The 126,923-nt window shown below is 43.1% G+C and overlaps 3 protein-coding genes across 4 annotated transcripts; all 3 read right to left on the reverse strand.

The window, feature by feature from the left end:
* Positions 1-771: 771 nt before the first annotated feature.
* On the reverse strand, positions 772-76,516 carry PTPN9 (protein tyrosine phosphatase non-receptor type 9). Its single transcript, XM_045532484.1, has 13 exons — positions 75,783-76,516; positions 42,835-42,978; positions 38,334-38,423; positions 37,466-37,590; positions 31,665-31,770; positions 27,303-27,413; positions 24,840-25,168; positions 16,399-16,492; positions 9,512-9,578; positions 5,801-5,879; positions 4,093-4,243; positions 3,454-3,661; positions 772-2,643 (listed from the first exon to the last, which is right to left on the reverse strand). The coding sequence occupies exons 1-13, from the start codon at positions 75,843-75,845 to the stop codon at positions 2,429-2,431; spliced, it is 1,782 nt and encodes a 593-aa protein (XP_045388440.1). The 5' UTR covers positions 75,846-76,516; the 3' UTR covers positions 772-2,428.
* An 11,104-nt stretch (positions 76,517-87,620) lies between these two features.
* Positions 87,621-107,099, reverse strand: SNUPN (snurportin 1). Of its 2 annotated transcripts, none has more exons than XM_045532601.1 (9): positions 106,981-107,099; positions 103,420-103,582; positions 100,090-100,234; positions 96,345-96,449; positions 96,016-96,112; positions 94,643-94,740; positions 91,535-91,612; positions 89,382-89,462; positions 87,621-88,205 (listed from the first exon to the last, which is right to left on the reverse strand). In XM_045532601.1, exons 2-9 carry the CDS (start codon positions 103,575-103,577, stop codon positions 87,882-87,884), a joined length of 1,086 nt encoding a protein of 361 aa, XP_045388557.1. In that variant the 5' UTR covers positions 103,578-103,582; positions 106,981-107,099; the 3' UTR covers positions 87,621-87,881. The 2 variants fall into 2 exon arrangements, with proteins under 2 accessions (XP_045388557.1, XP_045388563.1); XM_045532607.1 differs by lacking the exon at positions 106,981-107,099 and adding an exon at positions 105,451-105,484.
* Positions 107,100-118,893: 11,794 nt separating this feature from the next.
* IMP3 (IMP U3 small nucleolar ribonucleoprotein 3) lies at positions 118,894-120,806 on the reverse strand. Its single transcript, XM_045532620.1, has one exon. The coding sequence runs from the start codon at positions 120,111-120,113 to the stop codon at positions 119,415-119,417; it is 699 nt and encodes a 232-aa protein (XP_045388576.1). The 5' UTR covers positions 120,114-120,806; the 3' UTR covers positions 118,894-119,414.
* Between the last annotated feature and the right edge of the window lie 6,117 nt (positions 120,807-126,923).

Here is a 126,923-nt window from a genome sequence, read left to right on the forward strand (position 1 = left end):
GCCAACAGGGATGGTATGGGGAGTGGTCCTACAGGGACAAAGCTTCTGGTTCCATTTTTTTATAAGAGAGAAATGCAAATGACTCAAGATCTTCCCACAAAGACCAGTATGCCCATACGTACAGTTTCCCCCTGGGAGAATGACCCCTTTGGTACTCTGCAGACCTGAGGACCCTACTACATCAGGAGGTCCCGACTGGGATAATCAGTCACCAACCTTGTCACCCTTCAGGTCCACCACAGGATGCATGGGTTCAAGACCAACCACCTGGAAATTAAGAATTGCTTATATTCTGAAAGGAGAGTTTGAAAAACCTCTAGTCTCCAAAGACAAAGCACTATCTCCATCTTTGACACAATGAAGAGATAAAAGGCTTTGTAAGCAGACCAACTTGAGCTCCAGTTTTACAGCAAATCACCGTAACCCTCTGGACCTCACCTTACTCATCTATACAGAAATGGGAAAAGGGTAGACAAGGGAAAGGAGGGAGAGGATAATATCTCACTGGACTGTTATGCGGTTTAAATGAGGTAATCGGGGGCAAGCACCTGTCACAGAGCTTGGCACACAGCAAGAGCTCAACTGTGTTGGTTCCCTTTGTCCAGAGCTAAGGCCACGGCCTACAGAAAAGGTAGGTAGCTCTCAGAAGTGACAGTCTCAGATACTGGAGCCTTGAGTCCCTCCCTGCCTCCCCATCCCTCCCAGACCAGCTCCTAGACCCCCTCCTCACCTTCCCAGCCCCAGACTGCTAAATTGATGAAGCTAAAAGGGTTTTGATCATGTCGGTATATTTATATGTAAATACAAAACTGTATCACTATAAGATATTGATTATGAACATTACAACTATTTTCTGAATCTGACTCAGTCCATTAATGTTAAATACAAAATGAAATGATTGTAAAAAATAAGAATATACATATTCAAAGAGCTTATTACAGTATAAAATTATTGAGGTCTGATTAGCCACCAACCTCTTCTATGATGAGGGAAAGTTTAAGGGTTCCTGGAATTTTCATAGGAATGTGGAGTGCTAGGGACTCTTGATTCCATCCCTGGCACATCAGGATGGGTGAACTGGGAGCAGGCAGGGACAGGTTGCAGTGAGTAGGGGACCACCTCCCCCAGCCAGGGGGTTAAGCTTTTTATTGGCACAGAACCTTGAGCTTGAGCTTGAGCTTGAGCTCGAGCTCCAGGGTCTGGCAGGCTAGCAGGCAGGAAGAGATGGGCATCTTGGTAGACAGGGCCAAGCTGCATAAGGAAAGGAACCATCCAGCAAAAGAAAAGGGGGCCACAGCTTGTCCTCCCAGGAGGGATTCTCATAGTAGTTTCCTTTCACACCTGGGCTCCCCTTCTTTCCTTCTAAGACTTTGTACCAGTCGCTTTTGGCTCTGGCTGCTCAGTGAGTTCATCTCTACCCCTGGGGTCTCCCATCCCCGGGGTAGTGAGAGGAAAGAGAGAACATGGAATCACAGTGGAGGTCTGTTCCCAAAAATGGCCAAGTAAACAGAAAAAACTCATCAGATAAGGGCAACCCATGCTGAATTAACCCAGTGTCACCACAAACCAATATCCTTGGCTCCAACAGGCAGCATCCGGAGGTAAGTCATTACTTAAGGATGAGGGCCCGTGGCAGGAGCATGTAGGAGATGTGTGTGTGTGTGTCCTCTTTCACCACTCTGCAGTGTGACAACAGGAGACAGGATCCCCAACCCCAGCTACTCCAGGGTAAACAGTAGGATCCAAGAACCAAGGAGCCCTGAACTGCAACATGGAGCCCCAGGAACTTCTACAAAGGAGTATCTGTGTGTATATGTATTTATAGAATACAATCATATTATCACATACAATATATATTATATACACACGTACATATGGACCCATACACGTAAGTGCACATACACACACGCACACACACAGAATGACAGAAAAGACTGGAATACACGCCCTGTGTATAAACGTGCTTGGCACTCAGGACGATCTATAGAATATGTAACTTGGTCAATCAAGCTCTTGGGGAGGAAGGTGAATGCTCACCAAATCTTCCCATAATATCCTAGCAAAGGGAAGGAGTGGGAAAGAGGAGACCTCCAGAAGGAGAATGGCATTGGGAAACAGGAGGGAGGTTCCTTCCCCACTTACCTCGGGGCCCCTGGCAAAAATCAATAGCCACAATTTGGTTTTAATAAGGCACAGTTTGATAGCAGGTGCTAGGAATTCAGAACACATTGCTGCTGGCCCTTTCTAGAGGCAATTTCACCACATTTATCTAGCCAAAGGGAAGGCTGCCTTGCGTGTACACGTGTGCCAGGAGATAAGAGAAAGGTTGATCCATGGCTTCAGCATAACTGTTGGCAACCTATAGGCCCAGCGGTGTCCAGGATAGTTTAAGGAAGGCTGGCCAGCAGGTAGGAGGCTCGTGGGAGAGTTACTGACCCTCCATGGCCAGCAGGTTGCGGCCAGAGGACACCATGCCCTCCTTCTCTGCGAACTCCAGGATGGCCTTGTAGCAAAAATAGTACTGCTCAGGGGTCTGGATGCTGAAGGCCCTCTGGGTTCTCATTCGTGACACCGTCTGGAACACATTAAGGGTGCCAAGCTCCTCCAGCTGTGCCAGGCAGATGTCCAGTGAGCAGAAGGTACCTGAAGAAGGAAGGAAGGGATCACATGTAGTTTACCTCTCCTCTCTTCCTCCCTCTACCAAATAACCCAGGCAGAATTGGATGAATGTATTCAAAGGCAAGGTGCCTCAGGGCAGGAGGCCACATGGCCTTAGGCCTAAAAGAACTCAAAGAAGAGATCACAGGGAGTGCTGAAGGCCAGAGAAATAAGGCCTCTTGTGTCTCTCCGGACATACATGGGGGTAACAGGAAGAGTGGGAAGTGACACAGGAATTTCCTGCTTCAATCTCAGACAGACAGACTGACAGCACTCCCACATTTAATGTCCAGAGACTCTGCGACTTTTCCACAGAGGCCTAACACAAACCTATCCTTTCCAACTTTCTCCCAAAGGGACGGCTAAACTAGAAAGGCCAATGATTTCTACAATGTACATCCCCTTAAAGCAAAAGGTACTAACTGGCTCCACGTGGAGAACACAGCACAGGGTGAGGAGTCCCCTCAGGAAGGTGGGGATGGGACAGAAGCAGCAGACCAGCTGAGTTCTCTGGGACACCCACAGTGACAGTGATGACAAGGTGGCAGGGTCAGAAGATAACCATGCTGATGAGGTATATAAAGCCCTAGAAGGCATGGCCTGTGAAGTATATATTCTGGCCAGCACCTAGCACTAGGGATACCAAAAGGACATTAAAGAGGAAGTTTTCACAGCAATTTACCAGCAAGGGATCAAATGAGTTCTTTCTCCAATCACAAAGATGGCTAAGAGCTTTGTTACTCCTTCCCCACCTACTGCCTCTGGAGGCACCAAGGGCTCTGTCAGATATATTACCTGTCCTGCCAATGCCTGCGCTGCAGTGGACCACGATGGGTGGCTCAGGGTACTGCCCTTTGGAACGTCCTCCCATGCTGCTTACAGCCAGACTCTGCTGGCTTCTGACCACTCTCAAAAAGTCAATGAGGGAAGCTGCTGAGGAAGGGACACCATAATCTGGCCAGCTCAGGAACTGGAAGTGGGTCACCTGGCGTTTCTGCCGCTCCTTAGATGAGAAAAGCAGCAAAAGTTAATGAGGTCATTTCTGCCTGCCCCGACTACCTCTGGCTTTTCCAGATTCCCAATACCCTAGTGTCCCTACCACCAAGGCTCCTGCCTACCACTGTCACCTTTCCCAATTGCTTCTCCCAACAATTGCTTCTCTACTATAAGCCCAAAGGAAGGGTCAAATGTTTGAAAAAGGCAGAAGTCCTATATTGTAGGATATAGAATTATTTAGTTACAAGCTTTATTCCTACGTAATGGCACCATTAAGTTGAGATAATATGGCTGTATTAGCTCCAAATTGAATTATCCAGAAAAAAGAAGCAACTTATAACTTCCCTGGAATCCTGTCTATTCCCTCTGGAGATATTCTTTATGGTAGTGGTTCTTCCCCAAGTTTCAAAAGGTGAGAAAATGGAAACCTGGATTTACCTCTGTGTTGAGAATTTCTAGCGTTGTTTTCTTATAATGGTTCATGTTCTCCACACCTAGATTGGTCACTGTGAGGAAGCCAAATCGGACCCGAGAGTCTTTTTCTAAAGGCCAGTACTGGCCACACTTCCTCCTGCCGCCTTCCTCAAAGCTGAAAAGAAACAGAGCAAGCTAAGCCTTCATTTTCACTCACCACAGCACAGCCCCACTCCCCCAAAGACTTGCTGTACCCTAGGCAGCACTGTCTTCTCTTGCATTGCTTCTAACTTATACCATTGATTCTCAGCAGAAAAAAGAAGGAAGCCTCTTCATTCTAAACAGATTTAACAACAGGAAAGTTGCTGCATGGACTCCTTTAGCCAACATTTATTGAACACTTACTACATCATTTGGTCTCTTTTCCTGATATCTCATGGTACTTCTCACAGAACTGGGATAAACACTGAGAGTGGACAAAGAAAAACAGTAGAGAAAATACGATGGGTCAGAGAGAATGCTCCGGCCTGTACCTCGGCCACTGCTCACACTCTTCCCGGGTAAGGGCTGCTGGCTGATAAAGGACTGGGAAAGACACAGTTCCTGGGATGCTAGCGGGAGGTTTATGTAAAGGGCTAAAGTCCACCCCACGCCACCACTCTTCAGTGGCCCCAGAGTACTCCAAGGTGGTACTTCTCCCACTACCTCCTCTCCAAATCAAGGTGGTTATAGCAGTGCCCTGAGGAAGGGAACTGAGCAAACATTCTCATTTCATTTTCTTTTCATCATCTGAAATAACTTATAATGATAATGATAATAATGGTATTAATAAAATAAGTAATTCTTTAAATTTGGAAGATTTGTAGACCAAAATTTCAAAAATATTCCTTTCATTAAGAGCTTCCTGCCTGACCCACTATGTTTCACCTGTTTGTTTTTTTGGGTTTTTTTTTTGTTTGTTTTTGTTTTTTAATTCTCCTACAGGTAGAAATGTCTACAACCAGAAAAAATGGTTTAAAGTAGCAAATAGGGAGCAAGGAGGAACTGGTACTTCAGGAACCAGGAAGACAGCTTCTCTCTGGAAATAGAGGCCAGACTGAAGGTGAATTGCCCCATGTTTCCCAGCACTTCCTTCAGTGAATAAGGCCAGGACCTCAGAATAGGCTATAACTGGCACAGGGTGACCAGAGCCATGAATTAAAGCTTTGACAAATTAGATCTATCAATATCTATCACACCCTGCCTGTGTTAACTCTGGATTAGCTGAGATAGCTCAAAATCTTTGCCATGGCTTTCCTAATCCTCATTGTATATATTTTTTTTTAAATTGGAGAGAGACAGGGTCCTGCTCTGTTGTCCAGGCTGGAGTGCAATGGAGTGCACATAGTTCACTGCAGCCTCCAACTCCTGGGCTCAAATGATCCTCCCACCTCTGCCTACAGAGTAGCTGGGACTACAGGCACACCCTACCACATGTGGCTAATATTTTTATTTTTATTTATTTATTTTTATGTAGAGATGGGATCTCACTATGTTATACAAGCTAGTCTCAAATTCCTAGCCTCAAATAATCTTCTGGTTTCGGCCTCCCAAAGCACTTGGATTAGAGGTGTGACCCACCGCCCCTAGCCTAATCCTCATTGTTTCTAAGAGCTAAACTCCCTCTTGAATTACCCAAGTTTACACACGAGTGAGGATGGGGATCAGTGGGGGGAAAAAGGGATTAACTCACCGGGTGGTCATGACAATCACCAAGACTTTTTGCTCCCATACCATGAGCCAGAAATCACGATAGGTATTCTCCAAAGGGCCTGAAGTGAAAGGAGAAGACAAGGAACATGACTCTGGAAAACACTTTGTTCTTTCTTGGGCTTTTCTGTTTTTCTCCCCAATACTAACTCCAAACCACAGATGTTAGCTCCCTGCTCATCTCTCCACGTCCCAGCTTTTCAGTGTGGTCCTTGGACCGACAGCACCAGCATCACGAGCATGGAATGGAAGAGTGTTGGAAATGCAGAATCTGCATGTTAGCAAGATCCCCAGGACAGCTGCAGGGAGGTTACAGTGTGGGAAGCACCGTTACATATGCCCTTAGCACTAATCATCAGAGATTCAGCCACCACTTCCAGGCTGGCAGTGTCAACTGTGTACATGTCTCTAGCTGTTTTCACCTCACCTTAAGCTTCAGCCTTATAATCACAGGCCACCCACTAAACCATTCTCCTTCTGTGTCCCATCATCTCAGAACCACCATGACTGCAACTCAGTCTCCTCCTTCAGAATTAACTTTATCTTTCAATTTTATCATCTCTGTTAGTAATATTGGCATTCTTAAGTCATTCAGTCTTAAAAAGTTGAGGTACATTCTGACTTATCTATTTCTTTCATTTCCCAGAAGCAATCAGTCACCAAATTATACAGATTTTTTTCCCTTTGAAATGTCTTTGGTTTTTATCCTTTTGCCCCTACCCTCTTCCCATCCTATTCTTCCTGCCACAAGGACCACGCCATCTTTTGTCTGAGTTACTGTAACACCATCTTAATTTACTTTTCTGAGTAGGTCTCTTTACCTTCCAGTCTATTCTGGATACCCCGACCAGTTTAATCTTTCTAAAAAAAATTGCTCTGTCACAATGTAGACACACCATGCTCACTTCTCCCTCTATTCTTCCGCTCAAGCTGTCTCTGCACCTCCAATGCCATTCACTGTCTACCCATTTTCAAGTGCTGCCTCTTCCTGGAAGCTTTCTTTGACCACCCCATTCCTTGTGGGGCTTCTCTTCTGAGCTCTTGATGGCACAGTGGGATCTAAATGGCTTAACCATTTAATTTATATTTACATCAGTCATTTTACTTTGCAGGAATTAATGATGTCTCAGTAAACATAGTCCTGAAGACAAGGGCCATGTTGTCAAGTTCTGCTTTTACAGTTAGAACCTGCACAGGACTGAGCACTCAGCAACAACTTTGAAAATATTTGTGGACCACCAACTCCCTTTCAATCAAGAAAGTAACAACTGAGGATAATTCATTGTACTTTCCCAGTGCTTTTTCCCTCTCTCCTTTCAGGGAAGCAGGGCAGTACTAAGGGTGATTTTGGCCTAGAAGTCTGCTGGTTTGCCACCATTTTTGCTAAGTCTTTTAGCAAGCACTGAAATCTTATGATACTGGAATTCCCTCTTTGCTGAAGTAGACGCTGCCAAAACCATGTGAGGTCTTGGAAATAAGCTAAATGTCCAACGAGAGAAGATTAAATTATGGCATACCCATAATTTATGTAGTCCATAAACCCAGTGTTGTAAGATCAGTTATTTTCTGCCATTGAAAGGTTGTCACAAGATACCATTAAATGAAAAAGGAGACAATGTATAGAAAGAGTCCATTTTGTTAGATAACTTATATGTCTGTATCTGTATATATGCATAGGAAAAGATCTAGGAGGACATGCAAAATGTTAACATTATCTCTGGATCTTAGGGTTAGAGTGAATCCAAAGCCCCTTTTCCCTTTTTTCTCCCCCAACTTTCATTTTGAACAATTTCAAACCTAACGACAAGCTGGGCCGGGCGCGGTGGCTCATGCCTGTAATCCTAGCACTCTGGGAGGCCGAGGCAGGGGGATTGCTTGAGCTCAGGAGTTTGAGACCAGTCTGAGCAAGAGCGAGACCACGTCTCTACTAAAAATAGAAAGAAATTAGCCAAACAACTAAAAATAGAAAAAATTAGCCAGGCATGGTGGCATGTTCCTGTAGTCCCAGCTGCCCGGGAGGCTGAGGCAGGAGGATTGCTTGAGCCCCGGAGTTTGAGGTTGCTGTGAGCTAGGCTGACACCACAGCACTCTAGCCCAGGCAAGAGAGTGAGACTTTGTCTCAAAAAAAAAAAAAAGACAGACAAGCTGAAAGAGTAATACAATGCACCCATACATTCTTTAGCTAAAAGCTATCATTTTGCAACATTTACTTCTCTCTATACACACATACATATTTGTCCATTTTATAGAACTATGTAAAAAGTAAGCTGTAGACTAAACTTAATGATAATGTATTGTGCACTTAAAAATTTAAGAGGGTAGATCTCAAGTGTTCTTACAATTAAAAAAGAATTAAAAAGTTGCAGACATCATGGTATTTCACTGCTAAATACTTGAGCATGTATTAGGAAAACAAGGATATCCTCCTATAGAATACTATTATCACACTGATACAATTTAACATTGATATAATGATAGCTGACATAAAGTCTCCATTTTTTTAATTTTAATTTAATAAAAACCGTGTGCCCATATTGCTCAGGCTGGTCTTGGATTCCTGGCCTCAAGCAATCCTCCCACTTTATAATCCCAAAGTGCTGGGATTACAGGCGTGAGCCACTGTGCCCAGCCCCTCCAACTGTCCTAATAGTTTATCTTTAATAGGTTTTTTCCTAACAACTAAGGATCCAATTACAGATCACATATTGACTTGGTTATCTCTCAGTCTCCTTTAATCTAGAACAGTTCACTGCTTTTTTTGTTTTTCATGACATTAACTGAAGAGTCTGAGCCAGTTTTCTTGTAGTATGTCCCACAATCTGGATTTGTCTGGTTTGTTTCTCATGATTAGATTTGTATTTTAAAATTAGCGACATACAACACAGCTGATGTGCATTTCTCACTGCTTCACATCAGGAGGCATATATAATGTGCCTTTTTCCATTATTGGTGATACTAAGTTTGATTACTTCATTGGGTTGAGGAGGTATCCACCAAATCTCTTGCTGGCCATGCTCTGCAATGGTCAAAGTCCCTAAACCCACATGGTGGTCTATTTTGTCTTCCTGTGTTGTGATTTCCTCCCACCCTCTCAGAAGGTGACATGATATTCTTGAGAGGTACAGAAGCCAGGTCAGGAGGAGTACTGGGCCCACAGGAGCATTTATAGACACTCCATCTGAAATCCTCCTAAGGTCTAGTACTTCACTGTCAGACTTAGCACAGAATATTTATGTCAGAACATTTGTGCGAGTGCTCTGTATAGGGACCAACAAAGACCTGATAGGTCAGCAACACTCATTCCTACATTGGACTCAGTCTCTGGGAAACCCCATTGCCATTCACAGCCTCTTACGGGACATGAAGAGCATATCACTGGATGGTGAGTCCTGATGCCCGACCCCTTGGATTGGCAATATTAAGATATAGCCCCAAAACTTGCAGGCAGTCGTGTTATGTGTTTAAATATCCAGTTTATCTCTATGCAGTGCGTTTCCAGCCACACCTGGTATAGAAACCCTACAGCTCTCATCTGTCTTTTTCAACCACTACCAATATTTATGTAAGGTCAGGATTTAATGGGCACAAAACAATTCAAGTTAGCAGTTCCTTTGAAAATTATGCCATCATCTGGCACAAGGAATCACACAGGTACATGGCACAAAACCAACATGTGAGGGCTGGACCAGCTTACCTTGTGTACCAATGTAAGCATTCTTCTGCTTATAGCCATCCATGAAACTGGCATTGATGTAATCTGTCTGAGGATAAAAAGGAGACATCATTTCAACTGCATGGAATATACCATTTGGGTCATAAAATGATGTACTGGGTAAGTACAACTGAAGGTGTGAATATTGCCTTGTCAAACAGAAAGTGAGGAGTGAAACGGTCAATTCAAAACCTCACTCGGCCGGGCGCGGTGGCTAACACCTGTAATCCTAGCACTCTGGGAGGCCTAGGCGGGAGGATCGCTCAAGGTCAGGAGTTCGAGACCAGCCTGAGCAAGAGCGAGACCCCATCTCTACTAAAAACAGAAATGATTTGGATAGCTAAAAATCTATATAGAAAAAAGTAGCCAGGCATGCTGGTGCATGCCTGTAGTCCCAGCTACTCAGGAGGCTGAGGCAGGAGGATCACTTGAGCCCAGGAGTTTGAGGTTGCTGTGAGCTAGGCTGACGCCACGGCACTCTAGCCCAGGCAACAGAGCGAGACTCTGTCTCAAAAAAAAAAAGAAAGAAAGAAAGAAAAAAAAAAACCTCGCTCAACAAATGGCACATGGACAACTGGATATCTAAATGTGGAAAGATCAAGCTAATCCCTTCTTTACACCATAAACAAAAATGAACTCAAAATGGATCACAGACCTAATGTAAAAGATTAAAACTATAAAACTCTTAAAAGAATCCTTTTTGTTAAGACAACAGGCCTATTCGTCATCTGTGGCAAATGTATCTTGTTCTTGCTCTGTAAACCTATCTTGGCCTTCCTCAATAAACTTTATTTCACGCTTAAAAAAAAACCTCTTAAAAGAAAGTAAAGGAGTAAATCTTCATGACCTTGGGTTAGGTAAAGCTTCTTGGATATGACATCAAAGGCACAAGTGACAAAAGAAAAGAAAACAATTGGGCTACATTAAAATTAAAAAGTTTTGTGCTTCAAAGGACACATAATGAAAGTTAAAAGAGGCCAGGTGCGGTGGCTCACGCCTGTAATCCTAGCACTACGGAAGGCAGAGGCGGGCAAATCATCTGAGCTCAGGAGTTTGAGACCAGCCTGAGCAAGAGTGAGACCCTTTCTCTACTAAAAAACAAATAGAACGAAATTAGCTGGACAACTAAAAATATACAGAAAAAAAATTAGCTGGGCATGGTGGCGCATGCCTGTAGTCCCAGGTACTTGGGAGGCTGAAGCAGGAGGATCGCTTGAGCCCAGGAGTTTGAGGTTGCTGTGAGCTAGGCTGACACCACGGCACTCTAGCCTGGGCAACAGAGTGAGACTCTGTCTCAAAAAAAAAAAAAAAGAAAAAGAAAGAAAGTTAAAAGAATAACCCATAGAATACACATATTTAGTAAGGAACTTGTATCTAGGATACATAAAGAACTCTTACAACTCAATAATAAAAAGATAAATAAGCCAATTTAAAAATGGGTAAAAGGAGGTGGGTCATGGTGGCTCACACCTATAATCCCAGCACTTTGGGAGGCTGAGGCAGGAGGATTGCTTGAGCCCAGGAGTTTGAGGTTACAGTGAGCTAGGATTGTGCCACTGCACTCTAGCCTGGGTGACAGAGCAAGATCCTGTCTGGAAGTTGGGGGGTTGAGTTGATTATGGTGATGGTTGCACAACTCTGTAAATATATTAAAAACCATTGACATGTATACTTTAAATGGGTGAATTCTATGGTATATGAATTAAATCTTAATAAAATTGTTATTTACAAAAAAGGGTCCATTAGGACTTGGAGTACCCATAGCATAGGACCAAATAAGAGGCAAGCCAAGCAACCTGAGTAGGAATATCCATTCCGTCCAGCCTGCCACACACAAAAGGCACAGTGTGAATGGAGATGGAAGAAAGCTGTATCTCATATCTAGGACCAACAACGGGGCCAAACATCTAGACTCCACTGCTACCTGAATTAATACAAAGCAACTTCCAGACAAATTCAAAGGAGTCTCAATTAACAGTTCCTGACTCCCTCTCTTCCAGGTACTTCTCCCATCTCCCAATGTCCTCAGTCTTATGTACTTCAACATCATTTTTTTATTATACCTACTCACAAGATCTCTGCCAATATCCTTTAATCCAGGTTGATAAAAGAGAAACACTGAAACCAGGTGAGGTTGGCTCACGCCTATAATCCTAACACTCTGGGAGGCCAAGACAGAAAAACGCTTGAGCTGAGGAGTTCAAGACCAGCCTGAGCAACAGTAAGACTTTGACTCTACTAAAAACAGAAGAAATCAGGCTGGGCGCAGTGGCTCACGCCTGTAATCCTAGCACTCTGGGAGGCCAAGGCAGGTGGATCGTTTGAGCTCAGGAGTCGAGACCAGCCTGAACAAGAGGGAGACCCCGTCTCTACTAAAAATAGAAATAAATTATATGGACAACTAAAAATATATATAGAAAAAAAATAGCCAGGCATGGTGGCGCATGCCTGTAGTTCCAGCTACTCGGGAGGCTGAGGCAGGAGGATCACTTGAGCCCAGGAGTTTGAGGTTGCTGTGAGCTAGGCTGATGCCACGGCACTCTAGCCTGGGGAACAGAGTGAGACTGTCTCAAAAGCAAAAGAAGAAATCAGCTGGGCGTGGTGGCTCGCACCTATATAGTCCCAGCTACTCAGGAAGCCGAAGCAGAAAGATCACTTGAGCCCAGAAGTTGGAGGCTGCAGTGAGCTATGACAATGCCACTACACTCTAGCCTGGGCAGCAGAGTGAGACTGTCTCAAAAATGAGAAAGAAAAAAATAAACACTGATGCAGCTACAGTTTTAAGTCATAATACAACTATTAATAGTTGGGAATTGAATGGATAGAGGCAGCAGAATGGATAGAGGAGGAAATGGAAGGTTATAGAAAGACAAAAGAAAAAAAGATTCAGTAGCAAACTAGGGAAAACTCATACTCTACTACTCCACTATAGAGAGATCAGACTGACTCCTTCCTCAACCCTGGTACCCTTTCTCCAGTGGGTCCTATCACTTAAAGGGCAGTTTGAACTGTCGATACCCCACAGCCACTCTCCTGCTTGGAAACTTTTATTTTTGACAAAATAAATAGTGGAGTAATTAGTTGAGTTTTCTCCTCCCACTGCAGATGCTAGTATTGACCTCATACTACTATGTTCTACCCTGATTCAAACAATTTCACTGAACTAATAGACCGCATGCAGGAGACCCAGCATGCTAAAAGCCTCGCTCACTTCCAACCAAGTTTCCAAAGCCAGGGCCCACCACAGTCAGCCAAAGCCCATCCTCTATTTAGCCTGGCACATACAAGTGATATATCCTCTAAGACCCAAGGGAGAAGGGATAGAAAAGTATAAAAGATTTACCTGGTATAGGCCAATCAACACTATTATAAAAGTACTATATAAGCTGTTACCCCAGGAGTTATCTTTATGCTTTGAAAAGAAATGTCACCTCTTTAAAGATGACTTATTATTTCATTATATTAGTAACTGAGGATATACCAGCTTTCAGCATCCTTGTCTGAAATGAGCAATTTCAGAAGAATCATGGGAAATTAAAATGAAAAATGACCTCAGAGACAAAGCATAGACTTGTGGACTTTGGGGAACTGAAATAGTAGAAAGAACCAAACCAAGGGCACTATGTTATGGGCCATCACCATAGACTGAATGTTTGTGTCCTGCCCCTCATTCATATGTAGAAATCCCATCTCCCAATGTGATGGTATTAGGAGCTGGAGCCTTTGATAGGTGATTAGGTCATGAAGACCAGGAAGACAGAGCTCTCACAAATGGATTAGTACCCTTTTAAAAAAGAAGAGTTCCAAAGAGCTCTCTTGCCCCTTCCTCCAAGTGAGGATGCAATGAATAGATGGAGGTCTATGAACCAGGAAAATGACCCTCATCAAACACAGAATCTGCCAGCACCTTGATCTTGGACTTCTCAACCTCTAAAACAGTAAGAAATAAACTATTGTTTATAAGCTACCCAGTCTATGATATTTTTGTTATACCAGCCCCAACAGACTAAGACAGCCATGTTCAATAGAAACTACAACTAACAGCTTTAAAATTGCAGGAGCAAATCAAGTAACCAATTCACTAATAAACCTGAATCTTCCAAATAACGATGTATTATATATTTGAAAATTGCAAAGAGAATAGATTTTAAGTGTTTTACCACACACAAAAAAAAGGTTTGTGAGGTAATACATACAACTAGCTTGATTTAGCCATTCCATAATGTATACATATTTCAAAGTATTATGCTGTACATCATAAATACATAAAATTTTGTCAATTAAAATAAATAAATGTCAAGAAACAAAATAAGAAAGAATAGCCCCAAAGGTAGAAATACCACAAAAGTATCATGTCCCTGAAGTTAAATAAATAATTTAATGTTGGACCTGGCACGGTGGCTCACGCCTGTAATCCCAACACTTTGGGGAGGCCAACGCAGGAGGATCGCTTCAAGCCAGGAGTTCAAGACTAGCCTGGGCAACATAGTGAGACCCTGTCTCCACAAAAAAATCCTTACAAATTAGCCAGGTATGCTAGTGCATACCTTTAGTCCTAGCTACTTGAAAGGCTGAGGCATGAGGATTGATCTTGAGCCCAGGAGTTGGAGGCTGCAGTGAGCTATGATGGCACCAGTCCACTCCAAACTAGGTGACAGACTGAGACCCTGTCTCAAAAAAAATAGTAACTTAGTATCAAAAAAACTAAAACCAAACCAAAACAAAAAGCCTCTGACAATGTCTATAGTAATAAAAGAGACTACAAATCAGGCAGTGATCTTCAGATTAACCAAAGAATGACTAGAATGTTCTCCTGGTACACTGAGATTCACTCATTCACAAATATTTCCTGAATGTCTAACATGTGCCAGGCACCACTCTAGGTACTAGAGATAGAGAAGGCAACAAAACAGATAAATACAGCTATCTCTGACTCCAGAGCCCCAGCTCAAACATTGTACTCCCCCTCCTTTATAACGTATACTATGACAATCTCAGCACTACCGTGAATTTATCCTCAAGTGAGCCAGACTTTTAGCTAATGATCCTGTAGGAAAACTCGATGCAAGAGTTCTGGAAAGGGCTGTGAATTCAGTTTATGTGCTTAAAACAGTAGGGTCAAGAGAGAGTAAAACGTGATTATCAGGTCCTGATCCACATAGCATGTATGCCCAAATACAAGGCAATGATTTTCCCAAAAATTATCCCCCAGAAAAAGAAGGGGGTGATATAAGTTGTCCTTATAATTAATGTCTATCATGTTAAAGAGGCACTATTTAAATTCCTTTACTTTGACCAGCAACCTCAAGCAATGCCCTTTTTTTGGATGCTTACAGAGATCACCAGACAAAATTGGTGTATCAGAAGGAAAACAAAAGAAATATAATACCTATTCAGTCATTCATTTCAAAATTCTAGGGTTGGATGTTGCTGTAAACACATTATATTAAAGAAGAATAAGTAAATGATCATGTTATAGAGGATGCATGAGATGCAGGGTGAATGAAAAGAAAAACCTGTCCTAACGTTATCCTAATAGATTTTTCTGGTTTAAGATAAACTTTCCAGGGAAAATACCACACACTTAAGAGGAAATAAAGATGCTGTGCTCTGGAAAACCATGTTAGATTGACTCAAAAAGGGCTCAAATGATGACAAAGACTCCCGTGTTAAATGTGCATGTGAAGGCCAGGCAAGGTGGCTCACACCTGTAATCCTAGCACTCTGGGAGGACGAGGCAGGAGGATAGCTTGAGGTCAGGAGTTCGAGAACAGCCTGAGCAAGAGCGAGACCCCATCTCTACTAAAAATAGAAAGAAATGATCGGGACAGCTAAAAAAATGTATATAAAAAAAAATTAGCTGGGCATGGTGGCACATGCCTGTAGTCCCAGCTACTTGGGAGGCTGAAGCAGGAAGATTGCTTAAGCCCAGGAGTTTGAGGTTGCTGTGAGCTTCACGCCACAGCACTCTAGCCCGGGCAACAGAGCAAGACTCTGTCTCAAAAAAAAAAAAAAAATGGTGCATGTGAAGAGTTTGAATAAATTTTTTTTTTTTTTTAAAAACAGGGTCTTGCTCTATCACCCAGGCTGGAGTACAATGGCATGATCACAGGTCACTGCAGCCTCAAACTCCTGGGCCCAAGCAATCGTCCTGGGTCAGCCTCCCAACTAGCTGGGACTACGGGAATACACCATCACGCCCAGCTAATTTTTCTTATTTTTTGTAGAGATAAGGTCTCACTATGTTACCCAGGCTGGTCTTGAACTCCTGGCCTCAAGTGATCCTCCCGCCTTGGCCTCCCAAAGTGCTGGGATTAAAGGCGTGAGCCACCTCGCCCAGCCTGTGATTAGTAATATGTATAGATATCAAATTAATGCATTAAATAATATATTGAGATGACCATTTCATCTCAATCCCTAGACATTTTTTACATTATATAAAAACTGGTTGTCTACAATTTTTTTCAGATCTAGATGGAAAAATCAGAGGTCACTTATGATCAAAGTTGCCTTGCATCAATACAAAATATACAATAAACTCACCAACTGAATTGGACTATATGACCAGGACTTTACAACTATGGAGTAAAAGGAAAAATAATTAAACATTTCTCAAGCACCTATAATATATAAGAGCTTGTACTATCAGCATTCACATAAAGAATTTCACTTAATTTCCACTCAGTACTGTGCGATGGGCACTTAGGGACTTGCCAATGATTACAGACTAGTATGTAGCAAATATGAATTTGACTCTTATCTCTCTGGCTTCAGAGTCCATTTTCACTCTACTATAGTATTAAAGCTCTACTTTGGAAGAAGCTCAATTTCCCTCAGTGCTCCTAAAAAGATAGCATTTATCTGTCTACCTGAGTATGGCCACTTCGCTTTGTCAGCTTCACCCTAGTTTGGTCCAGGCAGGGTACATCCCCGTAACGGTTCTTCTCTAGGTTTCCTGGAGACCTGAAGGAAATGAAACAAACAAGCTAGAATAAAGAAGAACTGGAGGCAATGTGTATGTTCAAAGTCTGACAATGTAAAGGTGGGTGTCAAATTACTATTAGGGATGGTGACAGGGGAGCCTTTTACTCTCTAGTCTACAGTTTCATATCATTTAATGTTTTTTATGATAATATATATTACTTGAAATAAATATACTTCCACTCAAAAGAGAGAGGGAGTCTGCAATGGACTAAGACAGAAATTGTCACTGAGAAGTGAGGTGCTGCTATAACAGATACCTAAAAATGTGGAAGCAACTTTGGAAATGGGTCATGGCGAAGAGGCTGAAAGAATTTGGAGATGCACATGAGAAAAAAGCCTACATTGCCATGAACAGAGAATAAAGGGCAATTCTGGTAAGAGCTCAGAAAAGAAGAGCTATAGAGAAAGGCTTAATTTTATTAGGGATTACCTAAGTGATTGCGATCAGAACGTTGGTAGAAATATGGATGGTAAAGGCCATTCTGATCTCAGACAGAAGTAAGGAGCATGTTTGAAAAAAAGAGAAAGAGAGGGGGGGAAGAAAAATAGGGTATATCCCCAAAATATCTAGCTGCAGATAAAAATTTCTACTACTGATTTATCAAAAGATGTTCAAACCAAACCTCTTAAATTCCAGTTTAACATGGTAGGTTGACAACACATGTCAACGCCACTCCATCTACCAAATAGCCTAACTAAAATAACAATAAAGGAACTATTTGGTACAAACCCAAAAAATGGCAATGGAGACATCTGCAGACAAAGAGATTTCAACCCAATTTGGCAGACAAAAAGCAGATAGGAGGATTTTGGCTGATTTGGCCAAATGCAGGAAGCTAGGACCTCGGAAGGTCCTACAAAGAGACAAAATGACTTACCCTCAGAATTCCTACACCTTGGATGGAAGGCAAGATGAGGCACACAGCTAAAAACAAGGGAACACATGAAAACCCAAAAGATACACACTGAGAATCCCTCCCCCATCCTCCCTATCGTTTCCTATACTCCTCTTCAAGCTTGGATCCCACCAGGCAATAGATAGAACTCTTCTCTAGAGAGAGTGAACAGCACCAGGTAAAAGAATTCTGTCATTTGGCATACATCAACAATAAGCTAGCTGTCTGATCATTTTAATTTGAAGCTCACTCATGTAGCAAGAGCTTCTAAGCAGCTTTTAAGGACTCAACTCCTAAGTGTGAACTAACAGCCAAGGACCTCCACATAATTAAGGAAAACTCCTAACACAAGGACTTAACACAAAATTCAAATAAACATGATTCAAATACATACGGAAAAATGCATAAAAGACAGTTAATAAGTGAAAAATAACTTATAGAAGGCTATAATTAATATCCTCAAGAGAAAAGAGGCTAAACACTATTATACATGAAACAAGAATAGGATGCTATGGAAAAGGAACAATCAGAGAAGGCTCTTGTAAATTAAAAGTGATGTACAAAATAGGAACTTCAATAGAAGAGATGAAAGACAATGTTGAGAAAATGTCCCAGAATACAACATAAAAAAAAAAAGTAAGGAAAAATGAGAAAATTTAAAGAAATAAGAGAATCATTCTAGCACAGAAGTCAGTAAACTATTCCTGGTCACCTGTTTCTGTAAATAAAACTTTACTGGAATACAGCCAAGTGCATTTGTTTATTTATTTATTTATTTAATTTTTTTATTTTTATTTTTTTTTGAGACAGAGTCTCACTTTGTTGCCCTGGCTAGAGTGAGTGCCGTGGCGTCAGCCTAGCTCACAGCAACCTCAAACTCCTGGGCTTAAGCGATCCTACTGCCTCAGCCTCCCGAGTAGCTGGGACTACAGGCATGCACCACCATGCCCGGCTAATTTTTTCTATATATATTTTTAGTTGTCCAGATAATTTATTTCTATTTTTAGTAGAGACAGGGTCTCGCTCAGGCTGGTCTCGAACTCCTGACCTCAAGCGATCCACCCGCCTCGGCCTCCCAGAGGGCTAGGATTACAGGCATGAGCCACTGCGCCCGGCCTATTTTTTTATTTATTTATTTTGATTAGCCTGAGCTAGGACTTTATTTTTATTTCTTTATTTATTTATTTATTTATTATTTCAGGATATTATGGGGGTACAAATATTTAGATTACATATATTGCCTTTGCCCCTCCCAAGTCAGAGCTTCAAGCATGTCCATCCCCCAGACAATGTACACCGCACCCATAAGGTGTGTATATTCCCACCCCCTCCTCCCCACTCCCATCTGCCCCACATCCGATGAATGTTACTACTAAGCCCATTTGTTTATATACACATTAAGTACATATAGACAGTGTTGAGTACGTGCAAAAGACTGTTAAGACCCACAATTCTAAATGTTTACTATTTTGCCCTTTAAGAAAAGGTTTGTCAATCCCTACTCTAGGAGATCCAACCAGACTGACAAGAATATGAGAAAGAGAGAGAAAGAGGATGGGGGGGAAGGAGAATACTAACATAATGCAAGGAAAGAAATCATGAAAAACATAATATAAAAAAAAAAAGTCTTATTTGCAACCAGCCTGGGCCTGACAGTGAGACCCCATCTATTATTTTAACACATTAACTACCATGTGAGTTGTATTTAAGTCACGCTAGTTTTGAGCCCGGGACCTCCAGAAGCATATGTAACTCACACATCTCTTCACCTTAGGAGAGACCAGAACTATTTTTCAAGTTGCATATAACTCATGCAAAGAAAACAATAAAAAAATAACAAATTTTTCATTAAATTAGAAAGGATCATTTTGTTTTTGAAGTTTTATTCTATTTTTGTAATAAAACACTGTGGTAAAATTTTTAAACACCAAGGAAAAATTTTTTTCCTGGTGTGGTACTCAATGTGTTAATAATGTAAATAGTGACTAATGATTCAATAAAAAATTGTGACATACAATTACTGTATATTAGAAAAATATACAAATATTAAAAAATATACTTCATATTTTCATACTTCATAATGTCCAATACATCAAAAAATATATACTTAAAAAGGGAAGTGCAGACATGATGTAAGAGCTAAATGCTCACCTACAATAAAAATCAGTAAAAAGTATTACATGCATTTCAGTTTAGAATTATGGAAGCAGCACCAGGAGAGAGAGCCATAAATGTTGATAACAGATGAATATAGGCAGTAGAACAGAGGTAAGGCAGGAGATTGCTCTTTATTTTGTCATTGCTTTTTTTCTTTGGTATTTTTGCTTTTGAAATAAGTATTCAGGCCAGGCATGGTGGCTCACACCTGTAATCCTAGCTCTCTGGGAGGCTGAGGTGGGAGGATTGTTTCAGCTCAGGAGTTCGAGACCAGCCTGAGCAAGAGCAAGACCCTGTCTCTACTAAAAAATAGAAAGAAATTAGCTGGACAACTAAAAATATATATATATAAAAATTAGCCAGGCATGGTTTTTTTGGTTTTTTTTTTTTTGTTTTTTGAGACAGAGTCTCACTCTGTTGCCCAGACTAGAGTGCCATGGCGTCAGCCTAGCTCACAGCAACCTCAAACTCTCGGGCTCCAGCAATCCTTCTGCCTCAGCCTCCCAAGTAGCTGGGACTACAGGCATGCACCACCATGCCTGGCTAACTTTTTCTGTATATATTTTTAGTTGTCCATATAATTTCTTTCTATTTTTAGTAGAGACGGGGTCTCGCTCTTGCTCAGGCTGGTCTCGAACTCCTGAACTCAAATGATCCACCCGCCTTGGCCTCCCAGAGCGCTAGGATTACAGGCATGAGCCTCCATGCCTGGCCTAGGCATGGTTTTTATAGTCCCAGCTATTTGAGAGGCTGAGGCAGTACGATCGCTTGAGCCCAGGAGTTTGAGGTTGCTGTGAGCTAGGCTGACACCACGGCACTCTAGCCCAGGCAATAGAGCGCCCGAGACCCTGTCTCAAAAAAAAAAAAAAAAAACAAAACTATTTGCATATATTATTGATTGAAAGCAAAAATAAATTATAGACCCTGCATATAAAATAATACTCTACATTGTTCATGAGCACATCTGTATATGTTAACAGTATAAACAAAATGAACTAGAAAGAAACATACCATATTTACACTAGTAGCTGCTTATGGTGATGGGGAGAACTGAGGATGAGGATTAGAAGGGATTTCAACTTTATAGTGGATTCTTTCTTTTATATAATAAAAAAAGATGAAGCAAATATGACAAAATATTAATAAATATCAGTATCGAGTCTGGTGATAGGAACATAGTTGTTTGTTGTGTCATATACTCTGTACTTTTCTGTATCTTAAAAAATTTCCCCCTTCCCATACAAATATGCCCAGCTGATTTTTTTACAAAGTTGCAAAGACAGTTCAATGGTAAAGGTACTCTTTTTAACAAATTACGCTACAGCAACTAGGCATCCATAGGCAAATAAATGAACATCAACCTAAACCTTATAAAAGTTAATTCAAAACGGATTATAGGCTGGGCCTGTGGTAGTCTGAGCTACTTGGGAAGCTGAGGTTGCAGGATAGCTTGGGCCCAAGAGTTGTGGGCTGTAGGGTGCTATGCCAATTAGGGGTCTGCAATTAAGTTTGGGATCAGTATGGTGACATCCTGGGAGTGGGGGACCACCAGGTTGCCTAAGTAGGGGTGAACTGGTCCAGGTCAGAAAAGGAGCAGGTCAAAGTCCCTTGCTGATTAGTAGTAGGATCGCTCCTGTGAATAGCCACTGCATTCCAGCTGAGGCAACATTAGCAAGACCTTGTCTCTTAAAAAGAAATGGATCATAGACGTATATGCAAAACATAAAACTATAAAACTTTTAGAAAAAGAAACAGGAAAAAATCTTCAGAAGCTAGGGCTAGGCAAACAGTTCTAAGTTTAACACCAAGAGAATGATCTGTAAAGGGAAATATTGGTAAATAGGACTTCATCAATATTAAACAAATTTACTTCAAAGAAACCTTGTTAAGAAGATAAAAAGACCAAGCTACAGACTGAAAGAAAATATTTGCAAACCACAAATCCAACAAAGAACCAATATCTAGAATATATAAAGAACCCTCAAATGTGAATGGTTTTAAAAACAGGGCAAAAGACATGAAAAGGCATTTTACGAAGAGGATATATAGATGGCAAATAAGCACATGAAATGCAAATTAAAATCACCAAGAGATCTCATTATATACCTATCAGAATAGCCAAAGTGAAAAATAGTGACATGACCAAATGCTGGTGAGGATGCAAAGAAACTGGATTGCTCACACATTGCTGGTAGGAATGTAGAATGGTACAGCCACTCTGGAAAGCAGTTAGGCAGTTGCTTACAAAAACTAAATGCACAATTACCATATGACCTAGCAATTGCACTCCTAAGTACTTATCCCAGAGAAAGGGAAATTTATGTTCACACAAATCTACACACAAACGTTCATATCAGTTTTACTTGTAATTGCCAGGAACTGGAAACACAGATGTCCCTCAACAGCGGAATGATTAAACAAACTACTACATCCAAACCATGGAATACTACTGAGCAATGAAAAGGAACCAACTACTGATACATGCAACTTAGACGAAGCTCCAGAGAATGATGCCTAGTGAAAAAAAGAAATCCCTAAAGTTTATATACAGTATGATTTCATCTCTGTAACAAAATTCTGGAAAGGAGAATATTATAGTAAAGGAGAACAGATCAGTGGTTGCAGGGGTTAGGGATTGGAAGGTATATGTTTATTTATTAAAGGACAACAAAAGGAAGCTCTGTGGTAATGGAACTCTTTGTATTTTGACTATGGCAACAGATACACAAACCTAAATGTGTGACATAAGAACTAAATAAACAAATACAAAATAAAACTAGGGAAATCTGAATAAGATTGGTAAAGTGTATCAATGTCAACATCCTAGTTGTGATATTATATTACAGTTCTGGAAGATGTTACCATGGGGGAAACTGAAAAGGGTACATGAATGTGATCTGTCTGTATTATTTCTTACAATTACATGTGAATCTACAATTAGCTCGTAATGAAAAGTTAGAAGAGAGGCCGGGCGCGGTAGCTCATGCTGTAATCCTAGCACTTTGGGAGGCTGAGACAGGACAAACACTTGAGGTCAGGAGTTCAAGAACAGCCTGAGCAACATAGCAAAACCCCATCTCTACAAAAAATAAAGATTAGCCGGGTAGGGTGGTGTTCAGCTGTATTCCCAGCTACTCGGGAGGCTGAGGCAGGAGGATCACTTGAGCCCAGAAGACTGAGGTTGCAGTGAGCTATGATCATGCCACTGCCCTCATGTCCGAGTAACAAAGCAAGACTCTGTCTCCAAAAAAAAAAAAAAAGAGTAAGAAGAAAAAAGGAAAAAGTCTCTCTCTTTCACTGGTTATAGCAAGAAAATCTCTTGGTCCACGGGAATCCTGGGGAATAGTGAATACTCTAATATCTACTTTATAATCCAGAATTCCAAAGGAGACAGTTTACTTCGTGTAAATAGTTCTACTGAGTCGAGTCATACATTTATGAAGCAAAGAAGGAAAATAAAAGATAAAAATTAAAAATGTAGAAAGATAATAACTGGGATTGGTCACACCTGTAATCCTAGCACTTTGGCAGACCAAGGCAGGAGGATCACTTGAGGCCAGGAGTTCGGATCAGCCTGAGCAAGGGTGAGACCCTGTCTCTACAAAAAATAAAAAAAAAATAGCCTGGCGTGGTGGCACAGGCCTTTAGTTCCAGCTACTCGGGAGGGTGAGGCAGGAGGATCACCTGAACCCAGGAGTTTGAGGCTACAGTGAGTTGTGAGGATGACACTGCACTCTAGCCTGGGTGACAAAGCGAGACCCTGTCTCAAAAAAGAAAAAAAGAAAAAAATTAAAGAAGGCAGTTCTACTGGGACTTTGTATAAAGTAGAGGCCTGGAGCTGATGGGATTCTGGGTTCTGGATCATGAAGTAGGGCTCAATCATTCAATAAAAAGGCAAGACTGGGAAGTCCTGTCATTGGACTGTGATATGTTCTCTGACTGTTACATGACAGTTAGTTTGGATAATGCCAAGAGGACAATCTAAAGCTACTTTTTTAATGGGTGGGGCGTGGGGGCCCACAGAGGAAATGGCATCTCAAGGACCTCACAGCAGAGGATAAATGCAGAAGCACCAAGAGCAAGGTGAGGAATCCCCAGGATAAGTGTACACCTTCTTGGATCAGACCAGCACTCCTCCCCGCTCCAAGGTACTTCTTTGATTCACGCCTGCTGGCGGGCAAACTGCTCTGGTTGGGAAAGAGAATGGGATGTAAACAGGGTCTGGAGCTGGTAGGTAAGAAACAGAGCTGTGTGGGAGAAAAGAATACTCCCTCTTCTTGATATATGGTCTTCTTTCCTTTTTTCTCCACTTTCTTTCCTTTGCATTCTTGCTCTGCTTATTGGCTTCTTTCCAATTGCCTCTTTCCTCGTACTTTCCTTAGCTCAGTTTAGTCTTTTCACGCTTTCCTTAAAGATTCTCTCCCTGCATCATCTTCTGAATACACTGACAAAGCTGGACAGGAATGATGAGAGAGAAGAGGTACTCACACAGCATCACGGATTCCTAAAACATTTAAGCTACTAAGGCAGGTGGACATCACAGTCCAATAGTCACATATTACACACAGGAAAACTGAAGTGCCAATAAGGGAAATAACTTGTGTCACTCAGAAAGCAGATTTTGGGCTAAGTTGGAACTTGCGCCTGGGACTCACTGGGACAGCTTCCTCAACGTTCAACAAACAGAGGCCACTAGTTCGAGAAAAAGAGATTTCTGCTGTAGCCAATTAAAACATAAGAGAAATGATCTATGCTCTACTGCCAACAATAGTTACCAAGTAGTTATGAATCAGAGTTATAAACTAGCCAGATGGCCAGATGGTTTTGGGGTAGGATTCAGAAGAGTTTAAATTCCTAAGAGGCAACTTCTTCTCTCTTACTATGTATTATTTTAATTGCACCAGGCACCCCTCAGGATGTAATATTATAGTGTAAATGCTTTAGGGAGAAACTGTCCAAAAGAACAGATTAGAGCTCACACTAAAGACAGGAATAGTGAGCAGTCCATTTTGAGCCTAGCTTTTTTTTTTAACTTGCATTTCAGGAAAATATCCCCAAATACATCTAACAGGGTTTCCCTGTTGGTACCAAAGACCTTCATAAATTTCAGAGCTTCTCTCTCTGGAAGAGAGAAACCATCATTTAAGTGAGAATGAGGCTCCTTAACACAAGGAAGAGCCTCTGTTAAAGAAGTGAGGTATGGAAAGAGCTGTTGCCAGTGCCTGCCAGAAGCACCTTGGTAACCAACTGTTGGCCCAAACCTTCCTACTTACATGGAACAATGGAAAGTGCCAACGGGGTTCTCACGACGGATGTCTTCATACTCCTCATATATTCCCTGCTTTTGCCTGGTGTTAACATAGTCCACCAACTCTTGGATGGTCATAGCATGGGGACCTGGAACATGTACCGAGTCCCCGTCTAAGGCAGGAGGGAGGGAGAACTGGATGATCTCATCGAAGGGATCTGGGTGGCCGTTCACCTGGGGTAGGAACTGGAAATTCCAAGTGGCGAGGTCAATTTTCACATATCCACCCAGGTTTTCTGGAAGGCACTCCCTGGGCAGGTGCTGGGTGACCTCAGATGTCTTTAATATCTGAATCTGAAAGGCCAGAAAGAACCGTGTGAGTATGTGATGGAAGAAAGGCTTACAGAGAGGAAACGTAAAGAGTAAGTGTGCATACGTTAGATTTGGGAATCGAGATTTGCTTGAAATACTAGATATACCTGTAAAAGAAGCAGATTACATTTCATTTGCCTGGGACTAAAGTCCTATGAATTTACCAGATAAAAGTTTGAATTCCCAGGATGTGTTTCAAATCACTCTTGGCATTAGGAGCCTTGTTATATACCTTCCAAAAGGACAGTATAGTGAACAAAGGCTTTATGCTATTAACAAAGCTTCCCAGTACCATCTTATGCTGCTACTCTTTTTTTTTTTTTTTTGACCACTAAGAATGTCTAGGTAGTGGTTATTTTTTTCAACCTCATACAAGGCAGCCAATTCCAGGCCTGTTAGCTTGTGTTTTACTAACAACTTGGTATGGGTGTTCACAAAGATACGTTCCTATGAAAGCAAGCCACCCAGAGGCAGGGTAGCCCAGGAAAAATGTTAGGTAAGTAATCTTAACACTTAATTCTTCTTTCTGCTTAGATATAGCCATACTGGACCATATTAGCCTAGTTGGTTCTCCTGAGGCTCTCCATGGAATGGGAATGTTGTTCTTCCTAAAAGCTGTCTCTCTTGCTATCGCCTCTTCTTGGAATGCCCTCTTTTCTTCCTCGGCCTCCTCAAGGACCAGCACATGCTGACCTCTTCTGTGAGGCCCTTTCTGCCTGCCTGCGGCAATACAGTCCTTCCTGTGTGCTCCTGCAGAGCCAAAGTCCTCTAACATGTTTATGTGTTCTCTACCAGGACCATGAACTCCTCGAGAGTAAGGACTGTCTCACTTCAGTTTTAATTCTCAGGACCCAGTGCTGGGATTGTAAAAGAAGCTTAATATAGTTTCAGTTTATATATGCATGTATAATTCCTACAATTCAAGTACAAGAACTAGCCTAAGGAGTCTCTCAAAGAGTTATCTTAGGAAGGATGACCTGAGTCATAAAGTCTTTGAGTAGCTTCCACAGAACCAAATGCTTTCACTTCCCCTCTCCAACCCAATTCACCTCAGCTATAAAGACCTGCATTAATATTCATTTAATTTCATAATTATTTACCACGGAAACCTCTAATAATATTTCAAAAGAAATCTTTATTATCTAACCCTATTATGCCAATGTTTTATATGCCCTGTCTTTCAAGGGCTGCCATCAGTGACTGAGACCATTACATTATCTTTCAGTCCTGGAACACTCAAAAGATTATAATAGAATTAAGGTAATTTTGGACAACAGTTCAAAAATTGGGAAGCAACAAACTGTTTTAAGAAAAAATGCCAAGAACAGGCTGGGCATGGTGTGCACACCTATAATCCTAAAACTCTGGGAGGCTGAGGCAGAAGGATCACTTGAGGTCAGGAGTTTGAGACCAGCCTGAGGCAACAGTGAGACCCCGTCTTTACTAAAAATAGAAAAAATTAACCAGGCATGGTGGCATGTACCTGTAGTCCCAGGTACTTAGGAAGCTGAGGCAGGAGGATTGCCTGAGCCCAGGAGTTTGAGGTTGCAGTGAGCTACAATGGCACCACTAGACTCTAGCTAGGGGCACAGTGAGACTCTGTCTAAAAAAAAAAAAACGCCAAGACTATATATAGAAAGAGATATAGTGAGAGACTCTCCTCCACCGTCTTGGTGGTCAAAGGGACTGAATGGTTGTTTCCAATTGGACAAATTCAAACACCAGTTCAAATAATGCAATTATATTAAAAGCTGTTAAACAGTAAGGCCTGCGCAGCACTAGGCTAATTCTGGAAGTAGTAGCCATGGCTAAACTACTTCCAGGACACATTCCTTCAGTACTATCTTATGCAAGGTGCTATGGAAAGGGAGAGCCAGATAAACCATGTCCAGTTCCTGACTTCAAGGAGATTGTAGGACAGTGAGAGAGGAAGTCTGTACCAAGCTGACTAATGAATAGAGAATGTGGGTGAAAACACTAACAGAAGCAGAAAGTGCTCTAGGAGACAAGCTAGGAGGATATTTTTGAAGGTAGAAAATTAATCGGCAGGATTTCACCAGTAGAGATGGGAATGTATCTATTCACCTCCAAGTAAGAAAAGGCTGCCTTGCCTTACCCTCTCCCGGACTTTGTCCTTCAGGAGGAGGCTGATGATGGAATAGGGCACTCTGAACCATATGGGTGCTCCCACAATCAGCACCTTCTTCAAACGAGCTGGAAATGCTCCCTGTGGAGAAAATGTACAAGGATTTAGGACCTAATGGGAATTGTGACTGTTTAAGCCCAAAGTTTAGGTTTTCTGCTCTTCTTCACATTCTTACCCAGCAGGAGGTCTACAGCCTGCTTCAGGTTTACTCTCTAGTAGCTAGAGGAAAAATAGCTAAAAGAAAGAAAGAAATTAGAAGGTGATTTACCTTTTAAAAATAACTATGTTAAATTCATGTCAACCATAAGCTTTATGGATCAAAAACTATTCTGACTTTTCTTATCAGCAGTTATCCCACACATATCACACATCACCACACATATATGCATCCTAGAAAGTTCTGCTTATTAAAACTTGAAGGAAAAATTAGACCATGAATAAATTGAACATTAAAGAAACATTTCTCTTTCATAACCTTTCATTTAGTCTAATAATCTGTGTATGTATAATCATTTCTTTTTTGTCTATAAGTTCATCTATGTATTCAATTATTCAATCAATCACTATGATCTAGGGTACAACAAAAAAAAAAAAAGGAGATACCCTGATCTGCACAAAGTGTAAGAATGAAAACTCATTCATTCCTAATGTACAGTACTTGGTTTCATTTAATTTTTCAATATTTCATCCCTTCTCATGGGCAAGATTACCATGTAACATTGGCATTCTAATTGGAAAGAAATCATTCCTAAGAAATAAAAAAAAAGAAGAATAGTAGCTAAGTATGTTCTACTCTATTCTTTTTACCCCTATTCTTTTTGCCACTTTGTCAAAAGACTGATTCTCAATTTGATAAGTCATTTTCTCTGTTCTTTTCGGTCATTCCTCAGTTCTGATTTAGGGGATCCCCATACACCCCTTTGTAGAGAACAGAGAGCATCCAGAACAAAATTTTCCAAGGCCCTTGCTAAAGTCTGAGAAACTACCTTTCAGCTCTTCCTCCAAAGATGCAACAAACCCCTTTCAGAGTCTAATACCCAAGGCCCCTTTAACTGTCAGATGAAAAATCGGTTTAGAGAAATATCTATATTTCCACAAAATGATAAATAGAAAGTAGAAGCCATCACGCTTTCTTCCTCAGAGCAAAGAGCTACAGACCCAGGCCTAATCCATTTAAGTGACTGTACAGGACCCTCATAGATTGTCAGTAAACTGGTAACACCTTTGGAAAGGCATCTCGCTTTACAGATTCTTAAAAAATGTGCATTTGTTGATGAATTCCATTTCTGAGACTCAGTCCTAAAGAAATAATCAGGAACACAAAGATGTATGGAAAGAATATTTACTGTAAATGTATTTTTGATAGTTAAAAATACTTCAAAACTAAAAAGAATATGAGTCCAAAAATGGGAAGTAGTTAACAAAATATTATATCTTACAATATATTGTTATATAATCTTTACCATGAAGATTTCAAAGAATTTTTACAACTTTGGAAAATGCTCACAATATAATCTTAGAATCAAAACTATAATCCTAATTTTGTTTAAAAAATACATACACACACATATACTTTCACACACACAAAAAGACTAAATAATTATAAGAAAAGTTCGACTGAGTTTATCTCTGATAAGTGAAATTGGGAGTCATTTTAACTTTCTTTTTTTTTAAATTTTTTCTTTTTTCTTTTTTACTTCTTAGCCCTAACTTTCTTCTTTGTATTTTATTCTCTACAATACTTTATATGGCTTTTACTTGTTATAGTCTTACGCCTATAATCCTAGCGCTCTGGGAGGCAGAGGCGGGAGGATCACTTGAGCTTAGGAGTTTGATATCAGCCTGAGCAAGAGCAAGACCCCATCTCTACTAAAAATAGAAAAATTAGCCAGGTGTCGTGGCATGCACCTGTAGTCCCAGCTACTCGGGAGGCTGAGGCAGGAGGATTGCTTGAGCCCAGGAGCTTGAGGTTGCTGTGAGCTAGGCTGACACCACAGCACTCTACTCAGGACAAAAGAGTAACACTGTGTCTCCAAAAAAAAAGAGGAACTATTAATATCAGGGGAAAAAATGTTAAAATGTTCATAACACAGGTTGAGTATCCTTTATTACAGTGGTCCCCAACCTTTTTGGCACCAGGGACTGGTTTTACGAAGACAATTTTTACACAGACCAGTGTGTGGGTGGGGGGTGGATGATTTTAGGATGATTCAAACACATTACATTTATTGTGCAGTCAAACCTCTCTGCTAATGATAATCTGTATTTGCAGCCCCTCCCCAGCACTACTATCACCGCCTCAGCTCCATCTCAGATCATCAGGCATTAGGTTCTCATAAGGAGCACACAACCTAGATCCCTCACATGCACAGTTTACAGAAGGGCCCGTGGTCCTATGAGAATCTAATGCCGCAGCAGGAGACAGAGCTTATGCAGTGATAGGAGCGATGGGGAGCGGCTATAAACACAGATGAAGCTTCCCTTGCATGCATGCTGGTGGCTCACGTCATGCTGTGCAGCCCGGTTCCTAACAGGCCACAGACGGGTATTGGTCAGCGGCCCAAGGGATTAGGGACCGCAGCTTTATAAGAAATACTTTGAACCAGAAGTATTTCAAATTTTGGACTTTTTCAGATTTGAAATACTTGTATATACCTAGTGAGATATCCTGGGAATGGGACCCAAATCTAAACATGAATTCATTTGTTTCATATATTCCTTATACACATAGCCTAAAGGTAATTTTATAAAACATTTTTAATAATTTTGTGCATGAAACAAAGTTCTGACTACATTTTGGTTGTTACTTGTCACATGAAGTCATTTTCCAACTATAGAGTCATGTTAGTACTCAAAAAGTTTTGGATTTTGGAGCATTTCAGGTTTCAGATTAGGGATGCTCAACCTGTACCAAAAATCAGGAAACAACCCAAGGAGCCATCAACAGAAGAACAGATGTGAATAAACTAGTATATTCCTCAATGGATGAAGAATGAAAAGAAATGCATCCTTCAATCCATCAGTGAAAAAAGAATGAATCACAGCTACATGCTACAATTGTGAATTCTAATAATAAAGTATAATGTTGAGTGAAAAAAGTGAGTCTAAGAAAACAACATACAGTATAAAACCCTTTTTATACAATGTCTGTTGTAGAGCTGTAAGGTAAATAAACACTTCTAAAACTCTAGTTCAGGCAGGAGGGTCTGGGATAAAACTTACCTGTTGGGTACAACGTACACTATTCTGGTGATGGGCACACTAAAAGCCCTGACTTCAGCATTGTACAATTCATCCATGTAACAAGAACACTTGTACCCCCTAATATTTTGAAATTAAAAAAATTTAAATAAATAAAAATAAAAGTCTCGTTCAACAGTACTCTGAAATGAGGTCCTAGAATAAAGACTACATAGACTCCTAGACCAATGGTTTTCAAAGAACAGGGTATGACTCAGTAAGTCCTGAAATCAGGTTAGGTGGTCATGACTGACATTCTAAAAATAGGAAGTAGAATAGCATAATCCAAGTGAGTGCACATAAGGGTAAATCTTCTTTTGTGAAACTTTTTTGTTTTGTTTTATAAATATGTACAGAAAAAAACACATACCCTCATTGTCAATTCTGAAATCTAAACAGCTCTGAAAACGTCAAGTTTCTTTTGTAAGTTTGGACCAATAATTCACTGGGAAGCAAAATCTGACCTGAAAAGACATAGGCTTTACCCTTCCCCAGTAATTATGAATAATAATACATTTTATTGCAGACATACTAATGTGCTTGATTATATAATAGCATATATGCATTATCTTTTAAAGTTCAAAAACTTAAAAACATCTCTGAATCTAAGAGTTTGGGATACAAGATTTTGAACCTATATATATAATTTGACATGTACATATATAACTCTACATGTATTAATAAATACATATAGTTAGTACACATACATTTTTGTGTATTACGTCAAAATATAAAACATATTTCTGACTAGATTGAGACCAAAATATCTGAAAAGTCACTGGCTAAGTGACATTTTTCACAGATGCCATACCTAGGCCTTCATTAGTTCTTCATCTACATAGCTCCAAGAAAGGGACATCCCACTTTTATGACTCAGAATATTCCTATGCATTTTTTATTTGAATTCCTCCCACTTCACTTTTAAGATCATTTCTCATTCTAAGGAAGCAGATTATTACTCATTATTCACAGGTGACCTTTAAATTGAACATTATGTCTGAAGTTTACATCATTCCTAAATCTTTTCCCAAAGAATACTAAAAAAATCCTAATCATTGAAGGAGAGTTGAGAGGGCCCTCCCATAGCCTTACCTTCAGCAGGTTTAGAACTTTCTTGCCAAGATCCAGCTCAAAGTTGGCATAATTAGAACCGCACATGTCATAGATAAACACCAGTCCATTCCTCTGAGTTTCAAAGCTGTAAGTCAACCATTGAACAAAATCATTTATAAGTAATGAGATGGGTAACACACACACACACAAAAAGACAGAGAATATGGGACACAGCTGGGACCAAAATAACTGTCTGGCTGAATACTGGTCTTACTAAAAGATAATTTATCTTTGGTATCTGCTATGTTTATTAATTATCCTTGTTTATAAATTAGCCTCATTTGCAGATTTATCCAGGTTTACCAAATGCCAAATTCCTAGGATGACAACGCTCCAGAGCAACGAGGCTATCCAAACCTGAACTGGTTTTGCCCAGCCCTCTGAATCTGCCTAACCAAATCCAGTAACAGATTTCACACTCAACCCAAAAATTTCCTCCCCCTTGAAGATCTCGCTGATAACTGTAATCAAATGTGCTACCATCCTTCACTCCCTTGAAGTCCTATAAATCTTCCCATGGATTTTTCTTGCGCCCCTAACATACTTTGACTTTGTATAGCATGTGATTCTCTCCTAGAGGCCAAGAACCCTTTGTTCAACTCATTACCCTAAAAAGTCCCTGGCACAGCCCCTGTAAATAAATGGTCACTGCACTGTAATTCAGCAGGCTGGAATCCCATGTCTTAAGAAAATATTTTAGACTTGTGGAACACTGTGTAGAACAAGACTTCCTCTAAGCTCACTGATGGTGAATTTGTCTCTTATAACTCCATGGAGGAAAAGAACAAATCCACAAATGGTCTTTGGAAAGCATTTTATTTTATTTTATTTTGAGACAGAGTCTCACTCTGTCACCTGGGCCAGAGTACCATGGCATCAGCCTAGCTCACAGCAATCTCCAACTCCTGGGCTCAAGTGGTCCTCCTGCCTCAGCCTCCCAGAGTGCTAGGATTACAGGGGCAAACCACCACATCCAGCCTTAGAAAGTATTTTAAAAATAGATTAGGCCAGATGTGGTGGCTCATGCCTATAATCCCAGCACTTTGGGATGTCAAGGTGGGAGGATCGCTTGAGCCCAGGAATTCGAGATTGCAGTGAGCTATTACGATGCTGCTGCACTCTAACTTGGGTAAGACAGAGCAAGACCCTGTCTCAAAAAGAAAAAAAAAAAAAACCAAACCCACAGGTAGTATCATACTGAGTGGGGAAAAACTGAAAGCCTTTCCTCTAAGATCTATAAAGACAAGGATCCCCACTTTCACTGTTATTCAACATAGTACTGGAAGTTCTAGCTACATCAGTCAGACAAGAGAAAGAAAGGGCACCCAGAGTGACAGAGAGAAGACCACGTAAAGAAGACACAGAGAGAAAATGGCCATCTGCAAGCCAACGACAGAGGCTTCAAAAGACACCAACCCTGCCAACATCTTGATTTCAGATTTCTAGCCTCCAAGACTGTGAGAAAATAAATTTGTTTAAGGAGGGAGGGAGGGAGGAAGGAAAAGAAAGGGCATCCAAATTGGAAAGGAAGAAGTCAAATTATCCTTGTTTGCAGACAATATGATCTTGTATCTCGAGAAACCTAAAGACTATACCCAAAAACTACTAGAACTGATAAACAAATAAAGTTGCAGGTACAAAATCAACATACAGAAATCAGTAGCATTTCTATATGCCAATAGTAAACAATCTGAAAAAGAAACCACCAAGAAAGTAATCTCATTTGCAATAGCTACAAATAAAATACCTAGGAATAGGCTGGGCATGGTGGCTCATGCCTATAATCCTAGCACTTTGGGAGGCTGAGGCAGGAGGATTGCTTGAGCTCCGGAGTTTGAGACCAGCCTAAGCAAGGGTGAGACCCCTGTCTCTATGAAAAATAGAAAACTTAGCTGTGCGGTGGTATACACCTGTAGTCTTAGCTACCTGGGATGCTGAGGCAGGAGGATTTACTTGAGCCCGGGAGTTTGAGGTTACAGTGAGCTATGATGACGCTACTGCACTCTAGCCAGTGTGACAGAGCGAGACTATCTCAAAAAAAAAACAACAAAAAAACAAAACCTAGGAATAAACTTAACCAAAGAGTGAAAGATCTCTATAATGAAAACTATAAAATATTGATGAAAGAAGTTGAAGATGACATTTAAAAAATGGAAAGATACTCCATGCTTATGGATTGGAAGAATCAATATTGTTAAAATATCCATACTACCTAAAGCAATCTACAGATTCAATGCAATCCCCATCAAAATACCAATGACATTCTTCATAGAAATAGAAAAAATAATCCTAAAATGTATATGGAACCACAAAACACCCAGAATCCTAAGCAAAAAGAACAAAACTGGAGGAATCACATTACCTGTCTTCAAATTATACTACAGAGCTGTAATAACCAAAACAGCATGGTAGTGGCATAAAAACAGACACACAGACCAACACACGAACAAAACAGAGAACCCAGAATGAAATTCACACATCTATAGTGAACTTATCTTTGACAAAGGTGCCAAGAACATACAGTGGGAAAAGGATAGTCTCTTCATTAAATGGTGCAGGGAAAATGGGAGTGGGGGGGTGCGGGGATGTAGATTAAAGAGATACTGAGCCTATTCTGAGACTGAGTTGAGGAACATGTGAAGATAGAAAAAGCATTCCTTAGTTCAATATCCTTGAATCTTAAAGACTTCTCAAAGTTGTACTCTTCCACCAAGCCAGATCCTTACCTGCTTCTGATTTATACACCTAAATGGTCAATAGGAAGAAATTATTTGATTGGACTACTCACAGATGATAGCAATAGTTTTCACATCTATTTAGAACTGAAAAAACTGTTAGGCACAAAACACATTCCTGAAATCAGGAGTCTCAATGTAATTTTATATCCTAATTTTTTGCATCAGCTCCTGGGAGCCTCCATACCTTCATCCCTTTAACAAAATCCAAGGCAGAGGCACCCATTCATTAGATAAAATTTCAAAAATCTCTAATTCTGAGGTACATAAAAGTTTCTGCAGCAGACTTAGTTTCAACTGTCCCTAATGTCTTACATTAGTGCTAAATCTTGACTCCTTTTTCACAACCCCTGAGAGACTTTGATTCACTAAGATTTAAGATGCTACTAAAATGTGTAGCACAATTATTGAGTAGACTTTTCATTTCTCTATGAGCTCATCAAGGGCCAAATTCAACAAATTATGGGTTTTTCCCTCCTGGCTCCAGCTTGTGGCAGGGGACTAAAAGAAAAACAAGTCAGTGACAGGGCAAAGAGAATTTAATAAAAACAAGGTATGATACATAATGATCTGGGTTCTATAGTCCAGGATCAAACTGCTCATTCTATGAAGGCACATGAAATAAATACAAATGCAGTAAGGTTTTCACTTTTTGAGGTATAGAATGTAAGATTTACAATGATAGCTGATTGCTTCCCTACTGAGTTTGACTCCTGAACTACATGCTACAGAAACACCAAGAAGTTTAAAACAGTCTCTGACATTTGTTTCAAAAGAATCAAGGGTAGGAGGTACATAAGGGGCTACCAATGAAACAAGACTGCTACAGATCTCTCTGAAGAAGACTGATGATGGGTATATGGACGTTCATGATACTATTCTCTCTCCACTTACGGAGATTTGGAAATTTTCCATTATATAATTTTTTTTTTTAAGGCTGGTCAAGTGAAGCAGTGGGAGTGGAGTCCATTATATAATGTTAAAAAGAAGGTTCCCAACCCTCAAGGAGCTCATGTTCTAGTGGCAGATGAAAAAAATCTAATAACAGTATAAGATAAATGACATCATAAGGCAGTGTATAATTAAGTACATAATGACTGGTATTGGTGATGACTGCTATTAATGTCAGAGTGAAAAACAATTTTACTTATGACAGGTTGGAGTGGTGAGGGAGCCAGTCATGGAAGCTGGTCCTTGAAAAGGCAGGATTTAGTACAGAGGAAGAGCTGGTCTGATGGTAGTGGGTTATCACAACTTATTAACATTAGTGTCACTAAAGTTGGTATTCAACCCCCCACTGCTAAATTTGACTGGCTAAAAAAAATAATAATAGTACAGAGGAAGAAGAGAGAGAAGACCATTCTGGTTCAAGGTAACATGGGAAAACAAGACTTTCCTACTCCCTAGAGAGAATATTTTGCTTAGAGAAAACGGTTCACATTTACTTAGCTTATATGCCCCCTTTGGATAATCAGTCACTGAGGGTTTTTAAGAAAGGGATGGATATCATGAAAACAAAGTTTGAATTATGTTTACCCATGTGGTTCTCCTACGGGATCGGCCACTGCCATGCATCCTGCCTTGCCTACATGAGAATTTCACTCTCTAAGCCCTCCCAAGGAGGAAGGCCAATACTGGATCTTTTCAGAAAGGAGCCTTTCATTCTCCTGAGCTAAAGGAGCATTTCAAAGGAACCCACATTCTGGATACTGAGCCTGAAGGCCAGTCACAGGACCTGAGAAATTCCACACTTATGCTTCAGGAGTACAGAACTGCTGAGACTACTGGTCCTCACTCCCTAACAACATCTCCTTTTCAAAATAACGCTGTGTGTGTGGTTTAGCTGTATCTCCCACTGGGCATCAATGGTAGAGCTAAGTACTGTGAAACTAACATGAACAAGGCAATAACAAGTAAACTAGACAGCCCCATCTCAGAGAATCTCTGGGCTATTCCCATCCTCCAAGGCCACAGCATGACCAGAGTTGTACACAGCTGTCTCTCACTACCTCAGCTCTCAGCCCTCGATACAGCACTTCTAACCCAGAGGACCAGCCAAGATGTCAAGAGCAGTAACAAAGTGTAAATGGCAAGCACCAGGGAGAAAAGGAAGAATACCAGAAGATAATACAGTAGAGTACAAATAGCTCTGGCCAAGAGCAAAGAAACCAGGATCTTAGACCCTATTGGAATAACATGTGATGACTGCAATAAAGATGACATAACTTCCTGGATTTTCAGTTTCTTTGTCAATAGAATTGTAATCATACCATTTACCTTAGAGGGAGAGGGAGAGATGACCTGAGCTGGTTCTTTTTGCTTATATAACTGTTTTTACCATAAAGGTGATTTTCCTTAACTTTATACTTTTGGGTTCCTCTCTTCTGAAAGTTGATTCTCAAAATCCTCTGAGCTAAATAGCATTGTTCGTTTTATAGACAAAGAAACTGAGGTCCCCCAACTACTTAGGAGGCTGAGGTGGGAGGATTGCTTGAGGCCAGGAGATTGACGCCAGCCTGGTAACACAGCAAGACTCATCTCTAAAAATGAAAAAAAAAAAAAAAAAAAGACCTGGGCCTGGTAGCACAAGCCTGTAGTTCCAGCTACTTAGGAGGCTGAGGCAGAAGGATCGCTTGAACCCAGGAGTTAGAGTCTGCAATAAGCTATGATCATGCCACCGCACTCTAGCCTGAATGATAGAGTGAGACACTGTCTTGGTTATGAGCAAAACAAACCAGCACGAGTCACCTCCCCCTTACTCTCTTCCAATAAGTAATTCTCCATACACTGAGGATTGCTAATAATTGACTTTCTCAGCTTGCGTTATCCTGAAATAGAGCCAAGGTGGTAAAGAGAAATACCCACCATCTTGATGGTACCTGAAAACACACCCAGCCCTCAAGGACGTGGACTGTTTTCTATTCACAGCACTGCACAGAACACATCCTAGGAACATGGTAAAGGCACTGCAGAATTTAATTAAGTTAAAACCTGTCACTTTCGTATGTGAATGCAGACCACCTAAAAGATAATCTCGATGCTTACCTATCCACAGCTCTGTCCAGCAAGTAAAACAGAGCCTGAAGTACCACGTGTTGAACTGACTTGTGAGGATGATGCAGTCTGGCAGTAAAGAGGGCAATGGAGGCTCCTGTTGGGTCCCGAACATTCTAGAACAAATAAAACAAGAAATATTAAAAATCAAATAGAAAATCACAACAATCACTAAGGCTTACGTGTTAGATAAGGGTTTGATACATGAAAAGAACAGATGCTGTCAATACATCCCTGATTTGTATGAATTGTTCCCAAAAGGGAAGCTTATTAATATCATCTCATGCCTGATTCTCAGAGCATCCCCTGGACCATATTACTGTGGTTAAAGAAAAAAAAAAAAAAAACACATTCTCTTTGCTCTTCAACTACAGAGATCAAAAGATGGTTCTGCACTGGCTTCCTAGCTAATTTCCTAGGCAGGATGGCAAAAGAATTAACCAGAAGGGGAGAATCATAGAACAGGACCATGGTTTCCATACTTTGCCTTAAAAGTAGCATGATATACTTACTGAAAGTCTGAGGTCTCTAATAAGTGAAGAGCTTATGTTAAATAAGGAAGGATGGGTATCTGACACATTATATAGTCATCCCAAAGACCCTGATGGACCAATCAAGAAACTTTTCTTCTGTGCAAGTGATTTTCCATAATTCAATCATTTAATTATTATTAATAGGTCTAATTACTAGTGATTATCACTAAAATAATTTTGTGCCAAAGTACACAGCTGCTTCACATCTGTTCTTGACTGTGGACACTCTCTAGACTCGGGGTATGGTATCTAGGAACAAAGTCCACAAGACAACAGCTACAAAAGGAAGTAATGAGGCCCTACAAGATGGGTCCATAAAGACTCACTAAGATGGTGAATTTTCCACTGAGGATCTCAGAACGGAGAGGTTCCTCATGAGGTTTCAGCTTCACAATGCCTTCCTTCCTTCGAGTTTCCTAAAAAGGAAGCACAGCAAGATGTATTAATATAAAAATACTGTATATCCAGGACAGACAGCTTCATGTAACCACCAAATCTCAGAGATAAGGGACTTTAGAAGTCAACTAAATGAATTATGAATTCCTTTGTAACCCCTTTCCAGGTCAGCAAAATGTTATCAGAATTCCTGTCCAAAGCCACTTTATCAGCCCCCTATGTAGGGTATTTTTCTCTGAATCAGTAAGAATTCCAACCCTGAACACAAACCAATATGTAACATTAAGGTGCAGAATCAAAGTTCTTAAAACATGCAGCAGCGCTTACATTGTACCATGAAACTCAAATATGGACCCAAAAATTATCTGGAAGCATATATCCTCACACATCCTCCAGGCTTAGGCTTCTCCTACTACAAACAGGAGCTCTCCCTCCACTTGAGGCCCTCTCCAACGACAGCTACTATGATGTCATTTTCCACATCTCAATAGCCAAATCCTTTTTTTAAGAGCCAGGATCTCCCTGTGTTGACCAGGCTGCCCTGCCTCAAACTCCTGGGCTTAAGCAATTCTTCCACCTCAGCCCCACGAGAAGCTAGAATTACTGGCACACATCACCACACCCAACTTGATGGCTAGCTTCTTTAAGCTCATCCCCAGTTCCCTCAACCTCAGTCCACTGCATTCTGGTTTCTTCCCAATCCGACAACTACATTGAAAGCTCCTGCTACAGTGACCAGGACCGTCATGGAACTGAATCTACTGGACATTTTCAGTCCTCCTTTTCAATGACAAGGTTGATCACTCCCGTTCCCTTTTTTGCAGAGACAGTCTCTATCTTTCCACATCATTATGTCCAAAATAAATTTTTCTTCTTGGTTTTTCCTAATTCTTCAACTATCTCAAAGTCTCTTTGGTGGCCATTTTTTCCTTCATTTGCTCAATCAATTCACTCATTCACCTACTCAGTTCACTCATTGACTCATTACCCCATCCTGCAAATATCTGTAGAGCAACTATTATGTGCCAGGCACTAAGCTAAGTGCCTAGTAAATAAAACAAACCAGGGCTTTGCTTATATTCTTCTTCAATCCATCCCTAAAATCAAATTCAGATGCCTTCACAGGCAAGGAGGCACGACAATATTAGTCATGGATCACAAGAGAGTGCATGCCCTACCTAAAGCATTCAAATTCAATTTTTAAAACAATATTGGGGCTGGGCACAGTGGCTCATGCCTGTCATCCTAGCACTCTGGGAGGCCAAGGCGAGAGGATTGCTTGAGGTCAGGAGTTTGAGACCAGCCTAAGCAAGAGTGAGGAGATCCCGTCTCTACTAAAAATAGAAAGAAATTAGCTGGACAACTAAATATATATATAGAAAAAATCAGTCGGGCATGGTGGCACATGCTGTAGTCCCAGCTACTCGGGAGGCTGAGGCAGAAGGATTTCTTGAGCCCAGGAGTTTTTTGGGTTTTTTTTTGAGACAGAGTCTCACTTTGTTGCCCGGGCTAGAGTGAGTGCCGTGGCATCGGCATAGCTCACAGCAACCTCAAACTCCTGGGCTCAAGTGATCCTCCTGCCTCAGCCTCCCGAGTAGCTGGGACTACAGGCATGCGCCACCATGCCCGGCTAATTTTTTCTATATATATTTTTTAGTTGGCCAGATAATTTCTTTCTATTTTTAGTAGAGACAGGGTCTCACTCTTGCTCAGGCTGGTCTCGAACTCCTGAGCTCAAACAATCCACCCGCCTCGGCCTCCCAGAGTGCTAGGATTACAGGCGTGAGCCACCGCGCCCGGCCTGAGCCCAAGAGTTTGAGGTTGCTGTGAGCTAGGCTGACGCCACGGCACTCTAGCCCTGGCAACAGAGTGAGACTCTGTCTCAAAAAAAAAAAAAAAAAAAAAAAAAACTATATTGGAACCAAAGAAAGAAAAAGATCTGAAGTGAGGTTCTGTTCTATATATCTTCCTATTTCTCATACCCTCCCACAATGACCTTCATCCATTCTCATGGCTCCCAATATTCAGCTCTACTTTGGTCTGAAATTTCTACTTCCAGTCCAGATTTCTAAACTCTAGGCTCATATCCCAAATGCTCAGAGCGGTTTGGCCCCAGGGACTGCTTTCATGGAAGACAATTTTTCCACGGGGGGTGGGCAGAGCTCAGGCAGTGATACATGATGGGGAGCGGCTGTAAATACAGATGAAGCTTCACTCACTCACCTGCTGCACACCTCCTGCTGTAATGCCTGGTTCCTAAGTTTCATGGAAGACAATTTTTCCATGGATGGGGGATGGGTGGGAGTGGGCTTAGGCAGTGATGCAAGGACCATCAGCAGGCTACAAACCGGGGGTTAGGGATGGCAGGCTTAGAGGACATGTCTGTTTGGATATCCCAAAGGCATTTCAAACTTAACATGGCCAAACTGAAGTCATGACCTTCTCTCCCCTCACACCTACACCCATTTCAGTGTGTCTTAAATTAGTGAATGCCCCCACTATTTGCCCAGACACCCAAGTCAGAAACCTGAAATCCTTGACTTCTCCCTCCTCACACACCAGTTTTAAGCAGCCCTGTCCTAACGATTTTACTTCTATACCTGCCTACTTTTCTCCATCTCTCCTGACATTATTCTTTTTTTTTTTTTTTTTTTTTTGAGACAGAGTCTCACTCTGTTGCCTGGGCTAGAGTGCCGTGGCATCAGCCTAGCTCACAGCAACCTCAAACTCCTGGGATCAAGCAATCCTCCTGCCTTGGCCTCCTGAGTAGCTGGGACTGACTACAGGTGTGCGCCACCACACCTGGCCCTGACATTATTCTTAATAACACCACAATCATCTCTCCCAGTAAGTACACTGCCTTCTAACTGGTCTGTCTCCAGTACAGCCCTTCTGTTACATTCTCCAAAGCTCAGTGAGAAAAAAATCATTCCAGAATGCAAATGTGACCAAATCATTCCACTGCTTATACCTTCAATGAACTTCTCTGCTCTTCAGGAAAAGCAGATACTCTTTGATCTGGCCTTGCTTACCTCTGCTGCTCGATCTCTTACCACGCCCCCACTCCTACTCAACATTTCTGCTCAGCTGAATTTCTTTCTTTCCACTGAGCATTTGAACTTGCTGTTCTCTCTACCATATTTCCCCACCTGCTTGATTCCAGCTTATACTTCAGATCTTAATTTAGAAGTCATTTCCTTCAGGAAAGCTTCCTTGACCCTCCTAACTCAATGTGCTTCCACAGAATCCATGGGGCCCTATCACAGCATTTCTATCATTGTTTGTTTACTCCCTTTTTCTAAATAGTAATCTCTGGACCTGGAACATGGTAGGTATACAATAAATATCTGTTGAGCAAACACTGAATGAGCTAACCCACAAGATAGGTGTATTAGTCCTAAATTAATCCTAGTGTGTGCTTTCTTGCTTATTTATTTATTCATTCATTTACTTAGAGACAGAGTCTCACTCTGTCACCTGGGCTAGACTACAGTAGTGACATCATCATAGCTCACTGCAACCTCCTTCTAGGCTCAAGCAATCCTCCTGCCTCAGTCTCCCAAGTAGCTGGGACTACAGGCATGTGCCACCATGCCCAGCTAATTTTTCTATTTTTAGTAGAGATGGGGTCTTGCTCTTGGCTCAGGCTGGTCTCAAACTCCTGAGCTCAAGAGATCCTCCCACCTAAGCATTCCAGAGTCCTAGGATTATAGGTTTGAGCCACTATACTACCCTGCCAAATTTTATTTTTTAATTTAGGGAGATTTTGTATCTCTTCAGAAGAATTTTCTGAACCCGAAGTAACATGCCACACAGTGTTTATCAAGGACAGTGCCAACTGAGAAAACAAACATAAGCACAGATGCAGAGTCTGTGCCCCCTCAAATAACAAACACCAAAACAAAGATCAAAAACAGTAACATGCTAATAAGCTATATTACATGAAGTACTGTTAAGAAAATGGACCTAGCTAATACAGTAGTTCTTTTCCAGGGCAAAAGCTTCCCTTCCTGAACTGTCCATTAAGCTCAGCATTCATGTGAATGGCAAGTTTCTAAAAACCCCAAAGATCCTGAAAACCAGGGGAGTAAATGGGGCACGTGGCCAGAGGTCAGTGAGGAGAGCTAGGACTCAAACTCTACGAAGGGTGAACCACTACTCCGCCACCAAGATGCTGTCAGGCTGTTTCCTCAGTCTCAATCATTAGAAGTGGCGTGCTGGTCCACAATCGGAACTTAAGCACATACAGGGAGCCTTCCAGGAATGGCCTTGCCCAGCATCAGCTCTCACAAGAGCTCGGGATACTGATCCATTTTTTACCAGAGTGGAGAACACGTAGAGAAGCAATGTGTGTGTCAAGCATGGCAGAGAGAACAGCAACACTTAGAAAGCCCAACTGCCACAGGTCTGGTCCACCCGCGATCAACATACTCTGTAGGAGTGGAATAACTCTACGGCACGGAGCACATCAAACTTCCTGGCCATGAGGAACTTGACAGCCACGTTCCAAGAGAGCGGAGAAACGTTGTACTGCACTGTCCACTTGTTAATCTCTTCAAGAAACTGCTTGGTGGCCTGTTTGACAAAGAAAGTAAGAATAATTAGTAAGAGGACATATTTATGAAACCAAAAAACAAGCAATCAAAAACTATCATCCTTTCCCCAAGCAAGCCTGAACCAAAAGTTTACTACAAGGAGCAAAGAAAGACAAAAAAAGGCAGAAACTGGTCTGAAACCAGAAATAGTTAAAATTTATATAACTCATCCAAGCATGGTGGCTCACGCCTGTAATCCTAGAACTCTGGGGGCCATGTGGGGAGGGTAGCTTGAGCTCAGGAGTTTGAGACCACCCTGAGCAAGGGCGAGACCCTGTGTCTATTAAAAAATAGAAAAATTAACCAGGTGCAGTGGTATACACCCCTATAGTCCCAGCTACTCAGGAGGCTGAGGCAGAGGATCACTTGAGCCCAGGAATTTGAGGTTGCAATTAGCTATGATGACAACACTGCACTCTAGCTGGGGCAACAGGGTGAGACTTTGTCAAAAGAAAAAAGAGAGGGAGAAAGGGAAAGGGGAAGGAGAAAGGAAAAAGAAAGAAGAAAAATTTTGTATAACTCAGTGAGGCTAGAAGCCAGAGCCAGGTTCAGAGAGCAGGAATTAGCACAGAGATGGACTAATGAGGGGGAGACCAGGGCTCGCAAATAAGATGTAAATTACTGGTTCCAAAGCAAAAAAACAGAATTATTTTGGGTTTTGTTGTTGTTGTTGTTTTTAAGAGGAAAAAAGGGTGGCTGGGCCCTCTGAGGGATTATTGCATAATGTACAGTGTAGTATAGCAATCTCAGCTGCTGCCTCTCACAAGCCAACTGGACACAGCAAAACAATCAGAAAATGGTTTTGGCACTGGAATTAGCACAACTATTTGAGAATAGCAAAACTATTAGGAAGAATTTAACAAATCAGAGGCCAAGTGTTCTTTGTGTTGAGTGAACCCACAGGACCTCTTCATGCTTTACATGGCAGCCCCAAAAGGGGACACTAGTGCCTGGAGAGTCATTAATAGCCCCGCTGCATAGTGGTTTGGCGGAGGAGTGAGAAATTTTCATTTTCACTGTCTGACTACAAGCTGACAGACAAGATGCCTGTTTCTAGAACTGTTCTTACCTCTTGACTAACTCATGTTTTTATGCTTTCTTGCCCTATTTCTCCTTACATTATAATCAATTTCCTCTCTAGCCAAACTACCCTTTTTTTTTTTTTTTTAAGAGACAGAGTCTCACTTTGTTGCCCGGGCTAGAGTGAGTGCCGTGGCAGTCAGCCTAGCTCACAGCAACCTCAAACTCCTGGGCTTAAGCGATCCTACTGCCTCAGCCTCCCAAGTAGCTGGGACTACAGGCATGCACCACCATGCCCGGCTAATTTTTTCTATATATATTTTTAGTTGTCCAGATAATTTATTTCTATTTTTAGTAGAGACGGGGTCTCGCTCAGGCTGGTTTTGAACTCCTGACCTTGAGCGATCCACCTGCCTCGGCCTCCCAGAGGGCTAGGATTACAGGCGTGAGCCACCGTGCCCGGCCCAAACTACCCTTTTTTGTTTCTTCATTTTAGAATGATTTGAATTGAGATTTTTTGCATGTATTCTGAATTGCTAAAAGCTCTCTGCATGGCTATTCTGTCCCTTCCATTCAGAAACTTTTCTCAGCTGTTGATTCACAATATGATCAACCTGATGAGAATTCTCAATTTTTTTTTTTAAGAGACAGGGTGTCACTCTGTCACCCTGGCTGGAGCACACTGACATGATCACAGCTCACTGTAACCTTGACTCCTCACCTCAAGCAATCCTCCTGTCCCAGCCTCCCAGAGTGCTGGGATTACAAGTGTGAGCCACCCCACCCAGCTCAGAATTCTGAATTTTAACCATACCCCTATTCTTGATCAACCCACAGTTACTATTTATTTATTCAGATTTATTAAGTACTTATTATTTGTTAAGCTAGTACCTGTGCTAAGAAGTATAAGGAATACAAATTTCCTTCAAAAGGTCTAAGACCAACTTACTATGTGACTACAGACAAGATAATTTTCTCTCTTCACTAATTTTTCAACTGAAAAATAAGGGGAGAAAAAGTTAACAGCAATGACCTACTTCAGAGTCTTGGCAACAAGTCCTACCTTGAAAATACAATCCAAATTGCTACATACTATTTAAACAATCAGAAAACTAGAACTGCAGGACAGTCAACAATACCTCACAACATAGCACCTGATTCATCCCCCAATTTCTAGGAAAGGGCACAATATTTTATAAACCTGGGAAAAGTCTAAATGGCCTGAGAGGCTGGATCTGAGCTTTAGAGCCTTTCAACAGAGGCAATATAACTTACACCACTGGAAAAGGAGAGAACCAGCAAAACCAATCGGGCAAAGTGTATGAAAAGATCCAAGAAATAAAGGCTATAAAGAAAAGCTTTCAGAAGATCACTTTGGCCCAGAACCAGTTAAAGCCAGACCAGAGAAATGAGTCCCAGAGAAGACAGCGGAACAAACTCAGAACGCTCCCAAGAAAATAGTTTGAGTTGCCTCTGTGGAGTGAGTGGCCAGCATCAGAATGAGGAAAGACGGAAGGGAGAAGTGGGCACAGAAAGATCCCATAAACAAAACTCCAACCAGTCAGGAAGGTCCCCAGGAGACTTTGTAAATGGTATTTGTTTTTCAATTAATGTATTATCTTTTAAATCCAGTCCTCTTATGGGCTTCTCTAATGTTGCCTGTTGAATAAAACACCAGAATAATAGGAACATACTTTACCCACTGCTCAGCTAGGTATATAATCTCAGATAAATCAATGCATAGGCAGGAGGGGTAGATCTAAATGACCAGGAAGTGATATGAACTCATCACATATCCCTCTGTTAGGTTGGCTTTTCATTTTCCATAAATAAACCATGCCCTAATAAGAGAAAGACACACAGGTTTCACACATTTCCTTCAAAGTACATCGTGCCTTCTTTTTTATTAAACTCAGTTCCTCCAAGGTTCTTGATGTCCTGTAGCTCCCAATAGCCCTTGCCTTGAGCTGACCTCTGTCCCCCTGCTGGTCAGGATGTTATTCTTGGCTTTAAGCACAGGAACAATTCCTCCTGCTTTGGCCTGACCAGGCCTTGCATGAAGAGTCCAGTGTACTGTAAATAGTGATGCGATATTTACAGATACAAACACACACATATCACCTGCTCTGTTCAGCCTCAGATTCATGCTCCCGCATCCCCATCCTTCTGGTGAAAGAAATGAACCTCTGAAAGGAGTCCAAAAGAACGGGCTCCTCTTCAACAGCCTTCCTCTAGACAGTTAATCAGATTTCTTCCTCTGTTTACACATGGATTCAGCATAACCACTGGGTACAGACTGATTTGTGGCCCTGCTGGTTAGCAGAAAACAAGTCCCAGCAACTTTAATGAGCAAGACACTCTTCAGAAGGAATAACTGAAATTCTTAAAATTAATATTCAGTGTATTTCCTGGTAAAAAGAAAGAATGGGCCAAAAGATGAATCACAGCTTAGAAAATACTTCAACTCATGGTCAGTGGTTTGAATCTATCTAGATTTATGAGTAACCACAAGTTATTAATACCTAGAAGTTAAGGAGTGATCACAGTTCAAACAGCTGTGGTCTCAATTGATGTACAGAAAAATTATTAATAACATTGCCACTTACAACCCTCCTCAACCAGCTTTTCAGGTAAGGGTAAGATTTGTTCCAGCACAGTCAAAAGGCTTACTGTAATTACATACTTCTCCCACAATCATGTTTAAATAAATAAAAACAAGTTTTTTGACTATAGCCATGAAGATAAAGATACTAAAGAACCTGCCATAAAATAGCTGAGAAGTCTGCCAATCAAGCAGGGTACACCCTGGATACCATTCACTGGTGTTAAATAATGGTTTCGGAAAGAATAAAGCCAACAACACAGTCTTCGTGTTACAGCAAACTCCCAAGAGCAGCTGCAATTTTGAGATGAACATTGAGCAACGGACTAACCACCCAAAAGGTCAAGAAAAATGTGCTGGTACCCTCGGTTCCACAGGCAGTACTTTCAATCCTCTGTTCTAAGACAACCTGGGAGAGAGTGAAGAGCCAGAAATAAAAATAGAAAACTTCTGCCTCCTGGGGTGTCCGCCAACTAACCTCCGAGGAGTAAGTCTGGTGTGGGTTTGGAAGTCAGAAAGAACCAACCCATCCTCTTACTGCTGTGTGTTATCTGGGCAAGTCATTTAACCTCGCTGAGCTTCAATTTACTCATCTGGAAAGACAAGGACCGAATGAGACAATGGATGGAAAAGCATCCACTACTGTACCTAGCACGTGGTAGGGTAAGTGGATGAATGTTCATTCTCTTTTTTCTTTACTCCAGTCATTTCACAATAAAACTTCTTTTAACAGAGATACGGTTTCTCAGAATCACATGAACTCTGTTGCTTCCCTTTAGCCTGTACCAATTCAATCTCTCTAATCCGTTTTATCCAAAGGCATAAATTTAAATTAGAAACCTCCAATATGTATTCAACTGAAAGAAAAAACAGTCTCTAAAGGAGCAATTCCTCCTCATTCAAGGGTCTGTGGCGATACAGAAGAAACTGAATCCAGAAGTATTTAAGCTCTAGCTCCCATCTCTAAATCCTTTTGTCCCTACTTTCAGACTACTCTGGCTTCCCCAGGGATTAACATTGCCATCCTGAGCACAAGTTCTTTTTAATCGCATCAAACTTACTGCGGGACTATTTCTCATTATAATAAAGGAACAACTCTGTGCAGGACAAACACCACGCCAAAAATGCAGTCAGTCACCCTGTGCTGAATACCTAAATAAGGAAAGTCACTCAATGTCTGGCTTTTACCAAATTGAAAAAGTTACCTCTGTATTTCAGCAAATATGCTGTTTCCCCATTATTTTAGGTGACAGATGCGTTAGTAACTACCTTCCCCTCATGCCTGTTTTCCCCTTTCCCTCATTGTGAATTTTTGCCTTTTTATGTCTATTAACCCCTCCAGTCCCTATCAATCTGCTTCAGAATCTGAGCAAAGACACACTAGCTTGCTATAAGGCAGCAAGAAAAGGTTTCCTGAATTTCTAAACTAAAACTACAATTTTTCCATTAGCACTTTGTTACTATGCCAAACACGGAAATAAACCTAGTCTCTCTGAATTAATATTTATTTAATATGGTTTACCTTAAATACTTTCATTTTATCAGGAAAATACTGACTTTTCCTAAAATGTGATTTTGAAAGAGAGGATGCGTTCTTAAATAGGGTATTATGCACTTGGGAAGGGAAAACTTTTAATTGTCTGATTTTATCATGTTATAAAACAATGTAATAAAGGAAATTTGCAAAAAAGGAAAATGTCACCCACGATCTCTTTATCTTACACAGCTATTTTAATGTTTTTAATGATTTAAAAATTAAAGTCAATGGAAAAATACTAATATATAATTTTATAAACATATATCCCAACAATCACCACAAAAAAAATGTAAAGAAATGAAACACTTGAGGAACGAGGAGAAGAAAGGACTATGCCAGTACATATTGTTCTAGTTCAGAGAATCACTTCCTGTCCAGCAGTCCTCCAAACTAGCAGCACTAGTGTTTCTCCTCAAGGCAACAGAACAGTAGAGCTCTTTTAGGCAACCAGTCATGCAGTCAGTCAAACATTCACAAGTATTTGCTGAGGGGCTATTCTCTGCTAAGCAGCACAGCAGCTGTTGAGAAGACACAATATAAAGAATAAAGATCCTATTCTGAGCAGTTTACAATCAAATATGGAAGCAACTGTATAAATAAGTAATCACCATATAATGTATTAAGTTATAGGACAGATCTATGAACCGAATGCTATGGGATTCCAACTCTCTCTAGGGAAACACACAAAAAAAATCTTTTGAGAGAAGTACCTTGAAGAATGAATAGGAATTTGCCAGGCATAGAAAAGCATTCTAGTCGAGAAAACACAATGTGTAAAGGCAGAGTCATGAAAGAACAGAGCTTATTGGGGATACAGTATAGCTAGTGTGTCCGGTACATATGACATAGAATGGTGGGAGATGAGCAAACAGGAAGACTGCGCCAGACTGGAAAGGCTCCTGTATTCTAAATTCCAGACATGATCCTATAATCATGAAAGAATCAACAGAGATCTTTAAGCAAAGGGATGAGATGAGTTTGATTCCCCTCTGCCTCCTTCACCTCCAACATGACTGTTAACAGTGGGGAAGCCAGACTGGGGGAAAAAAAATCTAGCAGCAGGTAAGTTCCCTGAGAACAGGAATCATGTCTATTTTGTTCACCTAGTTCCTAGCACTGTGCCTGGCACAAAGCACTTGCCTAATAAATATGTTTAATGAGTGAATGAATGAGAAGTCTGAAGAATATTAACATTTACAATTATGAATTGCACGGTGATAAATGTAAGAGTACATGCTGAAATCTACTGAAATACAAATAAAACAAAAGGAATTTTAAAAAAAGAATAAAAAAGAATATTAACATTTAGAGGGCAGACAGAGGATGAAGAACCAAGAAACGAACTACCTATTTATTTATTTATAGAAATACCAGTAACCACTGAAAATCAAAGAAATGAAGATTTAAAAACAAGCAAACAAGCTAGGGGTGGAACACACCTATAGTCCCAGCTACTCTGGAAGCTGAAGCAGAAGGATCCCTTGAGCCCAGGAGTTCGAGTCGAGCCTGATCAACATAGCGAGACCCCATCTCAATCAATCAATCAATCAACAGAAATAGTTAAAACAAAAAAACCCAAGAGGAGTTATCAAAATCTCCTTGCAAAAACAAACAAACAAGCTCAGGAGATTTTCAGTTTTATTTTAAGCAACAGGATCTTGGCTGAAGTGCAGTGGTGTGATAGTATCTCACTGTAACCTTGAACTCCTGAGCTCAAGCGATCCTCCTGCCTCGGCCTCCCAGAGTGCTAGGATTACAGGCGTGAGCCACCATGCGCAGTCTGGCTAAATTTTTATTTTTTGTAGAGATGGCATCTTGCTATATTGCCCTGGCTGGTCTTGAACTCCTGGCCTAAAGCAATCTTCCCACCTTGGTCTCCCAAAGTGCTGGGATTACAGGAATGAGCCCTGCACCTGGCCCATTATAAATGTATTTAATGCCACTAAACTGTACATTTAAAAATGGTTAAGACAGTAAATTTTATGTTATATGTATTTTACCACAATTTAAATATATATAAATATATATACCCCCAAAACATGGCATTAATTTATAAAACACCATACCAAAAATCTATTGTCCTTTTGTTTCCACATTTTTATTACTTTTCTTCTAAAAAAAACAAAATGGAAAAATATACATGAATTTCCAATTAAATCTGAATTAGTTCTATCTGCATGTTTAAATTACTACTAACATTGCTTAAATTATACTGTAATCACTACTGCCACTAAGAACTTTCTAAAAATGAAAAAAACAAAAACACCCCTCCAATGGGCAAGCGTGAAAATTTCTAACCAAAACATGCTGAAAATTAAGCTGGGGGTGGTGGCTCACATACCAGTACTTTGGGAGGCCAAGGTAGGAGGATTGCTTGAGGCCAGGACCAGCCTAAGCAACATGGCCAGACTCCTCTACAAAAAAATAGGAAAAAATTAGCTGGGTGTGGTGGGGCACTCCTATATTCCCAGCTACTTCAGAGGCTGGGGCAGGAGGATCGCTAGAGCCTGAAAGTTTGATGTTGCAGTGAGCTATGATGATGCCACTGCACTCTAGCCTGGGCCATAGGGCAAGACCCTGTCTCTATTTAAAAAAAGAAAAGAAAATTAAAACTAAATCTGTGCAGCCATTTCTAACTGTAAATAGTTCTCATTTTAAAGGCAACAACTGACCCTTTCATTTATTTTTTAAAAAGACAAAAATCATAATTTTTTTATTTACAAAATAAACATGTAGAGCTGAGTATACACCTGTAGTCCCAACTATGTGGGAAGCTGAGGCAGGATCACTTGAGTCCAGGAGTTTGAGTCACACCTGGGCAATATGACACCCTGTTTCTTTGAAGAAAAAAAAATGAACATACCAATGATCAATTAACCAAGTAAAGAATTTTATTAACATTTCAGAAACTGTAGTCAGTTCCTGGATCATTCTCATAAGCAGCTGAAAAATACAAACAGGAAAGCAGCAAAGAGGCAGTGTCTACAATCAGACCTGTTTCATGTTTGTTTTCTTCTTTTCTTTTCTTTCTTTTCAGAGACAGGATTTCACAGCCCAGGCTGGAATGTAGGTGGTGCAATCATACTTCACTATAACCTCGAACTCCTGGGCTCAAGCAATCCTCCAATCCCAGCCTCCAAAGTAGCTGGGACTACAGGCATGTGCTGCCATGCCCAGCTAATTCTTTTATTTTTTGTAGAGACAGGTCTCACAATGCTGCCCAGGTTGGTCTGGAACTCTCAACCTCAAGGGATCCTCCCGCCTTGGCCTCCCAAAATGCTGGGATTACAGGTATGAGCCACCACACCCAGCCTCACACTGTTTTTTAAAAAGTATTTACAGCACACTCAAGTCTAGTTGATTTCTACTCCCTTTTCCTTCACTCTTTATATTTGCTCTATTTCCATGGACCAAATTTTTTAAAAAGTCAGTTGTACTTTTATTTGTATTTGATTCTGATGCTTTCCTTCAAAAAGGCAGAGAAAGTATGGAGTTTAATGTCTCTGAATTTTCTGATACCTTGCTCAGGCCTTAGCCATAAGAAATTCTAGATTTCACACTTCCTAATAAATAAAACATGACCTACCATTCATTAGTTCACATATTCAAATGGGTAAACATTTCTACTTTCCTGTGGTTCTCCAATTAAGTCTTTTCTATTCTAAATACCAAGTCCTTTCAGAGAGGAGATAGCAAATGCAATTTGTTTACAAAAGATAAATCATTAATAGTATGACTCTCAGCAACCTGGATAACAGTATTTTTGGAACTCAGAACCAACTGCTTAAAACAACATCCAGTACAGAACTTTTCACAGTGAATATACAAAATCTGTCTTATTTTAAACGATAACGCATATTATCAGATCTCTTTATTCTGGTATCTGTGTGATTCTGCAAGACAGAAAATCTTTCTTTCACCCATTAAGAAACCAAGTGAACTTAAACTCAAAGCTCTACAAATCCCATCAGAAATGCCAACGCAAATAACCATGAAGAAAGGCCTAACACCCAGTCTCGATGAAACCAAAGGGGAATGGTTCTGAAACCACGGGACTCTTCCATCTCTTACATCAAGCCTTGTGCAAGAACCAAAAGAAGAAAAAACCTAACTGCTATTAAAGGATTAACATCACACTGGGAACTGAACAACAGGAAACCGGGGCTGAAGTGAAGCTTTCCAAGGAGTCCAAAGCTTCAGGCAACACTGAAGGGCCGGAGTTAATTGAGCTATTAAACATGAAAAGCTCCTCAGTGTTAATGACTTCCTACCAGAGGAAGTGAAGGGCTAAGGTTTATCAGCACTCCGCCAGCCAAGTGTGAAGGCCCTAGACCAGGAATAGCCTTGTCTCCAGTACCTGACAGAGCAGAAAATGCTCTATTCCTTTTTGAAATTTCTGTCACCCTTGGCTGATGGTTCCCTTCCACACATAAGACAGCATTAGTCACATATTACAGTAAAGCCGGCAATTCAACCCCTTCATTTGTTAGAGCAAGACTTTGCCTCTCCCAGTTCACATAGGCCAGCATATAGTCCTGCAAGAAATAACAATGGTATGAGGTTGACTGGAGTCAGTAAAAAAAAAGGAAGAAACAAAGGAAGAAAGAAAGAAGGACAAAGAAAGAAAGAAAGAAATAACAATGGTAGCAACCATTTGTGAAGCATTGAAGACACGCCAAAGAAGGAACTGTACATACATCATACTCAACAACAGCCTTGGCAAGCTAAGTATTATTAACCACATAAAGAAATCAAAGGCTCCCAGAGCCTAAGCAAGCCCTTCCAAGGTCACTCAACTAATAAAAGGCAGAGCTGAGGTTTTGAGGTTTAAATCCAAGTCTTTTCAAATCCTTATAGTCTTTTTACTCTGCTAAGTGGCCTTGAGAAATACAAGACACATATCATTCATCTTATTAGGTAATATATATGTCATGTATTTATTTATGCACAAAATTACTCTTGCAGGATACAAAAAAAAAAAACCTGGTAAAATCAGTTGTCTCAGAAGAGAACTAGGTGGCTGGGCAAGGTGGTGCTAAGATTAACATTTTCCATATTTCCATTTGTACCTTAACCTGAATCTTAAGACTATATTATCTACTCAAAAAATAAAAACACCAAATGTATTAATTTTATATAATCTTTAACTAAAATACATATAAAAGGAATTTCTGAACATAATATTTTTTAAAGTATTTTAAACTATGCCACTAAAGGATAGTAAATTGCTGATAGTCTTCATTTCAGGGCCAAAGGGAATGAGTTAGAGAGCTCTACAAAGGGGTAAAGGATTATAGCTCCTTTTACAAACCCCCAGAAAGGGATGTTCTAAGGCACTGGAGGAAGTGTGTCACATTCATGTTCCTGCTAGAGGCATTTGTCAATATTTTCTAAACATAAGCTGGCATCTCTCCTCTCTGGCTTAAAAACTACTCTCCAGGCAAAAGTTACCAAAGAGGATGAAGAACTCCTCAAGACAACAGAGAAAATAATTCACTAAAAAAAACAAGGATGGGCCAGGCACGGTGGCTCACGCCTGTAATCCTAGCACTCTGCAAGGCAGAGGCGGAGGATCACTTGAGCTCAGGAGTTCGAGACCAGCCTGAGCAAGAGGTGAGACCCCGTCTCTACTAAAAATAGAAAGAAATTAGCTGGGCAACGAAAAACAGAAAAAAAAAGATGAGCCGGGCATGGCAGTGCGCATCTGTAGTCCCAGCTACTTCGGAGGCCGAGGCAGGAGAATCACTTGAGTCCAGGAGCTTGAGGTTGCTGTGAGCTAGGCTAATGCCACTGCACTCTAGCTCAGGTAATAGAAAGAGACTCAAGAAACAAACAAACAAAAAAGAAAACAAGGATGTAAGTAATTCTAAATTGCCATAGGAGAAAATTCATGGCAAGAGGTTAAGAGGCAGAAGAATACAACACAGAAGAGAAACACAGGAAAAACAGAAATCTGGAGAATAAACAGGAAGCTCCTCACCCATCAGCAAGAGCACAGTCACTCAGGTTCCCAGAGGGAACCATGGGGAAGCTGGTCACTCCCCATGAGGAAGAACCCGAAGATGGCTTGCCAACAGCTACACATTTCAGCTGGTTAATGACAGGTGAACCACATAACCTGAAGAAACCTGGAAAGTCTTTCTGGGGGAAAAAAAACCTAAAGGACTTGGCAGACCTAGGGGGTGGGAGAGGTCTTTTAGTAACAATTTTTATCTCTTCTTCCAATTGATAGCTGAGACTTTGGGAAAGAAAAGAGGAATGTGCATGGCTGTCAATACAGTGGAGTTGGGTTTCCAGATCATGCTGGAACGTTTTTCCTCTTCTCCTTCCCCCTATTCCCAAACCTAGTATATTCCTATTTACCCTTTTAGGTCAGCTTTAATCCTACTTCATTCTATAAATTCTTACTGTTTTCCAGCCAGGCACTGACCACGCAGTATGATGAAGGCTTATGTATACTCTATCTGCTCCTACTACACTGTGAGGCTGGCAGTGCAGAAGCCAAGACTTCTATACCACACCTCACAGCCAACGCCAAGCACAGTAGCACCGTTCTGGCAAGTAAATGTGTCAATGATGATGGGCTCCTGACCTGCTGAAAGAGTGCTGTTCACAGAGAGTAGGAGGAATATATTTGAACACTTACCACTCTGATTATGAGAACTTAAAATTAAAAAAAGAGAAGGAGAAATATTCCCAGATGAAACTGGGAAACATGTTATCAGGAATAACATGAGAAGAAAAGGAATGGAAGAGGTGACTACTGAGTCATAGAGGAAAATATCTGGGAATTAAATTGCCAATGTCTTTAGATATCTATAATGATACCCAAAATAAAATAATTTAAAGTAAGTTTACAGATTTTATAAAATAAATAAGACATGCTCCTTACCCATAAAAATTTAAGTTTAGTGGATTTGTGAACACACTATGCCAATGAATGGGAAATGTCTTCAAATCTTAAGAGGGGACGTGGAGTGGCAGGACATCTCAAAATGATATTACCCAGGAGAAATCCATAAGCCACTTGAGAATTTCTGAATGAGGATAAAAGAGAGAGATAGACATGATACAGCTTTTGGGAGTACCCATCAGACTGCTCAGTAATGGAGAATATGGATTGTTTTCTTGACTCAGATCCCAAAACTGTCATGGAGATAATGATGTTATAGAAATAGGGGTTGGGCATGGTGGCTCATGCCTGTAATCTTAGCACTCTGGGAGGCCGAGGTGGGAGGACTGCCTGAGGTCAGGAGTTTAAGACCAGCCTGAGCAAGAGCAAGACCCTGTCTCTACTAAAAATAGAAAAAATCAGCCAGGCATGGTGGCGTGCACCTATAGTACCAGCTACTCGGGAGGCTGAGGCAGGAGGATTGCTTCAGCCCAGGAGTTTGAGGTTGCTGTGAGCTAGGCTGATGCCATGGCACTCTAGCCCCAGCAACAGAGCAAAACTATGCCCCCCCACAAAAAAAAAGAGAAAGAAAAAGAAAGAAAGAAAGAAATAGGGAAAGAAAGAAATAGGGAAAGAAAGAAATGTCAAGCATCTAGACATTTGCTGAATATCCACATTTACTTTAAAAAAAAAAGGGGGGGAAAGGGGACAGAAAGCCTGGTAAATTCTTTCTGGCAGTTTCATCTTAAAGGATGAGAGAACTAATACACTGGACTTAATCCAGACCAAGGAGAAAGACTAAACTGGGTGCGGTGGCTCATGCCTGTAATCCCAGCACTCTGGGAGGCCAAGGTGGGAGGGTCACTTGAGTTTAGGAGTTCGAGACCAGTCTGAGCAACACTGGGAGACTCTGTCTCTACAGAAAATTGAAAAGTTAGCCAGGTGTGGCAGCACACACCTGTAGTCCTAGCTACTCAGGAGGCTAAGGCAGGAGGACCATTTGAGCCTGGGAGGTCAAGATTGCAGTGAGCTGTGATCATGCCACTGCACTATGGCCTAGGTAAAAGAATGAGAGCCTGTCTCTAAACAAACAAACAAACAAACAAGACTAGTTGAAAAATTGAAAGAGTTTCAAAGAGAAAGCAACTATGTAATCTTTGAAGGTGCCATAGCCAACAGCTAAGTGTTGTCAGAAGGAGACAGTTAAGACAAGAACAAGTCCTACATATAGCACCAATGATGATAGATTAAAGACCCGGTTCTGCCACAGCAGAATTCTAATCAGGCAAGTCAAAACTCTCTGTGCCATAAACTTCCTCATCCAAAAAACGATGAGGACACCTGCCTACCTCACATGATCAAATAACTGGCTATCCTTAAAGTTATGATATAAACCTTACTACACTGATTTAAATAACACCAGGCTTTAACAATAGCTAGTATTTATTGGGTACTGAGCTCTAACCCCAAGTCAGACAATAAGATTTAGATGGATTATCAAGTCCTCTCAGTGGCCCTTGGAGGTTGATTTTATTATTCCCATACTATAGATAAGAAAACTAAGTTTCCAACTGTTAAGTAACTTGCCCAAAATCCCAAAACAGGAAAAGTGGTAGAGCCTAAATAACTCAGTTTCTCTGACTCTGAAGAGCCCATATTTTTATCCACTGTATTATAGCACTTTAAAAATGCAGATTTAACTAATTAAAATCTCAATCTAAAACTCTAAAGAAAAGACAGATGCTGGTATTTTTATTCTTTTTTTTTTTTTTAAGAGAAAGGGTCTTGCTCTGTTGCCCAGGCTGGAGTGCAGTGGCACAATCATAGTTCACTGAAACCTTAAACTCCTAGGCTCAAGTGATCCTCCCATCTCAGCTTCCTGAGCAGCTAGGACTACAGATATGTGCCAAAACACCCAACTGATATTTTTTTGAGACTGGGGTCTTGCTATGTTGCCCAGGCTGGTCTCAAACTCCTGGCCTCAAGTGATCCTCCTGCCTCAGCCTCCCAAAGTGCCAGGATTACAGGTGTGAGCCACCACGTCCAGCCACAGATGTTGGTATGTTTAAAAGAAATCCTCAAAAGTGAGATTCTAACAAGCAATTATGCAATTATATAAATTATTCCAATTTCAAATTTAAAAAAGGAACAATCTGAAGAGACTAGTATGGTTGAACAGTATAGATGTTAAGAGGACCCTCACAAATACACATGTACAAAAAAATGAAGGACACAGTAAAGAGGTAAGAATGGTGGTTCAAACCTAAAGGGCCAAGGACTGTTAATAAAGCTAAGGATAACACAAAGGGCCCTATGAAAACTCTAGATTAATACCTACTTCCACTTCTTTATCAACAAGTATGATCTTCATCTTAACGAGGGGAAAAAACAAGCCTTGTGGAAAGAGAGAACTGAATTTCAAAACAGTGGATCCCCTAATTATTCCAGATCAGTTCAAGCCTCCCGACCTGACAATTGTGAGAACTCCACAAAAGCCTTGCTGAACCTCTGTTGTAGATCTTTAAACATAAAAGCAAGGTGTCAAAGTCTGGGGATGGGCAAATTGTGGTCCAATTTCAAAGATGAGGCATCTACTGAAGGCTACAAAAGTTCCCAGTCCCTGATAACTTTGACATCAATCTTTGGTAAACTACACAATTGATATCTCTTTCATGTACATACACACTTATCTCTGGCCTATGGACTCTTCTTTAAAAGGAGAGTTTTAAGCTTTTAGAAAGGGCTGTAAGCTTTTGGAATCACCGGAAGCAATTCACTGAAAACAAGTCCTTCAAGAACAAATATAACTAGACAGAGAAATAAAGGAATGTAATATATGCAAGTGCTAATCAAAGTGTGGTCTACAGGCCAGCAACACTAGCATCACCTAGGAGCTTATTGGAACCTCAGCCCCCACCACAAACCTGCTGAATCAGAACCTGCATTTTAACAAGATTCCCAGGTAATTCTCATGCATGATAAAGTCTGAAAAGCACTGATACATAGGACAGATCCATACTTCAGCAAGGCATTCAATGAAGTGTTTCATGATATCCTTGTGGACAGTAAGATTTCTTCCAATTAGTTTAGTAGTTACATATATTTATATTTGCCAGGCAAAATGTTAAGCTGTTGGTATACTTATCTCATTTAAATCTCATGATAACCCTACAAAGCAGCATTACCTATATTTCTATATTTTACAGAATTCTTTTTTCTTTCTTTATTTATTTTTTTTAAGAGACAGGGTCTCACTCTGTCACCCAGGCTGGAGTGCCATGGTACAATCATAGCTCACAATCACAGCAAACTCCTGGACTCAAGGTATCCTCCCACTTCAGCCTCCCAAGTAGTGAGGACTACAAGCACACAACACAACACTCAGCTGACTTTTTCATTTTTTGTAGAGACAGGGTCTCCCTATGTTGCCCAGGCTGGTCTCAAACTCCTAGCCTCATGTGATCCTCCCACCTTGGCCTCCCAAAGTGCTGGAATTACAGGCATCGGCCACCCTGGCTGGCCTATATTTTACAGATACTAATAGTAGCAAAGATTAAACACCACTATCTACCAAGCATTGTTCCAAGGACTCTACCTATATTAACTTATTTAATCCTCATAACAACCCTTTTTTGTAAGCACTATTGTTACCCACATTTTATATATAATGAAACTGAGGCAGAGCGAGGTTAAGGAATTCATACCCATAATCACACAGAAATTTGTGGTATACAGTAGTCCCTTGGTATCATTGGAGGATTTGTTCCAGAACATCCCCACCTCAGATACCAAATCCATGGATGCTCAAGTCTCTTATATAAAAATGGCATAGTATTTGCACACAACCTACACACATCCTCCCATATACTTTTTTTTTGAGACAGGATCTTACTCTGTTGCCCAGGCTGGAGTGCAGTGGTGCCATCATAGCTCACTGTAACCTCTAACTCCTGGCTCAAGTGATCCTCCTGCCTCAGCCTCCCAAGTAGCTGGGACTACAGACATGCCTACCTCACCCAGCTAATTTTTCTCATTTTTTGTAAAGAATGGATCTTGCTATGTTGCCCAGGCTGGTGTCAAACTCTTGGCCTCAAGTGATCCTCCTGCCTTGACCTCCCAATTCCCATACAGTGTAAATCACCTCTAGCTTATTTACAATGCCTAGTACAACATAAATAGTGTTACACTGTGTTTTTTAAGCTATATTTTTTATTTTTGTATTATTATTTTTATTGGTTTTTTTTTCCTGAATATTTTTGACCTACAGTTGGTTGAATCTGTGAATGCAGAACCCATGGATACGGAGGGCCAGCTGTAGCTCTTAACCACTGCTTTCTATGATCAAGTGTGCTACCACGGTGGGGCACAACAGCCCTGCTAGAAATAAATAATCACACCCAAACACAGCCTAAAAAAAGTCATTAGGAACTAGGGAGGTGGGGGAGATTTTAAAGGAACACCCTAGAAGGAGGGAGACAGACTAATGTTTACTGAGTGCCTATAGTGTGCTTGGCCATGAGGCAAGCACTTTACAACCACATTTTATTCAACCTTTCCAACAGGCCCATTTACAGATAATAAGACTTTTTTTATTTTATTTTTAATTTTTAGAGACAGGGTCTTGCCATATTGCCCAGGCTAGCCTCAAATTCATGGGCTCAGGGACTCTCCCACCTCCGCTTCCCAAGTAGCTGGGACTACAGGTGGGTGCCACCACACCTGCTATTAAGACATTTTAAATATGAGGAAAGAGAGGCCCACAGAAGTTCACTTTGCCAAGTCACATTGCTTATGACGGTACAACCAATATTCTAAAATCAAGTCTGACTCTAAAGCCCATGCCCTTTCTATTGATTTGCTCTGCAACTATCCCTGGCCTGGTCCCACTGCCACAGATGGCAATGAGCACATTACAGAAGCATAATGTCCAAACCAAGGAAGTCGATCAAACTTCATTTGTAATACAGACAATGCCTGACTTCTGATGGTCCGACCTGCAATTTTTTGACTTTACATGGTGCAAAAGTCATACACATTCAGTAGACATACTTCAAGGACCCATACAACCATTGTTTTTCACTTTCAGTACAGTATTCAATAAATTATGAGATATTCAATACTTTATTATAAAATATGCTGTGTTAGTGATTTTGTCCAACTCTAGACTAATGAAAGTTTTCCAAGCACATTTAAAGCTCAGCTATGATTTCGGTAAATTAGGTGTATTAAATGTATTTTCAACTTATGACATTTTCAACTCAACGGATTTACTGGGACGTAACCCATTGTAAGTTGAGAAACACCTGTAGTGTCTTCAGTTCTGAGTGCTAAATTTTAAAAGGGTTACCAGCAAATTAGATATGGTCCCACAAAAGACTTAAATAAGGACAATGGGTCATGCTTACCATGTAGGAGGGCCTTTAGCTAAGAAAACAAATATACAGTAAAAATAAAACACAGATCCAAAAGATCAAAACTAGATGGAACAATGGACCAGAATGTTATTCAGAAACAATAGGCTTTGGAGTCAGATAAGGATTTGAATACCAGGTTTTATCACTTACAGTTTAGAATCCAAGCAAGTTATTTAACTTCTTTCAGCCTTAATTTCCACGTCTATAAAATGGAGGTAATACTCCATAGAATTGTTGTAAGAGGGAAGAACATTAATATTTGTAAAGTTCTCGGGACATAAGACTCAACAAATGTTAGTGAACAGTAAATCTAACAGAACGAAATTTTAAAAGGATAAGTGTAAGTAAATTAATTTTAGAAGCACCAGATGAAACTTAACAGAAGCACGTTAAGAAAAGACTTAGGGATCTTAGTTGACTTGAATCTATCAGTCAACAGCTTGCTAAAACTGCCAAAAATTATTGGCAGAAGTGCAACGTCCAAAACAAGGAATCCTATCAGATTCAATTTTGCCTCAGTCCCAAAGTCCCAAGTGGGCCTGACAGAAGTGACTTGATGATTTCTGTTCCAAAATTCTAGGACTTGATATGTGAGACTTGGTGCTATCTGGCTCTGGCCTGCAGATTAGAACTGCTGCTAATCTGCACCAAATCTAACTGGCTCCCTGTTTTCTTCCTGAAACTGAAACCCAACCTTGTGCCCTAGATAACTGAACCAATCGTGAGTCTGAGTCACATACTCAAGAAACAAGGACTCTCCCTCAAAGTCCCCTTTACCCACAGCTCCATTATTCCCACAAAGGAATACAACTGGTCAGGAGTCTACAATTAGGCAATGTCAGTCATCCCAGAAGCTAATCTCAGACCTCAGCCATTTCAAACCCACTAGATGGATACTTTCAAATCCAAGGAAGCTCTCAGATTAAACTCAGGAAAAAAACCTATACATGCTCATAAAATAGTACAAGTTGAGCAGCTTATTGTACCTAAGAGGCCATTTGCAAACCTACAAAGAATGAAGCATTGAAAAGCTGCTACATTCTGGGTGTTCTCACTGCAGTGCCCCATTTTCAATTCCAATTAGAACTGGGCTCAGCTCCCTAGCAGAACCCAGACAGTAAAATCTGGTAACTCCCAGGTCCAGATTCTCAAGGCAACTGACACTGGAGTAACATGAGCTTCCCTATGGAATAGTCTTGTCAAAGTTGGCAGGTTTTCCTGGCTGAATCAGAACAGCCTGTGTCTCTTTCATTCAATACTCCCCTGGAAGCCAAGCATCTCTCTAGGGAATGCCATCTGCAGTGGACATCAGGTGTCTCAATGCCTTCCTTTCAATCATGCAGACATCCTGGTTCCATTTCTATTTCTCAAGTGGTTCCATTTCTATTTCTCAAGTGGATAGAGGCTCTGCTTTCTTCAGATGAGAGAAACCATGATAAATGCTAGTCTGAGAATTTTGCCTTAGTGTGCCTCTCCCAGGGGACAGTACAGTTCTAGTCTAGAATCAAGTGATTCTGGAGCTTTCATCTAGTTCAGACTAGCTCTATACCTAGTTCCAGAGCCAACCTGTAAATCCAGAACTTCCCTTCCTGAAGTTCTAAACTCACTTCTAGATGGTTCCCTGACCAACACAACACCCTATATATTCTCTGGATCACTAGTTCTCAAACTTTGAGCATGCATTTGGAGACTTGTTAAAATACAGATTACTGGATTCCACCTTCAGAGTTTCTCATTCACTAGGTCTACAGTAGGACTTGAAAATTTGCATTTTTGACAAGCTCCCAGAGAATGCTGATGTTATTGGTCTGGGGAACACACTTTGAGAACCACTGCTCTAGATCAACACTATTTCAGATCATTCCCAGAATTATGCTGGGGGAAGTGGGGAAGAAAATGTTATGCACATGAGTCCATTTGCATCGTAACATTCAGTGCTTTGTCCTACACAGAAAACTTATTCTCCTATAGAATAGACCTCAAGTGGGTATCATAGGGGAAATATTCAGGTGTTTAAAACAGATGACAATTCACATTCTAACAAATTATTAACATAGATACATTTTGTCACCAAGAAACTGTACTTATGAAGAGATTCTAGACTCAAGAGCAGCAGCCAAACTAGAAGTGGAGGTAACACCAATTCTTTCCTTTTGCTGACTAGCTGCATTATTCACGAAATGAATTAAAACCTGTAAAGCATGTAGCACGGTACTTAGCCAATTTTTTAGTGTGGTGAAATACACATAACAGTATTTATCATTTTTACTATTAGTAAGTATGCAATTCATTGGCATTAAATACATTCACACTGTTATGTAACTATCACCATTATCTATAACCCAAAACTTTATCACCCCCAGTAAAAACTCTGTACCCATTAAATAATAACTCCCCATCTTCCCCTAGCCCCTGGTACTCTATTTTCTATCTCTACAAATTTGCCTATACTTGGTACCTCATGTACGTGGAATCACTCAACATTTGTCCTCCTGTGTCTGGCTTATTTCACTAAACATAATGTTTTCAAGGTCCATCAAGGTATACCATAGATCAAAATTCCTTCCTTTTTAAGGCTGAATAATATTCCACTGTATATACATATTTATCTATTCATCTGCCGAAGAACATTTGGGCTGCTTACACCTTTGGCTCTTGAGAATAATGCAGCTATGAACATGGATATACAAGTATCTCTTTAAGGTCCTGCTTTCAGTTCTTTTGAATATGTACTTAGGAGTGAAATTTCTGAGTCATATGGTAGTTCTATGTTTAAACATTTGAGAAACCTCCAAACTCTTTTCCACAGCAGCCACACCATTTTACATTCCCACCAGCAACGCCAATACTTATTTTCCATTTTGTTTCATTTTTGTTTATAGCCATACTAGTAGGTAGTACTTAGCCATTATTATTATCAAAAGTTTTGACATGGACTTTTACAAATACTTGTAGTACTATAAGGACAATGTGACAACAATCAGCTTCTAGGTTCTAACTAGCTTCCAGGTTCTAGTGGTTCCATTCAAAACACAAGTTTTCAGTTGCTTCTAATTTTCTCACAAAACCACATTCCAGGCTAGCACTTCCCTAGCTTGATGTCAACTAAGAAAGAAAACGATGCTTTGGATAGCTAAAGAGAAAAAAGATCCAATTTTTTAAATGTCTCTGATAACTCAATTCTATAATAATGCTGAGTTTTACCCATAAACAAAATGGTGCACTGGCATTCAGTTCCAGAAATGTCAAATGGTTTCTCTAAAACATTTAGAATCCTAATCTAGAAAGGTTTATTTTTGAAAACACAAGTATATTGGAAAATCCTGTATATTTTAATCTCGCTAGTGATGCCACGTTTTAAGTCCCTAGCCTAGCTAGAAATACCATTTTCTCTTCACTTTTGGAATTTTCCAGGCATGGAACAGCTAGAGTCTTTTTAGTGAGGCAAACGGCCATTCCCCCCCCAAAAAAAACTGTTTTACTGTGCTCATGTATTATGTTCAAAGTTTCAGGCCTTTCTCTCAATAACTCTTTTCTTCCTTTATGACTCTAAGAAAGAGAAGATTTTGAACATATAGAAAGTAAAAACAAGCAGTAAAAATAACTTCCCTTTTTGGGGGGAAAATTTTCTTCCTCAACTTTTTTACATTTGACAAAAATTGAAAAGAAAATCTTCTAGCATAAGAACAAAGTATGGGCATAGTGAAGGTATTGTGGAAAAAAACAATTTCAAAAGCAAAAGTCTGCTTTTTGTACCCTCTTAATATTTTAAAATAAAAAATAAATAAAAGGAATGTATATACTTTTAAAAAAAAAAAGCTATAGTCTTGTCCCAGGCAAATATACCATATGTACTTCCCCATTATGCTGACCATGATACTTGAAAGATAAGACTCATATAAAAGACTAGGCTGGGCGCAGTGGCTCACGCCTGTAATCCTAGCACTCTGGGAGGCCGAGGTGGGTGGATCGCTTGAGGTCAGGAGTTCGAGATCACCCTGAGCAAGAGTCAGACCCCGTCTCTACTAAAAATAGAAAGAAATTATTTGGCCAACTAAAAATATATATAGAAAAAATTAACCGAGCATGGTGACACATGCCTGTAGTCCCAGCTACTTGGGAGGCTGAGGCAGTAAGATCACTCAAGCCCAGGAGTTTGAGGTTGCTGTGAGCTAGGCTGACACCACGGCACTCACTCACTCTAGCCCGGGCAACACAGCGAGATTCTGTCTCAAAAAAAAAAAAAAAAAATACTATGACTGGTTTTTCCAAAGCAAAAGAGCAGACCTTACATTCTGAGAGGTACAGCCAGAGACCTTTATGAATCCCCAAGTTCACTAACCTCATTAAAGCAAATAATTTCTTTCACAAATAAATACACAGTAACAGCTACACCTCAGAACAATAAATAAGCAGAAACAATATAACCATACCCCAAAGGAAAATGTGTGAATAGCTGAAACCAGGAATGCTGGATGCACATATGCCGTGGCAGAGCTGTTTCTGGTGTGTGTGTGTGTGTGTGTGTGTGTGTGTGTGTGTGTGTGTGTGTGTGTGTGTGTGTGTGTGTGAGATACATAAAAATACACAGTTAAAGGCAGATGAAGTGCACTGGAGAGAACACTGCACTTAATCAGAAGAACAAGTCCCAGTGCTTCTCACTAAATTACTGAAAGCCTCTGTGTATCATCCCTCTATCTTAAAGATAATCATCCTAAGCAAAATAATACCTGCTTCATAGGCTGTGTGAGGAATAAATGATTTTAATACAGTTTCGCTCACTCTTCAGAAAACATATTTTAAACCCTTACAACGTATACTAATGATGCAGAGAAAATCAAGTCCCTGCCCTCATTGCATATAACAAGCTCTCCTCTTTGGTGGGTACCCTATAATTCTTGGGTACCTTAAGAACTGCTTACTGAGAACCAGAGGGCAATCCCTCAAGGGCAGAAAGCTCCAACCCCATGATACAATGACCTGACACATAGCAACAGACAATAAATGATCACTGAATGAACAAACTGTATTTCTGCTTATGATCTTTAAAAACTTCCTCTCAGTTGACATTAACATGAAACAGAAAAAGAATTGCTACATAATAATCACCTTACTAGAGGAAGAGACACTTCATAGCAACTTTTAAAACATTTGGAGGTATATATGTATTGAAATATCACATTGTACCCTACAAATATGTACAATTATTATGTATTAACTAAAAATAAAAATAAACCAGGGGCAATGGCTCACACCTGTAATCCCAACACTTTGGGAGGGCAAGATGGGAGGATCGTTTGAGGCCGGGAGTTCAAGACCAGCCTGGACAACACCGTGAGACCCTGTCTCTACAAAAAATAGTAAAATTAGTTGGGTGTGGTAGCACACACTTGCAGTCCTAACTACTTTGGAGGCTGAGGCAGGAGGATCCCTTGAGCCCAGGATTTCAATGCTGAAGTGAACTATGATCACACAACTGTATTCCAGCCTGGGCGACACAGCAAGAATCCATCTCTGAAAAAAATAAGGTAAAAAAGAACTGGAGGGAAAAAACAAAAATGACCACATTATCAAGCCATAACAGGGCACAGTAGGGTACTGCCTGTCATGTGACATCTCTCCATCTTTGAAAACTCCTGCAAAGGCTGTGGAGATGGCTCATTTTACCCTCTGCAATGGTTACATTATAAAATAGTTTTAGACTAGAGTTTTTCAGTTATGTGAAGTCAACTGAAGCCAGTATTTGGGGACACATACTTGAATAAATACTAAATGTGTTAAGCAAAGACCTATCTTTAACTTCACAGTAAGAACTTGTAACTGTTCCTAGCTACAAAATTCTTCAGAGATAAACCATGGTTTTTCGACCTTGTCACCACTGATCTTTGGGCCAGATAATTCTTTATTGTAGGAAGCAGTCCTGTGTTAGAGGATGTTTAGCAGCACTCTTGGCCTCTATCCACTAGATGCCAGTACCACCCTCCCCTCTGCAGTCCTGATAATGAAAGGTGTTTCCAGATATTGACAAATGTTCCCTAGACGGTAAAATCACCCTGGTTGGGAACCACTGAACTAAATAATGGAATGAGAATTTTTTCACAAAGTCTGTTTAAATAAGATATGGAAGATGATACAAACTTGTTATTCTTTGCACTCTGTGAGTCATTTTTAGATTATCAGATGACCTTTTAAAGTTTTATCTGAAATGAAGAAGCAGAAGCAGAAAAGGACGACCAGTGTGCCTAAAGGTAATCTGTAACCCAAAAAGAATAAACCAAAGAACCGATGGATGGTGCAGAAAGTATTAACAGTATAAAATGCGCTACAGGTAGCCTCACTACCACCTTCTATGTGCATTACTCATGCATGGTAACTGTGAGAACTCTTAGGCTATCTAGAAATCTTTGATTTCAACGCTACAAAGTCACATTCTTCATTTTTCTTCCTAGACATATCTAAAAAAAATTGTTTTCTGTAGCACACAGGGCAAAAACACTACCACTTACTGAGCATTTTGTAGCTGCAAGGCATTTTACTTACACAATTTAAGCAGATCTCCCAAAAGCTCCTCAAGGAAAGAAGAAAAAACAGACTCAGAAATGTTAAGTAAAATGCCTGGAGCCACAAAGGGGGTGGGGGGAGATACCTGAAGTCTACCTAAGGCTCATCACCATCACCTTCCAAAAGCCCAGGTTTCACTTGTAAATCTTTCCATTTATTAAAAAGGCCAAGTTTGCATTAATCTTGAATACTGGGATCTCAGCATTTAATTTTTATAATCCTGAACATGTATAGAGCATGCAGCACTTTTTACAAAGTGTCATTGTTTTCAATTATAAGAGAAACACATGGTCATTTGTAGAGAATCTTAAAAACCCATTTTTAAGGGCCAGGCGTGGTGGTTGACGCCTGTAATCCTAGCACACTGGGAGGCAGAGGCAGGCGGATCATTTGAGCTCAGGAGTTCAAGACCAGCCTGAGCAAGAGTGAGACCCTGTCTCTACTAAAATAGAAAGAAATTATATGGACAACTAAAATATATGTAGAAAAAGTTAGCCGGGCATGGTGGCGCATGCCTGTAGTCCCAGCTACTCGGGAGGCTGAGGCAGAAGGATTGTTTGAGCCCAGGAGTTTGAGGTTGCTGTGAGCTCAGCTGATGCCACGGCAGTCTAGCCCAGGCAACAGAGTGAGACTGTCTCAAAAAAACCAACCAAACAAACAAACAAACAAACAAAAAAGCCCATTTTTAAAAAGACTGGTGGTAATAATGATGTATATCATGAATATATTATCATTAATAATGACATATATCAAAACAAATGCAAAGGTAAAGATTAACTAGGTGTTCAAGCAATGAACAAGTACCTAGTGGATTAATGTCCCCAGACACTTCAGTCCCAAAGTCTTATTAATAGATGACTCTCTTTAGGTCCCGTCCAACAACTGTGGGAATAAATCCTGGTTTCAGAATTCTATAAATTCCATAAATCTAGTTTTATCTGTGCTACCTGGCCTGGATAAAAAGACAAGAACTGTGCATATATGTTTTGGATAGGTTTGGTATTTCAGAGGAAATGAGTACATATTATAGAAACTGCCTTTCCCAGAGAAAAATGGAATGCTTTTTTCCTTTTCTCAGAAGAAGAAACCGAAGAAAAAGTCATCTCTAATCTACTGTTTGGGTCTCATTGTTTAATAAGCAAGTAATGTTTCCCTTAGCAAGTTAAAAAAAAAAAAAAAAAGTAATGTTTCCCATAGGTTCTGGAGCTTCTCAGCCTCCTACCTGCACCTCCAACTCCATGCTTTAGAACCTAAGTCAGGTTCTTAAAAGGCCTTTTCAAAATCAGACATGACAGTGCTGATTTTAGGCCCTCCAGCACTGAGGAATGCATGCTAAACTACCTTTTCTAGGAACATATTCCCCTATTACAGAAGAACAGGAATAGAAAATGGTGATTATTCCAGTGGCTAGGGAGGGCAAACAAGAAGTTCTTGTGTGGAGGTGTGCATAGAGGGAAAATATTATAGTAACTGATTTGGAAAAAGAAAGTACGCTCAACTGTATGAGATATTAAGGCAGGATGGTAGAACAGGTGTGAAACGGCTGAAATTACACTGGAGGTTATATTTGAACAAATAATCAGAGGTAGGGGCTAAGACTTCTAATCTCAGCACTGCAATAGACCAGCCATTCTGCTATAAAATGGGGCTTCATATTTAGAAAATAAAGTGGAAGTACCCCAACATTGCTGTCTTTTCCAAGGCAATAAAGGCATACAAGTCAGAAAATGAGACTCAAATGCACTGACCCACAATAAGTCTTTAAAACAGTTCAGTTCCTTCCTAAAGGAGAGTCTGTCTTAGTTTTCAATTCATTAGTACATACTAGGTCAAGTTCCTTAAAGAAAACCTCCAGGCCCCTTAATATTCACAGAACTAAAGTCCATGACTCTTGATATGCTCAGAAATTTTTAACAGAGTAAAAATTCTCACATCCAAATGAGATTTTTATGTAATTGCATCTAATTATGTAATGTATCTAATTATACATATAATTATGTAATGTATCTAATTATAATATCATTAACTACTAGCAATAATGAGAATTCTTCGCCTTTCCCACCTCTTCTTTCCCTCCCTGGAAGGCCTCAATTTAACATCATGAATCACTTGGTCCTTGACGTATGGGTACTTCCGGGGGTAAAGATGACATTTAGCACAGGACATGTAAGACTGTGGGAAAAGGGAAGTTCTTGGCCACAAGAAAAAGGACAAAACCCTTGCCCTTGGGAACAGTGCCAAATGTCTCTGAAGTCCACTGTAAAGCAGTTAAATTTTTAGCTTTAAAAGATTCCATTATAAAAATACAAACCACAGCATGGAATTAGAATAGGTTTCTGAAAACTACAAAGATACAAGATAACTGGCATTCATAAGAATTCATAATAAGTGATAGTTCCCAGGGTGAATATGAATATTTTTCTCCTTGAGATTGGTTTAAGCTAACTTGGCAGCCGGGCACAGTGGCACACGCCTATAATCCTAGCACTCTGGGAGGCCGAGGCTGGTGGATCATTTGAGCTCAGGAGTTCGAGACCAGCCTGAGCAAGAACGAGACCCTGTCTCTGTTAAAAATAGAAAGAAATTATATGGACAACTAAAAATACATATAGAAAAAAAAAATTAGCTGGGCATGGTGGCGCATGCCTGTAGTCTCAGCTACTCAGGAGGATTGCTTGAGCCCAGGAGTTTGAGGTTGCTGTGAGCTAGGCTGACGCCATGGCACTCTAGCCTGAGCAATAGAGTGAGACTCTGTCTCAAAAATAAATAAATAAATAAATAAATAAATAAATAAATAAATAATAAGCTGACTTGGCTCTAAAATTTTTCATTATTCAAAGACAAGAAATATCATAATAATGGCTAAATTTACTGAGTGCTTCCTATGTAAGCACTGGGCTAAGCACTCTACATGCATTTCTGTATTAATCCTTACACTATACTTACTCCAAATAACATGAACTCTAAAATAAGAATTTTCTTCAGAGGCTTTGAAAATAAATATTACATTACTTGTTGCAGCAACTTTAAAGAAATTCATGAATTATTTTTAATGTGAAAGAACCACTGTATGAGTTATTAAAACCATCTTTGGTTTAAATAAAAATATGAATAGAAGTATAAGTACTTTAGAAAACTACTCTATTGGGTCAGGCAAGGTGGCTCACCCCTGTAATCCCAGTGACTTGGGAGGCTGAGGCAGAAGAATCACTTGAGCCCAGGAGTTCCAGACTGCTACGGACTATGAGTGAGACCCCAACTTTACATACATACATACATACATAAAATAACTTTATTGCCCTAAGCTATCAACCACTACTGGGATGTGTATGCAAAACCAAAAGACCCTAAAAGGCTGTAATTACACTGAATTCAAATCTACTGAGAGTTCTAGTTAAGAGTCTTTATTTTATGGTTTACTTCAAAGAGGAGTTTCTCCTCACAATTTATATCCAAACAGACAAAAATGTAACCCAAAGAGTCTCACTTAAACTTCTGTAGGCTACATAGACATGGAACAGATAAATAAGATACTCTTAACTATCCTCTGTGGTCAAATTAATTATAATCTAGCAAATTCAATGAAATTACTAACTTGAGGTCAAGTTATAAATGTGAGGCTGGGCCTGGTAGCTCACATCTATAATCCTAGCACTCTGGGAGGCCGAGGCAGGAGAATTGTTGGAGCTCAGGAGTTTGAGACCAGCCTGAGCAAGAGAGAGCCCTGTCTCTACGAAAAATAGAAAAATTAGCCAGTTGTGATAGCTCACACCTGTAATCCCAGCTACTTGGGAGGCTGAGGCAGGAGAATTGCTTGAGCCCAGGAGTTTGAGGTTGCTGTGAGCTAGGCTGATGCCATGGAACTCTAGCCCAGGTGACAGAGCAAAACTCTTTCTCAAAAAAAAAAAAGAAAAAGAAAAGAAAAAACAAGTTATAAATCTGAGTGCATGCTGTGGAAAAGTAAAATTAAGAATTAATAACATAATGAGAATGAAGGTTAATGGTGATACGTAGAAATTATCCTTCACATTGCTAAATTTTCACCCCATATAAGAAAGGCTTTTACATTTACACATAAACATATCAAAAAGGGAATATATCAGTGACACAAAAACACCTTGGTTTTTATAGTTTGGAGAGATAACATTCTTCATATTTGGCTCCAAGAACAGTTATTTCTCTTGTACAAAAGACAGATACAAAGAAAATAAAATTTTATAGTGACTGTGATCACACCTTGAAATGAAGAGTTTCCAGCTCTATTTTAAGGAACAAATTTTCTTCCCAGAGTAATTTCATCACAATTTCTTACACAGAGTATATGATATGTTTCCACTGGCAATATTTAGTTCTGAGTAAAGGTTTTCAAAATCTTTTCCTCTGCCTGCCCTTTTTAAACCGTATTTTAAGAAGCATGACCAAAACCAAATACATATATATCAATAATAAAACCCACAAAATTAGCTATTTTATACCCACTTACACATCTGAGTAAATTGGCTAATGGCTTCACGGGAAGTAATATAGTATAATAGAGGAAACATTGGCAGTGGAGGCAGAATAACCTAGACCTAGGTGGAAATCATGGCTCCATCACTTGCTAACTATGTGACCTAGGCAATTTCCTTCTCTCGGTCAGAGTCTTCTTGTTGACAAAACGAGCGTAATAATTCCAATTTTGGTAGGATTAACTGTATGTGAAATACCTAGCTCAGAGCCTGACTCAAAGCAGGAGCTCAGGAAACAGTTACTATTATTACTTCGTTGTTATTCATATAAGCTCTTTAAAGGCAAATCATATTTGCTCTTATGACCCAATTGTAGGCTCTATAATTATTGAGGAATGGAATAAAATAAAGATACATCAAAGTTACAAATGAGGTTTTGTATCAACATAAGCCTAGATAGGAAACAACACTATAAAATAATGATGATCTTTAAAAAATATATCAAAACATACATATTACATGCCATCTGAAGGGAAAAAATACCAAAATGAACAATGTCCTTATTTTTTTTAATGTCCTTATTTTTATAAGCCCCTCTGAAAGGAAGTGATGCTGCCCATACACAAATCAAGAGTAGTATAACTACTCTTCATTCCACAAGTATTTCCTTGAGTGCCAGTCATTTTGTCAGTCATCATGCTAGGCAATGTGCCTATGATGGTGAGCAAAGAAAAACAGTCCCAACCCAACCCTCATGGAGCTTGCAGTCATGTAATTACACTAGTAACTGTTAACGCTGTGATAAGTGATATGAAGGACATGGAAATGGTGCTGTGAGAGCTAGTAACAGAGAGACCTAATTCAGGAGATCAAGGAAGGCCTTCCTCAGGAAGTGAAACCTGAGAGCTGAAGGATGAAGAAGGGGTTAACAAAGGGAAGTGTTTCCAGATAGAGGAAAGCAGCTTGTGCAAAGAACCTGTAGCAGGAACATGGCAAGAATACAGGACCATAACTCTGGTGTGCCTGGAGCAGAAACAAGTGTGAGAATTAGCTAGGACCCTAGGCTGCACAGGGCTTAGACATACAGACCATACTCAAGAGTTATAACTTGATCCCAAGAGCAAAAAGAAGCCACCAAAGGGTTTTATGAATGCTTATTTTGGGGATAGGCAGGCTGAGGGGAATATACAATCAGATTTGCAATTTGACATTGGCTTCTGAGCACAGATGGACCAGATAGGAAACAAAGTCCTGTCAGGATATGAGAGTAGGCCTGGGTGGTGGCTCATGCCTGTAATCCTAGGCCTCTGCGAGGCCAAGACGGGAGGATCGGTGGAGCTCAGGACTTCGAGACCAGCAAAAGTGAGACCCCATCTCCACTAAAAATAGAAAAATTAGCCAGACGTCATGACATGTGCCTGTAGTCCCAGCTACTCGGGAGGCTGAGGCAGGAGGATCACTTGAGCCCGGGAGTTTGAGGTTGCTGTGAGCTAGGCTGACGCCATGGCACTCTACTCAGGGCAACAGAGCGAGACTCTGTCTCAAAATCAAGAAAAAAAAAAAAAAAAAGGATATGAGAGTAGCTTGGACTAGGGAGGTGCAAGTGGTATATAGAAGGAAGCCAATGAATCCAAGAAATATTCAGGAAAATCTGATAATACGGCAGGGGCCGAGGGATGACACGGTGTCCAAGACTTCTCATTTTCTGATTTACATGACTACATAGAAGGAGATACCATCTACAAAGGAGCTGCTCCAGAAATGTCGTTAAGGCAGTTCACACACTCTGAAAAAGGCCTAAATGCACTTCATTTTTGCCTAAAAATGTGTCAACGCAGTTTAATCCCCTACTTTACTTATGAAATAAGGTTCTAAAAGTTTTTTTTGCTACTTCCAAAAATCAACTGACTCTCCAAAGTATAAGGATTTTCCAACACTGAAGAAATCTCAAAGATTCTGTGACAAGCTTTAAATTCAACTCCAAATGAGTTTTAAAATTGGTTTGAGCAATAGGGCAGCATTATGGAATGAGTGTGTCATTTCCCATGAGGACCATTTTGAGACTAAAATGCATTTGCTGCTGTTTATATATTTTAAAGAAACCTTAATAGTCTTAAGAGTACTCTTATGTGACATAAAACTAAAATATGGTACCAGACATTACCATAATTACAACTAAGCTGCTTTTATGTTTGTTTCAATATTTTGAAATGCTTATAGAAAATATGGCATTTTGTAGGGAAAAAAAGGTATAATTTTAAAAAAACACAAAATCTCTTGACCTTAATTATTTTACTGTTTCCATCCAGTCCTTGTTAATGCCCACCACATTCATTTGACTATAAAAGGTTTTTACTAGTTAAGTAACACAACTCTATATATGTATACACATTATGTACAGAGTAAAGCCAATACTTTGTCAATACTATCAATACCTTAATATTTACTTTCCCTGGTTTTATTTTATTTATTTATTTATTTTTTGAGACAGTCTCACTCTGTTGCCCAGGCTAGAGTGCCCTGGCTTCAGCCTAGCTCACAGCAACCTCAAACTCCTGGGCTCAAGCGATCCTCCTGTCTCAGCCTCCCGGGTAGCTGGGACTATAGGCATGCGCCACCATGCCCGGCTAATTTTTTCTATATTTAGTTGTTTGGCTAATTTCTTTCTATTTTTAGTAGAGACAGAGTCTCGTTCTTGCTCAGGCTGGTCTCAAACTCCTGAGCTCAAGCAATCCTCCCGCCTCGGCCTCCCAGAGTGCTAGGATTACAGGTGTGAGCCACCGTGCCAGGCCCTTTCCCTGCTTTTAATTTTTAAATTTGCAACCTAATGCCATTTTCATAAAATACTGATGCCTTTAACTCTTAGACACAGAAACTTCAAATCTGACTGACCCAAGGAAAAAAGGATCAAAGATTTACCCTTTTAAAGTCAACCTAACACATCATACTGGAGTATTTCCTAATTCTGGCAGGATGGGCTCCTTGGCCACCTACTTGCACTAGGATCTGACTAGCATTTTATTAACATCCAACTGCAGTTACCAGGATATTACCACTGCTTGTACAAAGCAGAATTCTTTTAATTTTTTTTCCCCATGCTGATTTTACCTCAAGGCTTCATAAGGCAAGACTGCAGCCTGCCTTTTGAAGATATTAAAAATGTCATCTCTACAAATGAGGAGAAAAGTGAAGAGCTTTTTGAAAATCAGGTCTTAAACAAGCCCTCTAACCAATAACAGTTTGTAAAACCAGACTGTCTTCACACTAGAGACTGCTAGCAAACGTGGTCCTTGGGAAAAGGGGATGGAGAGGTTGAAATGGACTACCAGAACGGTTCATCTTTTTTTTTTTTCCCACATTAAAAAAAAATTTTTTTTAACATGGAATCAGACCGTGGCTATATTTGAGCATAGCAATGGCTGGGTATGGGCAATGCCAAAGAATAAACACTGAAAAGCCCTTAGGGTTCCCAATCTCAGCCAGAGGGCTTTCCTTGTCTTCCTCAGAAGGAGTGGTCCATGTCTCCACAGCTGGAATGCGGGGGAGGGAAAGTTCTAAGGGCCCTGGGCTCTTCCCTTACCCAACCCCCCAAAATGACACCGCAAACCACTTCCTTCTGGGAACTAAAGGTCATAAGCTTTAAGGGACAACGTAAGCTTTGGAAAGATGGAGATAAGCAGACGAGCTGGGGGTAGGGAAGTGACAGTGAAGAGATGCGCCTAGTCTGGGATAGCTGAATAGGGAGGTCAAGGCCAGGGACTTCAGGAGCATGAGAAGGGCTGGATCTTCCAGAACCTGCCCAAGCAGGCCTGCCACGGCCCCCCGGGAAGCCCGAGGGGCTCATCTGAAAATCTAGGACATCCATGTCTCCAGCGCTATTCCCGCTCTCCTCGGGAAGGCAGATAATCCCCATGGGAACCCTTCCCCCCAGACTGGGGCTTTTCTTGTCCTTAAAAAACCCTTATGGAAAACATTTATAAAGGAGTGGAAGGACCGGGGGCAAGTAGCGGTTTTGCAAACGTCGGGGGAGCAGGCCCCCAGTTCGAGGAACTTTACCACCGGAATGGGGCGTGGGAAGAGGACAGTGTGAGGCCCGCGGGCCTCGCGGGCTGACGGGGCTCGGAGCGGCCGGGTGCCGCGGAGCCCCCCGCGGAGGGCATGACGGCCTGGGGCGCGGTCGCCGCGGAAGGCCAGCCTGCGGGCCCGGCGCGGGAGCGGGGGGCTGCGAATAGCCTGGCCTCGGGAGGCAGAGGCCGGCCTAGGCCTCGGGGGCCCGGACACACCCACCGCGCGACCGCGGCCCCGCTTACCTGCTCCTCCTCCAGGGTCAGCTCCGGCGCCATGTCGGGCCGGGGTGCGGTCGCGGGCTCCATCCCGCCGCCGCCGCCGCCGCCGCCGCCGCCGCCCGGCGGGCAGAACTCGCTCCGGACCCGGCGCGCTCGGCCTCCGCTTCCGCGTCCCCCGCCTCAGCAGCCCGAGGCCGGCTTGCGCATGGTCGGGCCGGCGAGGCCCGGCGCCCGTGGCGGCTGCTAACGCCGCTGCTGTTTCCTTAAGAAAAATCTCTCCGAACTGTCGCTCTCTTCCGGGAGGAAATCCTTTTTTATTTTCTTCGCTCCTTTCCTCACACTCCCCCTCCTCTCCCGGGGGAAAAAAAAGAAGTGCAGGCGAGGAGCTGTTAGCCGCCCGGAATTAAAAAAGAGAATATGAAATCAAGACCTTGCAGAGCCCAGGGCGAAGGGCCGCAGCGGCAGGCGCCCGTTCCCGTGGGCCGCCGGCCTCCTCCGCGTCCGGCCGCCTCGGCCCCGCTCCCGCTCCTCCGGGACGTGACGGCGCCGCGGGGCCGCCCAGTCTGGCCGTCCTCGGGGCTGCGGGCCCTGCGACCCGCGCGGCGGCCTCTCGCCGGCTTCCTCAGGAGCGGCCGCAGCGAGAGGGAGGGAGGGAGGAAAAGAAGCCCCTCTCCCGGCTCACCGCCAGCGCTGCGGCCGCGCGGCGTCCGCCCGAGCCCCCCGCGGCTCCATTGAGTAACTGTGCGTCTCATTCACAAACAGGCGGCGACGCGGGCCCAGCAGCCGAGACGCCGTCCGGGAGGGGGAGACAGCGAGGAGCCCGGAGGGGGAGGGGCCGCGGGCCGGACCGAGGGCCACTCTGGACTGCGGGAGGGAGAAAAGGGCAGAGAACGGGAGAAAGGAGTGTGCGTTTTATAAGGTTCAGATCCATGGAAGAGGACGAGAATACATTCTTTTGCAAATTATCTGCTGACTGGCACCTCTCCTGGGGTTAGCTTGCCGCTACCACCTACGTGTGAGGAACCCACTATCCTCATCGGTTTCCTAGTCACTTGCAGACTGAAAGACCCGGGAAAGGTTGCCTGCGAGGTCTGGGGTGCTCAGGGGGAAGGAACTAACGCGGCTAATCGCGGCTCTCTGTCTCTCTCTCTCCCTCCCTGCAGGCTGTATTCTGTAATCCATCGCCAGTGTAGCTAATTTTAATCCGCACAAAAACGACATCTGATTTCAAACCTCATTCAAGAATCACTCAGCCTTTGCAAACCTTTGATTGTCACTCGGCCAAGCACAGCAAAGAGCTTGAGGGTTTCACAGGGTGCAGGATACAGGGTACAGTCTTGGAGTCAGTTTGGAGGGATAGTGGGGCACAGGGAAGGCAGGGCTGGGTCTGGTATGTTTTTGCATCATTTCAAACCAAAGATAAATATTTCAAAATGGACCCAACGAACAAGATAGTGCCACAGCTAGTCCTAAAGCTAAAGCCCTGAAACCTGCCCAGAGAGACTCAAGGGAGGAGTCTTCAGACAACTGAGAATGCTGTGGCTTCTAGGATTTTTTTTTTTTTTTGAGACTGAGTCTCGCTCTGTTGCCTGGACTAGAGTGCAGTGGCGTCATCACAGCTCACTGCAGCCTCCAACTCCTGGCCTCAAACCGTCCTCCTACCTCAGCCTCTCCAGTAGCTGGGACTACAGGTGCGTGCCACCACACCACGCCCGGCTAATTTTTTTCCTCCTATTTTTTTGTAGAGATGGGATCTCCCTCTTGTTCAGACTGGTCTCCATGCAATTCCTGGCCTCAAGCAATCCTCCCAGCTGGGTCTCCCAAAGTGCCAGGATTACAAGTGTGAACTACCACGCCTGGCCTCATTCTAGGATTTTAAAAGCAACCTCTGACCTCACCTCATTTCTGCATCAATGCAATAGGAACTTCAGGCTGCGCTTGGTGAGAATCAGAGAAAATACCCCTGGTGTTTGAGTCCATATCTCAAGTAGGTTATTTTCTCCTTTGCACCAATAAGGCTGACTCTGGGTTAAGTTCATCACCCCATATGGGAGTTACAGTTTCAGAATTACAACCAGATACTCCTCTGAAAGTCTATTTATTTAACAAGTATATTTATATGCCAAGCAGTGGGCTATGCACCTGAGTTATGACAATGAAGAGTGGTCTCTTTCATATGTAAGGATATGGAATAATACCTGTCTCTAAAAAATAAAGAAAGAATTTTTTAGCCTGGCCCACTGGCTCACACTGGCAGTCCCAACTACTCAGGAGGCTGAGGCAGGAAGGATCACTTGAACCCAGGAGTTCGAGACCAGCCTGAGCAACATGGTAGGACTCTGTCTCTACAAAAAATAGAAAAGTTAGGCCGGGCATGGTGGCTCATGCGTGTAATCCTAGCACTCTGGGAGGCTGAGGCGGGTGGATCGCTCGAGGTCAGGAGTTCGAGACCAGCCTGAGCGAGACCCCGTCTCTACTGAAAATAGAAAGAAATTATCTGGCCAACTAAAATATATATAGAGAAAAAAATTAGCCAGGCATGGTGGCGCATGCCTGTAGTCCCAGCTACTCGGGAGGCTGAGGCAGTAGGATTGCTTAAGCCCAGGAGTTTGAGGTTGCTGTGAGCTAGGCTGACGCCACGGCACTCACTCTAGCCTGGACAACAAAGTGAAACTCTGTCTAAAAAAAAAAAAAAAAAATAGAAAAGTTAGCTGGGCATGGTGGTGCAGGGCCTATAGTCTCAGCTACTCAGGAGGCTGGGGCAGGAGGATCACTTGAGCCCAGGAGTTTGAGGCTGCAGTGAGCTATGATGATGCCATTGCACTTTAGCCCAGGCAACAGAGGGAGACCGTCTCAAAAAAAAAAAAAGGGAAATGGCAGAACCCAAATAGTACAAGGCACTGATTGGATTGGAGACAAGAAAGGATGGAATCTCTAAACTCACTATTTTCACTTTTATACTTGTTTTGCCCAGTGATCCTTAGGACACTAGGGGTCAGTGATTTATCCAAAGTCACACAACTGATTATTAACAGTATTGAGCTAGAACTTGAACTTAGGCATTCTAACGCCTACTCCAGAAATCAAGTGAGGAGAATTAATAAAGGAAGCTATGCAACTGAGAGAGCTAAGAGAGAGAACGCAGCAGTGTTTTCAGGGGCACAGCTGTATGTGTGGGCGTGTGGGTGTGTTAAGGGAAGAGTGCTCCGGAACTGTTGCCTATCACAGTCTTAACAGGACAATGTTTGGAAATTTCTGAGCACAGACATGGGTAACAAAACTAAGTACAAAGTAGCTGGCTGGCTTTGCTGTGAGAGGTAAATCTTAGGAGAAGCAGAGTAGAAACACAGCCACCTGGCTTGCCTTTAACTGCAGGCTTGAGCCAGCCCAATTACGTATGGTACCATCATCCTGCTCAGTCAAACCTTAGAGCCTGCAGAATGGTTAGTAATAGCTAAAGACTGGAAACAACATAATGACCCATCAGTAGGAAACTCAGTAAATAAATTATAGTACACGAGTAAAACTGAAATAAGTTGACATTTATTGTGTCCTTACACTTCCCCCAGACACCGTTCTAAATGACTTTCATTTATCTACTCTTACCATAACAGTGAGATGCTAAGTGAAATTATGAACCTTATTTTACAAAAGCTATGTAAGGTAGATCCGTATGTACTGACATAGCCTCCTTGCATTTTGAATGCTTGGCTGCAGGGCTTGGGAGGGGACGTGGGGAAGAGTTGAGGGAGTGTAGGTGACAGACAGAATCACATTTTTGTTAAATTAACATGAACTGAAATCTGAAAATGGAAAATAAATTACAAAGAGGGAACTCTTTGGGGGAGGGGTGTATGGTTTGTACTTTTGTTTGTTGTTTTTAAAGCACAGGTTTCAGATCTATGTCTAGAAAGCTTATCTACCCCTCTCCCCACCTTCTTCACCAGACAAATCTGACTCATCATTAGGCAGTCAGCTAAAAAGTCACTTCCCCAGCAAGATCTTCCCTGACTGCTCCCTAAATCAAATTAGACTCCCTGTTAATCTCTCTCATGGCACCCTCTTATTTATTCAGGAGAGTTGATCACAGTTTGTAATTGTGCACTTGTTTCTATGTACATTGGCCTAGTGTTTGTGTGCCCTACTAGACTATAAACTTCAGAAAGGTAAGAGCCACATCTGTCCTGTTGGCCCCTGAACACCCATCCAGTGCCTAGAGCCTAGTACCTAGTAGGCAAGCCCTTAGTATATGTGTGTTGAATGACTGAATCAAGGAAGATGGCCACCTTAACTCTGAGACCTCTGTCCTTTTTTCTACTCCCTTTTTTATATTTGTTCAGATTTAAGAATAGAGATAGCTGCAAAGCTGGATTTGGAATTTTATAAGCTTTCCCCCCAAAACACCTTTACTTCTAAAATTCAAAGTTCCTTTGAAACATTGCTCCAAAATATCTACTGACTATGAAAGAGACATGTGTTGTGCTGTACAGATGCTTTCGCTAGATCCAAAAGATCAAAAAAAAAATTCTTAATGCCATTTTTCTAAAAGACAGACATAGTAAGTAAGGTCATACTACTAATACCTGTCTACAGTAAAACATTTTTTTCTTGTTTTTCTTGATTATAAACCAAATCTATAATCACTAGGATAGCTGAAGGTGAGCTCTGTAAGGAAGGTGAGAAATCTATAGGTTACATTTCCCCCATTACCCAAGGGACTATTCTTTACATATTGCTGCTTTTTTTTTTTTTTAAAGTAAAATATGATCTGGCTCTTTCCTCAAAAAAACCATTTTTTTATCTGACATTCCTACCAACCAGTCCCACAAGTTAATCAGTCACTATTTTATGTTACTCCTATACCTGGTACCTGTACCTAGAGTTCACCTAACACTTTGAATTATAGTTATTTGCTTCCTTGTCTCTCTGTCCCACTAGACCATGAACTCCTTGAGGGCAGGGGCCAAGTCGTACTCATTGCTCTCTTTTCAGAACCTAGCACAATATACAGTGCACAGTGCGTGGTGCTCAGTGTTTGCTGAATGAATGGCTTGGTCCTTTATTATCAGACAAAGTCCAATTCTTGCCAAAGACCAGACAGGTTTGGTTACCTTGGCTACTTAGTTGCCTGTGAAAAAATATTCAGTATGAGAGGTACTATCTGAGTTACATTGTTGTCACTCACTTTACGTGTTAATAAAAGGCCAGAACAGAATGGATAAATTAAGTCCACAGATAGACCTTATGTGAGTCAGTTTCAACTTCCTCCCTTATAAAAGCTTTTGTTAAAGTTGCCAGTGAAATCGGGTACAATGGCTGACACCTGTCATCGCAGCAACTCAAGAGGCTGAGGCAGGAGGATTGAGACTAGCCAGGAGTTTGAGAGCAGCCTGGGTAATATAGCAAGACCCTCATCTCTTAAAAAATAAATAAGAAAAATTAGCCAGGCATGGTAGCATGCTACTGCAGTCCCAGCTACTTAGGAGGCAAAGGTGGGAGGATTGCTTGAGCCCAGGAGTTCAAGGCTGCAGTGAGCTATGATCCTGCCACTGTACTCCAGCCTGGGTGACAGAGAGAGACCACATCTCTTAAAAAAAAAAAAAAAAAAAAATTGCCAATGAGAAGCAGAACTGACAGATTTTAGTTCCATTTTTGTATTTCCGAAGTCTGACTGTAGAGAAGCCCTGAAGGGCAGAAGCAGAGGGTGAGACAGAGGGCCTGAAGGACTGCCATCCCCCTGGGAGGGAGGAAGGGAGTGAGTTAGCTACAAATGCTAATGGATCTGTGTGAGGCCCAAGCCAGAAGAGCTCTCTAGGTTTCAAAATTCACCTCTTCAGGTTCCCCACTGTCCCTCAAAATGGGGGGCACGCCTCTGGGCTAAACCCAATAGTGAGGCCCACCTCCCAGCTTCCCAAGCTGCCTCTGGTCACTCTTTTGCCTCCTCAAAAGACACAAAAATCAACCTTTCAAAAAAGTTACCATCATTTGGAATGAATGTGAGAAACAAATGCTCAGATACTACATTAGAGGATTCTGTCCTTTCCTTCATATATTTGCTGCCTGAGGCCATTCTTAATTCACCTGCTCTACTGCCAACCTCCCAGGTCTCCCAGGCCCTCTGTGCCTTGGCCTTGACATTGGATGGTGGACCCTTTGGGTAGTGGGGGTGAGGCACAGTCAAGTCAAGGCCCAATACCAAACCTCTCAGCACTTGCCACTTTGGTGGGCAAACGAAATAATAAAACTACAATCTGGCTCTTCTTTGGCATAAAGACTGGGTATGATCACAGAATCCCAAGCAGGGTGGGACTCACATGGCTCATGCTACCAAAGCAAGCAGGCTCCTCAAGCTAAAATCTCAAGACTTTTGTCTACTTTCCCTGCCCTGAGTATCAGAAGACATCAAACAAAAGACCACATTTGCTTAAAAAAATTATATTGTTGGCTGGTCCAAAGGTAGTGAGTTATCTCACTTGATTGTTCATAATCAGTTATAGATTAAACTCCTCGGTCTACTACTGTCCCCCCTTCTCATTACTGCACTTGACTAGTCTTGCAAAAAAAAATTATATTGTGAGGCCTGGAGCTGTGGTAGCTCACATCTTTAGTCCTAGCACTTTGGGAGGCCAAAGCAGGAGGATTGCTTGAGGCCAGGAGTTTGAGATCAGCCTGAGCAAGAGTGAGACCCCGTTTCTACAAAAAATAGAAAAATTAGCCAGGCATATGGTGGTATGCATCTGTAGTCTCAGCTACTTGGGAAGCTGAGGCAGGAGGATCGCTTAAGCCCAGGAGTTTGAGGTTGCTATGAGCTGGGCTGACACCAGAGCACTCTAGTCTGGGCAACAGAGTGAAACTCTGTCTGAAAAACTAAAAAATAAATAACTGTTGATTGAGTGAATGAAGAAATGATCAGCGGGAATGAGAATGCAGTCTAGAAGGGAGCCCCTCCTCCCCTCTGCTGGACAGAGTGACCCTGGTGAGAAGGCTGAATGGAAGTAGGTGGCTGATTGATAACAGGTGATTGGATATGCTACAGACTTCTAAGAACTATATTTAGTTCTGTGACTGCAACTAAAAGGATAGCCTAAAAACTCACTACATACATTGGAGGATGGTAAGAAACAATCTAGGATTACAGGCATAAGCCACCAAGCCCGGCCAATCAACAGTTATTGATGCATAAGTGCCAAGCATAATGCCACACACTGGGGATCTAAGTAAGGATGAGTAAGACCAGGCTCCTGACTTCATGGAACTTGTTAACTAACAGAAGGAGTGAATTTAACCTTGCCCAGAGAGAAGGCTGGCCTTTGCTCTTGGCTCCTGGGAGGTAACCTCTAAGCCCTTGGAATGTCCTGCCTGATAAAAGTATCTTTGTTTGCCTGGGGACAGGCCTCAGGCCACACTGGATAGTCTGAACAGTGTGATTGAGGCTGGGGTCTTTGGACTATACCCGATAGTCTCACAACGTGATGGAGGAGGGGGGGTACTTTGGATCACACTTTATCAGCTAGACTTATGGAGGGGCTGCAGACTGAGGTCAGTCACAAGGGCAAACAACCAGGTCTCTGTAACCAAGCCCCAACAAAAACTTCAGACCTAAGGCTCAGGTGAGATTCCCTGGTCGGTGATACTCTGTGAGTACAGTTGCTGGGAAAATTAACTCTGTCCATGATTCTATTGGAAAACAACAACTGGAAGCTTTGTGTTTGGAACTTTCCTGGATTCTGCCCACTGCGTCTCTATCCTTGGCTGACTTTTACTCTGCAATAAACTGTGGTCGTGACTATAACAGCTTTCAATGAGGACTGTGAGTCCTTCTGGTGAATTATCAAATCTGAGGATAGTCTTAGGGTCCCCCAAACTTGCAACCGGTGTCAGAAGTGAGGCTGGTCTTGTGGACCACTCCCTAAATTTGGGAAATAGACATGTAAATAAATTACTGTGATCAAACATCGTAATCACTGTGACAGCTGGCTGTATGGATGGGGAGCACATGAAGATGAGAATGGCTATTCTACCTGGAGAGGAAAAGGTTCAGACAGGTGTCTCTTGAATGGAGTCTTTCAAAGATGACTATGTATGTTCACTCGGTGAATGCAGTCAGAATGAAAAGGGATGGTGTGGGAAAGAAGTAGGAGACAGATGTGTTTGTATAGGCCACTGTAAAGCAGCATTGCTGAAAAGTGGGCAGCAAAGAAAGCAGGGTAATTGATAAGGCTGGAGAGATATGCTAAAGCCAGGTCATGAAGAAGCCTGTACGGCAGGCCGAGAAGTTTCACATGTGTCTTGTAGGCAATGGAACATCCTTGCAGTAACAAGATCAGATTTGCATTTTTAGAAAGGATTACTTTCCCATGGCAGGGGTGGATTAGAGGAGGGAAACAATAGTGGCAGGGAAACTAGGTAGGAGGTTCTGGCAGTACCCCAGGAGAGAGATGATGAAGGCCTGAATTAAGGCCTTAGGCTGTAGAGGAAATGGAGAAGAGAACGGTAGGAATTAAAGGACATGGTGACTCAGTAGCTGTGAAAGGTAAGAAATGGACAGGAATCATCAGAATGATGACTCTTAGGTTTCTAGCTTGGGTGACTAAGTGCCATTAACAAGGACAAGGGTCCCAGGAAGAACATGACTGAGGGGAGCTGAGGAGGAGAGTCAGAGTTCAATTTGGGACATGCTGAGTTTGAGGTGACTGGGAGATGACTGTTAAGTAGATAGATACACAGGTCTGGAGGGAAGACGTCAGCACATAGGTGGCAGCTGAAGTCAGGTGAGAGAAAGCCTGGGAAATATCCCTTAGAAATATTTCCTTAGATCTGGAAAACAGGAGACTACTGATTCCTTGATGAGAGCACTTGAAATGGTGGGAACAAAAGTCAGATTTCAGTGGGTAGGCCGGGCACGGTGGCTCACGCCTGTAATCCTAGCACTCTGGGAGGCCGAAGCAAGAGGATCGCTTGAGGTCAGGAGTTTGAGACCACCTGAGCAAGAATAAGACCCTGTTTCTACTAAAAACATAGAAAGTTAGCTGGGCATGGCGGTGTGGCCCTGTAGTCAGTCCTTGCTGCTAGGGAGGCTGAGGCAGGAGGATCGCTTGAGCCCAGGAGTTTGAGGTTGCTGTGAGCTAGGCTGACACCACTGCACTCTAGCCTGGGCAACAGAGCAAAACTCTGTCTCAAAAAATAAAAAAGATTTCAGTGGATAAGTGGATAGACAATGAATGAGAAGTGAGCAAGAGGAGAAACAGCAAATGTAGATTACTCACTGCCAAATACATGTGTTGACAAAAAAATCTTCCATTGTAGGCATTGGAACCCAGCATGGCTTTTCTGAGCTAACATTAAAATAACCAAGACTCTAAGCAACATAGCAAGACCTCGTCTCTGAAAAAATTTTAAAAACTTAGCAGAGCATGACGGCACATGTCTGTAGTCCCAGCTACTTGGGAGCCTGAGGATCACTGGACCCAGGAATTCAAGGCTGCAGTGAGCTGTGATTGCACCTGTGAACGGCCATTGCACTCCAGACTGGGTGACATAGCAAAAACCTATCTCTTAAAAACAAACAAACAAACAAACAACTTATTTTGTATGTACTGCTTGAAAAACCTTGTTTTTTCTTGGTACGTGGGTTCCAGTGGGGCTTGCAATGAAATAGGTGATCTCATATAGTAGTTCCTTGTTAACTCATGCCAAGCTGGCCCTGCAGTTAAGGTAAGCAAGGTAGGCCACACTAGGCAATGGTATCAGTTAGGATTCTTTGGTTGCAAGCCCAGAAACCAGCTCTGGCTAATTTGAGCAAGACAGAATTTCCTAGATGCTCATGGGTTTCACAGCAAGAAAGACACATGTATGCACACACACACCAGCAAAATAAATGAATTCCAACTCATTTACCCTCTTTGTTCCTCTGCTCGAGATACAAATACTTGGTGAGGAGCATGCAACTGGCCCACCTTGAGTCACGAGCCTGAAATTTGGCTAAAGGAAGGCAGTTATCACAGATTACAGTCCCACCATATTGGGAAGCTGTTCAGAGGGCTGGCCGGAAAACTAATATCCAATCACAGCAAGCTACAATACAACCATCTTTGAAACAGGTGATGAGGTGGTTTTATAATTCCTAAAGAATTATAGGAGAGTCACACTGCTATTCAGTGATGGATAAATACTGACTCCTCTGTTAAAAATGTAAGGAGCGCTCTGAGACAAGGCCTTCAAGCTACCATTCAACATTATCAAGTTATGCTTGTTGATAAGTTTGGTTGGTATGTCCTTTGACTCATGCATCTGTCCCCAGAGAGTGCCCTTTGGGGAAGCAGTCCTTCCAGACCTAATAATTTCTGAGCAGAGTGTGGCCCATTCACTATGGACACTAGCAAGCACGGCTCCTGAATTGATACAGTTGGCTGCTGAGAGCACATAGATCAAGCAGAGACTAAATGTCTAGGCAGCCTACAACATGCTCCTTGGCAAGAGGCACACAGTGTTCCTATTGAAGAATTGACCTAAATTCAGGAAAGAGTGTATTGATGTAGGCAAATGCTTGAATCTGCAGCTAGCAGGATCATCACTGGGTGAGTGTGGGGGCGGGTTTCTTCCTTCTCCAGTTTTACGGAGTCAGCTTGAGCAGCTCTCCAAGAGCCAACGCTGAGCCTAGTTCCACGGGATGTACTGAAGTTTGTCATGAGACTCCGCTTCACTACTATTTCTGCCCAGATCTGTTCCTAGAACTAGTCAACACAAAGGGACAACTGCATATCAGACAAGATCTGACCCGGATCCTTGTGAAATTTTGTCCACAGGATACCAGTGCTGGCGGGGGGAATGGTAGAGTCCTTGTGTCCAGTAAGAGAAGTCCTGGAGAGACAGGAAGGTGTGGGGAGCAGACTGAGGCCACAGAAACGGGACCCATTTTCCGAACACAGAACAGAAACTAATTGATTGGTTTCAGATACCATCTTCCAATCCCACAGCTGCCAAAGAGCTCCAGTTCACAAATCTGAAAGGACTGTCCCTGCTCAAAGCTCTTCCTTGGCTCCCTTATGTTCATGACATAAAATCTAAAGCCTCCTCTCTTTCTCCAGCCTCCTCTCCCACAGTCTCCAATCCTACTTTATACTTGAGCTGTGCTGAGCCTAATTCAGTTTCCAGACGAAGACCTGCCCTGCGTGGAGGCGTGCAGCTGCATGTCCTCCTGCCTCTGTGAGGAACTCCTCCCCCCTTGTCTGCAGAGCACACTTGCATCCCTTCTCAGAGCCTCAGCCAGCTCTAACTGCCTGTGCAAAGCCCCCCCCTGCTCTTCCTTGCACCCTGGCCCCCATGTTCTATGCACCTGTCTGCACTAAAGTAATCATCTCGCCATCTTGCTGTGCTCTGTATACTGGTGGGCTTATTTTCTCACTGGCTTGTGTAGTTAAGGGCAGGCACTGAGTCCTGTCCACCTCCATAGCCTGCTCTGCATCACAGGAGCCTAGCACAAGGCTTATCTCCTGGTGGGAGCTCCAACATTTGTAGAATGAATGAACTCCATTTGCATTTTATCTCTGGCACTGTCTAAACCAAAGAAATCACACTTGTCTTCTCAGAAGAGGGAACATATTCAAATACCAAGAACTGCAGTTCCTGGTAAGACCTTGCAGAAAATGACGTTACCAACAGCAGCAACTGGAAACTCAGCAGAATGAGCGCCAGAAAGAGTGAAATGGGCCAAGACTTGAACAGTCAGGGTTTCAGCAGCCTGGGGCGTGGGGTGCAGAGAGGAGGTTCATGGTGGTCTAAAGCTTAAGAAGCTTAAGAATCACAAACTTACTCAGTGATCTTGAGAGATCAAAAAAGAAAAAAAAAAGAATCACAAACAACTTCTTAAGAATTACATATATTTACATTGTAGATCTAGGATATACTTGTCAAGGTAGGAGCTGCTCCAATCAATCCAAATGCCACCCCATCTGGGACTGCCCCCCCCAGCTGTTAGAGCCAGCATTTCAGATAGGAGATAAGCTGGAGTGGCTTTGGAAAGTCCATTCTAAAATGAAGTCACCTGTTGTCATTGTCCTCCTCCACAGTCTTCCTTCTAGGGCCAGGTCCCATCCCGTGATTCCTAAAAGGAGGCTGCCCTCTTTAATTCTCCATGAGGCTCCCAGCGTGCTCAGGGCTGTGGGTAGAACTGTTCAGCTTGGGGGTTGACAGGTGCTCCAACTCATAGTGCCCATTCTCAGAGGCCTTGTCTGTGAGTTTCTCCTTCGTGCCCTCCTTCTGGCTCCTCTTGTGCTCAATAATCTGCTGGAGCTGGTGCCCAGCGTATTCTGGCTTGGTGGTTAGCAGGCCAGCCGGCACAGCGACGCCAAGGACATCTGACACCATGTAGGGGCGCAGCCAGCCCACCAAGGGAGTGCTTCCAGGGCTATAGTGAGTCTGCTTGTGGTAGAAGAGAAGTCCATCTACCTATAAGAGGGGAAATTAAGGATCAAAATGACTCTGGGACCACGTTTCCAGGCGAGCCTATACACACAGGGGCAGTTCTTATGGTCTAACTCCTTTTTCTGGGTCACTGACAGGGGAAAAAGAGTTCTCACTTCTCACATGAAAAAATGGCCCAGAAACCTAAATTTTAGAAAATACAAACATAAATAGCACTTTCCTGTTTACAAGGTACTCTCCTGCCTATTATTTCCCCCTCTTATCCACCCTGAGGGGATCTAAGCTGCTCAGACTCAGGGAGCCCTAAAAACACACAGTGAGTATGAAGCAGAAATTAAACTTGAACCCAGGTCTTTCATCCCCGGACTCCACGTACTTTCCACCACTTAGAGGTCTATGCAGCAGTCAATGAGCTTGGTGTAGGAAACACAAAGCGGGAGAACTGGACGGCCCCTCTGTGGCACTAGACTGCTGAGCACAGGGGACATAGGCTGTCCAGAAGGCCTGCTCCCCCAGCTACTGTTGGCTGCCTAAACCTCCCCCTAAACTGTCTGCAAGCCATGTTCTGGGAAACTCAGTTTTCCTCAACAGGAAAGACCTCCTACAGTCCCACATTTTCTTTTCTGTGATTCAGTGACTCATCTCTAAAAAGCATTTATTGTCACTGGGGCATAAGGGTTATAAATAAAGATGGTGTTCTTACCACCTTCTTAATTGACTCCCAGAAATACAGGCAACTCAGCCTTTGCCATTTCCTCACTTGGGAAGCTGTGATCCTTTTATAAAACTACATCCAGTTCAAGCAAATACTTGTAGGTGACTAGACAGAATTTTAAAGGGTGTGATGGGCAAAGGAAAACTTGCTTGTTGAGTCTGAAGAGGGTAGCAGGAAGAGGCACACAAGAAGGACCTGGGAATGGAAGTCCTTGCCCCTCTCTGGGCCTCAGTTTCCCCATCTATAAAATGAGGGAGCGGATGAGCTCTCCGTTAAGGGCCTTCCAGCTCTGGCATTCTGACTCATCCCGCAGGAGAGGAGCTGAGACTCTGAAGGCAGCGAGCACATCCTCTCCCCAGATCAGCTTTCAGTCCCTTTCTGACGCTTTGACACAGCAAAATCAGCGGATATTTTAAGACCTGTGTAACTAAGTCCCCCTGTATCCTACAATCATGTCAAGGCAGTAAAGACGATAGTTTTATTACCTCAAAAGGGAAATCCATAGAAAGCACCTTACACAGGCTCTCGGGGGTACAAGGGAAATTCTTTAGCCCCACAAATTTAAACTGAAATGTAAATTAGAACAGAGAATTAGTACATGTTACAAATAACACTGGTTCTGGCAACTGAACAGCTCTATTGAAGCAGCAAAGTTTTCAGTTTCATCCTCTCTACCCCTCTCCTCCACCTACCCTCTGAACTTTTAGTCAGTGGTTCTCAACCCTCCTTCATACACAAGAATCAGGCCGGGCGCAGTGGCTCACGCCTGTCATCCCAGCGCTCTGGGAAGCCGAGGCAAAACGTCACTTAAAGCCAGGACTTCAAGGCTGCAGTGAGCTATGATCTCACTACCACACTCTAGCCTAGATGACAGAGTGACACCCTGTCTCAAAAAAAAAAAAAAAAAGGATCATCTGAGAAGCTTTTAAAAATTATTGATGCCCAGGCCCTACCCTGAGATCCTGAGTGAACTGTGCTGGGTGGGCCCTAACATTTTTTTTTAAGCTCTCCAGTTGATTTTAACACACAGTCAGGACTGAGAACCACTGTACTATACTGGGTTGAGGGATTGTGTGTTACTCTCTTGGCCTCACCACAGCTATCCCTAATGAAGGGATAGTAAAGCCCTTTTCATACCAGTGGGATTTTTAGACTAAAGACTGAAGCAGTGTAACAAAGTGATTAGGAATACAAATTCTAAAGTCAGATTGTCTGGATTTGAATCCAAGCTCTGCCAATCATTTACTCTCCCTATGCTTCCATTTTCCTATCTGTAAGCCAGGATACTAAAAGTACTTTATCTACTTCATAGAGTTGTTGTGTGGACTCAGTGAGGTCATACATGTAGAACACTTAAAACAGCATCTTAGAGAGAGATGCTCCCATGTTCCCCTTCCTCAACGCGTGTTCTTCCAGGACCTACTTGATGATATCACTGAAAGTATAGATCATATTTACTCTCCTATAACGGATTGTCCAATGGCCTTTAAAAATTTTTGCAAGCAATGTAAGCAAATGCCAATCTGCAAGGCTTAGCTAACAAAATGCCCTGAAAATAGCTGTCATGTATTTAAATCATTGAGCAGACAATAAGACACCTAGGCTGTCATCCTCAACTGTGGGACCTTGGGGAAGGTACTCCCTTCTCTGAGCCTGTATTCTCACCTGTAAAGTGAAGGGAATGACTAGATGAGGGCACTCCCTGCTCAGATACAAGAGCAATAGTTCTCAAAGAGTGGTCCCTGGACCGGCAGCACTGTTAAGGAACTTGTTATAAATGCAGATTCTCAGGCCCTACCCTAGACCCTATACCTACTGAATCAGAAACTCACGGGCTGAGGCCCAGGAGTCTGTTTTACCAAACCTCCAGGTGCTGCTGATGCATGCTAAAGTTTGAAAACAATGGATTGGAATTCTAAATAACATTATTATTATTTCTTTTTTTGAGACAGAGTCTCACTCTGTTGCCCGGGTTAGAGTGCCGTGGCATCAACCTAGCTCACTGCAACCTCAAACTCCTGGGCTTTAGCGATCCTACTGCCTCAGCCTCCCGAGTAGCTGGGACTACAGGCATGTGCCACCATGCCCGGCTTATTTTTTCTATATGTTTTTAGTTGTCCAGCTAATTTCTTTCTATTTTTAGTAAAGATGGGGTCTCGCTCTTGCTCAGGCTGATCTCGAACTCCTGACCTCAAACTATCTGCCCGCCTTGGCCTCCCAGAGTGCTAGGACTACAGGCCGGGAGCCGCCGCGCCTGGCCTTAGAATTCTAAATAGCATTATTAATAAAAGTAGTTAGTAGCATTTTATATCAACCATTATTTATTGAGTGCTTACCATAAGTATCATGCTAAGAGGATTTGGTATCATTTGGTTCCCATAGCAACCTTATAAATTAGATGTTATTAATCCTATTTTATAGATGAAGAAACTAAGGCCAGTGAGATTATTAACTTAACCTAGCAATAATTAAAACCAAAAGTGGAATTCAGTCTGGATGACTGTTAAGCCCATACTCTTCCCTCCATACCATGCTGCCTCAAAAAAGATAATTTCATTCATAATGATTATATTTAGATAACAGACCAATCCACATCAATCTCCATAAAGAGCTATGTAAGCCTAATACCAGGCCTTACGGGATTGAGCTTAGTTTTCTCTCCCAGTCCTTCTTCTTCTGGTAACTTTGAATGCATCCAGTAGAATCGGAAATCAGTCTGCCAGGGAAAGGAAGAAAAAAGATGAAATACTGATAATCTCAAACTCTAATACAAACAAAAACACCTCATTCTAAATAACCACCTGACTTATGAAGACCTAAGCCCTTCTGTCATTACCTCCATTTCTCTTAAAACTGTAAGATCAGGAAGATGTTTATAAAATCTTTGAAGATTATTTTCTTAAAATTCAGTAGGATTATTAATAACAGCAGAGCTAACATTTATCATTGTAGGCCAACTCTGTGTCAGGCTCCATGAGAAGGGCTTTACACACATAATTTTATTAATCTTCAAACACCCTCTGGGAGGTGGTATTATCATTTCCATTTTACAGGTGAGGACTCTGACGTTCAGAGATGTTAAGTCACTTGCCTGGGTACACAGAGAAACTACTAGGGGACCCAGGACCCTTCAACGCCAAAGCATATTACAAAAAATTGAGAATGACTATGATAAACTAATTGACAGAGAGCAAATTTAAAGCAAATTGCTTTATTTTAATTCTAAGTATTAGAAATTAATACTAATAAGTTGTAACTTTTCATAAATTACTATATTCTCTGATTTTGTACCCTTTGTAGTTATTTAGGGCCTTTTCATTCTTTTAAATTATTTTGCTTTTGGAAATTTAAAAAAACATATACAAGCTGGGCAAGGTGGCTCACACCTGTAATCCCTGCACTTTGGGAGACCAAGGCGGGAGAACTGCTTGAGCCCAGGAGTTTAAGACCAGCCTAAGCAACATAGCAAGATCCTGTCTCTACAAAAAAAAAAAATGTTTTTTTAATTAGCCAGGTGTGGTGGCATGCACCTGTAGTCCTAGCTACTTTGGCAGAGCCAAGAGGATCACCTGAGCCCAAGAATTGGCAGTTGCAGTGAGCTATGATCATGCCACTGCACTCCAGCCTGAGTGACACAGTGAGACACCATTTCTAAACAATTAATAAGAAATAAATAAATAAACACATAGTCTTCTCTTTACATTATAAAAACATAGGGGGCTTTAGTTACCAAATTCATAGGTTTGAATGCATGTTATGAAATATCCTTCAACAGAATTAAAGGAAAATATGTCTTATTTGTTTGTTTTAGAGACAGGGTCTCACTCTGTTGCCTAGGCTAGAGTGCAATGGTGTGATCACAGCTCACTGCAACCTCACTCCTGGGCTTAGGCAACCTTTAAGCCTCAGTCATCCAAGTAGCCGGGACTACAAATGTGCGCCACCATGCTCACCATGTGCCACCATGCCCAGCTAAATTTTAAATTTTTGCTGTCAATTAGTTTATCATAGTCATTCTCAATTTTTTGTAGAGATGGGGGTCTTGCTATGTTGGCCAGGCTGGTCTCTAACTTCTGGGCTCAAACAATCCTCCTGCTTCAGCCTACCAAAGTGCTCGGATTACAGGTGTGAGCCACCATGCCCAGCCAGAAATCATGTCTTATTCTCAGAGGTCAATTTGGCAAAAATTTAAAAAGAAAAAAAGAAAGAAAGGAAAACATGACCTGGATTGAATTTACATTTTGGGTTGTAGGCTTGGTTCTGCACTTGGGCAAGATACTTAACATCTTTACATAATATCTGTGCTTCTTAACATTTCAGCTTCCATATCTATATGATAAATATGATAATAGTACTTATCTTACAGTGTTGCTATGAGATAATGCCCACAAAGTGCTTTGCAATGCAAATTTTTTTTTTTTTTTAGAGACAAGATCTCACTATGTTGCCCAGTTTGAAGTAACAGTGGCTATTTACAGGTATGACCATAGTGCACTGCAGTCTCAAACTCCTGTGGCCTTAAGAGATCCTCCTGTCTCAGTCTCCCTGAGTAACTGGAATACGGGTGAGTGCCACTATGCCCCAGCTTAGCAATGCAAAGCTTGACTGTTATTGTCTGAATGAAATGCACTTTAGAATTCTGAAGTATCATCACCTGGCATGACTTGGAAACCTAGCGTGGGGTAATGGCTATGGAAAGAAGTGTGACAGCCTGTGAGTTTCACACTTAAGCCTGCATGAAGATCACCTGGAGGCTTGTTCAACTATCAGCTTCACCCCCACAGCTTCACCCCCATAGCTAGTAGATCTGAGAATGTGCATTTCTACAACTTTCTTTTTTCTTTTTCTTTTTTAAGAAATGCGGTTTCACTTTGTCACACAGGCTGGAGTGCATTGACAAGATTATAGCTCACTGCAGCTTTAAACTCCTGGGCTCCAGTGATCTTCCCACCTCAGCCTCCTGAGTAGCTGGGACTACATCACCATGCCTGGCTCATTTCTACAACTTTCTGATACATCTACTCTGGGGACCACATGTTGAGAACGACTATGATGAACTAATTGACAGAGAGCAAAAGGAAGTACTAAAATCCACCATTATACAACTGGGACAATGATGGGGTAGTATTACTAACAGAGAGGAGGCCTGCTGTCACCAGAAGAATCACCAATGTGAAACAAATGTGGGGGATGGTGAAGCTGGAGAGGAGAATATTGGGGCCTTCCCTCACTTGGAAAGCCTCTGCCTGAGCTAAGCTTTCAGATTTGAGGCGATGAGTCATGCCGAGGGGGCCCTGTCACCTTCAGGGTCAGAATGTGGTTGGTAAAGAAGAGGGCTGCAGGAGTCTATGTGACGGTGACTTCCACTCCACCTTCTCTTCCTGGTGCTGTCTGGAAGGCAGCACCCCCCTTGCCCCACACTCTTCCCTGCCAGCAATTTTCCCAGGCTCTGGAGGGAGGTGAGGGGGCGGGTATAGCTGCTCCAAAGTCCCAGCCTACACCTCTGCTGTTTCTCTCTTTCCTCTTCTCAAGGACTGCAGATTTCCTTAGTTCCTCCTATGTCTTTTAAAAAACTAAGCTAAATTAAACACACTCAAAGATGCAGTGAGCATTAGATAATGTTCTTGATATATCACATCCTGTACACACCAAGAAGCTGGTCACGTACCAAACCCACATGCCGAGTCACTTTCCTGGGAGGAGAGGAGAATACAGGAAAAGACATGAGGGGAGCATCACTCCTTACCTGGCAGTCATAAACAGGGTGTCCCCGCCAGCACATCACATCCAGAACGTAGTAGGTCTGGTTCACCTCACTGTAAATGCAATCTAGGATGGTGTAGTCTAAGGACACAAAGCAGAAAGCCAGTCCAGGGTTCCCCTTCCAAGCAGGGTTCCCTCCAGCAATCTAGGGAGCCCCATTTCAGAGGCTCCAGTGCAGCAATCCTCAGTGCTTGCAGAAACTGCCGGTGCTAAAGACTAAGGATTCACCAGGGAGAGAGCTGTCCACAGCCCTTTCTGGCTACCTGGGACAGCGTAAGGATGATGTGGGGTAGGACAGCACAAGAGGGATGAAGCCAACCCTAAGCCAAGTGGGAATTGCAGTTTTAGATAAATTGGGACATTTGCTCACCTTAGAGAAGTTCAAAAGCCAAGTAATCTTCCATTTTAGTTTACGACTTTTTGAGTTCCTACCATGAGCACTGTGGGATATAGTAAGGTAGTCCCTGCCTTTCAGGAAGTTACAATCCAGTTAAGGAGATAAGATGATCACAGAAGAAAGAACTGAAAATTGAATACACACAGCACACACTACGAGCAACAAGAGTTCCAGAAAGAGAAGACTAGAGCAGCAGGAAAGGCTTCATGGAGAGATGCAATACAGTCTCTGGGATCAGGAGAATCTAAACAAGAGGGCAGAGGGGAAGATGACAGAGAGCACTTCAGACTTAAGCACTGAAGTGGCACGAGCAAAGGTCCAGGGGCAGAAGGAACCGGGCACGTGTGGGGAGCAAGGGCCAAGTCGGCGGAACAGGTCAGTGTGAGGAGTGGGGGAAGCCACGAGGAGGGGCAGGCCAAATCCTGCAAAGCAAAGGTACTAAACGCCCACAGAGGAGTCTGCTCTCAGTACAGAGGGTATGAGGAGCCGCCAGGGGAGTCTGCTCTCAATTCCTCACTGCAGGACTGTGGGCAAGTCATTTCACCTCCATGACCTCAGCCTACTCAGCCAGGCCCAGGTGAGAGGGAGAAGCTAAGGTCAGCACAACAATACAGAGACAAGAGAATTTGGTCTGGCGGCCCAGCAACAGCTGACTATACCATTATGCCTGGTGTCTTCTCAGGGACCTTTCCACTAAAACCTGCATCTGTCACCTTATAATGGAAGTCCAAAGGCATGCCGACCTTAATTCAGGAATTTATGACCCAGTAGGCCTCATGGGGCTGCAACTATTCTCCAACTGAGGATGCCTAGCCTTGAAGGGGAGGGCCTGGATCCAGGGGCCAGGACAGTGTCTATGTGCAGTTTCAAAGGTATGACTTCAAAGTGGGTCTTTAAAGCAATTGACATTGTCTTTTACTGATTATAAACCTTAATAAATAAACATTTTATGTAGGTACCTTTTGCTGTTGTTGAATTTCGCCTATTGCCTCCTGGCAGAAGGGAAGGAAACCTGTTGACACAGTAGCCACTCTTGGTGTAGGCACTGGTAGAACCCTGTGTGGAGGGAAAGTTCATTCTCGTTAGGCAGCAAGTCTCCTAGCCCTCCTGTTTCCTCATTCTGCAGGGTGTCATCAGCCAGAGATGGGTCTCAACAAATCCTGCAGGAGAGCGTTTCCAGCCCCTTTCCAGACACAGCTGCTGTGGCAGACAAGGAAAACACAGGCGAAGAATCCCTTCCACTGTAGGCCAGGCCTGCTGGCATGGGGGACGGGAGGTAGCTACTCACCCTGGAGGCCACAATAAGGGCTCTTTTTCCAACAGGGCACACGACCACAATCCACTCCTGCCCCAAATCTGAAGGGACATCAATTAACCACTCAGAGAGCATCAACTGGGAACACAAAAATATGTTACAGATCAGCAAGGGTGTGCTGCTCTGATGTTTACAATGACAAGATATTCACATCCTACATACATAATAACAACGCAAGTGAAAGAATGAGGGCAGAAGAGGCTAAAAGTGGGACCTCTACCCCATGTGCTCAGCAGTTGGCGTGTCCCCTGCACAACTGACAGGATGGAGGCCACTCACTGTGAACTTCAGCTTCTCTGCTCCCTGTCATCACCTGCACCCACACCATCCTTACTTCCCTCACCTCCTGCATCAGGGTGATGAGACCCTGTTCCTGTCCTTACTTTGTCCACCCCCCACTATAATCATAACCTATTACGTTCCAGGGGCTAGAACTCAGAGATGAATAAGGTTCCTGCCCTTGAGATGTTCTTACACTAGACCACCATTTCCCAAACTTATGTCCCAAATACTGTACTGAAGAATATCAGGAAATCTGTCTAAAAAAAAAGGTGCGTGGCGAGGCACAGTAGCTCACGCCTGTGATCCTAGCACTTTGGGAGGACAAGGCAGGAGGATCACTTGAGGCCAGGAGTTTGAGACCAGCCTGAACAACAGCGAGACCTCATCTCTATAAAAAATAGAAAAATTAGCTGGGTGTGTTGGTGCACACTTGTAGTCCCAGCTACTCGGGAGACTGAGGCAGGAGGATTGCCTCAACCTAGGAGTTTGAGGTTGCTGTGAGCTATGATGATGCCACTGCACTTTACCAGGGCGACAAAGTAAAATTCTGTCCCAAAAAAAAAAAAATTAAACTACTCAGTATTTCTTTTTTTTTTTTTTGAGACAGAGTCTCACTCTGTTACCCAGGCTGGAGTGCCATGGCGTCAGCCTTGCCCACAGCAACCTCAAACACCTGGGCTTAAGCCATCCTACTGCCTCAGCCTCCCAAGTAGCTGGGACTACAGGCATGGGACAACATTTAGTTGTCCAGCTAATTTCTTTCTATTTTTTTAGTAGAGACAGGGTCTCGCTCTTGCTCAGGCTGGTCTCGAACTCCTGAGCTCAAATGATCCGCCCGCCTTGGCCTCCCAGAGTACTAGGATTACAGGCGTGAGCGACCATGCCTGGCCCGAGGAGGATCTCTTGAACCGAGGAGTTCGAGACCAGCCTGAGCAACACAGCAAGACCCCATCTCAAAAAAAAAAAAAACAAAATAAAACAAAAGCAAAAACAAATAAAAAAAAACCTTGTACATGAGTGTTCATAGCAGCATTATTCATAATAGTCAAAAAGTAGAAAGCGGCGGGGCGCACTGGCTCATGCCTATAATCCTAGCACTCTGGGAGGCCGAGGCGGGTGGATTGCTCAAGGTCAGGAGTTCAAGACCAGCCTCAGCAAGAGCAAGACCCTGTCTCTACTAAAAATAGAAAGAAATTATCTGGTCAACTAATATATATATATATACATATATATATATATGTATATATATAAAAAAAAATTAGCCAGGCATGGTGGCGCATGCCTGTAGTCCCAGCTACTGGGGAGGCTGAGGCAGTAGGATCGCTTAAGCCCAGGAGTTTGAGGTTGCTGTGAGCTAGGCTGATGCCACGGCACTCACTCTAGCCCGGGCAACACAGCGAGACTCTGTCTCAAAAAAATAAATAAAAAAAGTAGAAAGCAACTCAAATAGCCAGCAACTGAAGAATGGATAAACAAAATGTAATATATCCACACAGTGTTATATTATTTGGCAATAAAAGGAGGGAAGTACTGACATTATACATGCTACAATATAGATGAACCCTGAAAATCTTATGAAAGATCTTAAGTGAAAGAAACCAGTCACAAAAGCTACATATTATATGATTCGGTTTATGTAAAATGCCCAGAATAGGCAAATCCACAGACACAGAAAGTAGATTAGTGGTTGCCAGGGGCTGAGAAAAAGAAGGAATGCAGAGTGACTACTAATGAGTATGGAGTTTCTTTTTGGGGTGATGAAAATGTTCTACAAGTAAATAGTGGTGGTTGGGCTGGGCATGGTGGCTCAGGCCTATAATCAGAACTCTGGGAGGCCGAGGTGGGAGGATCACTTGAGGTCAGCAGTTCGAGACCAGCCTCAGCAAGAGCAGGCCCTGTCTCTACTAAAACTAGAAAAAATTAGCCGGGCGTGATGGTGAGCGCCTGTAGTCCCAGCTACTCAAGAGGCTGAGGCAGGAGGATCGCTTGAGCCCAGGAGTTTGAGGTTGCTGTGAGCTAGGCTGATGCCATGGCACTCTAGCCCAGGCAACAGAGCAACACTCTGTCTCAAACAAAAAAATAGTGGTGACTATTGCAGTCTTGTGAATATACTAAAAAACACTGAACTGTATCACTTAAATAGGTAAACTGTATGGTATGTGAATTATATCTCAACATAGCTTTTTAAAAAAACAGTAGTAGCAGCTAACACTTGTGGGGCACTTATTATGGGCTCTGGGCTCGGTATTTAAGGTACACTATCTCATTTAATCCTAAGAGATAAGTGCTTTTACCATCCCCCATTTTACAGATAAGAAACCAGAGACTTAGAGTGGTTACATAACTTGCTCAAGGTCAACACGGAGCCTGGCTTTGAGGTCAGGTCTATGTGACCACAGAGCTTAAACCCTTGACCACTTCTTATACTGCCTCTCCTATCCAGTTCACTGGTGAGTTCTTCCATTCTATCTGGTGACATTCCTCACAGTCATGACCTCTTTTCCTTCCCACCTTGGCTGCCCTCAGCACCTGTCATCAGATGGCTTTAGCAACCTGACCCCCCACTGGCAGACTCTTTCTCCTTCAGCTCCTTCTGCACATTGCTATAGGAGTCATCACACCAAATCCCAACTCTGGCTCTGGCTCCAAAATTCTTAACGGTTCCCCACAGTCCAAACCCCTGCACATATTTTCCAGGCCTTTTACATTTCCTCTGCTGTACTCTTTTCCCAACTCTACCCCGCTCCATCCTCACCGGCCTGCAAACTGCGCCTGAACACACCATACACTCCTTTCCTCCTTCTGGGCTTCTTGCTTAGCTTATTCCTGCTGCCTAGAAGGCCCTGCACTTCTGCGTATCAAATGTCCTTCCCACCTCCTCCTTCATTAACCCTTTCCTGATTTCATACCCCCTCCTTTCTCTTTGGTTGGAAGGAATCTCAATTTTTTATGGCAAAAATCACGTTCTATACCTATTCCAGGAGTGCGGGAGCTATTTCTGGCCCACATCTATCTTCTTCACAGTATAGCCTAGTTTAACCCAGAGCAGGTCCTTCAACAATGTTTAGGGCTGGGCAGGCCCATCCCAGAACAGCAGTCAGTGACTACTACAAAAATGACAAGGACAAAGAGTCTGTTGTCATATCAGTAGCTCAGGGGCTTTCTGCAGTGGGCTGGCAGCCTTTGGTAGCAGCGGGGGCTAACAATTTCCAAATGCACTGCCCTCAGCCTCCAGCAGCGACTTCCAGTCAGTCCATGGCACTGTGGCCATCTCTTCTCACCCCACACACTCCACACGCGCCAGCGTCTCCTCCGCAGTTGCTGTTCCCTTTTCCCTGCTTGTCCTCCTCTCTCTCGGTAGCATTTATTTCAGTGGGTTTTGACTGCATGGCAAAGGAAGTCAGCCAGCCAGATCGAACCTCTCTGGAACACTCACTTGATTAGCATAGCGTCTTGGTAACTTCTTGCCACTGTCAACGTCCATTTCTTCATCATCTTTCTTATCTTCCTCCTCACTGACCATCCCGGTCCAGTCATCTTCAGCCAGTCTTCTGGCATGGTTCACATAGTCCAGCCGCTTGCTGCAGGAAAGAAAGGTATCAGGACAGTTCTTTTTTTTTTTTTTTTTTTCTTTTTCTTTTTGAGACAGAGTCTCACTCTGTTGCCCAGGCTAGAGTGCCGTGCGTCACCCTAGCTCACAGCAACCTCAAACTCCTGGGGTCAACCAATCCTACTGCCTCAGCCTCCTGAGTAGCTGGGACTATAGGCATGCATCACCATGCTTGGCTAATTTTTTCTGTATATTTTTAGTTGTCCAGCTAATTTCTTTCTATTTTTAGTAGAGACGGGATCTCATTCTTGCTCACGCTGGTTTCGAACTCCTGAGCTCAAATGATCCACCCGCCTCGGCCTCCCAGAGTGCTAGGATTACAGGCGTGAGCCACCGCGCCTGGCCCTGGACAGTTCTTTATGTCTCAGGGCCCTGGATCGGTACTGGTCCATGGCCTGGTAGGAATGAGGTCGCAGAGCTCCACCTCCCCCCACCCCTCATCTGTGGAAAAATTGTCTCCCATGAAACTTAGGAACCAGGGTGGGGGTGGGGCACACAGCAAGAGGTGAGCTGAGGTTGAGCAGTAGCCAGGGAAGCAACATCTGCATTTACAGCTGCTCCCTGTCCCCTGCCTGCATCACCTCCTGAGCTCTCCTCACCACCCCCTGCCCCCTGGGCAAAAATGATTTTCCATGAAACTGGTCCCTGGTACCAAAAAGGTTGGGGACTGCTGCTCTATAATATGATCAATTTAATTTAATTCAAAGGCTCCAAATAGGGGAGCAACGTGGGGATTCTAGTGGGAGTAAGGAATGATGAACTCTCCTTTGCAAGGCTAAACTAGTGACTGTCTCCTCATAGATCCTAAATGGGGAACCCCCCCGCTCTGAACACACTCAGCCTTCCTCAGAGTTTCCTAAGAATGGGCAAAGGAAAATATTTAAAGGAGTTTCCAAGGTTCACTAGCTGGAGAGGCTGACCTCACTCCCACCCCACCCCATCCCATCCCAGACTCCCATCCTCACCCCAGGTGAGAGTTGACACTTCCCTGCCTGGCAGACACTTCATCCAAAAGCCCCCAGTGATGGAAGAGAGGAAACACTGAGATGTAGTGAGAAGTCTAAAAACAGGACAGCTTCTGGGGCTTTCTGTTTTATACAGCCGTCTTTTTTTTTTCTTTTTCTTTTAAGAGATGGGGTCTCGCTATGTTGCCCAAGCTAGATTCAAACTCTTGGGCTCAAGTGATCCTCTTGTCTCAGCTTCCCAAGTAGCTGGAACTGTAGGAGGTACATGCCACCATGCTTGGCTTATACAGCTTTCTGAGAAGCAAGGCCTTTCTCCAGTTTCTGTCTAACTTTCAAAAAAGGTCACTTAGTTTACAATTTAATGTTACTTGTTTCCCTTTATCATTATCTTTCACTTAAAAAAATCTACATATCCTAGAAAATTTGAGAAATTGAGAAGAAAAAGAAACTTTTGGAACCTAATTGTTTCAAAGTGACTTAGAAATGCCACATAATCTCCCACACTTGATTTCCTCAATGCTAAGGCAAGAATTCAACCACAGAAGCAATGAAACCAACACAGCCAGTTTCTTCTTAAACACACATGTACTAATGCACACTCATGAAAAAGTGTACATCAGAGAGAACACATGAAAACACAATGGTCTTTTATTTCAAGAATAAGAGCTGGTATATTTGTATGTATGTCAAAGAATGTATACCTGTGGTTATTTCCCAGGCATTGTTTGTAATCGCAACAGAGGGAAACTATCCAGATGCCCATCAGTAGGCGAATGATAACATTATGAACTATCCACTCAATGGAATACCTGGCACTATAAAAAAGGAATCATGTGGCACTTTATGAAATGATACAGAATTTCTCAAAAAACACCATTAAATAAAAGGTTAGAGCTAGGTGCAGTAGTTTACGCCTATAATCCCAGCAACTCAGGGAGCTGAGGCAAGAGGATCACTAGAAGCCAGGAGTTCAAGATCAACCTGGGCAACATAGTGAGACTCTGTCTCTAAAAAAATAAGAGAAATAAGCTAAGTATAGTGGCTCGTGCTTGCGGTCCCAGGTCCTCAGGAGGCTGAGGCAGGAGGATCGCTTGAGCCCAGGAGTTCGAGGCTGTAAGCTATGATCCTGCCACTGCACTCCAGCCTGGGTGACAGAGTGAGTCTGTGTCTCTAAAAATAAATAATAAAACAGTTTAAAAAAAGGTTACATACATACAACCACACACACTTGGTCATATCTGCCCTACCCAAGAATATCTTTGGAAGGATACACAAGAAACTAATAATACAGGAGCGGAACTGGTTGGCTAGGGGGCAGAATTGGGAGGGAGACTTTTCACCAAATATTCTTCTATATATTTTGAACCATAGGAATGTATTACTTGCTCCAAAATAACTAATTACAATTAAATAAAGGACAGGGGGGAGAACGATCTGGGAGTGTAATCTGCAAGCAACCCAGAGGCCATAGAGAAATACTTCTGTTAAACACATCCAGCGATGACACAGCACTGGGCAAAATACAGGATGTATGAGAACTGTACAGCTGTTAATAGCTTCTCTTAACCCCTAATTCCTTAACTTATGACCCAGAAGAGGCCTATGCTGCACTGAGAATAAAAAGACAGGCCCTGCCTTCAGAGCAGCTCAGCCCCAAATGCTCCTATCCTGCTTTCTTTCCCTGTTTGTGCATCTTGGCATTAGAATTAAGTGTATGGAAGACATTTCCTCAGATTCCCCATTGAATTATTTGTCTTGAACTCCCAAGGGCTCCACAGAAACATGTGTGCTGAAGGCAGACAGGAAGACCACAGCCAATACCAGAATTCAGAGTGCAGAAGCCACACACAAGCAACCCAGGGAATGTGGGGAGTGCAAGTATGGGCGTGGCTTTCACAAGTTCCTAATTTGCAAAGCTCACTACTGCTGCCAGGAAAAAAAGAAAAATTTAACCAAATAATTGAGCTTTTACTTTCAAACTTCAATTTCTCCCTACTCCATCTTTTGCTAAGCTCTGGGTATAAAGGGTATTGACCTCTGCCAGGATTTACCCGTCCTAACCTTGCGGCAAGAAGATCAACCTACAAAGGGTCCACTTTGAAGGCCTTTCTGCAGAGACAAGCCTGGAGCCTCCTAAATGGTCCACAGCTCCAGCCTGGGGAAAGACGCCAAGGAGTTAAAGCATCCTTACGATTTCTGCAGTTCCAGTAACCGGCGGCGCCTCTCATTCTGCTCCAAGGAACTGTACTTGGACTTGTACTGGGACAGGCGGGGGTGTGGGGCAGCTGTGCTGTTCAGATCTTGAGACACAGAAAAGCTACTAGCCAGGGCTTGGCTCAGCTCTTCCATCTTCCCTACAAAGAAAAACATAAGAAAATGGTTCATTCATTTCATATTATCTCCTGTGTACAGGCAGTTATGATGTAACATGATGGCTATATTCCTAAAAAAATCCTCATTTAATGCAAAAAATCACAATTGTTTCCATGGGAAAAAAGGAAGTTAAAGGGTAAATGTGTTACATATTAGCAATAGCGTTATTTCCTACAGATATTTCATTGATGATCATTTTGATAGCTCTGAGTATATAAACTAAAATATCAGCACAGGTGTGGTGGCTCATGCCTATAATCCCAGCACTTCGGGAGGCTGAGGTGCGAGGTTTGCTTGAGGCCACGAGTTGGAGACCAGCCTGAGCAACACAGCAAGACCCCATCTCTAGAAAAAAATAGAAAAAATTAGCTGGGAGTGGTGGAATGCATCTGTAGTCCCAGCTACTCAGGAGGCTGAGGCAAGAGGATCACTTGAACCCAGGAGTTTGAGGTTACAATGAGCTATGATGATGCCACTGCACTCTAGCCATGACAACAGCGTGAGATTCTGTCTCAAAAAAACCAAAAAACAAAATAAACATCAATCACTCAGCAAATTCACTCCACAATTGAACCTAACTTTTTTTTTTTTTTTTTTGAGACACAGTCTCGCTCTGTTGCCTGGGCTAGAGTGCCGTGGCATTAGCCTAGCTCACAGCAACCTCAAACTCCTGGGCTCAAGCGATCCTTCTGCCTCAGCCTCCTGAGTAGCTGGGACTACAGGCATGTGCCACCATGCCCAGCTAATTTTTTCTATATATTTTTAGCTGTCCAGATCATTTCTATTTTTCAGTAGAGATGGGGTCTTGCTCTTGCTCAGGCTGGTCTCTAACTCCTGACCTGGAGTGATCCTCCTGCCTCGGCCTCCCAGAGTGCCAGGATTACAGGCGTAAACCACCGCGCCCGGCCTGAACCTAACTTTTTCTCTTTGTTACCCATCACCATGAGTCCTGTCATTAATTCCTTAGCACCACTGATATCCAGTGATGTGATCAAGCATCTAATTTTTCCTGAGTTCTAAATAGCCATCACTCAATAACTAATATGATTCCCTGATGCAGAGTTCATCCAATTGATTGTTTAGTTCTCTAATAAAGACTAACTCATGTTAAGAAAATTTAGCTCCAGGATAAACAGTGGTTCTGGGGCTCTTGGAGGAAGACAAGAGGAGTCAAAAACCCTAAATGCAGCTGTTCTTCCTCATTTTACAGTTTTGTTTTGTTTTTGGGTGGGCAAAAGGAATGTTTCAGGGCTACCTATGTGGGACTCACTTGGAAAAGAACTAGGATGTGGAAGACTGCCTAACAGGTAATGCCAGTGCTCCAGGAGTGTGAAGGGCTTCCACATGGAATGTTACAGAGACAGGCAGAGAGTAGATGCCATTTGGGAGAAAACCTGCCCAGGTAGGCACTGAAGAATGGGAGTGGGGAGAAAGAAGTGAATTCACCCTTCATTCACACTCCTGTCAATAAAGGTGTAAGGTGGCACAGCAGCTGACCAAGGGTTAAAGATGTGCCTCGGACTGTAAGAAAACAGAAACATTTGGGAGAAATCTCACTTACACTGCTGGGCTGGCCCAACCCTTTTGTTCCAGTGTAAACTAGAGGGCACCACCAGTGCTTAAACTCCATCCCAGGCCAGGTCCAGTACTTTGAGCACCAAAATCCAGTTTCATTCCAGAGCCTCCACAGTTAAAAATATAACTCCATAGTCCTCTACCTGGCCAATGAGTTACTTTCCATTATACACTTGAAGTCAGATTTTTTCTTAATTTGAAGCACACATTTTTTTTTTTAATTTGAAAGGAACTTAAAAATTGTGTTTTGCTAGGCATGGTGGCATGCACCTACCGTAGTCCCAGCTACTTGGGAAACTGAGGTGGGAGGATCGCTTGAGCCTAAGAGTTTGAGGCCAGCCTGGGCAACACAGCGAGATCCTGCCTGTAAATAAACTAACAAACAAACAAACAGTAGTTAAATACACATAACATGAAATTCACCAGCTTAACCATTTTTAAGTTTACAGTTCTGTGGTGTTACGTACATTCAACATTGCTATGCAACCAATCTCCGGAACTCTTTTCATCTTGCATAGCTGAACCTCTATACACTTTAAACATGAAAGGAACTTTTTTATTTTATTTTATTTTTTTTTGAGACAGAGTCTCACTTTGTTGCCCAGGCTAGAGTGAGTGCCGTGGCGTCAGCCTAGCTCACAGCAACCTCAAACTCCTGGGCTTTAAGCGATCCTACTGCCTCAGCCTCCCGAGTAGCTGGGATTACAAGCATGCGCCACCATGCCCGGCTAATTTTTTCTATATATATTTTAGTTGGCCAAATAATTTATTTCTATTTTCAGTAGAGACGAGGTCTCGCTCAGGCTGGTCTTGAACTCCTGACCTCTAGTGATCCACCCGCCTCGGCCTCCCAGAGGGCTAGGATTACAGGCGTGAGCCACCGCGCCCGGCCAAAAGGAACTTTTTTAGTACATAAGATTAACATATTATCAGTGTAAATTTGAGGTATGTCTTAAAATATTTATAATGCAACCAGTGGTGGCCACTCCTGGATGCTTCTTGAGGCCCTATGATGAGTACTTGGGATCCACATCGTATTCCACCCATGCCACCTATGTCATTTTCTTTGCTTTTCTGTACTTCTGTGTAAGTTTGAAAAAAATTTCCATAATAAAAAATTTTTTACATTCATCGAGCCTTCTTTCAGTTCACCAACATAGTGACTAAATCCAAAGCACCTTTATTAAGGCTTATTTATCACGTATTATCTTGGTGTCAGCTCCCTGCTCTGCCAAAACCACACGATCCGATGCCTTGGGTCCTGCGGCGGCCCCCTGTCCTTCCGTATGGCTGTTCCCAGCCGGCTCCTGCTCTTTCAACCCATGGCTTGGACTGCGCTGGCTCAGGGCCTGGGACCCGAGGCCCCGGCGGTCTCACCCTCCCTCTACACCCACCGGCCCGATTCCCAACGGTGCTGCCGCCCCGCCCCTCCCTCCCCGCCCCTCCCCCCCCCGCCCCTCCGCATCTCCCCGCCCCCACCTTCCGGGCTCTGGCCCGGGCGCTCTACCTGCCCCGCTCGGCCGGTCTGCCCGCCACCGCCCCCACCACCTTTTTCTAGGAATGAGGCCATGTAGGCCTCGCACGATTCGCCCCTTCCCCCCCCGAACGTCCCTCAGGGGCCCTGGCTGGACAGCCTGGAACAGAACAACGGAAACGCTCTGAAGGGAAGGCCCCCGCCTGGGCTCTGACCCTCCAGACGACGCCCTGGGAGGCCAGAGTGCAGAGCCGGCCAGAGGGAGTCACAGCTTGGCGCCGCGGGGCAGCGCGGGAGCTGGCGGGGCCCGGGCTCGAACCCAGGACTCACCGGACCGAGGTGACAGTTGCACGCGCTGCGCCGCCGCCGCCGGGGCCAACCAATCACCTGCCCTGGGAAATTAGGCCCGCCCCCTTGGCCGCTGCCGCACCGCGGGGCCCACAGGCCTTGCGCCCGGAGTTTCCGCCTCCGGCCGCCTTTGCGAACGTCGCGAGTTCGGTAGCCCGCTGGCCCTCACTTCCGCCCTCAATGGCTGCAGCTTTTCCCTTCGACCAGGGCAGGCGTCCTGCTGCATTGCGTTGCACTGTCCAGGACCTCTCCTGCAAGAGGACTTGGACAAGCCGAGGACTCTCTGCCGGGCACAAGCGCCACCGGGCTCCTTTCGCCCATAGGAGGTGCTCCGATTTCGTGGCCTGGCGTTCAAGGCCCTGGGTCCTGTCGCCTTCCCCCTGGACCCTCCGAGCCCTTCGGGCTGCACCCTGAGTCTGCTTCTCTCCTGTGCCCGTGCTTTTGCACTGGCAATACCAGCTGCCTGGATGACTCCGCTCACCCCTCACACCCCAATTTTCGGACAATTAAACGTTCATTCCCCGTTCGCCCTCACAAAACCAGGAACGTACCTCGATTACTGCCTGTTCGCTGGGTTTGGGAGCTTCTCTTTCCTCCTCGGATCTGGGCTTGGCACTGGCAGGGATCTGTCTTGATTCCTGCTTAAGTAGTCAGCGTTCAGCGCGAGGGATGGCGCTCAGTAGACCCTGGGTGAAGGGATGATTGAATTGGTGCAAGGGGTTGGGGGAAGCAACCAAGATTTAGGAGACCTAATCTAAACACGGTGCAGCCTCTGAGGGGCGGAACTGATGGGATGTAAAATTAAAACCTGAATAGCTGTCTATTGAACACTGCTGCACTACACCCATTATCTCATTTGATCTTCAAATAATGGAAGTAGACTGAAGCTCAGAGAGGTTAAGTAGCTTGGCCAAAGTCACACAGCTTTTCAGCCAAATGTTTGAATTTGCTGAATGTTTGACTTACAGAGAAGTAAGTTGGCTATTACTATACTATGGAAACAAAATATCCAAAGTTAAGGCATTCTGAGTCCAAAGAATGCCAAGATGTGGACTTGTATATTTTATGTACATGACACCATCCATTTGGACTAAAAAGAACAAGAGATTAGACTGACAAAAGGTCATTATTAAACTGGTAAAGGGTAGAGACCCTGGAAGACCAATTTTTTGGACCTCAGAATTTATTTAGGTGGCTAGTTGGGCCCCGGTGGTGCTCCATGCCTACAATCCCAGCTACTCGGGAGGCTGAGGCAGGAATATCACTTGAGGCCAGGAGTTTGAGTCCAGCTGGGCAACACAGCAAGACCCTGTCTCTAAAAAATAATAATAAAAATAATAGAATTTATTTAGGTGGTTCTATCTTTTAATGGCCAGGCTGAGCAAAGCTGTGTACTAGGTTATTTATTTGGTGCATCCACAAACAAAAGCTCATGTTTGCTTGATTTATGAGACTGACAAAAAAGAAAAGCCCAGGGCCTGCCATCACTAGGAAACTTGACACCAGGATATTAGGTATTCTGTGTCCCAGAACCACCATTCCCTACTCACAACCACAGAGATCACATGTACTGGTCAGAGCTGCACAGAAAAGAACAAAAGACTGTAAACATTTGAGGAAAACAGACTGATATTAAGAAAGAAGTCCCCAGATTTATGCACCAAGGCCCAGGAGAAAGATTCCAGTCCCTCTTTTGTACCCAGCTGAATAATTTCCCATATCACTGCAAAATTAACCAAAAACCAAAACAAAATGGCACCTGGCCCAGGGGTTCTTTTGAAGCCAGACAATGTTCCAGGAAGGTGGAACCTCACCTTCACAATGTTGGCCACATACACATATACCTGTGCTTAATGCCTTTAAATCAATTCACTTAAAAAGAAAAAAAAAGCCTGAGGCTGGGCATCGTGGCTCACACCTATAATCCTAGCACTCAGGGAGGCCAGCAGGAGGATCACTTGAGATCAGGAGTTCGAGACCAGCCTAAGCAAGAGCAAGACCCCGTCTCTACTAAAAATAGAAAGAAATTAGCCAGGTAACTAAAATAGAAAAACAGGCCGGGCACGGTGGCTCATGCGAGGTCAGGAATTTGAGACCAGCCTCAGCAAGAGTGAGACCCTGTCTCTACTAAAAATAGAAAGAAATTAGCTGGACAACTAAAATATATATATAGAAAAAATTAGCCAGGCATGGTGGCGCATGCCTGTAGTCCCAGCTACTGGGGAGGCTGAGGCAGTAGGATCGCTAAAGCCCAGGAGTTTGAGGTTGCTGTGAGCTAGGCTGACACCACGGCACTCACTCTAGCCTGGGCAGAGTGAGCAGAGCAGAGACAGCAAGACTCTGTCTCAAAAAAAAAAAAAAAACAATAGCCAGGCATGGTGCCGCATGCCTGTAGTTCCAGCTACTCGGGAGGCTGAGGCAGGAGGATCGCTTGAGCCCAGGAGTTTGAGGTTGCAGTGAGCTATGATGATACCACTGCACTCTACCCAGGGTGACAGAAGGAGACTCTTGTTTCAAAAAAAAATTTTTTTTAATTAAAAAAAAAACAGAGATTGGCAAGTGTTGGAGAAGTGATAAGGATTCAAACTAACAGAATTTTTCTTTGATGTATTTTTCTTTGATTATTATCGGAAAAATTCAAGGAGAATGGAAGAGGGAAGAACCACTTTCTCACTCTATTATTCAATGTTATTTAAGGTAGAATCTGTGTACCCCAGAAAAATCTTCTGGTAAGTGCCCATGGGCAGGGGAATCCCTACCTGGAAAAGAGGAGGTTGAGAGCAGGAAAGGGTCCAGCCCTTCCAGAAGAGGAAGCACTTTCTAGGAGGCCCAAGTGTCACCCTGTCGGTCAGCTAACAAATGTGCATTCAATGCCAACTGTTTGTCAGGCGGTGTGCCAGGCCCAGGAGATACCAAAATGACCGAGATTGACATGGTCCCTGCCCTCCAGGAGCTTACAGCCCACTGGTAGGGAAAGCCACACGGTGAATACTGTAACTGCATGGAGATGAATGCCAAGGAGCTCAGGTGGCTGGGAAGGGAAAGAGTATGGGGGCTGCTGGAGCTGGGGTGTTCAGAGAATTCCTCTATGAGGAAGTGACATTTGAGTGGAGGCATGAATGGCCAGAAGGAGCCAGCCAGGAGGACAGAGGGACCAAGCCTTTCTAGCAGAAGGCACAGTGTGTACAAAGAGAGGCTTTGTGTGAGGAGAGACAAAAGCCCGGACAGAGTCAGAGCAGGGGGAGCGGAGGCGAGGAGAGGGCACAGAAGTGGGTGGGGCACAGAGGCAGGTAAGGGCCCGTAGGCCGTGGTGGGGGTTTGGATTTTACCTGCATTGTAGATGAGAGTTTTTATTTAAAGAGTTACAAGATAGCAGGATTGCAGCTTCTGAGAGCTCACACCAGCTCCTTCATAGAGTGAGCAGCCAAGCGAGCGTGGAGGCCGGGAGGCAGCGAGCGGAGCTCCTAGGGAAGTGGGGCCACAGACGTGATGAGAGTGGCTGGATTTAAGATACAGCCTGGATGTAAAACTGGGAGGGCTTATTGCTCTTAAAGGGGGAGAATTAGCAAAAATTATACATATGTTCTAGTCTAGTCCCCAGCCAAGACTTTCTCCTTGAGGTAGAACTGAAAGAAAACAGAAAAAGGAAATTTCTCCGTATGTAAATCAATGTTGTTAAAGGCCAAGGCTAAGTCAGCCATCTTGAGGACCTGCGCTTCCCACTGCCCACTTGGGGAGACAGCCTGTAGGAAAGCAAAGCGAAGGATGCCAGGAGGGAGAAGCACACTTGACAGGGGATCACATGATCCAGGACACAGAAACTGCAACCCTGGGGGACACTAAAGCTCCAGGGGGCCACACCTCTTCTTCCGCTCTCCAGCCCCAATGCCCCAAGGTCCCTGAGGCCCAGCTCTGAGTAAGAAGAATGAGGGTGGTTAAGGGTTAAGCTCTTGGGCTCTGGAGCTAGATGTCCTGGGTCCAAATCTAGGCTCAGCTACCTGCTGGCCCTGTGGCCCGGGTTTGTTTTCTCACCTTTTGTTTGTTTGTTTGAGACAAGGTCACCCTGTCACCCTGGCTAGAGTGCCCTGGAGTCATCACAGCTCACAGCAACCTCAAACTCCCGGGCTCAAGCCATCCTCCTGCCTCAGCCTCCTGAGTAGCTGGGACTACAGGCATGTGCCACCACACCTGGCTAATTTTTCTATTTTTAGTAGAGATGGGGTCTCACTCTTGCTTAGTCTGGTCTCAAACTCCTGACTTCAAGCAATCCTCCCAGAGTGCTAGGATTACAGGCATGAGCTGCTGAGCCCTGCCACAGCATCTCTTTTTACAAGTCTTCCCCATGATTCTGATACACGGTCAAGTTTGAGAACCACTGCTCTAAGCCATAGGTTCAGTCCTGGTGTAACCACATGGCTAAAAGTGTGGGAATTGGACCCAGAGGGAGGCAAACCTGCCTCCATCACTGAATAACTCTGTGACTCAGGTAAGCTATTATCTCTGAGCTTCAGTTTTGTCATCTATAAAATGACCACAATAATAGTACCAATAGGGTTGCTGTGAGGACTACATGAGATAGCACAAAGCCTGGTGCATAGTAAGCTCTCAGTCAGAGTAGCCATCATTAGCTAGGTGAGTGATCACATATCTATTTTAAATTTGCGGCCGGGCTTGGTGGCTCACGCCTGTAATCCTAGCACTCTGAGAGGCCGAGGTGGGTGGATCGTTTGAGCTCAGGAGTTCGAGACCAGCCTGAGCAAGAGCGAGATCCCCGTCTCTACTAAAAATAGAAAGAAATTATATGGACAACTAAAAATATATATAGAAAAAATTAGCCTGGCATGGTGGCCGTGTGCCTGTAGTCCCAGCTACTTGGGAGGCTGAGGCAGAAGGATTGCTGGAGTCCAGGAGTTTGAAGTTGCTGTGAGCTAGGCTGATGCCACAGCACTCTAGCCTGGGCAACAGAGCTAGACTCTGTCTCAAAAAAAAAAAAAAAAAAAAAAAAAATTTGCTGTGCCCTGAAGCGTCACAGTTGGGTTTTCTATATCTCAAGGAGAGAGAATGTTTATACACAGAAAGGAATGAACTACAGCTCAACTTGTACATTCCTTCCCTCCCCCAGTCTTTCCCTCCTTTTCTTCTTTCCTTAGACACATATTTGTCATACACCTTAGGCAGCAGCCCCTTTGCTGGATACTGGGGACAGAGAGATGACTCGGACCTTCCCTACTCTAAAGAAGCTCACAGTCTGGAGAGAGCATCGGTCCTCAAAAGTATGGCTGCAGCCAGAGCATGAGACTGTGCAGTAGGGACGAGTAAAGGATGTTTTCTCATTTGATGAACAAATATTAAATCTATACTTGCCTTATACCTGAAACTTCCAGACTGTGGAGAATGGGCTTGGCTTCTACCCACAAGGGAAGGCAGAAGACACAGACAGATGGTGGAGGCTAGAGCAACTCCATCTTGGATGCTAATCCACCATGCTGACTGCTGGTTCTGGGAATGCCTCTAAGATTTCTAATTTATTTACTGTTCGCACATAAAAACAACCTTGATGTTATGGAAAATTCATACTTACCATAAATCCTGCCCTTGGGCAAATTCCTACACATTCCTTCCGAAGCACCTATGCCCTTTCCCTGTGGTATATAAGCCCTGGGTCTGGTGGGTAATGGCACAGGAGTCCACTGTCTTGTGGCTGCCTGAGACATGGTTTCTGTTTGCAAGTCCCTATTAAATGTTTCTTTCTGAGGAACTGGATTTGTCAACTTCTTTCTTTGGCCTGTCAGCTCCATTGGCCTTTGGGAGTGGGTTTGCATAGCCCTGCTTACTGTGAAACACACTGTGAAACTAACCAAGTACAAGGGATTGTGCTAAGTGCTTGGGCATCAGTCTCTACATCTATAAAATGGGGATGATAATCCTTTCCTGTTCTAAGGACTAGATGAGATAATAAATGTAAAACATGGGCTGAGTGTGGTGGCTCACACCTATAATCTTAGCACTTTCGGAGGCCCAGGCAGGAGGATCGCTTGAGGCCAGGAATCAGAGACCAGCCTGAACGAGAGCAAGACCCTGTCCCTACAAAAAAATAGAAAAATTAGCCTGGTGTGATGGTGCCCCTGTAGTCCCAGCTACTTGGGAGGCTGAGGCAGGAGGATCGATTGAGTCCAGGAGTGTGAGGTTGCAGTGAGCTATGTTGATGCCACTGTACTCTAGCCTGGGCAATAGAGCAAGACCCTGTCTCAAAAAAAAAAAAAAAAAAAGTAAAAATAAATAAATAAATAAATGTAAAACATGTAGTTCAGAGCCTGGCACAATAAATGTCAGTTCCCCCACTTCCCATCCTTGGCCCTTTAAGTGTGTCTTACCCACCCAGTCTGTACTTGGTGATCAGTGGCAATGGGAGACTGCAGGAGGCTCAAACGATCTGCCTGGGATGACCCAGTGAGTACCCACAACTAAGGCGGTGATTCCCACCCCCCCTGCTGATCACAGCCATCCGTGGGGCTTTTTCAGAATTTAGCCCCACTGGTGAGTCTCAGCCACTAGGATTTAAAACTGGGGCAGTCATCAGTAACTGAAGGTAAGAATGCCACCAAGCAACAGTGAGTGCAGCTAACAGGGCAGCCTCTAAGAGCTCAGAGGCTGCGGCAGGCAAGGAGATCCTCTGGAAGAGATGGGACCATAGCTAGCTAGGCCTGAGGCCCCGGGTGGAACAGCAGAGAGGAGGGGGATATGAGCTGGGAGGGAGCCGGGTGGGGACTCGAGCTGGGCAGGGAAGGCCAACACTACGCCTTGTGCCCCACCCAGCGTTGACAGATGGGTTCTGTGCCCACGGACCTCAGCTCCAGGCTCGGCTCCCTCTGCACATCCTGCTGAAAGACACTCACAGAAACCGTCCTCCAGCCGGGACCAGGAAAGAGCCACCACAGCCACCAACCACACGTGGTTTCTTTCTGCAGTTCCCTTTCTCCTCAGCTCACTTTTGCTCTGGAGTCTCTGCCGGTTTCTCAGCACCACTCCTTGAACAGACCGGGAACTATTCCAGGCCAGTTCTGGTAGGCCAGTGCTTCCCCGAGGATGAGAATGGGTAATTTAGCTGGTGCAGAAATGTGAAGTTAAAGAATGTTAGATGACAAAGTGAAAACATTTTTTTTCCCCGTCTGTTTGCACATGAACGAGAGTCTCAGGTTGGTCTCAAGTCTAACACTTATTAATCCTCCCTTTCAACAAAGACAGCAGACCTCAGAGTCAATGTCTTCAGCCAGCAGCTGTAGCCAGTTAATACTGAATAACATTGTTCTCCTGTAGTGCTTCCCAAATTCTCCAGACCTAGCCAGAGTCGGTCAAACCTCATTAGACAATGAGGGCCTGCCCAAGAGTCCCTCCAGCCACATAACCTTATTAAAGGGCTTTGTGGTAGCGTTGTGGGCACCTTTACTTTTGTTAAGCAGGTGCTACGTCTTGCACAACCAGACAGCCGGAGGGCGATGCGCTTTTTGCCTGCCTCAGCCCTCACATCCCATTCCCCACCAGTCCTGCCACCCCTTGGTTTGCCTTAGGTTGGATTCCCTAGAAACAGAGCCTGAGGCAGGGACTTGAGTACTTTCCATTTATCCAGGGAATGTTCTTCAGGAAAAACCTCCAAACGGGCAGCGGAAGCAGGATAGGAAAGACGAAAGAACAGAGCAAGAATGTGGTCTCAGGGCTGAGCACGGTGGCTCACACCTGTAATCCTAGCACTCTGGGAGGCCAAGGAGGGTGAAAGAACAGAGCAAGAATGTGGTCTCAGGGCTGAGCACGGTGGCTCACACCTGTAATCCTAGCACTCTGGGAGGCCAAGGAGGGTAGATCGTTTGAGCTCAGGAGTTTGAGACCAGCCTGAGCAAGAGCGAGGCCCTGTCTCTACTAAAAATAGAAAGAAATTATATGGACAACTAAAAATATATATAGAAAAAATTAGCCAGGCATGGTGGCGCATGCCTGTAGTCCCAGCTACTTGGGAGGCTGAGGCAGGAGGATTGCTTGAGCCCAGAAGATTGAGGTTGCTGTGAGCTAGGCTGATGCCACGGCACTCTAGCACAGGCAAGAGAGTGAGACTCTGTCTCAAAAAAAAAAGAATGTGGTCTCAGGTAAGGTCTAGGCTGGGCCCCACCATCTGTGCCACACGGTCGCCCTGCCTTGGGGCCAGAGGCTGGGCCTTTTTCTCCTTCTGTGGTCAGCCAATGGCTGCGGGTGAGTGGCGGTGGTGATGGTGCCGAGCTGTGTAATCTCTTGGTTGAGGAGGCTCAAGCCAGTGGAGGTAGTTTTCTAGAGAAGGGGACAGCCTAAACTCAGCATCCTGCCCAGGTAAAGCGGATTTGGCTGGGGTACCGAGAGCATCCACTACAGCCACCAGACTGCATCCAAGCACCTTTCTCCACCCCACCACCCTGATCCAAGCCAGCACATCTTCCCTGGAAGACTCAAAGCCTTCTCATTGCGCCCCACGTAGCCAGGCAGGCAAGTCTACATCAAACTGTCTGCACCTGATAGTCGAAGTGGTCCTTCAAGCATATTAGTCTTGTTGAGTCACTCTGACACTTAAAAACCCTGAGTGCCAGTGCCCTGCAATGAGAATAAAACCCAAAGTCCTTGCCAGGCCTATAGGATGTACAGTTATTTACCTTGGCCATTTACCCCTCCACACTGTATTCCAGCCACACTGGCCTTCTCTCAGTTTCTAGAACACACACATCTTTCCCACCTCATAGCTCTTGCACATTTTGTTCTTTCTGCCTGGTGTGTTTTTCCTCCTCCTTTCTGCCTGATTCTTGTTTATCCTTCAGGTCTTAAATTTCACTTTCACTGGGCAGTTTTTGTGACCTCTGAATCTCTTCGCATAGTAAATCTGCCGGATTCAAATGTCACTTTCTCAGCTACAACAGATCCCCTGTGTACATACCACTCTGCTCCTTCCTTTCATAGCATTTACCGTAATTTATACTTCTATTTCTTAAAGTCTCTGGCTTTCTTGCCTATAAGCTACAAGACACCAGGAACCATGTCTATTTTGTTCATGGTTATGTCAGGCACATAGCAAGCACTCCACAAATACTGAGTGAATGAATGAATACGGGAACCAGTCACCTTGCAAGTCACAGGATGAACCAGGTGAGACCTCTAGCCCCCAGCCCTGGAGGAACTTGTAGCACTGGCAGTGGGGCATAGTCACAGACCCACAAGACCCGTTCTATAAAGGTGGCATATATAGAATGCCCTCTTTCAGAGAGCAAGAAGAATTTCACAGAAGGGGGAGGCAATGCCAGGGCTGATGTTTGCCAGATGACAAAGCACAGACAGCCCAGGCTGGAGATGGAGGGATGTGAGGGTGTGGGGTTAGGCAGGATCCAAGAGGCCTTGGGATGCTGTGTCAAGAGGTTGGGGCTGCAGGATCGAATCCCCACTTCCCAAAGCATGCTTACACAGGAGCACTGATTTCACAAGCGTTGGTTTGTTTTTCCTTTTGATAAACATTTTTTATTTTTTGGGTTAAAATATACTGCCAAGTATTGTGTTTGTGTGTTATCTCATTTAATCTCCACATTATCCCCAATCACAGATGAGCAAATAGGCCCTGAGGTGGGAGGTAGCTTGTTTGAGGTCAAATAATTAATAGAAGATGGAGACAATGCTCTGACTCAACAGCTGGAAACAGCAATTTCTTAAATATTCTAAGTAAAAATGCCAATTAGTTTGTTAAAAAGGCTGAAGTGTCCTGAAGGGCACTTTTTCAACTTTCAACAAAAGGTTTTGACACATTAGCGGATTGTGAAATAAATTTAGGCCCGCATAAGAAATAATAACATTTAAAAGAAATAGAAAACACTGGAAGGCATCACACAGTTCCAGAAAACTTTTGTTCCAATTATCTACATACTTGAACCCTTCAAGGAAGCTGGCCTAAGTTAGGATGGTATAGCAGGCTTCTAGAGGCTGAGGAAAGCCGACCTTTCTTTGACTCATTAGATTTAGGGAAGAAATGATTCTTGGCTCACTGAGCTTTTTGTCCTATCTTTTCTCAGGGGAGCCAGTTTTGTGTCAACCTTTTTCTTTTCCCTGTTTTTTTTTTTGGTGACAGGGTCTTGCTCTGTCTCCTGGGCTAGAGTGCGGTGCCATTATCATAGCTCACTGCACCTTCAAACTCCTGGGCTAGAGTGATCCTCCTGCCTCAGCCTCCCAAGGAGCTGAGACTACAGGCGTGTGTTACCACACTCAGCTAATTTTTCTATTTTTTTAAGACCACTGTTGCTCAGGCTGGTCTTGAACTCCTGGCCTCAAGTGATCCTTCCTCCCACCTCACCCTCCCAAAGTGCTTGGATTACAGATGTGAGCCACTGTGCCCAGCCCTGGAAAGTCATTTCTTTCACATCTTCTCCAAAAAGGGAGAAAGAAGACTTTATTCTAAAGAATCTTACATTTTACTTCTAAGTTCCTAAACCCAGTTTCCTTCAAGAGAAATTTTGAGGTTGTATCTACTTGGGCCATGGGCACAGGTTCCAACTACTCCAAAGCGGCTGACCTATCTGCCATGCCTGGTGGGGTCAGCCATGCCTGGTGGGGTCTGGCGGGAGCTGTAGGGCCACAGGAGGTGGGCGGGTGGGTCTTGCCTTGCAGAGTCACCTTAGTCTTCCTCTACGAGATCTAAAATCCTGGGAGCCCTGAGGATGCATTTCCAAATGAGCTGATACTGTGCCCAGCCACCAGAGCTGGGGAGTGGGATTCTCTCTCCTGCCACCTCTAAAGAGATAGCACTGAAAAGAACATGACCTTTGGAGTCACATGAGCCTGGACCTGAATCTCAGCCTCAGACAAGTTCTTGTTCTGATTTTTTCCTAAAGTGAAAAGTTATGGATACCACCACCTACCTTGCAGAGCTGTCGGGAAGAGTAAATGGCACCTTAGCATAGACAGGGCCATGATGTTAGTTCCCTTCTTATCTTGAATATCTTTTCCCTAAATACCTCCCAGTTCAATGTTTGCTCCGTGCTCAAATCTTTATGTAGCATAATGTCAAGACCAATTCCATTGCCTAGTGCTGCTGCTCTTCTCTGCTGGCTTGTAAACTCAAGTTCAGAGACTCTAAGTTCTGGCACACTGCCGAGGGCTGGTTGTGCTGACATTGACAGTCTGTTAAAAGGGAGCATGATCCCAGTCCAACACTTAGTGGCTATGCAATCTTGGGTAATTTGACCCATCTCTGCCTCAGCTCCCTCATCTGAATAGTGGTGAATTGCATTCTCCGCTTCTTAGAATTGTCAGGAAGTTTAAAAGGGTTAATACGTGTAATGCACTTAAAACTAAACCTGACATATAGAAGCACTTGCTATTATCATCATCCCATGTTATCTTCCCCACATCATTTCTTTGCCAAAAGCAGAGAACAGAAGGCCCATCTAAAAGCCAATCCTCTAATCTCAGCATTCTATTTATTCTCTTTTTAGAAATCTGGGGTAAAACTTGGTAGTCTAATTCTAATTCTCCACCACTCCTAAGAACATCCAAGTTTCCAGAAACCTCCTGAACCACTTCTAACCGCCAGATGGCCAGGCTACAGGGTGATTATTTCCTTAGGCAAGCAAACACTTCAGCCCTCTAATATGGTATTTCCTGAGGCTAGAATATCAACAGGAAGTCCTGTGGGGAAGAGCTCTGCCAAAATACTCATTCCAAGGAAGGGATTGGTAAAGTGACAAATTTGCCCAGTCCTGTAGAACATCCTGCATCCTCCACATGGAGCCCCTGTTGCAGACGTCACCTACAGGCAGGTCACTGCTGACCCTATTCCTCTTCTTTGGGTTCTGAAAGATGTATAGATATGACCCTATATAAGAAAATCAGACAGAGAAGTTGCACTTACAAGCAGTTGGGCCATTTATTGGCATTAGGAAAGCATTCCTTTAAACGAGGGAGGAGACCCCCTGAACACTGAAGTCTCACCCATTTAACGAAAACTTGAGCCCAAATTGTCTATCCGTACACAGCTTAATCACAGCCAGACGCAAGAATTCGAGTTAAATAAAGTGAATCAGTCCTGCTACAAGACGATAAAGGAAAATGGGGCGGTGGGGATGGCGCGAGTAGTTCTTGCTTTCACATTACAATGTTTCGGGCACAAGAAGTTAACAATTACCCAGGGCAGCACAAAACCACTTCCCCGTGTTTCCCAAGGCACAGTCATTTAATTATCAGTAGTCCAAGTTCTAAGAGAATTTCCTGGGAAACAGGGACGCACCTCCCTTGGCTCTGTTGCATGGCCTGCAGTTGAAGTTAGTAAAAACCTACGACTGGCTGACACCCTCCCAGAATCTCCAGCATCAGGCCTCAGTGTTCCCATCTGTAAACAGCAACCACGGGGAGAGGGAGACCCGCTAGGCTTCCAGATCGAAATCATCGCGCTCCTCATTGTATTCCAGCACATGCCGCTTAATCTTGGAGGAGTCGACCCAAGTGACAAAGTCCTCCATGCTGCGCGTGACAAGGAAGGCGGGGTCAGTCACCACGTCGGGGCCCACGCGCACGTGGCCTTGCTCCACGAACGCCACGGCAGCCTGGAGGTGCTGCGCCATGCGCAGCTTGAGGAGCACAGTAGGCAGGCGGCGGCGGCAGAAGGACGAAGCCGTGACGAAGTTGCAGAGCTCCAGAGAGCCGCGGGTGGGCACCAGGCCGAGAGCATACAGCTTGTCCAGCAGCGCGGCCGAGGCGCGCACGCGGAACGGGTCGCGCTCGGGCAGGTCGCGCAGGCGCCGCGCCAGCTCGCGCACCGCACGGCTCAGCTGGTTGTAGCGCGTGTAGTCCTCGCGCCGCTGCACCCGATAGCGCCGCAGGACTCGCAGCTCGTGCAGGTTGTGGTCGGTCGCCTCCCAGTTCAGGAAGTCCACCTGCTTCAACAGCTTCTGCTCGTGGAATTTAAGCTTCCGCACCATGATGGCGGCAGCCGAGTGGCCGGACCTAAACCAGAGACCACGTTCAGGCTCTCGAGCGACTTCCGCGGCGGCGCGCCCAGGCAGGGCGCCTTGGGACCCTGGGCCAATGAAAGAAAGGCTCGGGGCCACGCCCTCATTTTCCATTGGTCAGAGTGGGACCACGCCCCCGCGCCTGTATCTCGCGTGTCTTCTCCTCGGGTTCTCCCAGAGAGAGGGAAGAAGCACTAAAGGAAGGCGGTGGGGAGTGGGGCCGGCGGTGGCTTCTCGCGGTTTTTGGTAGCCAAGAGCGCATCCTGTAGTGTGGTAATAGTTTCCTCTTAGGCTGTTTGGGAACTCCCAGGAGTGTCTTCCCGCAAGAGCTGAGGAGGCCAGTTCCGGGGAAGAGGGGTGATTACAGGCTTGTTTGATTGTGTTCCTACCACCCCGTTGGGTGCTTCCCGGAGCCGGCGTCCCGGGCTGCCGAAGCAGTTCCCGACGCCCGCCAGCGTCAGGTCCTTTACCAGGCGGGCGGAGAGGTTTCTCTTTGCCGAGTAGAACAGGGCGGCACCGAACCCGTGAAATACTGATAACCAGGCCTCTTCCCAGACGCACAGAATTGGGATCTACTGGGGAGCCGTCTGGAAATCTGTGTTAACAAGAGAGTCAATTCATAAAAACTGGCGAGTTTGGGAAACTTGAACTGTAAATGCAAGTCGTAACCCTTAAGTTTGGGCTCAGACGAATTAGCCTGACGTGGTGGATTTGTGGTCACCGAGTACTGAAGTAACACATTTAACGCTGTTTCTGCTAGTTACATCTGTTTACTTCTGAGTGTAACGCTGCGGGCCTAACGCCTTTTTGCCCAGACCTTTGACGCCACCTAGCTTCTTAGCTGATGATTTTGTTTTATTTCGTATGCTTTCCATTGTCTTTTAAAATATACTGATACCTGGAAAAAAGTGTACGTACGTTATAAAGTATAATGAATACTCATGAATCTAACAGTCGGTTTAAGAAAACATCACCAGGACCATTTCATATACCTATACCAGCCATTCCTTCTTCCCAGAAGTAAAGGTCTCTCCTCTACTAAATTTTGTGCGTATCTCTTTTTGTTTAAAAAGAACTAATTTTGGCCGGGCGCCGTGGCTCATGCCTGTAATCCTAGCACCCTGGGAGGCCGAGGCGAGTGGATCCCTTGAGGTCAGGAGTTTGAGTTTGCCCTGAGCTAGCCTGACAGCTGGGCACTCTAGCCAGGCAACAGAGCAAGACTCTGTCTCAGAAAAAAAAAAAGGAAAGAAAGAGAGAAAAAGAAAAGAAAGAGAAAGAAAGGAAAAATGCAGAATCTCAGGCCCCATTCCTGACCTACAGAATCAGAATCTGCATTTTAACAAGATCCTCAGGTAATCTGTATACATACTGAAGCTTGTATGCAAAGTGACAACACCCTGAGAAATGTTGCATAGAAGACATCACACTGTACGGAGTTTGTTACATGTGGCTGTGATTACAGCTTTTTTCCTATCGCATAATATTCCATTGTTTGACTATTAATCCATTTTCCTCTTGGATTTTTTGGAAGGACTATTTTTAGCAGCCCTGCCATTAAGAATCTTATACACGTTTCCTGTTGCGCATATGCAAATAGTTTATAGCATACTTCCTGGAGTAGAATTACTGAGTTGTAAAGTATATGCATGTTCAACCTTGCCAAATTGTTTTCCAAAGGGGTTATATACCAATTTATACTCCTTTGGCAGTGCCTGAGGGTTCCCTTTGCTCTTCATTCCCACCAATGCCTGGTGGTTAGTTTAAAACATTTTTGCTGATCTGATGCATGTGTGATGGTATTTCATTGTGATTTAAATTTGCATATTCCCTGATGAATATGAATTTTGTATGTATTTCCTCCTCCATGAAATGCTTCTTTTGTCTATTTTTCTTTTGTATTGTGTGGTAAGTAGAATAATGGCCTCCCAAAGATGTTCACCCAGAACCTGTGGCTGTGTTACCTTACATGACAAAAGGACTTTGCAGGTCCTTTGCAGGTGTGATTAAGGATCTTGAGATGGGGAGATTATCATGGTGGGTCCCCTATAATCACAAGAGTCCTTATAAGCGAATGAGGGAGATAGAAGTGAATGAGGAAGATAGAAGAGTCAGAGATGTGATGATGGAAGCACAAGTCCCAGTGATGCAATTGCTGACTTTGAAGATGAAAGGAGTTCAAAATCCAAGGAATATGGGCAGCCTCTAGGAAGTTGGAAAAGGATTCTTCCCTAGAGAAGGAACATATCCCTGCTGACACCTTGATTTTAACCCAGTGAGACCCATTTTGGATTTCTCTTCTCCAGTACTGTAAGGTGATAAATTTTGTTGTTTTAAAAAGCTACTAAGTTTGTGGTAATTTGTTACAGCTGTAATAAAAAACTATTACAGGTAGTTTGCTTTCTTAAACATTTCAACATTGGTTTAAAGGTTTTTTTTTTAATGTATTCTGGATATTAATCCTTAACCAGTTATAAATGTTGCAAGCATCTTCTCCCTGTTTGCACTTCCTCTGTTTCCCTCGTTTTTCCCCAGCCCCACTGCCTTCCATCCTCAGCCGTTGCTTAATTTGTCTGCAGCAGGACTCTTGGATAATTTCCTTCTTCCTAGACAATAAACATAATAAGTAAGCAAATTATATTTGTTAGCAGTGCTGTAAAAGAAAACTGAGCAGGATATAGAAAGTAAGGAAGGCTTGGGGTGAGGATGGACTATTATTTTAAAAAGGGCATGACATGGTAGGTCTTATTGAGAAGGTGATACCTTTTAGGGGTTAAGCCATGCGGAAATCCAGAGGAAGAGCATTTCAGGAAGAGGAAACAGTACAAATGCCCTAAGGCAGGAATGTGTCTGGCATGTCAGAAGAGGAGCAAGAAAGCCTTCTTGGCAGGAGCAGAGTGAGCAAGGAGGAGAGAAAGAGATTAAAGGGGGATCAGATAATACGAGGCTTGCAGGCCCTTGTAAGGACCTTGGCTTTTATGTTGAGTGAGATGGGGACACTGCAGGGTTTAGAGCAGAGGATTGACACCTAACTTACATTTTAAAAGGATCACTCTGACTGCTATGTTGAGAATAAACCATAAGGAGACAGGGATGGAAACCCATGAAGAGGCTGTTGTAGTGATTCAAGATGGTGGTTGGGGCCAGAAGAGCAGTAGTGAGATGCTGATGAAAGAATTCCAGGATATGAGAAGAGTCAAGAATGACTAGTTTTTGGCCTAAGCAACTAGAAGAATGTACTCACCATCACATGAGATGGGGAAAGCTGCAAGTAGAACAGATTTGAGGGTCAAGATCAGAAATTCAACTTTAGACATGTGGAGTTGGAGATGTCTATTAGATATCCAAGGGAAAAAGACATTCATATATCTTTGGAGGTTTTTTTTCTTCTTTTTTTTTGTTTGGGTTTTTGAGAGACAAAGACAGGGTCTTGCTTTGCTGCCCAGGCTAGAGTACAGTGGCATGATCATAGCTCACTGTAACTTCAAATGCCAGGGCTCAAGCAACCCCTTCTACCTCAGCCTTCTGAGTAGCTAGGACTATAGGTGTGTGTCACTACACCCAGCTAATTTTTAAATTTTTTTTTTAGAGATGGGTCTTCCTATATTGCCCAGGCTGATCTCAAACTCCTGGCCTCAAACGATCCTCCTACCTTGACCTCCCAAAGTGTTGGGATTATAGGTGTGAGCCACCATGAGCCACTCAAGGCTCCCTTGAGTTTTTGAAAAAAAGCTGGGCTGGAGGGAAAAGAAAGGGCATTACTGGCTTATAGATGGTGTTTGCAGCTATGAAGCTTGATGAGATCATCAAAGGAGTGAGTATAGATAGAAAAGACAAGAGGATCACTCCACTGTGGTCATTCTAATGTTAAGAATTATTTTAGAGGAAGAGGATGAACCAGTGAGGTAGAAGGAAAACCAGGAGTGTATGGTCTCTCCAATGCAAGTGAAGAAAGTGCATCCAGGAGGAAGGAGTGATCACCAGGTCAAATGCTACTAAGAGGTTAAAGTAAGATGAGGACTAAGAATAACCATTAGGATCCAGCAAAACCAAGGTTATTGATGACCTTGACAAGAATAGGTGAGTGGAATGTGGGCATGAAAGGCTGGCTAGAGGGATTTAAGAAGAGAAAGGGAGGAAAGAAATTGGAGGCCAGCTGGGTGCGGTGGTTCACGCCTGTAATCCTAGCACTCTGGGAGACCAAGGTGGGAGGACCACTTAAGGTCAGGAGTTTGAGACCAGCCTGAGCAACAGCGAGACCCCCATCTCTACAAAAATTAGAAAAATTAGCCAGGTGTGGTGGCCTGCACCTGTAGTCCCAGCTACTCAGAGGATCACTTGAGCCCAGGAGTTTGAGATTGCAGTGAACTATGATGACACCACTGCACTCTAGCTGGGGTGACAGAGCCAGACACTGTCTCAAAAAAAAAAAAAAGAAAAGAAAAGAAAAGAAATTGGAGGCAACAAGTGTAGATGGCTATTTCAAGAGATTTTGCTGCATAGGTGAGCAGAGAAATGGGGCAGTAGCTGGTGGAGGAAGTGGAGTGGAGAAAATATTTTTTTAAACACGTGGCTTGATATTTCCCTCAATACCCACAACTTGTTGGTCGACATTCCAGTCTATTCTACCTCCAAAAACCCTCCCAGATTTTTTTCTCCCCAGCGCATTACCCCTGCCCTACTTCAGGCCCTCACTCTTATCTGCAATACTGCAGTAATAGTCCAGTTATTTCCCCAGGCTGCCATGAGCAGGGTCAGCCTGCACACCAGTGCCCACGGTTCTCCCCAGCTGACTCGTTTCCTAAAAGATGAATACTGGATGCCTGAATGAGGGATGGATGATGTTCCTAAGTATGAATCAGGGTCCCAGCAGGAAAGAGAGAACACACCCTAATTAGAATTAGAATAACAGGAGAATTTAATAAAGGGACTCTTTTCAAAGGAATGGGCAGGGCCTAGGGAGATCACAAATGTTAGTGCAGTTTTCTGAGACTAGTAACTGTGGGACTCTGTATATGTAAGCCTGAAAAGGGTCCCTGGAGGGGAGGGAATGAGAAGATGTATGATAGCTTCTGGAAATCTCTGTGGGGCTGAAGAGTGAATTCCCCCACCAAAATCTGGAAATAAGAGTGGCTCCTGAGAGTTACAAAAAACCCACCCAGAACAGATGGAGTAAATCCAAGATGGTTGGTCTGTAAACGTCCGGTTGAAGTGTTTGGAAACCAGTTAAAGGCCATCAAGGTGGTGGCTGGGCACCCCTCAAGGGGTGCGGCTGGACTGGGACTGGAGTTGGGTGAGTAGAAATCCTATCAGTTGTATTAAGGGAGCTAATAAAGATAAAGTATATACAAGTGTCTAGCATTGAGCAAGCACTAAGGAAGCAGATGCTATTGTTAAACCCAGTTTGGAGAAAGGATATGTGAACAGGAAAGGGAGGGTCCTAAAAGTAGCTGGAGAAAAATATTTAGGCTCTAATCTTGGAGAGCCTAATATTTAGCTCTAAACTGGGCTGAACTGTCTTTAGAATCCAGGCTGCCCCTATGCAGGGAACACGGTTTCAAGGTGACTTCGCTGAGAGACTTGTCATACCATCACTTCTTTCCCTCTTAGGGGCTCGTTCCAGGCTTCCCAAGGAGCAGCCCAAACTGCCTTGACTTATTGATGCAAAAATTCTCTGTGCAGATTAATACCTGGGCCTCTGGGGTTTGTACACAACCCTTTGTTCTGGTCATATGCCAGCTCTGCATAGGGAGTTGGATCCACTCACTGCACCAGTGCAAGTGGGTTTTGGAGCCAGGGGTGTGGGAACCATGCCCTTCAAAACAGCCAAAACACCTTTAGCAGCACCACCTCATGCCAGCTAATATGCAACAAGTGGGAAGAGTGAGAGAGAGGGGAAGGGAGTTCTAGCTTAGAGGGAGTAGACAAGGCTCCAGGGCATAGCCAAGAAAGGAGGTGAGGACTGAAGCCTTTGCTTCACCTTAGGCACCTCTTCCTCCAGGAAGCCTTCCTTGATCCTTGCTCCACTCAGGCTGGGATAGGTGCCCTCACATGCACTTTTCACGGCACTGGCCACTCTGGGTAGAGATCATCTGTCTAGTTATGACAACACATCTGAGCTTCTGGAAGGTAAGGATAATGTCTTATTTGGCTTTGTAGTCCAGGGGCTGGAACAGAGTAGGTACTCAGTTTATGCTTCTTTTTTTTTTTGAGACAGAATCTCACTTTGTTGCCCGGGCTACAGTGCCCAGGCATCAGCCTAGCTCACAGTAACTTCAAACTCCTGGGCTCAAGCAATCATTCTGCCTCAGCCTCCCAAGTAGCTGGGACTACAGGCATGTGCCACCATGCCCGGCTCATTTTTTCCATATATTTTTAGTTGTCAGCGAATTTCTTTCTCTTTTTAGTAGAGACAGGGTCTCGGCCTTGCTCAGGCTGGTCTCGAACTCCTGAGCTCAAACGATCCACCCGCCTCGGCCTCCCAGAGTGCTAGGATTACTAGGCGTGGGCCACCGTGCCCGGCCCAGTTTATGCTTCTTGAGTGCATGACTGACAATGAGACAGAATACATGGATTAAAGAAGGTGAACTGTAAGCCCCCAGGGCAGGAACCCCTCCTGCCTTACTGCGCCGTACTCCACAGTGCCCAGCACAGTGCCTGGCAGAATCAGGGCCCCAAGTGTTTCAGATATGCTGACCGAGGGTCAAGGCCCCGCCTGCTTCTTCTGGAACCCTATCTACTGGGCCGCCTCTTTCTCCTTACTGTTGCTGAGGAAAACAGAACATCTAGAATCCGCCGCTGCAAAAAGCAACACGAAACGGGTCGTGCTTAGGTTTGTTCCTTGTCGCTGCAGATGTACGATTCCTTCCCCCTGAAGGAAGTCGCCCAGGGCAGTGGTGTTCCTGGTGCTGTCTGGCTAGGCGACTG

This window comes from Lemur catta, chromosome 1, assembly GCF_020740605.2.
Source record: "Lemur catta isolate mLemCat1 chromosome 1, mLemCat1.pri, whole genome shotgun sequence".
Taxonomy (NCBI): domain Eukaryota; kingdom Metazoa; phylum Chordata; class Mammalia; order Primates; family Lemuridae; genus Lemur; species Lemur catta.

Bases quoted from the DNA above. Each gene is read 5' to 3' on its own strand.
- PTPN9 (XM_045532484.1), bottom strand. From the start codon at position 75,845: ATGGAGCCCGCGACCGCACCCCGGCCCGACATGGCGCCGGAGCTGACC. The intron at 4,244-5,800 runs GTGAGTTAATCC...GTTTCTTTTCAG, and splicing joins GTGATTGTCATGACCACCCG to CTTTGAGGAAGGCGGCAGGA. The intron at 2,644-3,453 runs GTAATATATCTG...TTCCTTCTTCAG, and splicing joins CGCAGGCATTGGCAGGACAG to GTACCTTCTGCTCACTGGAC.
- SNUPN (XM_045532601.1), bottom strand. From the start codon at position 103,577: ATGGAAGAGCTGAGCCAAGCCCTGGCTAGTAGCTTTTCTGTGTCTCAA. The intron at 100,235-103,419 runs GTAAGGATGCTT...TCTTTCCTGCAG, and splicing joins TTACTGGAACTGCAGAAATC to CAAGCGGCTGGACTATGTGA. The intron at 89,463-91,534 runs GTAAGGCCTGGT...TTTACATTTCAG, and splicing joins AGAAAACTAAGCTCAATCCC to TTTAAATTTGTGGGGCTAAA.
- IMP3 (XM_045532620.1), bottom strand. From the start codon at position 120,113: ATGGAAAATGAGGGCGTGGCCCCGAGCCTTTCTTTCATTGGCCCAGGG.